Genomic DNA, 121,896 nt, shown 5'->3' with positions numbered 1-121,896 from the left:
TGTCTTTCTGGACTAAATCTGGGTATGGAGTAAAGCGCCATCTATTATTCTGAGTCAGTTCTCCTAAAGAACTCAGGACATATCATCATCAGGATTTCCCATTTTATGCAAGACAAGAAAACAAATGATAACAAACTAGTGAGATTAATCCTTGCCTTTAATTTTGAAAACAAATTGAGGTGCATGTTGACAGATACTAGCTCTCTTTACTCCTGCTTGCCAAAGGAGTCCTCCAGTAAGTTGGAATAGGAGATGCCTTTCGCTGCCGGGCCTACTGCTGCTCCATTCAAGGCTTCATCCAACTGGAAATAAGCAGTAAGACAATGGTTAAAATAGTATGAGTGTGACAGGTCTTAATGGCTAATCAACTGCCTTATTTCCATCTCTAAATTTCAGGCAAGATATATTAGTGATAATTTGTCATTTCTGCGATTTGAGCCAAATTGCACTGTAACATGCAGTCTTGGAATATTGCATTGGAGAAGACCTCAGCAACAGGAGTTGAGAAACACTGAACAGGAATAAATGTAGCAGGAAGAAGCAGGGCCCAGCTAGCTCTCTAAACTAAGAGGTCCTCAGACAGGGTCAGCTAATTTTTCTGACATTGGTGTCACATAAAGGAGAAGTGGGGTGTGACACACACAGACAGTACGATGCCACTGTGGCAGTTCACTCCTCTTCAGGACGGCCATAGAGCTCCTGCACAAGAGCTGAGTAGCCCACCGTCAACTGGCTGAGAGGCCTGGGCTTACTCTCTGTCGTAGAAAAGGGCTGGAAACCAGTGACAGATAAGAGTCAGAAAAATGACAGAACACAATAGGGACAACAGTGCAGACAAACCCCCAAAAGATGAACCTGTTTTGACATCGCTACACTTGATTCTTTGTGCGTCTGTGTGCTTGGGTGTAGCACCTTTACTGTGTCTGTGCTTTCATTAATGCACAAAATCAAATTCTCAATCAAAATCAAAAATCTCAACAACGGCAAAACAAATTCTCCACCTGCTGGACAAACCTGGAACTACCCCCCAGAAGTCTTTACACATCCTGTGTGTCTTCTGCAGATGGTTTTATTTAAATCGTTATGTGGCATGGCATGCTAAATTACAGCTACTTAAGAAAATAAATACATCTGAAAAGCTCACGAAAGGACTTCTCAGAACTGATCTGAAAGAGGCTGTGGCTCAGAGATGTACTAGTCTTTCATCTGGAGTAACAGGCTTGACCTGGCATACTGCCACTGGGAAACAATTAGGGCCAATGGCCCATACTTTTTATTCTTAGTTGCTCAGTGAGGTGTTGCTCCTTAATTACTCGTCTGAAGTGTCACTTCAAATGGAGCAAGTGAATGTTTGACCCAGTGATGGTGAGACTGTGTAGGCTGACAGCTGTCACTCACCCTCATGACATCGTCAGGCAGAACCGGGGGCAAGGGGTTCTCCTTCCAGTTAATTCTGGCAATGAAGGCATGGTAGTCCAGTTCCCCTCCCTCATTCTCAAACCTGAATATCAGTGAGGAGTACAAAGATTTGTGTAAGAAAGTACAAATGCCTTCGAGACGGTAAAATGGAAAAAATAAAAATGAAAAAAAATTGTTCGCCAAAAATTGTTGCCACTCTTGAGTCTTACTTTTTGAAGATGGCACTCAGCAGTTCATCAGCCACTGGGATCTTGAAGGCTTTACAGATGATCCTGGCCTCCCCGGTGGACAGCCATCCAGTCCTACAGCAGAAAGGGAGAGAAGAGATGATGGAAAAGGTAATGTTGAGAACCAGTGTAACTGAACCCTCCTACAAGTAATTCCTACTAAAGAAGGAGGGAAAACATAAGCTCCACTTCCACTGGTTTACGGTCATCAGTAATCTGAGGTTTGGAAACTTCTCTGAAGACATTAGAGCATGCCTGCTCTGTTTGGGAGGTGCCTGTTGTTTTCTCAGTATTGGGCAGCTTGGCAGGAATGAGTCGCTGACATTCTGACTTAATTACCAGGAAGAAACTTAGGAAGAAAAATACGAAAATAACAGCTTTTTGCATGCCCACAGGAGCAGGACATGTGGATTAACCCTTCAGCATTCTGAGCCATCTATTTCCCCTGCTTGCAACATGCCACCCTGTCCTGGGGGATCATCTGTTTTCCATGCTACGCTTGGACCGCCGGAACTAATCGCAGCTCTTTTCTCTGGGCTGATGCTTTGCAGATTGATGGAGGTCTCTTCGTCCGTGCCTGGGACCCTGACGCAGAGCCCGTAAAGGGAAGAGGGCTGCAGTCTGACGCTACCTGTCCCGGTCCTCGTGGACGAAGGCCTTAGTCATGTCGGCGAAGCTCTCAAAGTGGTTCTTCTTCAGCTGTTCCTGCGCCATGGCCAGCATCAGGCCCAGGTCTGTCTCCCTCTGCTCTTGCACGGCGTAGCTCCGTGCAAGCGTCCGGATTTCATGTTCTGAAAGCTGGAAGTCTTCCCCTGCCAGTAAGCTCCTGCAGTGACGGGACATCACATTACCATGTATACCACAGCTTGTAAGTCTGTACTAATTTACTAGCTTCAGAGATTTTCCCTGAAAAACCATCAGCAGTTTAACTTACAATTATAATTTCGAATGTAAGATAACTATAGCTTGAATCAACTTGTAAAGCCCATTATACATCCAGCTAAACTAACTGCTTATGTTTCATTTCAAATACTTACTGATTTTTAGGGTAGAGTGCAAATTTACATTAGTTACGCATGGGAAATTATACTGTATTTTTCAAGGTGAAAAATACTCTTCACATTTTCCACAGAACATTCCTTGGGGCTCTGTTGGGAGTATTATGAGATAACCTGTGCTCTTCACTACACAATGCCAGATCTGGTCCTGGCTCGCTTAAAACTGTATATTAAATCTGGTATTGTTTAATGCTAGGCTTCTCACCTGAAAGACTCGTACTGTATGACTCCAGTGTTCCCTGGGTCACTCATGGCCAGGAACTGTCTGACCTCTTTCTGCTTGTCCTCGCTAAGGGATTTCAACTTGCTCAGGATGGTTCCAACGTTAGCCATGGAGAACTACACAAAGCAAGCCATTTCATTTTTATCATGACAGAGTCGACTTGTGATAACGAAAAGTATGACTGTTAAAACATTTTTTATTCTGTATGCTTTTTTTTTGTAGTGCACTGATTAATGTGTACTAAATTGAGGAAATTGCAGTAAAAAATGTAACCAAGCAACAGACTGATTATGTAATGGAGGTGTAATAAACTCTGCCTGCAGTGCGCCATGCTTGGTATTGGGAGAAAATACCAGAAAGTTTTTGAAGTAAAACACAAACAACTGTTCCACAGAGTGCAGTATAGAGCATCAACCATCAGAGTGAGGTTTATGCTTGAAGCGTAAGGCTGAGCTTTCACATAGACATCAGGTGACCCATGCTGCAGATATATATTTCCTGCTTATTTGTTTTTGGGTTGTACCTCCTCTGCATTCTGCTCCATGTAGTTCATGGTGTACTCGTCAGCATCTACCAGCTCGAACTCCTGTGAGTTCATACACAGCCTGGCTCCCAGGTACAGGTCCTGCGCCTTGAAATACTCAGATAACTCGCTTTTAAACAGCTCTTGCCTGGGCTTCTTAACCCTTCCTCTCTCCATGAATTTACCTCCCATCACACCTATAAAGAAAGAAAAACGCTGATAGGCAAAACCACGCTAAATAGTCTTTTACTTTTACTGTAAATTACCCTGTGATCATTGGGTAGATCACTGAGATGTATCACTACACGAACTTGAAAGTATCCTACAGTATATGATATTTAGAACTATGATTATTAATTTTATTTTAAGAACAAACAAACATAAATATTTAACCTTTAACTTGTCACCAGTAGTGCCACATAATTTCCATAGGCTATATTATTACCCAGGTTCCTCTGGGTCCTTTCATACACAGAGATGGTGTCATCACTGAGGTAGTAGGAGATGATGAAGAGTCTCTCCGTGTCGACAGGATTGTCTGACACCATTTTACCAATAAATTGGAGCACATGGCTCACCAGACCCTGCCTGAGAAAGAGGAAACACACAGAGACACATATTTGTCCATTTTAAACCTCCTGATACAACTCAGCAAATATTCTAGACCGTGGCTTTCTTCCATATATCACCAGATGCAAAATTAAGATAATCATTCAACAAAGTCAAAAGTACACAATACAATCTGCCATTTTTCACTGAAGATAGGGATAACTAGAGCAAGCATTTACACATGGGATTCAAAGACGGCTATCAAAGCACTGATCTTGATAAAGCTAATGGGATCTTCTGAAGTAAACCTTGTCTGTGGATCAAACAAAAACAAAGAAACAAATGCAACTGCAGTGAATTGCATGAATTGCCTACTATTAAAGGCTATTAAAAACTCTACCTTGCGTAACAGAAATTGACTTAAGAATTACTGTGGCGTAATCCATACAAATACCCCTGATGTGCCCTCAGGTCTGAGCACCACTCACCTGTCTTTTTCCATCATCTTCTTGAAATCTTTCTTTGGGGGCTTGAGCAGTAGGCCTTGGCAGGAGCAGAGGGAGTCCTCCTCAGACCCAAAGCCATTATAGGGTGGCACCTCCCTTGGCTGTTTTGGGGCTGAGCCAGCTTTGTACTCAATTGGTGTGAAGTCTTCTGCGTATGATGAGAAATAGACAGAGTGAGAGTGAGAAAGAAAGAGGGAGATAGAGAGACAGAGAGAGGGGTTACCAACTTGTGTAACAGAATATCTCCTCACATGTGAGCATCAACCAAGTCCTCTATCAGGGCAGTCTGTCACAGCAGCCCCCTTTACACTGTCTGTCACTAATGAAATGAAGCTTCTGATCATATCAATGCGATGCACAGAGTGGATACAGGTGCTTCCATTTTGCTTTCCTGTTGGCTCAGAGGCCTTCATCTCATATATTTCTCTGCTCCTCTGAGAGGGCTAAGAAGTGATATTTCATACCATATGCTCTGAGACTGATCTCAGTCCGTGATGTTTGTAATGCACCATTGCTGTCTAGTATCTGCCCAGAAACACCTCATACCAAGAGCATGTAGCTACAGTGTAGCATTGAGCTCACTGGGTTTTTTGGTCGCATTCTTGAGGAGTACTTAGTGCTTCAGGGGATTTGTGGGTAAACTGGGGATTCATGGGTAAACCTCAGAAAAACAAAATCATCAACTCACTGTCAAATTCTCGTAACCAAAGGCAAAAGGGTGGGAGAATGTTGTTTTGTATCTAGATTCTAGATTACTAGAAATCTGTATCAGGTTTGCATAAGGTGGTGAAAACTCACTCAAATCACTATTTTTTTAACATTGCTATGAGCATGTCAGATTTTCTTCTCCATTGTAGCAATTATGGTTGCATTTCAAGCTCAGTGACTGCTGAGAATCAACTACCATTCATTATAAAAGGGGAAAGCAGTATATACAGAGTGCTGTATGAAATAGTACATTATGAGTACAATATTTTTATGAACTTCATTCAAAAAGTTAAAAGCCAATACTATGATCCATCAACACAGCTGCACTTTGTTCCACAAGCTAGCAAAAGTCCTCCCCCTACTGCCATCAAGTGGTCATACAAGGGCAAGGCATGCTGGTTGTTCTGGAAGTGAGCTTGGAAACTTTGATTCATTTGAAAGGGAGACAACGGGTTTTAAGAAATTTTAACAGAATTTAATGAAAATTGAATAGCAAAAAGTGAGGAATAGCAAAAGGTTTTTCTGTGATGTCATTTGTCTGTATGGTGAACAATGATGTTCATGTGTAATACCCACTCAATGTGGACTGCTTTGGCTACCTACCCCAGTCAACGCTCTCTCCTCCACATGATAGAGTGGAGGACCCAAAGCACTTCCTCCTTTCCACTGGAATGATGGTGTGACTCACCAATGCCGTACTTGGAGCGGTAGAACTCCTTGGTGAAGTTGTCACAGTCACAGAGGACCACTTTCCTCCCCCACACGTTGACGACTGCTCCAAGGGTCAGATCAGAATCCTTGTAGAACTCCTCTTCGATAGCACCAGTCTAGAGAGGTCACCAGTAAAGACAGAGGCAGAAAGACAAAAAAATAAAGGGACAGAGAGACAGGAAAAGAAAAAGAGAGAAAGAGAGAGAGCGCTCTGGCTTCCTGTAGAACAACCTAATACTTGTACAACTAGCATAACATCAGGTAACCAATGATGTAGACAGATGTGTTAACTCCCCAAAGGAGTTCCAATTTCAAAATGCTTAACAAACTAATCTTGAGTAAAAGACATGTCATGCGTATGCTCTGTGCCTTGGTGTTTGTTTGAGTGCCATGGAAGCTACTTTAAGAACCCCCTGTTAAACAACCTATTTTATCTATGCCATATGCCACGTTGCTCTCTTTTTACATAGCTATGATCTCACTGCCAATGAATACTCCTTGTTGTTCCACTACTTGCAATAAACTATTGCGAGGCCATCATGATAACCAGTGCATCAACTGCCTAAAAAGTGTCATGAGGTGAGAGCACTCTCTCCAGAGAGACCAAATTTATAACATCAACAACAAAAACGCTTCTCCACAATCTCCACCTACTTTGAGATTATCCAGAAGGTACCGGCCTTTGTGCCCCATTGGCCCAAACACGTTGAGCACCGTGCGGTCTGTGATTTCTCCGGGCTGGCGCTTGGGAGCAGGGGCATTCTGTTTAACATGGGAGGGAGAGAAAAGCAGAGAGTATAATTACAGTGATTTTGCTGGGAGGATTTCTTATAATTTGTTTGTGAGGATGCATTTATTGTAGTGACAGGCGGCGTCGTGTCAATGTGTCCAATGACATTTTGCGAAACGCAGTGCAGGGGCACACAGCTCGGTAAGCGCATGATAAAAACTGCATGAATTCGAAACTTCTTTCATAATGAATTAGGTCTCAGCGGCAACTGGGGAGGAAGGTAAAAGTGCCTGGGGGGGTGCCTGACGTTACTGCAGCCCTGTCAGTCTGGATAAGAGCTCTGTGCAGAGGAAGGGAAAGTGCATCCAGGCAGAAAGAGAGATGCAGCCCTAACCCCTGTTATGATCTCATGATGGCAAAACGGAAAGAAGAGTGAACCGGCAGGTGCACTTCAGTGGCAGTGCTACAGCTCTACGGCCTGCTGTGTGCTTCGAGGGTCTCAAATGCAGAAAGAAAGGCAGATTCCAACTGGTAATGGAACTGAAGCCCATTCCCGCAGACTGGTACATAGGAAACTGCATTAGATGTAGAGCAGGGTGATTCCTTTTTGAGGGTGGAACATCAATCTACTAGGGGGTGCCACACAGAGTAATTCTAACCGATTCCCTGCTGTCTCTCTGACACCAACAGGTGAACTGGCAGACGGGCTGGCTCCTGGCTCACCTTGGGCAGCTTGCTCCGGTTCAGGAATTTGGGGATGTTGTCACGGCCTGAGTTGCGGTAGAAGACCTCCCGGATGTCGATGGTGTCGTCAGACAGGAAGTAGCAGAGTACAAGCTCACGGCGGCCTCCGGTTTTGCTGTCGGGATCGTCCCAGTAGCAGAAGAAGCGCAGCACTTTTTGGTCGTAGTCCAGGAACTGCCTCAGTGTGTCCTGTCTCTCGTACGGTCGCAGAGGCTTCATGCTGTCCTCCATCTATGCAGACAACAAGACACACCTTCATGGGTGGGTCAGAATAACAATAACCTGGCCCTTTAACAAAGAAATCACAATCTGGTCTGTTGTCTGTTACCTACTAAAACGCCTGGATCGTATTGTTCCATCTCTCAAACTGATTTTGGTAATCCCACACCAGTGCGCACTCTCAAATTTTCATGGTTACCAGAATCATTTAGAAAATAAAGATCATGCATAAAGTAACTCAAAGGTAAGAGGACAACATAAATTATGGATTTGCCTCTACACTCAATAAGATTAGATGATCCAACCTTGCTGGGAGAAGCGAAAAACAGGGATAAGCACAGTTTCTGGCTCTATCTTGCTTTCAAACCTCTTTGCGGAGACTGGTGTAGGGGTCCTCTGGGGTGGTAACAGGAGGGTTGACGCGCACCCCCTGTTTCCTCAGGAAGTTGAGCGTGAAGGGGTCACAGTCTGTGATCGTGAAGGTCCGGGATAACAGCACCACCTGCTGGTTGATATTGAAGTGGTGAGCAGTGTAGAACTGGCCATCATCAGGAGGTGGAAGGGGGATGCGCTGGCGCCGAATCAGGGTTCCTGTGATCATCAAAGACAGAAACGCTGAGAAAACACTATAATGCTAAATCCATGGTGTCTAAAATTAAAGGACAACACACATTGCATGCCAAAATAAAATAACATAAACAAAACTAAAAGTATTTTCAAAATATAGAATCCATTTTTGGATTGCTAACCTTTCTCTGACAATTAACTAAAATGACTTTTTTTCTATTTCATGTCTGATATACATTTTCCTTGAAGAACAAAGAGATGTGAATCATTCTGTAACTTTCACTTTTTATTCAAATATTTATCTTGATATTTATAAACTAATTTACCAGAAACCCCCTGGTAAATTAATTAAGACAGGTTACCCTGTGAAATTCCACTGTTCTTCACTTCTGGTTCCACCACCTGAATAGTACTGTCCTCCAGATATAAGAAAATTTTACACTTTCTCACTCTGTATGTCTCTTCTCTCCTCTGACACACAGGCTCTTGAAAGTGAGCATCAAAGCAGAGAACCTGCAGACAAAAATATGAGTGAGAAGGAAGAGGTTTCTGTACTGAGCAGGTTTCATTGCACAGTATAAGTAAACACAAGTCAAATGAGGGACTAGAACTAAACAAAGATGTCTATTAACCTTGCTGGGTAGAAAAATCATTTCTAACAGCTAACAACATCAGAAACATAGAACACAACTTAATGTAATTAATCATTCAATTACAGGTTAATCAGTGCTTCTTGTCACCTGTACATCAGTATTGATTAACTGCAAGATTAACAGTTTTGTTCACATTGTACATTAAGTGCAGCTAAATACACCTACATATACAAGCATGGCGTAACAGCTGCATTAAGCATTCATAACACATTGAGCATAGTACGTGTCACACTTTATCACATGCCATAACATGTTATGCAGAAATTAATGTCACATCCAACACTGTCACATGACATTAGGACAGCTCTCACCCCAGCTATATGTGTCACATAACACTGTTGGCATGGTTGAATGTGACATACATTTCTAAATTTATTTCTATGTTATCATGTGATAAATTGTGTGACCTATCATACACAGTGTATTTTCCATGGTTAATGCAAACATTATACCATGCTTATGTAGGTTTTATGTCCTTGCACTTAATGTACAATGTGACCACAAGGCCCAGTGTTCAGTCTTTTCATCATCCATTTAAATTCCACACGCACCATTCTGTCATAGCTTGCTGCAGTATGGTCAACAGATGGAGAGTTGTCCCACACATCTAAATTAGCTAACACAAACCTGTTTGTCAAATGCCAGCCATGAGGGTACATTACTGCCCCCCTCACTTGAGAATTTGGGCTTGGATTTCTGGCCCAAAAGCAGCTCTCCCCCGATGCCAGGTTTGTCAAATCCCACCAAGAATGGAACTCCATGGGCATAGTCAAAATGCTGGGACTTGTGAAACTTTTCTTTGCCCAGCTGAAAGAAAACACACGCACCATGTGACTTCATTTTAAACAATCAATTAACAACAAGTTGGCTACTTTGCTATTCACCTCTGTGTAATCAATATGTGCCTAGTTTGTTAGGTGTAGCTACCTATCGTCATTTATAGCAACGTGAACATTAATGCCAGCCGGCCAGCTAGCGAGCGATCAAACTAACTTTCAATTCTTCAAACAGAGCGATAGCCAATTTAACTTTATCTAATGATACACAATGACACAGCTATTAGCTAAGTTACCTACTGTTGGTAAGCACCTAAAATAGTTTACAGCAGTAATGTAACGTTGTTCATTCATGAGCAAATAGTTGACATTAACTATTTAACGTTTTAGCTAACGTTAGCCGGCTAAATTCGTTTCAAATAAACTCATTGTAAATTGGCAAGATAGCCAGAAGGTAAAGGAATGTTCGCGAGCTAGCTGCCTGATTTAACTTGGTAGCCAGCTAATCACCTGCAATTCCCTAGTTAGTCTGAATTTTTGTGTATGTCTTTTGTTGATATTTTAGTATTTTTGAAGCAACTCACGTTTTTATTAGGAGAATATCCCGGCAGCTTAGGTAACGCCACGGTGGCAGATTATGGCAATATTTTCACCGTCCTGCGTAAAAACCTCACTAACGTTAGCCTACTAGCAAGCTAACTGTCTTTGGGTTGCTATGGAGAATGCATCGTTTGCCCTCGTTGCTGAGATACAGTGCTCTAAAGTTGCTGGGTACTTTTGCGTGCGTCCGCATTGACTGAAACAAAACTTTGAAATAAATTACTTGATTAGCTAGTTGGATTCATTACACTTTTGTGTCGAATCTAATTTGAACAATTTTCCCACAGAATGGTACTTAAGACTTGACAACTAAGAAGCACTTAATTGTAGTTTTTAAATGCTACCGGCTGTTTTACATTAATATTTATCTTAAATTAGCCATAGTAAGAGCTAATGATCTCTCGACGAAACTTTGTCGATTCTAATATCAAGCCAAACACTTTCAAAATTGGACGTCAGACACATTTACAGTCCATTTGCTATGGGTCATCTTAAGTCTTATTGTATGCCTCTCAAAATGGTGAAATGCAGGGAGGCATTCTTGACTATACTAACATAAGGCATGACGTGTGACGGCAGCACTTTACTGTACTTTGTGCAATGTACATGGGCTGTTACACAAAAAGGACATGGGGTCATATCTTTCAAAAATATCATTTCCATCTGTCTCAATACTATGACCTATTTTATTGATCACATGTAATATGAACTGTTTGCTAATCATTCAAAACACTTAAAGCCATCCATTCCTTCCTTTCTTTTGGTGAAAATAACGACAGAGAACATAAGCATACCGGTTCTGAGGACATTTATTTAACTTGTACACATTAAAAAAAAACACACACACAGTAATAACAGAAAAAAGTGTTATTTGGTATTTGTGCAAGCGTAGAAACAAATACATTACACTGTACACTAAGGAATATTGCACTGTTAAAAAGGCAAAAAATTAATCATAAGAACCAAAAATTAACTCACTACCGAGCATTCTGGTATATCTTTATAGCCAACAGGACACATCATGAAAATGTGGTGTTTCCTATTCAGCACATTAGACGATTTTAAATGATATGATTGTGTGGTTTCTATAGACATGTCTAATAAATAACAAGCTAAAACACAAAGATCAGAATGTAACGTGAGGAGTGAAGCCTGTCCTATGTACAGTATGTCAGTCGTGTTGCGACACCTGCCGGGGGTGGCTGGCTATAGAGGCACAGTATACAGGGGGATAGTATTTCAGCAGCCTGCACAGCTGTAAATGTACATCTGCATTCCATCCCTGCTGCTTCACAGGACACCCATCTCCCCGTTTCTCCTGCAGCAGGATAGGAGAAAATACTTCACAGTTATTACAACCTCCGGTGTACAGCAGATACTCCTTGTAGGCTCGACGGCGACTTTAGGATGCCAGTCCAAGCAAGAAACCGCCCACAAATCCACTGGAGAGGACAATGTTTCTCTTTACAAACTCTGTAGACTAGAAAAAGAAAAGGGAAAGTAAGCAAGCACATTTTCACAATTAAATTGGAAATTTTCCGTACAATAAAATATTTTCCATGAATCAAGAACTCGCACATATTCTATATATTTAAACAACTTTGTTCCATTAATCATATCAAAAGTGAGTGTTGATAAATGATGACTCAAAAATAGAACATATTTGAATGTTTACCTGTTCCTGACAAGTTATGTCCACAAATACTTGTTACTTTAACATTATCTACCGACAGAGGGCACTATTGCTTATATTTTATATGATAGCATAATATGTAATCAACTACCACACAACACATGATAAATAAAATACATACTGGTTTTTGCCTTTCAATCTTTTGGATTAGATTAATGGGAAAACAATGTATTTCTCCAAGTAACAGCATTCATCTTCATACAATTTTTCAAACAAATTATAGTAATTAACCCATGACAGATTATAATTCCATAATCAATAATTTCTCTACATTATAGAAGAGAATTCTAGAAGAGCTGCAAACTAGTTTATAAGAAAGCCTTTACCTCTTCAATAAATGAGTTTATTTCAGGTGCTGCTTTGTTAGCTTTCTTCTTCAGATGTTTCTTTGCTTTATTCACATCCTTTTCAACTTTCTTCCAGTCAACTTGCACATATCCACTGTGATTTGCAATCTGCAAGGCAAAAAAGCAGAAATTCACTTTAGACTCCAGAAAAGAAGGACGATCCTATGAATAAAGATATTTACATTGAAATTAACTAGCGGGTTCAAATCAAAACCTGTGCATGTGTTTTTCCAAAACATATTAACTGAAAGATCAAACACTGGTGAATAAAACAAATATAACAAAACTACTAGGAATGACTTTTTTTCTACTCCAGGTATCCCTCAATGGAGAATTCTCACTGTAAGGCTGTGGTTACATGCTCTAAATGTTGATGCATCATATAACACAGTGCTTACCTGCAATAAAAGAAATCCTCCACCAACAGCTGTGGCTGCAATCTTCCCAACCCTCTGAAAGAGATATCCAGCACACCTTACAGGGAAAAGATTAAAAAGACTGATGACCAATTTATCCATTTACCTTCATTTACCTTCCTTTTAATATCAAATTGGATATTATAAATAATTTTAACCTTCAAGGGAAAAGGCAAGAAACATTTGAAACTGAAGCTAGTGGAATGTTTTTAAAACATGTCATGAAGTTAATGTAAATCACAAGACTGAGTAATAAATGCTCATAAGTCTAAACAATCACTCTCCGTGGGTTAAATTTTATTTATTTGGCTGACAGTCTTACACAGAGAAACTTACACTGCCATCATGGCACTAAATGCCTATAGTATCATTTAGCAGACGCCTTTATCCAGAGCAACACAGCGCACCTAATAAGGTGACATAAAGCTGCACAAACAGGACACCACCAACCACACATGAACATACCAGCCAGTCACTCCACCCATCATGATTTGGGTGGCCACCGAGTACTTCTCTGCAATTGGCCCTGAGTTGTTCCCGAACACACGGCTCCACCACTGATGGCGCCTGGCATAGTCGGTCAGGTCGACTACTTCATATGTGTCATCATCACTCTCTTGATCTTCATACAGAAACCAGAGATGGGTGTCAGTTTGATTCTAGCTAGACAAGTCAAGTAGCTTATTCCAATAGAACACATGCAACTACAAATTAAAGACTCAATTGGAGAAGGTTGAAAAAAAGTTATATTTTATCTCTAATAACCTAACAAATATGTTCATGGGGTGAACGACTCAGTCTTCAGAAAGGAATAACCTACTGCGACAATAAGCGTCTGATCTATATATGACTATATGCTTCTGACTTTCATTTTCAAGTAGTAGGACATTTAGCTAGCGAGTATAACTAAATAAGAAAATCTAACTTAGCTAACTTAAGAAAACCACACGTACACATGGCTAACTACTGGAGACCTCGTTGACACTTTTGTGTATGACACTTTTTGTATAAAACTAACTTTACTTTATATCTCACAATACTTGGATGCAACCAGCTAACACCACACTTACTTTAGTTTTACATAGTCTTAGGATAAGTATTCACCTTGACATCAACCTAGCCATAGCCAGGTTGGCTAGCTTGGTCAATTTAAGGGTGAATGATTTGTTGTTATACAGGGAGCACCTAGTTACTTTAACTGGCAAGTAACGAACGCTGCCTGACTAGCAAGAGATTACACAAATGCAGCTAAAATAATTAGCTGCCGATCTTGTTGGCTAGCCATTTTAGATTGCTACTATATATAGAGGTGTAGTATGTAATCGTAGCTGGCTCACTATGTAGCGAGCGTTATGTAATGTATGGCCAATGTTGTCGACAAAAAGGGCACATTGTAGGTAGCTACACTAGATAACTATTCAATTGGATACACTTTAATAGCTAGCCTAGGTACACTGTAACACTGCAAAGTCGGCCAATGAAACCAGTGAGACGCTGCATGAGTTATGTCTGTAGTTAATGTTGACTAATATTAGCTAAATTAGCAAGCCGGCTAAGTTAGCTTAAACACTCATAAATTCGTAGCCATGGGAAAGGTAGCTAGCTGACGCTAGCTAGCTATGGCCGCACATACAGACTATGTGTTATTTCAAATTATATTTTAGAATTTTATGTTTACAGCAGTGGATCAATCCTTAACATTTTATCATGTAACAAAATTATGCTTCTTGCTATTTGTAACACATTTAGCGAGGATACGCACAGCTGATTACATGAATACCACTAACCTTCTCTACGCTCCGCCATTTTGCAATACGGATGTTGACAACGTTGCTGTCACTGTTCAGTTACGTAGCTGGATAGCTACCGCCCACTGAGTTCTACGACGTCTATATTTAAAGACGCAAGTCCCAGTATTGACCTTTTGAGTACGCGCTTTAGTTAACGTCAATGTACAACTGCACCCATCCCATTTGCAATGTTTTTTTTGTTGTTGTTGTTGCTAAAAACGCGTTTCAGTGTAGAAACACATAAGATTATTCACGGGTTTAACGAATTTATTTTCCATTTGTCACGTTGCTTTCAAATTAACACTGTAACTTTCAGAAGTCCTGCATTGTGAATAAATACCGGATTGGGTTTATACGTGGACATATGTACGAATCGTTTATACTGTGGGTTATGTACATCGTTGGTTTCAGCTACGACAATAGCTGCTTGTTGTATGGTAGCCTGCTTGTTAAATTATATACAGATATGATATACAAGCATGTGCAGAATTCGACATGTATTCACACAATCGTTCAATAGAATATATACATTTTCCTCTTCAATTTTCCCAGGTGGAGAAGATAGTACAATAATTACAGTAGTGTTTACAAGGAAAATAACAAATTTAATACAAGATTGTTTTGAACTGTTGAGATGTAAAGTGCACTTTAAAATAAAACCTCACTATGATTATTTTATTTTAATTACAAACTATTCAAGAGAACTAATATTACTGTTACAACAAGCAAAACTTTACAACTGAATGCTGTAACTTTTGACTGAATAACATTTCTGTAACTACAACTGTAACGTTTAATTTCAGTATCTAATGTCTACAACATTTCAAACAAATGTAAATAATGATTCTTTCTGTTCTTACAAATAATAACTGAAAATGTTAAATAGGAGCAGTGTGTGGGTCCTCATTTTTTAATTGTCTCTACACCAAAAGACAGTTGAGCTAGACACACACACAAAATGCATAGAATATGCACTATGCATTTCAGCCATTCAGCAAAATCAACATATAGAAACAAAAATTTGGTCTTGTAAGAAATATACTCAATGGATATAAGCACCTGGTTCCTCAGTAAGAATGGTAATGATGTGCATTCATTGAGAGTGGTTTACCACTTCACTGGCTTTCCACTCTGTGGAAATCATATTTATACTCTCTTTGTGTATCTCTATCTTCAAAGCTACTTTTCACAGAGGTAATGGCAGAGAAACACTCATTTCCCCCTCAGTGACACCCATGGCAGATTCAGAAATTGGAAGATCTTTTCCCCTGATGTGTTCCTTGCCTCAAGTTACTGCAGTTTCAGCACATTTCCATTAATTGTACTGTAACACATTCCACAATTTTCACAGTCTAAGGCAAAGTTTTTGCACTACAGAGCAAGATATTTGGGCCTAAGTGTTGTCTGCTGTTTGGATCCCATTAACATGGTGCTCCTGCTACTGTGATGTGGTCGGACAGCACAAGGCAAGCAGGCGTTGTTTCACACCAACAAGAAATTTACCTCATCTTCCAAAGCAAAAACCACTCTTAAAATAATTGAGGTCATATTTGTGTGTCATTGTTAAAACTAGAGTAATTCTATTTTAGAACACATTTATTTTGTTTTAAAGAGTGGTATACATTTACATTTACATTTATTTATTTAGCAGGTATACTTGGTATACTTAAGGTGGATCTGGCAATTTGAGAGTAACATGTTTGGTACCTTGGGCACAGGTATCGGTTAAATGTTAAACGTTCCAGGCATGCTTGACACAGTGTGATATATAGTCCAGAATATAGGTGCGATGACCAATCTTGTTGAGCTGAATGTCCCGTGCTTGTCATTAAACACCTTATACCCTTATACAAACCACCGAAAGCGAAATCCAAACCGTTGAAAATGTATCGCAAATAATCAGTTCACAATTAATCTTATTTTCTAACACAGTAAGCACCCCCTGCATCAACGCCATACCTGACAAACAAATCCACGACCTACAACTTTGTGTACAAGGGTGTCACTACAGAAGGGACAATAGAAAGATATTGGCTAAAACATGTTTTTCAAGCTCGCACGGGCTGTATTGAACTGAATCTGCAACTAACGCAAGGGAATGATTTGGAGACCACTAAATTTTCGATCTACTGATTGAAATGCGCAATTGAAGTGAGCAGATTTGTTTTTGGTAATGAACACACTTCGTAATCGAATGAATGTTTGAGTACGCTCCTTACTCTGAAACGTGTCTTATTACGACTGATTCACTAATTGACGACTATCAAATCCATTCCTTAATGGCAATGTGACGCATCCTTCGCAATTTCTAGTATGTAAATATAAATATTTACTATATGGTGACACAACGTTATAGCTTTACAGATATATACATACGTATATAACGTTGTGTACATATATGTGGCCACGCAACCAAACATGCTGCTGTATTCACTTTGACTGCGCTGATAATACTTAAAAACGACAGACATTGTAACCAATGAGATGTCCGAAAGTATACTAACGTCACATTATTACACGAAGGCAAACCAATCGAGACGATCTGCAGGGGTGCGTAAAGTTGAGTGTTTTTTAATCCTCCCCGTGAAAGTTTATATGAGAAACGAGGCTCCAGAGAAAGGAACCCCAAGATAAGGCCAGTCACGTGTCAATGTTAGACAGCCACTATTGGCTGGGAAAGAGGGAGAGGGCGTTCCGACGACAGCGGCGTGGGTTCGCCTGTGTGACACAATTACAACAACTTTGAGCTGGTGGTTGGGGGGAAGTTTGTGATATTACCAAATAACGCCCAGTTTTAAAACCCTACATCAACAGCACTCCATGCACCACACGGCATTGGTTGCATGAAGGATTTTGTATAAAAAATGTGAAAAGAAGACCGCTTGAAGACTTTCTTCTTTTCCTTGCGGAATTACCTACACTTCTTTTTCATTTTTTAATACTGGAAAAAAGTTGCTTTTCCGACATCTATTTTCGCTCGGTTTTTTAATTTGGTGGAGTTTCCCGTTTGCTAACCCGTTGCGTTTCCATGAAATCGTGCGGAGTGTCGCTCGCCGCTGCTGCCTGCGTTGCTGCTCGAAGTCTCGGCGCTGCTGGTGATGAGGAAAAGAAAATGGCGGCGGGAAAAGCGAGTGAAACCGAAGAGGACTTTCCGAGGCTGACAGCGCAGGAGAGGGATAGCTTGGTCGAAATTGACAGGTCAGATACACAACCTGATGTGAACTCGAGGTGTTCTCTTCTGTCCTTGTGCGTCTTTTCTTATATCGAAGCGTGTAAAAATGCAATCTAGTGCACTTCAAGTAACGCGGAGCCGCCTGTGTTGTCTTCTCTGCTTGCAGCCGACTGTTTGGATTTCAGAGGCTTCATGAAGATGGCGCCAGAACGAAGGCCTTGCTGTTAAAGGTAACTAGCGAAGCTAGCTATGTCAAGAATGGGACTGTTGACGGTCCTGCCCTAAATCCACCACTACTCTCGTGTATTTAGCACACGGAATACAGCTGTCTAGTTAACTTGCTAGCGAACGAATGCTAGTTAACTTGCTACTTTTGCAGGACTGTACAAAATATATTTATTGGCTGGACTGACCACTTCATATGCGCATTGCTAGCTAGCTAACGAGACAGGGGACCTGTATTTACGCACCGTTCTCAATTCCTAATCCAACGCCGAGTATTGTGCTCCATTGAGCCAAGGACTCTGTCATCGGGGCACCAAACCAGTTAAAGTTCTTATTTTTGTTGCCACGATGACACCCTTGACCATTTTGCTTGATATGCTCGCTATCATAATCGCAGCAACCATAACTCTGAGAATTCCGTATCGTTTTGCACTCTGCAGTGCTAGTAGTAGCTACGCGGCTAACTAGAAGTTAGCTAGCTAGTATTTTGACAGTTCGGGCAAATTGCAGTTGTGGGTTCCGTAGCCACTTGGGTAACTGTAAAGCAAATGTCTCAGGGAGTGTGTGGAGTCGTTGCGTTTTTAAAATGTAATTGCACGAACAACTTGATAATGAAAGGAGTTCGCCCGGTCTTCTGTGGTTGAAGTTTGATTTGTGCAGCGAGTTTAGACGTGGACGGCGAGGCCATGTTTACCATTGGCCGCTGCAGCTGGCGAGCTGTCTCTCCGGCTATCGAACCCGTGTCGTATGTTGAACTTCTTTATGGAGTCAAATGCTTTTCTGTTCGTATGTTTTGCAGTTGGGTAGCGTTTCTGCTGTGGTGTGGACACAGCGTTTCGTTTGACTATAACATTGGCTAGTTAGGCAGCTTAATAGTTAGCCAGTCTGTTATGTGCATTTTGTTGTCCAGTGCATGCCATGTTTTGTTTATTTGCGAGTGTCAGCTGGACGCTGTTATGGAAAGCTTTGAAATAAGGTACTGACTGTGTTTTGAAACAATGCTAGCTAACTAGCTAGCTAGATAGTTAGTAATGGCTGCTCGGATCGGCCCAAGATGGCGGGACGGGGAGGAGAAAAGTGAGAGAGATATTGCTAGGTAGGGAGCAAAATAAAATAATTCACCATGTTGAATTTGCGCCAGTGTAGCGTCGACCCGATTCATTTTGTGTATTTGTGTCGTGTTTGGTCTTTTCATGTGCAAAGGGCCAGTTGTATGTGTTTGCTTCAGGGGTTTGGTCGTATGTGTTCCACCCTCCGTTTCTGCATCACATCACCATCAACCTGTGGAACATTGGACATCGAACAAAGGCCACTCAAAGATCGTAGCAAGCTAGTTTTTGTTTATAATGTGGTGAGCAGTGTGTATTTGGCTACAATCGCGTTAAATTGTACATCATACTTCCATGTTGTTGGAGATCCAGAGGATTTAGCTTGATAGGCCTCTTGCCAGTTAAGAAAAATCTCTGGATGTGGTTGGCTTGGGGAGCTATCTAGTTAGCCCGTATAGTGTATATTACACAAAGCATTCGCTGGGCTTTGAGGCTTAATTCATTAGGCTTTATTTTCAAATGCAATTTGTCGATCAGCGAAATGAACGGCAGGTGAAAATGGTTTTCTCTGCCCGTTTTCTCCTGTGTGGCGGTAGTGTACACTCGCATGTGTATTTGGATGCAGTTGATGTGCAAAACACGCTTTTGCACTGTTCATAGCCATGGTGCAAGAGCGAAACGCTTTCCATATAATCTGTAATGATCAATTTGAGGTTTGGGGGAGGGGATACCCATAAACAAAGAGATTAGATAAACATTGGTCCCGATAGGTTAGTACAACGTCGTTAAGTCTGACAGACACACAACCATTCCGTTAGCATACACAGTTTGTAAATTGGTGGACTATTTTCAGTTTTGAATTCAGTCCGTTTAGTTGATTGTTACGTGCATCTGGGAACTGAAGAGTAACAGTTTACACATCTCTTATAGATAACCGGTTGTATTAAAACCAGACTGAATGTGTGCAGACTACTAGGGTGTCGAAAACACGAACCTATTATGAATTAGACAGAACGATGACTGCCGGTGTTATAGAGGTTATTCTTCATCTAATGTTTTGCAACTTCTTTCATGTAGCAGATATGCTGAGAAGGTCATACCCAGAAGGACACTGCAATTATACTTTCCCTTAAAGGAAAAAAAGTTAATCACTTCTTTGAAATTGCCTTCTCATAAATGCAGTTTGATACTGCATTCTGAGTATGCGTGTCTTTCTGTAGTTGTGTAAATTTCATTTTGAATAAAAGGTAATTGTAGAAACATTGTAAAATCCCAGTGCAAACAGATAATTCCAGGGTGGATATGTATGTACCTTTTGACTTCAATAAAATAAAAAAGACGCATGCAAAAATGGTTCTAGTCCGCCAGTATAAGCGGTGTCAGTGAAGCAGTGATGCCCAGTTATAACGTTCTGTTGTTATGAAGATCCATATAGGACCTATATCAGCAGTGTTGTAAAAGCTAGGCTGCCTAACAGTTCCTTTGGTCTTGCACAAAACCTGGCCCAGCTGTGCAGACCAGTGTAGTCCTAGTTGCCTTTTTGGTGTGTTAACAGTGTTGGCATTTAATATACGGATGGGACATCTTATTGATACACAGTTAATATTAGTCTCATTCTTCTTTTGGTGTTGCTGTGTAACAGCTGCATGAAAATGATTGTGCATAGCTGTGTTTCAGCTGGCATCTTCAGTTGGGATATGCTGGATGTCCTTTAAATGCATTTTCATCTGATTGTCATACACATTCAGACTGGGTGAGTTAAGACGATGCAGAAAATGTGCTCAGGACTAAACAAGGATCAGCTTTCTGTTTTGATTGATTATCCATTTAAATGTATTTTTACACTCTTAGTAGTCTGTTACTATTAGTGGTCTTTATCAGGCTTTCTGGCATTTTGCCATTGTCATGATGTTTTGGTTTCTGTTAATGTCATTTTGTGTGTTTATTATTAATTTGTGGTCTGGAAAATGCCTGATATAAATTTTCATGAAAAGGGTAATCTCAGAGTACAATCAGAATGATGGATGTCTTTTCCTTGACTTTTGGATAACAGATTATGGGACTGCAAAATGCAGCCAAGTTTGGTACAAGAGCAAAGAAGCAGCCTAGGCCTACAGCTAGAGAAATGTGATGTGTAAAACTGCATTTTCCTGCTGCATACTGAGTATACTTTGGGTTGTATCCTGCTGTGGACTGATGTTGATGATGTTGCAGTCTTTGCTTGGGTCTGGTCTTCTGAAGTTTTGAGATTTATGTCTGGATGGCTGATGTAGTGTGTGACAATGGGTTTATCTATATTTGATAGACTCCTGTATGTCCTTTCCACCCTTCCACAACACATAGTGCCCTTGTGGGTGTCTCTTTAGGTTGTCGTTTGACTTTGACTCAGTCTGTGTGAAGCGCGTGTTCAGTACTGCAGCTGGGGCTATTGGAGTTTATGGATACGGCTGAGTATTGCAGTTATTTTATGATCTTAGTATTGATTGAACCAACCTCACGTCAACCATTACAAGAATAACATGCTCATGATAATACGCCTTTATACGTTAGTCAACTTGATTTGTATTGGCCTATATATATATATATTTTTAAAATCTGTAGCTACTGAAGGACATTAACTGCAGTCAGTTGGATTTATGTAGAATCACATTATTCAGGTTATAAAAGCTTGGTCCATATTGTGAGGATCCTAGCCCTGCTCAGGACAGGGGGTAATGGGGGATGGGGGGGGGTCTGTTAATTTCAGTGTTCTTGTATCAGAACTTAAACGAAGCATTCTGTCAGCCACAGACATCTGACTTCAAGCTTCTGGTTGAACTTGCTTGTCATTTAAAGAATACATGTCAAAGAGAGTTGTAACATTTTACTCTGCATAGTCCTACACACAGTACAGACATATAATGGATGGGCTTACATGTCACCATCAAGAAGAGATGGTTAAATATTTGTTTAGTTGCTAGTTAGAGAGGAACTGCACTGTGACCATGCCTTTGAGTTACAGCACTTGACCTTGCTAAAGCAAAAATGAAGCCAGTAAGGGGTTAGGGAGTAGATCTGATTGGTCAGTAATTCTTAGTAACTACTTTAGTATTTTGCTATTGCACACTAATAATTGTGGCTTAAAAGGGCCGACAATCATGAATGGGCAAATTCAAGACAGTTTTCAGTCAACAGCTCATTTTTCTTGGGTAATTGCAAACTTGATTGGAACAAAACCAGCATTCATAGTGAGGCCAGGGGACTGAGTTTTGGGAGGCCTTTGTTTACTCCAGTAATCGGCAAATAGATAATGTAATCGATTACTCTCTGTATGCCTTCTCACATGGATGGATTCCCCATATTCTGTTTTTATACATTACAGCCGCTTGTATTGCACAGTTTAAAAGTTTGAAATCTGCATTTGGGGGACCTTTTGTTTGTTTTTTTATGTCTGTCTTTTATTTGGTTTGATTTGATTTGGTTTTAATTTGAAGTGCATATCATCATCTTCTGTGTCTTTGGCAAAAGGGAGCGTATACACCGAGGACCAGTCATGAACAGGTGCCAAATGGCTATTACTGGCAGTTAAGATTGTTTTACGGCCAAATTTTTTGAAATATGTTATTTTTAAGTCATGCTAGAAACTACACTAAGAGCCCACTTTTATCACCTTTGCTGTTCAAGTAGCCATAATGCCTTTTTAGTCTTTGTCCTGGGAACCATGCTAATGCAAGTGACCATTGCTGTCATATTCTTGTTTTTATGGGGAAAAAAACACGGCTCTAAGAAACTGGTTTCTTTTTTAGGGGACCAAGATGTGTTAAGCCTGACCCTTTGATGAAAAGTGTTTTCCTGAGGTTGTTTTTTTTTCCCTCATCCCATTTATCTCTTTATCTTCTATCAGTCTACTATGCTGCCACCCGTACCCCTGCTCCAAGAGCAGGTCAGTTTTCATAATCATGATTCAAAATCAGTTCAGTATGAGCGTTCAGTGTCATCTGTCCCTCCTTCATTTCCTGTTCTCTATGCTGTTGTTGGCTCATATTGCCAAAAGAAGAGCCTCAGCCAATTGTTGGTAGAGGCTGATGACTCTGGTTGGCAAGAAAATATAAGCAGTGTCTTCTGCTGGAGTAGAACTGTTGTTGTAAATACTAAGATTTTTTTTTAAACATAAGCGTAGGGATAGTGTTGTATGATTTGAGTATTACTGGGTGTTTGTGGAAGGCAAAAGGAAGGCCTTGTTTTTCGTTGTTGCAGCTTAACAAGCACCAGCAAAATTAGCCTTTAGTCTTTTTTTCCTCTTTGAAAAGTCACATTTTCTCACTTTATCATTGAGACTGCCATTGTAGGTACATGTTGAATATTGTTGGTAAAGATGGGTGAAAGTATCTTGGGGGTGGGGTAGCTTTTAAATATTTTGATTTGAGGTAGCTAGCTTTAAAATTTGGGTGTGTGATGTAATTTAAGTGTGGGCTCCTGCTGCATACAGGATATGTATTAAAGTCAATATTGGGTAAAATGTTTTATCACAGCACATATGCCATTCTCTCCTAAACAGCCACACCTATGTTGGCCTGGTGAGACATATTTGCCAGATAGTGTTTTTTTTTTTTTTTGGCCTCCTCACCGCTTGACCTAATTTGAACTTTAATCAGTTAACATAGACCTGAACTGGTTGTGCAGTGTTTTATAACCTTTTACAGCTTCTGCGAGAGCTGCCCAGTCCGAAACTGCACGGGGACTGACGCTGCTCTGCTTTCTTGCTGATAAGTCAGGATTCAACTTTTCTGACAGAAGTGGGTCACTGTAACGGCATGGCTGGGTGAACGTGAGCTTCACTGTGTCCAAATGCTAAGCTAGGGCGCTCTTGCACACGCAAAGTTGACATAAACCCGAAAATGCTTTTTTATAAATGTATAAAAGGTATCTATTAAAACACGTAGAACAAGATGCTCTTCACTGCACCTTAGCTTGGTTGTCCCATCTTCCACAAGGAAATGTCTGTGCACATGGGAAAGAGCAGTCGCGAGAATTGGACTATTGCTGCCCAACTGTTTGTCTTTATAATCACGTTTTCCGTGACAGCGAGCATGCGTACCCTTTCATGTATAATCGAGTGTGTACAGATGGTTGATAAATTTGGCCCCTCAACCCTTGTGCACCTACGAATTGCAGTATTTCCACCACAGTGGACTACAATTCACGATAAGGCACTTCAGCTCTTACAGCTGTGGATGAATTAGGCGGAGTTGAGTTTGACATTGCCTTGTTGGGTTGAGGAAGTAGCAAAAGTACTGCATCTCATTTTTACCTTCGTGTGTGCATGGACATCCTTTGCAAAGGGCTGCTTAAAGGCCTGCCCCTGCTAAGAATGCAGCAAGAGCTTTTTGGTTGTCCCCTTTAATCACTTGTAGCCTGATGACTGACATGGAATCCAAGGGAACAAATATACAAATTTTTGGCAAGCACATTCTGTTTTAGCACATTGTGCTAATTCTGTTGCTTGAATGTGACAGGAGAATGGCAGAGGTGCCGGTGTTGTGGGCCTGAGGTGTGGCTGAATCAGGCTTCTGCAGTCAAACGCTGTTCCTGTTTCACCTCTGCTCATATCTTAGTCCTTGAGGTTTTCTGAAATGCTCTGCGTTTATTCTCTTTTTTTCCTCTACTGTTGCACCTCAAGGATGCAGGATATTGGTGGTGACTTTTTCCATTCGCCTTTCTGGCTTGCATGCTATCACCCGATGTATTGACAAGGACATTTTCTGTAGGTTAAGAAGTACAATTTCCATTTGTTTGGGCCAAATATTTCCTTGTTTGTTCCAGTATGTTTTCAAGTGGATGTGGTGTCATGGGATATGTTTTGTACATCAGACGAAATAATGCAGGCCTGTGCTGTGGTCACATTTTTGGGAACAGATGATCAATGACAAATGTGTGTTTTGTATCTTGTTGCTAATAGAAGACTAACCTTTCAGATGCTGCTCGCTTTGAACGGCAGACCTAAGGACCCTCTACTCCGTACATGTGCTGTGTCTTTTTCGTGAACAAAATGAAGTATGAACTCAGATTAAAGTAATATGTAGAAATAATAATAAAAAAACTACTAAATTTATTATATTGAAAGACAAAGTGAGTTGTTTTGGTGCATGGACTGTGTCTTTATTCTTTTGGAAAGCAAGCAAGATAAAAGTGAAATGTCCTGCAGCACAAAGATGTATGCTGAACTATTGTGTCAAATGTGCAAATGTAAGTTTGTGCTCAATAACTTTGAATTAATCCATGTGTCTCAGTCGATGGATAATGTGAAAATTAGCATATATAGTCACTCCAAGGATTAAATAAATATTATGACACAAAACTAGTGAATGTATTCAGATCTGGGCATTTGTATCTTTGTGGTATGTATTAGTGGAAAAATGGGTGTCTGCTGTTCAGATGTGTTTTTTGGCTGGTGACCACATCTTGATTTGTGGTTTTATATGATGGCAATAACAGCTTGCACAGGAAAAGCCTTGTGGACTAATGAAATTGATGGTAAAATGGTAAAAAAAAGATCTATTTGGAAAGGACTGGGTGCTGCTTTGACACCTGAAACATCTTTATTACCAGAAAGCTCATTCATAGCCCAGTGGGAATCTTGTGAAATTTCATGTTCAAATTTGTGTTCATCACAAAACAATAGTTTGTATGTTTGGAACATGCCTGCTGGGTGATGACAGATGATACTAATAACTATATCAGAACAAATCTCAGGATGGATTTCATTATTAAGACTGAATTCTGTTACATCGCTATTGAACATTTTTGGATGACTATAATAGTCTGTATGAAACAGGAACTTTAGGCCTCTAGCATTACGTTTAATTGTATTCTGTAATGAATGATAAAATTGAAATTCTCTCAATTATAGAAATTTTATATATAAGACATAGAAAATTAGTGTCTATATATATATATATATATATATATATATATATATATTTCAATGCCGTGGAATGGTATGCACTTACCATAAAGAGCAGCACTATAAAAGCAATATTTCTAATCAGTGGCCAGGTTTCAAAGACTAGCGGTGTAATTACATTGTCTGTTTGTCTTAGCCATACTAGACTCATGCTACACTCATCATCACTTTCATTCATCAGGGTCTCTTATACCATAAATTGCACCTATAAATAGCTGGGAAAAAATGCATCTTAAAGCATAAGAATTGAATCAGGGAATATTTCCCCAAAGCCAAACCCTTTCACAATTGTTCTCAGTAAATTGCTCTTAATTATTGTTGGAATGCACAGCATACTCTGTTGTTGCTCTCTCTTCATACCAAGGTTGACCACTTCACTAATTGTCAAAATAATTGTACTATGCCACTGTATTTGTTCAGCAAATCAACTGCACTCATAGGAACAGTGTGTAATTTCGTTCTGGCTGTTGCTATTTAAGTTCAGGAGAAAATTCTTATAATGAATAGGATGTGATTGTGCTCATTTATGGACACGGCAAGATGCCATGACCCCTCGGGCTGACTTGGATTTCGAATGTTTGTTCACTAGCTAACTATTCATGCATCAAAATCTGCCTTGCAGAGACCTTAAAGTTATAAGTGTGAATGTGTTTTTATCATGCATTAAAAAAAACTGTGCAAAATGTTAACCTGTGTAATTGTTTTACAATGTAAAAAGCAGATATTTTCCACCATTTAGACATTAGCTTCCCTTCAGTAGCATAGCATTTATGTAAGACTAAATGCTTTTAGGACACCCTTATTTGACCTTCTTTAAGGTTACGTTATATTCACTCTGTCTTCCTCTTTGTTACAAACTTTTCGTCTAAGAATGTTCATTGTAAAATGTCCATTAGTAACTTTTAACATTAGTATCGCACTATTGAACACAAGGTCAAAATCAATTCCACCATCTTTTCAGTTGACACACAATGAGGTCATCCTGTGTATTTTATCTCTTCTATACATTTAATAAATACTGGAACTGACCAGTTCAAGTTCAGGCCGACTGAGGTGGGGTGCCTTTTCTGACATTCCTTGGTCAGCATACCCATGCCTCCTGCACAGTGCAGAGACCTCTTAAAGTCCCGGGGATGAGTGGAGAGGTGCAGTTGCTGTAGAGCTCTGCAGTCCCACTCGGTGGTTTCTCTGACTCGAGGAGCATCACGCAGTTGCTCTTTAGGGGAGCTGCAAACAGCAACACGTGAGGTCATGAGAAATGTACCTGTGTAGTGTTACTCGTGTTCCGTTTTTATGAAATGAAAAATCCGTTTTTCATTGGTCAGTTTGTTTTCGTTTTTGTCCCTGTTGTTTTTTAACCACTTCCTCACCCTATACTAAAGTTAGAATGGTAATTTGAAATTGAGAAAATACAGGAATGTGATGATACGTGTGACAAGAACTTTCACAGACACACTCCATCATAAGTGCGAAATGAAATAAGCGACCACAATGAAAAGTATGGAATTACTGTATAACAAGTATTAATAAGTAGAAGCACCTTCTGCTGGACACAGCTGTTGCACAATTTTTGTGATGTGAAGGCACCGTGTCTGATTGTTGCGAAGCTGCTTCCTTTTTAACACCATCAGCTGTTAGAAAAATTAAAGGCGTGCATCATGCATCATTAAGTAATCATAAGTAATTGCATCATTTCTGAGGAGATTATGCAGCAAGCACAGATGCAGACTATGCAAGTTGGTTAATCTGTACTCTCTGCATAGTGTAGCAAAATGTCAATCAGGTTGCATAGCCCCCATTGAGTTTGATGATTGAATTGACCAGTGCTGCCCATTTATTTCTTACTGCACTAGGTAATCTGTAACATGTTATGTTACTGTGGAAACTACTTAATTCTATTTTGAAATGAGCAATTTCCTTGTAACTGGAAATTCTGTTTCCAAAGGTCAGTTCCTTAATTTTGTGGCGAGTCCACAATTGCCGATAAGTAGGGGCCCCATAGATGTTTTGTCTGCAGACCACTTTTTCCAGTTTTGGACTGATTCTAAACCATTCTAAACGTCACCCCAGACATGTAAGAAATGTTGGTAAAGATATTGTAGGCTTTTGCCCTTAAGCAGACCAGTGACATGAATTTAATCAGAAACTTGGAAATTGAAGAATATTAACTGGTGAATCCCAAATTGTGATGCTTAAAATGTGTTTGTTTTCCCCACTGTCTAAAAAGGGAACAGTAATACAGCGCCTTTATCTGCAGACACTGATCTAGTTGATGTGCCGTTTTCAGCTGTTAGCAAAACTGAAAATACCGTTTGTTGCACGGTTATATTGCTACTACACATTTGCCCATCATTAATTTCATTCGTTGCTTTTTTTTATATACGTTTGCTTGAAGTATCATGTTTTCATATAAGATCCTCTACAGAAAGACTTAGTAAGTTTGAGAACCATCTGAGTTGAACTGGCATTCATGGCCGAAACAAATGATAACATTAGGTGTCTGATTCCAGATTAAAAAAAAAAACCACAAACATTTTTTTGTGTGTGTTCTTTGTGTTTTTCATTCCGGAAAGAGTTTCTCTGCTTAAGAGGTGTTTTAGGAACTGTCGTCATAGGAGTTCACAGTTCAAGGGGTATTTTTTTTACATTGTAACGGACTACTTCTAGCGCATGTGTTGGGGCAGAACTTGAGTGCATGGGGGATGGTCAGGTACATGCACTAGCACTAATTATAAAGTTTAGAGTATGTACGTATATTCAAAAATGATTAAATAATCCAAAAAAAAACAAAACACAAAGGTCCTGTTAGAACTGGAGTGAAACACAGATTTTTAAGCATGCACATTTTCAGAATGCATGCTTTAAGGGTGTATCTGTGTGCGTGTGTCTTTAGGAGCCCTGAGAGTGTGTGGCGAGACGTGAAGTCTCAGCACCGCAGCACGTTGGAGAGGGAGTGCACTGCTCGCAGTGTGTGCGCAGCAGTGGGGGAAGGGGAATGGGTGGGTCCCGTCTGGTCACATGATCTCAGCTGAACCACGCTTGCTGGGCTTGCATGAGTTAGAATAGAGCAGTTTGTCCTTTGCTGCTGGACCCTCTACATACTGTTGAGAATAAGGTCAGGACTGAGGCGACTACCAGAGCAGAGGCATAAACTATTGCCGGATCCCTCCCTCCTTAATTTCCTCTTGTTGTATTAAAAAGTCTGAATTTCTGGTATAACGTATTTTGTGTTAATGTTAAGTAGTTTGCTCTCATCCATTGCCCTGCTACACAGTGTAACACCGTTTGCTGTAGACCTGAATTTGCTTTATACAGTTGAATTTTGATTCATAGTACCATGTTCTGCCACTGTGAACAATGTTTAGTCAGTGTTTAATCAAATGCTGTTATGTTCTGCAGCACCGTTCTGCTCAAGGTGATAATATGGACATTCATTATGAGAAACTGGTCACACCTTTCATAGATAATGTAAACACGTGCATGAATTTGCATCTGCACAAAATTTTGTCGTCTTCCATATGCAGACACATGCAGGGTGTATTTGCATGGGAAAAAAATCATATGTTCCGCTCCAGTGAACTGACTGTATTGCACACCCATTCAGACATGCAGACACATTGTCGCATGGTTCGCTCTGTGAAGATGCCCTCCAGCAGGTGGTTCCTGGTTCTGGTGGCTGCACTACACTGCTCGCACACCTAAAGAAAAAGTCAACCCAATATTTGTTTCACAGCTAAGGGATAGGACCTATTACATGATATCCATGTATACCATTATAGAATCTGTAAGACTCATTGATGAACCAGCCAGCTTGGCTGGTAGATGAAAAACACTCTAACCACCCAGACACTATGTACGTTGTGAAATGGATTTCACCTTGAGGTAACAAAATAAAACCGCGTTCAACCGTGTTTATTTCGAGAACCACTGTTACCTAACCTCACTCTTGAAATAAGAGAAAAAATGTAACCTGCTCCTTTAGCATCATCAAACCAAACACTCATCTATAACAATTAACTAAGAAACCAGCAATTCCCTAGTCCTACCACAATTGTCGAGTTTTCACCAGTTTTTCTATTTGAATTTTATTTCATCTTCCGCCAACACTATCATCCTTTGTAATTTTTACTCATTTACTTATTTACTCTCTCAGTATCTCTACACTACTTGACCCGCTGTAAGGATAACTGGCTAGACTGTCCTGATATATTTTTGATGGATAAAATGCTCTTGTGTTGTGTTGAATTTTCAGTCACGTCAAAAACATGCTACTTACTTTACTTGCTCTGGTATCTAGTTAGGTAATCGACTAGATTTTAACTGTAAACAGGGCTGTGTGTAAGTAATTTAACCAATAGTTTTTAGATAACTGGCACTATGGTGACCACATATGGAACCATGTCTTGGGTGCCAAGAATGTATTATATTCCAAGAAAGTGTGATTTATTTCTGCATTGCTTCAACTAAATGTAATGGCATTACATTACATTTAATGAAATATTGTGCTCAAAAGATGCAACTAGTTTGAAGTTCAGTTTTGTTGAAATATGTAAATTAACATTGGGACTGAACAAAATACACAAAAGGTGGAAAGTTAATGGAAGAAGATGATAAACAACACCATTAATATACACACTCACTGATAGCTGGTTGACTAGATGTCTATATCTTAATTTAACCAGCTCCAGATTTTAACAAAATATTGTAACATGCTGGGGTGTCCAATATCAATCCATGATTGGTAGATAATAGTCTGCAATCTGGCTAGCAAGTTGTGCACTCCATATCAGAATGGAAGTGTCACTGAAAAAATTAATTGTAGCCCCTCTGTGCTTGTCATTGGTGATGTCAGTGGTGATGTCACATCCTTGTCCCACACCTCCCTGTCTACAGCAGGCAACTGGAACGTTTTGTCCCAAACTGCCTCCAAAAAGAGATTTTGGGCAGTCCTTTTCCTGGTTAATCATCAATTTATCATTTTCAACATAGTTTTGAGTGCTGTGTAAACAGCTCTGTTTTGGAATGTTCTTGCTTAAACTGAAACTATGGGCCTAACTGTTTTAACAGAAGGGAAAGAAAAATCATTAATTTGTAAACCTTGGAAGTTGATGTTTTCCTTTTTTGCATGCCATTTTGGTCATTAACCCACAGAGACCAAGTAGGTTTAAAGCCTGTTGTCCTTTCCCCCCATTTAAAGGAATGGGAAATATCTGGTAAGTGGAGAGGAGAAATCTGCATTCTTGAAACCGAGTAAACAATTTTGTTGTACCCCCACCGTGCAATGACAATAAAGTCTCTTCTATTCTATTCTATTCTATTCTATTCTGTTCTATGCACGTTCAGCATGACCTTTCAGCAGGCAGTTGTCATACCTAAGCACTCTGAGAAAATTTTGCTTGACATGGATCAGAGGGCTTGTCAGTGGTGCTAGTGTCTGTTCAATCCTGAATATGGCAGCTCCACCCCCCACCGCCCAAATCCTTGGTTCATACAAGTTCAGGGAAATCCCACACAGGAGTTGGCTGCATTGTTTTAACGGACACTATCCCTGATTTCCACTGTGAAAAGCAGAGGAAGTGTGAAAGCGCCAGTAGATCTCTGGGTATAACTTCCGCCTCCGCTTTCTAGGCTTTGTGCTGGAAGAGATCATGAGCAGCTGCGTGAGGGCGCGTATGGCGTTAGGCACTGTGACGCACTGTGGATGCAGAAAGCCTATTTATAATTTTGCACTTGGGGCCGTCAGGTGAGCAGTGATATTAGAACCCCAAGCACAAGTAACCTACAGCAGTCTGACATTCAGACGTCTTTGTGCAGAGCCCCCATAGCCTGTTATCTGGTCGCTTATTGTAATCAGTCATTTTCCCTGGCAATGCCTCCGGCCTTTGGAAGGAATGTCTGAGGAGTGTAGTGGGCCTGAGTTGTTTTAGGCTGTGAGAAACATAAGATTCTAAATAGCCCATGCAGACATTTCATCATATGTAAAAATAAATGGTTGTGGTGATAGCAGCACTGTGTTTTTTTTTTTAATTATGGGTGATTTGAGAACAAGCCTCATAATTTTAAATTGATACGACACCTCTTAACACCTGTGACCTGTACTATTGCTCCATTTTTGAGTCTCTACAGCCAAGTTTCACCACTGCTCAGAAAGGAATTTTTAATTATTAATTTTTTTTTTCTTTTTTCCTTTCTGTTTCTCCCACAGGCTATTCGCTGCTACGATTCTCTAATCTTGAAAGCTGAAGGGAAAGTTGAGCCAGAGCTGTTTTGCCAGTTAGGTCACTTCAACCTCTTACTGGAGGATTATCCAAAAGGTAAGTTTCATTCTTAATTTTCATACAATCTGGTCAGACCACTCAAGCTTCTCTTCATGAACCAAGAATCGTTCATATGTCTGTAATTTGATTTTCGAAGTGTTCTTGGCCTCCATAATTTTCTCCTGGTACAAGTTTACTAATTACAATTCACCAGGGAATCGGTCCTGGGCCAGTTTTTGACTCTTTGACACGGTTATAATCACCAGCTTTAATCAAAGTCAGTTTACAGTTACAGGAAATGCCACTATTCTTTATTGAGTATGACCTGTGGTTTTAAAAAGGGCACAGTTCCATATGAAAGAAAAAAAAGAATGTTCTGTGAACATTACACAAATTGGACTTTATGCGATGGGCAGTTCCTGCCAGTGCATTACTTGCGGTATTGATTGGAGTATGTCTACACCATGGGAATGGGTTATGCCAAAATATTGTCACGATTCCTAAAAAAAAAAAAAAAAATTAGTACTTTGGCAGGTCTACTTTTATTCTCACACAATTAAGAAATTGAGGACAAATATGTAGTGGGCATGTGGAGCCAGTTCCCAAGCTTAAATCCGCTGCCATATGTTTCTGAATAAAAACACTGCACAGATTCAGCTACAGATTCAACATCCTTGAAAAGAGCGATGACAGATGTCGTGATGTTGCCATTAATCTGTACAGACAAGAGTGTAGTAATGTGACCGTTGCCAGGATGCAACATTTCTCTGCTTCATGGAGTGAGAAATGAGTGGACTCGTGAGTTTTGACTCCGTTCAGCAACTCTTTATTTTTCACTCTCAGTATGAACTGATGAAGCATCTTTTGAGGCTCGCTAGGACAAATTAATCCATTTGTATTTTTACAGAGATGTTGGCTTGTATTAAGGTGTCAGTCCCCACAGGCACAGTGAGGTAGTTTCAGTCTCTTCTCTCTGTCTGAATATAAAATGCATTCTGGGCTCTGTATGATATGCGATTACCTTGACATGGTCATGAAATCATTTCGATTTCAATTCAGCTGATTTACACAAGAAAGCCTATTCAGTGTGGATTCCTACTGTTTCCTATAGGAAAGGTGAGAAACGGTACTGAAATTGATAAAACTGCAGTTGAATTGTACTTTAAGCTACCTATTTGATATCCTTTGATTGGTGTTCAACTACTAATATCTTTACGGATGTAGCAAAAAGTTGTTGTGTAACCTTGAACGCATGTTGTAGTTGAATGATAGAATGGCATTAACTTGAAAGTGTTTATTTAACAAGACTGTCCCTCGGCTTTTGAGTTCAGAGAATCCAAGCAAGGGTTAACCCAGTGCAAAGGTGTTTCAGCGATCAAAACTCGATGATGGAATGCGTTATTAAAGGCAAATTATCCCTGAACAGTCAACACTATATTTATATTCTGATGGGATGATTTATAAGGACCTGCCATTTTTTTAAAGCACAAAATTATCGTAAAAGAAACATCAGAATATATCCTTATTAACGTTTGTGCAAAATGTGCTTTTCAGTACTTCTGTATAATGTGTAATTATCAAATTATAACTGGAGATGGCTTGTTGTAACACCGACTGTAAAATTGTTTGAGTGCCACTGAAAAAGTTGGTACAGCACAGTTGTAGAGCACAAGAGAAAAGCGATAACAATAGTCAAACTACACAATACGCACCACCATTTTTCATTTACCCATTTCTCTGCCAAGACATATGAATAAGCCCAATGAGCAAAACCTCCTGTCATTTAGAGCATTTCAGTAGCTAGCTAACATTATCTTTTGTTGTGCAATACAGCAATGATACAGTGTGCAAGCACAGCTTGGGACATCAGTTAGAACCTGCTTCCATGTTGTCTGTGGATTTTCGGCTGGCCATTCACATGCACTGACATAACCCCAACAGTAAAGAACAGTCCCAGGGCATGTCCTCAGCGAGAGGGAATTTTCAACCAAAGGAAAGCCAAATCTGGAACAACGGGAAGTCCGTTAAATGATACCTGCCTCTTAGTCACCATTCTAGGCCCCGAAATGATGCTTCTCACCCTTGTTGTGGTGTGTGTTTGTCCTGAGGGTCAGAGGTTGTGTGGTTGAAAAGGAAGAGTAATGAGTTTATGCCTGCTAAAACAGTGGCCTGTCCCCTCTCTCCCCATGTGTGTGTTCCCCTCTGTAGCCTTTCAGATACTTGGGAAGTGAAAAAGTAATAGCGTGCCATGAGATGACATTTAAAGTGCTTTCAGTAGTCATGTTGATTGTCTGATTTATTTTTTTTTCCCCCCCTCAGTAATGCGTTTTACTCTTACATTATTGCTTTTTTATTTCTTCAGATGGTACTGGCTTCTGTGTGCCGTGAGCAGCCTCAAGGACACTGTTTCACATGTTGTGAAGAACTCGCCAGCGCTCTCGGCTGGCTGTTGGAATTTTGAAGGGTGCAGTGGTAGACCACGTTAGGGTCACTCCGGCTTGACATGCTTAGTTTTCACATGTATCTATATTGTGGCGTTTCAAACACAGTCAAAATTAATTCATGTCAATCAGTTTTGCGATATTGTTAATCAAAAAGGATATATATTTCAAAATATTTTTTTGCCTACCTGCATGGTCTTTCTTAATGTAATATTTGATCTATGCAAGATGTAGTCAGTCTCAAAGGGTCCTGGTGTTGCCCTGACACAATTTTGGCCTTTGTTAGGGAAATGAGGTATATTCTTTCTTTTCCAGATTTAAACAGTTCGTCTTTTGTCTCTGTTACAATTTTGGCGTGGTATTGTGCGCTGTTTTGTGAGCACCGAATATTTCCAAATGGGACCTCCAGTAGTTTTAGGTATTGTCCGTATTATGGGAGGTGGCAAGGCTATTTAAAAAAAAATAGGATGTAACTGCCAGTGCAGTGTAGGTACACTGTGTTTCCTGAGAAGTTGTGTTGTAGCCCTAATGTAGTGCACATGGGAAGCTCTATCCATGTCCTATTCACTTTTGTTGGGTTTTGTCTTTTGATGTTAAATGATCTGCCTTTGTCAGGGCTTCCCAGATACGAGAATATAAAAGAACAATTAGGCTGGTTTAGGTGGGTGGAGGAAGCTCGGTTTTACCTCTGGCTGTGTGCTGGAGGTTTTCCAGTTCACTTTAGCCAAGCCACAGTTTTCCATCATGTTATACTATGACAAGCCCTTAATTTCTTTTTGTCAAAGCTGGCATTTCTGAGCTGACGGTGGCTACCCGAGCAAATTTAATTTCCTAGCGGTATGAGTAGACCTTCACTTGTGATGTAGATTTGGACACTTGGATTACATTACATGTGTCACTTGGACATAATATTTTTGGCACTGCAGGGCAGAGGTACATGAAAGAATAGAGGAAGCACTGGACAGCATTTGTTTGGAGTAGTGCCTGTTGAGTGCATGTAAGGTACTATGGGCAAAATCTGTTAGTCTTAAGCTGACATCATGTTGATATGAGTACTTTGAGTGGCAGAGCTGTTACTGCAAGTGTGTATGTGTTGACGTAAGGAGAACATGATTTGTGCCTGTACAAGCTCAAGTTTGTAAGATGCAATTGTTTGTGTGAGAGATGATGATAATTAGGATGACGAGGCAGGATGTAACTGATGCAAAGTCTTGCTCAAAGACAAATGTTTCCAAATTCTTTTTTTTTTTTTTTTTTTTTTTTTTTTTTTAGGTGAGGTTTATGTTTCGGACAATGAAGGTTCTAATTTGGATTCATAAAATTTCATTTTTAATACACTAGCCGTTGCTGGGACTGTAGTTCTGTTGTTTTCACATTGCAGCTTCTCTGCTGTTTTCCTGCTGTGGAGGCTCCGGACGCCAGGCTGTGCCCTTGCTTTCTCTTGCGTTATTTGGTGCCCTCGCCGATTATTATCAGTAAAAATGGAATTGACTAAAAGAGTGTTACATCTGGGGAAGATGCTGTCTCTTAGGAAATGATGCATCAACAACATCTGCAGAGCAGGAGGAGGCTGAAGCCATGGCAAAAGCATGGCTTAATGGCACATTCCCGTCCTCAGTTTGGTGTCCTTTTTAAGCAGTTTGTATACAGTCAAGAGCTTTGTTTCTCAGTCAAAAATAAATGTAAACACTAAAGTATGTTGGGTGTAAAATGGAGGAAAAAAAGCATTCAGAGGCACAGTTCTCTACCTCCGATGTGAACTGAATGGGAGGCTGACTGAGTACTAACGCGTAGAGTTGTTGACGGGCAGCTAGAGTGCCTGAGTGGTTTCGCTGTAGCTTTGGTCTTTCTCAGCACAGTCATGATACAACTAATGCACTCATAATCAGACAGTGAGGCGAAGCAACCTTCCCCTGTGCCATTGTAATTTATCTGGATCACCTTATGGTTTTTGCTTTCCCAATGGCTATTGGGAATGTTCAATTAGAGGTTTACCTCGTAGCACATTTTGGACATCTTTGAATGGCTGGAAGCTCACAAAAGCAGTTACTGGAACATTGTCAGCAGCCTTCTCAAACTCACATCCTAAACTTTACCTTTGTACCTCACAGCTTGCCGCCCCCTTTACTTATGGTCAACAATATCATGCATATTGATTTCAAAGACACCAAAATTAAAAATGATGAGGTACATTTGATTGCAAATGATTTTCTCCTATTATTCTAGTCGTTACCCTTTGTTCCAGCTAGGGGAGCAACCACTTACATTTGGTGACCATTATAATCATCCTAAAGGAGACAGACGTTGCGAAGTGAACTCCAGCTTTTAAAAAAAAAAATGAATTAATGTGCATGAATAATTCTTGTATCAAGTTTAAAAATGTATTTTTGTTTTTTTTTGTGCCATTGTTTGAGAATTTATCTGACTGCCATGATTGTAATTACTCCTGTAGAATCAGATTCAGCCCCTGGAGGGGCCATGGACCTTGTTGTAGGAAGGGTTAAAGCCATTAACACAAGCCCCCTCTGTCAAGGCCTTAGTGAGAGAAGGAGTAACACACCCTGATCCTGAAAATGGGCCTGTCAGTATTCCTGTAAAAGTCAGCCCCCATTAGGTGAACCGGCATGCTTTAGGAGGGGAAACCTATCAGACCTGCAGCAAAATGAGAACGCTTTCTGTTCTGCTGCTGTGTTTTTACAGTTACACACACAGAAAACTTTGTTGAATTGCTCTTTGATGTCCTTTTATTGCCATCATGGACTCTTTTTTTTTTTTTTTTTTTAATATGACATCCTTGACAGTTCTATTGGGAGTGTTTGTCAATAATGCCAAAGAGTGGTTTTAATCTGCTGTGTAACTTCATTTCAGACGTGCTGATGACATTTGCTTTTCTGTGAAATGCAGAGGCCTTCAGAGTTTGAACCTAGTGTTGCTCAGGGTCACGTAATGTTTTGTATGCAATCCTGTTTGCCGCACTCAGCTTTTCTCTATGTGTCTTTTTTCAGCATTATCCGCATACCAGAGGTACTACAGTTTACAGTCTGACTACTGGAAGGTGAGTACCAATTGGAAAAATCTCACTTACCAAATTCTGTTGAGTTGCATGTAAAAATAATAAAGTTAAGGAATGTAAGTAAACACAGTTCTGATCAACTTGAGGTGACCCAAGTGTCATACAGAAACAAAAATGCATCTGGGTGTATGAGGAAAACAGTGTGTAGGGCCTGCAACTAGGAGACCAGGACTGTTGGGCAGTATAGTGAAAGGTTGGGTTTTTACTGGCTTTTACTTGGGAGTATTCCTACCTATGGGTTGGATACTGAACACACAGACACACAAATACACTCTCATGCATGCACGCTCATCATGCAGTTACTTATGCACACAGACACAGACACACACATACACACTTTGTTTCCCTCTCTTTGGGTCAGTTGTGCCACGTCGGTGCCTAGTGACAGCTAAATAGGTTAATGTGCGTGTCTGGAAGGCCAGACTGCTCACAATGATTAATGCAGGTGTGTGGTGAGGGCTCAGCTCCGCTGGTCTGTCATCCTGTCAGCGGGCTGCTGGGGGCTCCAGGCAGACACCTCTTGCTAGCTCAGGCGGAAAAGAATTGCCTTGCTACTGTCTGGATTGCATTTTATAACCCCCTGTCCCAAGTTTTTAGGTTATTTTGAGCTCTTCCTAGGTACTGCACATAAGGGTGTTGGCAGCATCTATTTCAGCGGGACCATCATTACCAACTTCTGTCAGAAGGTTCTCTCAGATTTAGATGTACGTAATGATCAAGTGATGATGAGACGCTAGTGGATTTTTATGCCAGATTTTTCAAAAACTAACGTACATGCTATGTGTTAACCAAGATAAAGTGCCCAGTAATGTAGGAAGCATTTAGGCAATTAGAAATGCTTTATTTATTTTTTAAAATATCAGATATACAGAATATAGAAATTTTCTACACATTTCCTGAGAACTGTTACACAAATTTCATATTTGTAAATAGTTGCCATTTAATGGAGCTGCCATCAGGAGTCTTGGTTCTGCACCTTGTTCACATGGGTTAGTAAGAGTGCGGTCTCGCTTAAACCCCTTAACTCAGGCAGGTACACACACGCGCACACACACCAACTGTTAACACTCAAACGTCAGTGCTCCAGTGAACCGCTTCCTCTCTGTGAGTGGTAAGATGATGCATGTTGCCATGCACTTGGGCCGTGTGTCGCTGATTGGAGCACGGCCATCAAGAGGTCTTTGAATTATGTCACTGAACCTAGTTAGCTCTGGCAGAAATCTTCCACAGGAAACATGAGGAGGGTAGATAAAAGCACAGCGGGCAGGGGAGAGATAACCTACAACTGCCGGCAGTGCGAGGGTGTTCTTTAAAGAAATGGGCATATATGATCTGATGAGCGATATTGGCTAAAAATAAACATGCACCTTTTTTCGATGTGTCTGGAGTCTGAATGTGTGAGGATTGCATAAGCTGGCGGCTGCAAACCCAACACAGTTGCATCACGGCTGTTGAAAACGGACACCAGGATCCCTGTTACGTTATACATTACATTATTGTCATTCAGCACTCTCTCTTTTCCAGTGCGTCTTAAATAGGTTACAGTTTTTTACAGCGGCAATTGTGGGTGAAGTACTTTGCCCAAGGATACAGCAACGGTGCCCCAGCTTTTGGTTACAAGCCCTGCTCCTTACCACTATGCTACATTGTCACCCCTTGTCTTGTTTTGTTCACCGCTTTAATATATTTCTGTCTTTCACGCTGTGGGGAGAATCTGTCGAACGCACCTAATTAGCTAACACAGTGTTGCCGTTTAACGGCCACGACCAAGTGTGCATTGTACTACCTAAAAAATGAGTTTGTAGCCTGATTGGTCTAGTGGAGAGTGGAAAGTATTTCCGTCAACAGCAACTCCCAGTGGCACATGTGAAAGATACGACCATATGAATAATGAGTTGTCATGCCAGCTGTGGTCATTCGGTGGTTATTGTACACTTTTCCTGGTGCAGAAGGTGTGTGTGGCTGTGTGTGTTTATAGTGTGGAGTGGTGGGTGGGTGTGCGTTCCCCTCTGAATCTCTGTTACATAGATCAAGACCATAAATCCAAATACAGTAACAGAAGTCTGTTTCAAATTAAACTGTTTTGGTAAATTTGATCATGAATTGTTTTACAATTTCAAAGCTGTGGACTTATTACTAATACTGTATGAAATATGTGTGTGTACTGAAGAGAGTTTACCACGAGCAGAGGTCTCCAAAGAATGAATTTAAATTTGCATGACTGCTTTTAGTTTTATTTCTCATTCCATTGTTTTTATTTTTTCCATCTTAGGTTTAACATGTTATATAACTTTGCCACAAATGATTGTTGACAAATCTAAATACAGTGGGAGGGATAGGATTTTAAGGATTATCCAGATTTTTGGTTACTTGTAAATGTCTGGCTAACCAATAGCTTGACATCAAATAAACACACATTTTAAAAAGAAAAATTTTTTTTTTTTTTTAGTATAGGGTGGACAATCTAAAATGTAATTCTGAAGTCGGAAGAGTAACTTAGGATGTTTTCCGTTAAGGCTGGCGCTTTCTTTAAAATCGGATGTGGGAGGAAGGGAATGAGAAGATGTTGGAGCAACTTTAAGCACACACAGAATGTCATTGTAGCTGCAGGCTACCCCACAGCATTCTAGGCACAGCTCTGTAGAATCAAGCCCCTATGGCTATTAGTGGGTGTGTCTCTCCTGTGAAAGCTTCTGTTTGGCTTTTCTGATCTGACTTGTGATTAGCAGTTCCACCACCAACTGGCCCCACCTTGAGCTCCTTTCCAGAATACACTGCCTGGGGCTGCAGTTAGGATCGAATGTGTCTGTGGGATTCAATGCAAATTCTGTTTCTCTGCACGTTTGTCTAGGCAAAATGCTCAGTACATTTCAGACTCATCCCTTACTGGAATCTATCTTTGGTTTGTGGTAACCAAGTAGTCATAATCATAAAATGGTAGGAAGTGGCAACAATAGCAACAATATCTACTCATCTGCCTGTTTGTAAGAGCGCGTGCTCATTTGATGTGGACCTGAAACCAAAAGCTTAATAATTTGAGTGGGTTTTTTCAGGTTGAGACCACATGGATTTGCGCTGTATTTCACGCTATCTTCACTCTCTTCTTTGTTTTCTTTCTTCTGTAACACTGCATTGTTAGCATCATGCTGTTGGTAAAGTAGACTATTTTTTACAGTTTTCAAGACATGTGAAATAGTTTGTTGATGAGTTTAAGTCATGATACCGTAACCAGATGAATAAGAGTTAACCCAATACTTAACTAACAGTTGTTAACATCCCTAAAATGAAACAAATGATGTTCCCTTGCGTGGTGCTGCCCCCAGTCTTCTGCATTGCCAGGGCTACAGTATGCCTTAAAATGGACCACCCAATCCTCAGAACTCCTCATTGTGTGGATGCCACTTTCAGTATGTCATCATTATCATTTTAGGGTGGCTTGACCCTATCACCCCACTTGTTTTTTTTTTTTTTTTGGTTGGCTCTTTCCCACTAATTAACAAATGTATGAGCGTACATGCCTGCCGCCTGGAGCCAGCCCGCTGCTAATGTGGCACACAGACTGAGGCTCCCAGCTGCCAGGGAAGAGGGAGCAAAGAGCGGGATGGCTGCCTATTAACAGTGACACCTAGTGGGATCTCAGCCTGAAGTGCCAGCTGTGTGTGTGTGCGTGTGTGTGAGACGGCAGCGATGCCGAGGAGGACAGTGTTCTGGCACCTTACCAATGTTTAATATTTGGAAGTAGGGTAAGGGTCCCCCCCCCCCAAATACAGTATTATTCGTAAAGGTGAGCTTATGAATGCAGCAGTAGATTGGTAGGTAGAAACTTAAGGTGCCCAGAAAAGGTTTCCGTCAACTTTTGTGGTGCAGGACTGTTCCTCCCAGACGAGATGTGTGTCTGTCAACATGGCTGGCAAGATTTTAAGTCACTTGGAAAATTTAATGGCCACATCTAATACACATGGATCGCATCCATACTGCAGATATGCAAATACATTATGACCATGTTTAACTCATGATGTAACAACTGACACAGCATTTACAACAACCAGTGAAGGCTGTTTTAGACAAGATTGGTGCCGGTCATCATAATGCAGATACATGCTTAACCACGTTTTAAAACAAAGCCACAACGTTGCTGTAATGAAAATGTTTTATTTAACAGCCATTTTAACATAAACCAAAGCTTGCATGTAGCCAATATCTTGCGCAGCCTTCAGATTGATAGATTAAATAGATATTGAGGCCTAATGAGAACTGAAAATAGAAAATATATTTATATTGCCGTCTTAGAATGTAGATGAGATAGGAATAGTTCATAGGCGTAACAATAAATACAGTGTGTTTTCAGAAGCAAAAATCTTATCTTTTGCTTCCTCAGATTTTCATATGTATTGTGTATAGGCTGAGCAAAAACAATATTACTGCAGTTATTTTCAAAAACAGAGGTTTCTGTAGGCTAATTGCACATGATTGTTAGTCAACAAGTAATAGAATTACTTGTTAACAAGTAATAGAATTAACTGTTATTTACATCCCTAATTGCTAGTTAGCAGGCCATGATTTCACAGATAACGTCTAGCTAGTTAATGTATTTTGTTGCTCACTGAATGGAAATAATGAGATTTAGTTCTGTCTGTGCTGTTTGTCTAACTAACTGTAAGAATAAGCAATAATGTATCAGCTTTTAATTATTAGGTGGGATTCCCCATGAACAAGGCCTGCGATGTTGGCAAACAAAAATATGTGAACATTTTTCACCTCCCCATGTGACCCACCCAAAGTTTTTAGTGTTTATGTGATCTGCGTTTCTGCATTAATTATTATAAAACCGTGGTGGACTTGTCCATTGGTTGAACTTGATTTTGAGTCAGCCAGCACTTTTCATGAAATTAAAAATAACGTAAGTGTATTTTCAGCCATCTTTAGTGTTTTCATATGGTTTGGGATATTAGCTAGCTTGGTAGGCCATACTTTGCAAAGGCCATGATTTACTGAAGCACATCTCACCAACCTTAGAATATCTGGTCTGTTGGGTGCAGCTCATCTAAGCCGCTTTGTATATCACTGGGGACCAGTGAGATGCAGAAAGTGCCTGGGTGTGAATAGCAGAGGCCTTACCCTGTGCTGTGGTGGAGAGATACTCCTGTGGTTTTCAGATTTGAGTCACAGGCGGCCCTATCTAGGCTAAGTGAGAATCCATGGTAAGTTTCTATGGTTAGTTCGTATCTTATTTTTGTGACATTTGACATTTACATTCCAGTCAGTCAGCGTGCTTTCCAGCTGCAGTTTTTCCTTAGTTGTCATGGTGATGTCTGCTTCAGAAATGTCATGATTTTGTAGAGTTGGTCCAAAATGGTTGGGTGCTCCTCTGAGTGGAAATCAGAACTAACTTTGACGTACGTTCAGATGGTATCTCCAGTCAAAATCAGTCATTTGATAAGTTTGATTTAATAATATGATAGATTTTGGGCATGTATAAAGACAGACTGCCTGCAAGAAAACATGCGTCGTACACATCCTGCCACTTTCTGCTACCCTGATAATATCAGAGGATTGTTGCCCCCTTGCAGCATCAGCCCACAGTTTTTCGGCTCAACTGCACCCTTTAGGTAATGCTTCTTTGGTTCAGTGTGATTATAAACCTCATTCCATCATTGATATCCTTTAATTAAATGAATACCTATTTTCTAAGTATAAGTTCCTCAAGTACTAACAACCATTTTAACCCACAGACCTGCACATCAATTCTCTAAAGCTGGGTTGTTCCATGTTAGTCATGCCATAGCATCATATGGAGCCCCTGAAGTTGAGCTGGAAGGAAAAAAAAAACATCCATTACAAATTAGGTTAATGCTGTGATTAAAAATGTGTTTGAGTTCTGTGTTATATGTAAAATGCTTACTGTGTGGACAAACATGATGCTTTTGGCAGGAGCGTTACTTATCCCTGTTATATTACCCGAAGCATAAGCTGCAGTGCAGATGTGGCAGAAGAGCCATTGTGTCACCACCTGGAGGCCCCCTTTAAATGGCCCTTGGGGTTGCTTTGCTTCGGTCAAAGCTTTACAGTTACTCTGACCTTCTGTATAATCCTTTTCAAGGATTACTTGATCAGCAACGATTAAATTGCATCATCTGCTTGCTTAAATAAATGTCCCGTTGCAAACAGTTAAGAGCACAGATTTACTGAAGTCTGAAGACGCTGATATGAGGATGGCAAGCTGTACAGAGCCATTTTTATCCTCCGTTTGCTGGCAATTGTCACTAAGAAAAATCACTAAGTACTCATTATGTCACGGCCTGGCACAATTTCTAGAGTTAAAAATTGCTGGTGTACCTGCCTGTTGACTGTGTCCGGGTTAGCTGGGGTTTCCAGGTGTGTCACCATTCCTCCACAGGTAAACTGGGTTAACCCTCGGAGGTTGCCCCACATCCGTTGCCGCCACCCTTTGTCGCTTTTTCTTTACATGACCTTACATAATGTGCATGCATTGAATATAGCAGGACTCAGATCAAAGTGTCTTTGAATTCGTGTTTTCCATTATCTTAATCAGGTGTGTCCAAACGTTTGACTGGTATCGTATGTGGCAAAACATAACCACAACTGGCTTAAAAATAGTAATTGTTAAGGTGTAGTAATATGTACACAGCCATGTTTTTGCCTGCTGCTAACGTTTTTCTTTTTCTGCTTTCAGAATGCTGCCTTTTTATATGGCCTCGGTATGGTTTACTTCCATTACAATGCATTTCAGTGGTGAGTACATTTTTTTTTTTTTTTTTTAAAGTAACTGAATATTTTACACAAACTATTCATTGGAGTATGACTTGAGGAATCTAGAGGGTTTTATCAAGATCTGTCCTTAACCATGCCCTATTCTTGAATAAGCTTTTAAGTTAGAGTAGACTGGTATTAGAGCACTGCTGAGATAATTATGGATACATGTGACTAGCTGTACACTTTCCTTGTGTTTCACTTGTTTTCATTCCGGTGCAGCAACAAATTTAAGCATAATATAGTATTTCATTGCATCTGTTTCCAGTAAAACCTTGATTTGCTTGACAGCACAGATTCAATATTCATGCCCCCCTTGAAAGGAGGAAGCATGCAAAACAGAAATGTTTCCATTAATGTGCTAGGTCAGACCTGACTTGCTTCACAAGAATGTTTACATTTTTATTTCTTTTTCCATTTTATCCATTGTTTGATCAAAATCTTGCACAATTCCTTTTTTTCCCCTAATTTAATATTATACAGTTACAGCAGATTAGTTACTAATCTGCATTTTCATACTCTACACGTTATTCATATCAGCCTTTGAGCATCCATGTTCTGAGGGCCAGGTCTGTTTTAAATTGAGCCCTGAATGTCGAAATAGTAAGTTTAACTGTGAGAGGGGAAGAAAAATGATCAAGCCTGATGACCTACCTGTCTTTTTCAACATTTTGAGTTATACAGAAATTAACAAAATATCATTGTATGAAAATGATTAAAGGGATGGAGCTTTGGCTGTTTTCAAGCCATGTTGATACATTCATTCTGATCAGTAGAAATGATGCATTGATTCAATTAAAATAGTAGTGCAAATGATCAATTTTATATTGTGCAAACTGTCACGAAATGCTTCCATTATTGGTTTGCAGTTGTCACGTGAACAGCTTCCCAGCAGACTATTAACTGACTATTGGGTGAAACCCATATTAAGTAGGGTTGGGTATCGTTTGGGTTTTTTCCAATACCGGTGCTGAAATCATACTTTTAAAACGGTACCGGTGCTTAAACGGTCCCTGAACCGATAGTGGAAAGTACAAAACGGTGGTCGACGACATTAAATAACAGCTTTTTTTATTGCTAAGGCAAATTTGAACTTGAGATTGAACAACTGTTAACAGTTTAAAGTATACTTAAACATATAAATATAAATAAATACAAAATATTTAACAAATTTACATAACAAATTCACATAATAAATAAAACCTAACCCAAAAACAATAATTTAACACTAAATAACAGTTACAGTACTGTTTCGGAGCACCAGAGGGCGAATATTTCAATCAACAGCTCAGGCATTTAAGTGGCACTGAAATGAAGGGCCGAAATCTGCATTGCATTTCGGTCCGGTACATACCGGTCGTGTAGGAACTGGTGCCATATTGGCATCGGGTTTCGGTACCCAACCCTAATATTAAGTAACGCAAACTGCTGCGAATTGTCTCATTAGCAGACCAGTTGCGTCAAGCTTACTTCTTTAAGACTGGTAGTTTGCCGGATACTAACCCCATCTAAGGAAAACTAGTTTCAAAAAGTAGTGAGTGCAGTAGTTTCCTGAACTTGATGTACTCAGGTTTGTTGCATCTCTCTCAGATGTCCCTGCTCCAAGGAACACTAGCGAGTGCGGCTGTTAATAACGCACATTTACGTGTTCAAATTCATTTTTAAGCTTCCTAACCCTGGCATTCATGGCCATCATCTGCCCTTTTCCCTTTTTTCGCACCTGGGAGCCAACCTGGGGGTGTGGTGTAGAATGATAAGCATTACTGTGGCACCTAGAGGGGGTGTGATTAGATGTGAAGAAGCAGAACTAAGGATTTGTAATCTGGGCATGTGACTGTACACCCTTCCACAAAGGACATTTGGCAGGCACCCATTAACTGTTATCTCCTTTTTAGCAATCATGGTCCGGATTTTCTGGGAGGGGCAGTTTGAGCAAACAATTTCACGCTACAGAAAGTTACCCTGAATTAAGGGGAAAAAACAAACTGCCAGGGTTAGTTAGCAGTTTGATGTAGCCTGTTGTCCTTATTTGAAGTTGCTTGCCAGGAATTCATAGTTTGGGGTTGTGAAACTATTGCTTTACTTAAACAGGGATCAAGAATGTTTAAATGAGGATGTTTTCAATTTTAAGGGTTTTTGCATGTACAGTGCCTTGCAAAAGTATGCAGGCCCTTGACCAATTTTCACATTTTAATGAATGACAAATGATACGTTGAAATTTTGTCCTGAAATTTAGTCCTCCCCCCATTTATCCAGAAAATGTGACAGTTACATTAATACTTCACAGGTAGAGATCAATGGTAAAGAAGTTGTGTCCACTTTTTTCATCAGTGTAAACTTCAGTTTTTTTTTTTTGTTTTTCTTTATTTTAAGGTGACGTAGGTTTTATGTAAGAAGATATTTTGAGTTTTTGAATAAAATGTTACACAGAACAAAATTTCAATGTATCATTTGTCATTCATTAAAATGTGACAATTGGTCAAGGGTCTGAATACTTTTGCAAGGCACTGTATTTAGACATTGACAAGGAATGGCAAGTTGTATGTCCCATATCTAGAGATCAACCCTCTGTTTTTTCTCCAGTATGTAGAATGTAATCTGCCTGTGACCAGTACAAAAACAGTCACAAATGGCCTGTGGCATTGATGTGAATGTGATGTGATGTGTAGTGTAGTTGTGGGAGTTTGATAAAGTCGGGTCTGAACTGAAGAGTGATATGGGTCAACACTGCATGAGGTAAATACCCTTTAGGGTTGTGAATAGGTTTGCTACTTAATCCTTAAGAACTGGTTACAGCATTAGAATATTTGGAAATTGAGAATGCAGACCAGTGAGCGTGATATAATATACATGTTTCCTTAAGCCAAGGAAAACGGAAATTGCAGATATGTATGTCTAATTGTGTGCATGCATATATACATTCATACATATGTATGTGTATGTATGTATAATACACATTAATAAACAAGGATTAATTATAATCATGCCCTGCTCTGCAGTGTGTTCACAACTGTGAGTAAAAGGTAGATCAGTTTCAAAACTGCAGATGGAAATGGACATAAAAATGAGGCGGCGATCATTACGAAGATTTCATGTGTATTAGGAAAATGATCTCAAAGTATGCAGTATTTTTTACTTTACATTTTTTGTAAGGCTAAGTAAGAAAATGTATTAATATATCTAGCAAGCTACTTGGCATAGAACTAAATTCACCAATGCAGTATGCATATCATGAGAGCTCAGCTTTTGTAACATTGTAAATGCAGAGTTACAGTAAACATTTGAATTTGGTCGAGAGGTTCAATTTCTAGTCAATATTAGTATTCCAAGATCTAGTACTTTCTAACAAATTGTTTTATGGTACAAATTTTGTGTCCTGACCCAAGTCTCCATCGTGACAAGGTGCAGACGTGGTTGTGAAATGGATTTAAGACCATTTTAGAATTTCTACTTGTCTAATTATCTGCAAACCAGTTTAATTTACAAAATTATTTAGTCTGAAAAAATCATATGGCCAGTAACTGACACTGAATGATTGCAGAGTCATTACATGCTCTTGGTAGGTAGTGCTACTGCCTACGAGCATGATTATTGAGCTATGTCCAGGCTGCACTATCATGCCATCTAATGTTTGTTATCACTTCTTCACAAGAGGAGAGAGTAACAACAAGTAACTTCTCTGTCTTTAATATTAACCTGGATATTGCTGTCAAGATAAATACAGATAAACTAGATAGTCACCACTGGTTTTGAAAAGCAGCAAATTTTCACGTGAGGTTTGTGCTTCCAAGTGAGGGAGAGAGAGCAGTTCCTGCTTTGCAAGTCACGACAGTGCATCACCCTCTTTTCGCAAGCCACTTTGTGGAATTTTTTATTGAATGCAGAATTGTGAAATTATCACAGCTGTTAAGGATTGACTGCAGTAAGACAAGACTCCAATTTGGTTGGTAGCCAGTGAGAAATGTTGTGCAACTCTAACCTAACATACAATATTGTATGGACTTGGCATAACACACCCCTCTGCTTTATATTCTCTCACCAACAGGTGTAAGCATTTTAAACGTAAGGGTTGACTGACAATTGCTCAAAGTCATTGACTGAAAGACAATTACTCATTGGTCAAATAGGAAATAGGATCTAAAAAGTAGCATGCCATTCGAAATAAACACTTGCCAAGAAACCCAGCAGAGACTGTTAACAAGTCAGCAGTCCTAGACATGCAGTAAATCCTCATAATCTGAATCATTCTTTACATACAACAAGTTGCTGAAGGTTTAGAACTGTGTAGTTGTACCCTGTATTTTTTAATTCAGAATACCTTGTGTAGGCTGTGAGGTTGTGTAGAGGTAAAGGTGCTTGCACCACTTCCTGGTATTTACTACTATAGGTCCCCTCTTCTCCTGTCTAGGCCAGTGCAGCCCTCCTCTTCAGATGCCCACTCTGGACAGAGAAGGTAGGCACGCCCTGTTGATCTTACTAGGGAATGCCAGGGAGGGTTCAGTTTTTTTTTTTTTTTTAATGCTTAAGGACACCCTCAAAATCGTTCAAGGGTTTGTTCACATGCACGTAGAATTCGATGCAACTTTGATTACTTTCAGATGTTTTGCAATAGGGATAAACAGGCCAAGCCAATAAAATAACACCATTGCACTTTTGAAGGAGGTCTGCCGAGAACAAATGCATCTTCAGACCTGACTTTGTTAGAAAACACTGTGGGCGGCTCTTTAATGAATGTAGTATGTGACCGTCCAACCTCAGTTCCGTTCAGATGGAAATGCAAAAGGAAGCTTTGAAAAGGCAGTTTTCCATTCAGGTTCTGGGGTCCTTACAGGGTAGTAAGTACCTCTTAATTGTATAGACACAACTCTCTGTGGATTTTGTTTTTTGCTTCAACAGGAGCAGATGTTGGTTAATTGTCAGCACTGCACAGATTCACAAATTTCTTGTAGTCCTTAATTCAAATGCGCTTGTCTGTTATCAGGAAGTAAAAGCCAGAAGTTGACAGGATTGATGAAATTAAAAGAGAGTTTTGCTTGGGGTGGTAGTGGTAATCTTTTTGGGTCAAAACTGTCTTACATAGCATATTGATGCCTTTTGTGCCACAGGCGCCCGTACCCAAAATCCTAGGGTGTAAACAGCTCTTATAATGAATAAGAATAAGAGTAGCAATCTTTTCATAGGTAACCATAGATTAGAGAGTTACAGAACCATATTTCAAATATAAATAATAGATTCGTATTATACAGTTGATATCCATAAAATATACTGAATTAGCTATGTATAAATTAATTTGATCTTGCACTGTTAAAACTATTTTTATTAGTGTCTTAAATGCTAATTTCATATCTTCCATGATTGCACTTGTCCTCAAAAATGTAAATCCGTTTTTCATGTAACTGTACATATCATTTCCACTTAACTACTGAAAACATTGTTTGCTACTTGCACAATTTCCAAATCAGTTGTGTATTTCACCTGAAATTTCTCGCCACATATAGGCTACTTGATCGCACTCTTGTGTTCATCAGAGAGGAAAAAATAGTCAATACATGTATATGGCACGGTTGCAAACAAAGTTGCAAGGATTCAAGTCCAAAAGCCACGAATTAGACAAAGTCTGTTGCTTAAGCGGTGACTGTTTTTTCCAAAGTGGCCATGCTTGCTGAATAGCGCTGGGTGGGGGAGGCATATGTGTCTAGTGTTTGTGAAGAGAAAAAGGATGCTCCATCTCCAAGTCTCCATTTAGACTGCAACAGTAGATACAAGCAGTTAAGGTTGCTCGCTGACATTTCCTCCATATGACAAGGCATACTTTTATGAGTGCTTGTTACATGAATTATTCCATAACTGTTCCGTATTCCACTATTCCATGACTGATCCAGGAGGTGACTCTCCATATGTGCAGAGAGGAACTCAAATGACCCGGTTCCCCCCTTAGTCCCCCCCTGCCCCCTCCAGGAACTCCCCTCCCAGGGTGAGCACTGCTATGTAAACTTGGCAGCGTGACAGCATGGGAGACTTCAAGGCCGAAGAGGAGGAGCCAGGCCTTGGAATGCCGTTACTAGGTTACAGCAGGGCCTCCTGTCTTGAGTGCTGTGGGCGTGCATCCTGGACCATGACTTTAGAGAGATACTGTAGCTAGATTATGGGGATTTTGTCAGTGTTTGTTAAAGTGTGTGTTCTGGCCGTCCTAATTGTATTCGTGCAAAGGAGTTGAAGCCAAAATTCACATCCTTGGGGAAGAAGTGAGTTGTTTTTTCTACAAACAATTTTCTGCTCTTCTGCAGTTTTCCAATTCATGTGGACAGTTGAGCACTTCTCAGTTTTGGAAATGTAGAGCCAGCATAAATAAGTTAAATAAGTTGCTTTTTTTGATAAATCTATCATCAGCTACTCTAAACTGCTTCTTAAAACCACCCCTCTCCCTATACACCAGTAGGGTGACTGATAGAATGTGTAAGGGTCTATCCTGAAAGTTACCCAAGTTATGCCACCAGGAGAAAGTAAAACCATTTTTAAAAAGGCATTCCCGTTGATCTGAATAGAACGGTGTGGGTCATTTGATTCTCACCAAGTCAGAGACAGTTGGGTAGTGCTGATTGTTAGTGTTGGCTGTGCTCTTCGGCCAGATTTGCTTTGTTTATGTTGAGCAAATCATACAATGAAATATTTTATCATATGCAGTAGTGTTGATATTTTGTTTCTGAATAGTTAATATTTGTTGCTAATAATAACCTTATGCTGGTATAAAAAGAAATGTTTTTTTTTCTGATTCATTGATGCTTGTTTCTGTTGAGAGTGAACTGTAAAGTACTGTAAATTCACCCATGTATTTTCCTCTGATTCCTTCTGAATTCATGGCATATATTAGACATGCAGTGTCATCTGCAGAGTATGCGGTTTGGTGTTTGGTGGGCTCGTGTCACCAGTATGTCCATGACCACTTTATAGGATCTGTTAGGTATTTTTGCTGCACTAGGTCGTAAGCTTTTGCCGATCATTGATGACATCAGTGACGCAGTAGTGCATCCTTGATGTTATGCTTGCCTGGTTGCCCAGGGTGACCAAATTTCACCAAGGTTTTTGCAACCATTTTATGGTCCCCGGTAGTCCATCTTGGCACCCCAAAATATGTATGTACTCTAAGCTGTTTTTTTCCTCTCATTGTCTGGCAGTGGTGGCCTACCTTTACACTGTTTTCTCACCATTGCCGAAGATCTGACAAAATATTGTCCCTTCCTGTCTCCTTAAAACCCGACAATACATATCTTCATTGGGGGGAAAAAAAAAAACATTGGCATTCGAGACCTGATGAATCCCATGTACGAAATTTGTGTTGTAACTGTTTACTCTAGTGAGTTTAATTGATAGTATTTCTCCAAATCTGGCTGGTCCACTAGCCAAATCGCAGTTTTCAGCCTTGTCATCAAGAGGTCAAAAAGTCCTTGCTAGCTGAACATTTTTTGTAGATGTCTTACTAAATCAAACCTGTTTCATTAGCAGAATGAGTATCGTGCTGGTTACTTTACTTTGGTAGCTTTGAGGTTGGATTGCGACGTCTTCAACTCAGCCAAGCTATTTGCACAAACAAGTAAGCAAACTAGGTAGCAACTGTGCCTGTAGTTTGCTGCATCTCCAAGAGAAAGGCAGCAGGGAATTATTTTGTTGGCCCGCACTGTGACGATGCAAGCTCATTTTATTAAGCTCGCTAACTTGGTTTTATTTGTAGCTAGCTGGGTAGCTAGCTACCTTATATTCAACTAGAAAAAATGTGGCCGTATTGTGATGAGGCTGTTGTTAGTCAAATAATTTCTCAGACATGGAAAGCACTGCACACATTGTTTTGTGTGTATACGTATATAGCATCCCCATCTTAATGGTACAGGCATTAGCTACCTTGTGACCTTGGTTTATATTGCAAAGAAGGGATTTGACCCTGAGGAGAGAAATCTACAAGCAAAGCTCCAAGTTTTTTTTTTCCCCTGAATCAGTCTCATGAAGGTTGCATATTATCATTTTATAGCCTGTTAAGTGTTATTTCCCCAAAGAAAAGACCCCAAAGTTTGGATGAACTTGTATTGCAATAAAAATTACAGCTGAACTTGGGCCATCTGACTGAAACCAGTTCACGTGCATGTTGTCTAGTCAGTAACTTAACATTAATATATAATGTGAAAACATGGCAACTCTATTCCATTCCGGCAAGTAAAAGCTGATGATTAGTTGCTCAGCTGGGCAACCACAGTTTAAAGTAGGCATCAGGCCCTGCAACATGTTCATGGTCAAGGTGAAATATTTCGCTCTCCGAAGTGCAGTCTGAACTAAATACTTTAGGACTGTATAATAAAGTGTTTCCTATCTGGGAGCTCATATTGTCACTCATAGATGATAAAAAGATGCATAAATGACTGATGACGTCACTAAGATCTTTTGGTTCCTGCTTTGAAGCAAAAAAAAAAGCCAAATCAGTGCAGTGGTGTGTCATTTATAGGTGTCATGCGTAAAACTTTCGTACAGGAGATGCACAGCCTTTGGACAATCGCGGTAGCTGCAAAACGAGCAGCGAATTCGCAGTTTGATAAATAACGTAAGGTTTTGCAAATCATTACAGTGCGCTTGATATATGTTTTTCTTACATTTTATAAATTAGGAAGATTTGGACATTTGTACGGTATAGGGCGGGATACCAGGATGATGTGGAATTTTGGAAATCACTCAACCCCCAAGTTCATGCCAAGTAGAAATGACATTGCGTCACTTGTGGCACCTTCCACTGATGGCTGTCAGGATCATACAGTTTAACAGATCTCGTGGAGCTAGATTTCCCATTCCCCACTATTTCCGTTACATTTAAGCATGACTTGTGGGCAAAATTTGACCTGCACTCTACATTATACAACTTAAAGTGTGTTCACTCTGGATTGTGAAGAGAAATATATCAAGTTATTTAATGCTGAAGGTGGTGACTGCATTATTTACATTTCCAGCGGTGGCGAGCTCCTCGTTTAGTGTATTATCAGTCCCATATTTAGAGTGAGTGCCCCGCAGTACCGAGTGGAGACGAGGGGAATGGGGCGGAGCCTGGCTCTCTTCAGCTGTGACGAAGAGCTCTCATCATCACTGCACTTCCCTGTCCGCAGGAGGAGGGTTATTAGCTGTGTATTGCCCTTAACCACACGGCATGTAGTTCAGAGATCCTACTATTCAGTATACAGTATATCTGCACAAGAGGGAGCCTGTTCTGCCTTTGTCTCATGGACTCATATGCCACTGTAGTGAAGTCCAAATGATGACAGGGCTTTATATATTGAGCTACCAAAATGCATTCAAAACAAAGAGCTTAAATCTGATTTTAATTGACAACTTGACCCTGTGACATTAGAAGCTGATGGTTCTGTCTTGAGTTAAATTAAATTGGAGGAAAAAAAAAATCAGTGTCAATGTTGATGGATAATCCACTAAGCATATTAGCTCAGCAAAATGACAGCATATGGAACATGATTAGTATTGTAATGCAGACTGAAGGATGAGGGTAGATTTGGATGAAAATAGATTACTCTGTCTAGACGGTTAATTATTGCCATCTTCATAAGCAATATTTAGATTGCTGATTGCTGCATATTCTGCGACTAGCTGTGTCAGAAGCAGTTGAATTAACTGTCAAGGTGGGAGATTTTTTTTAATGAGCAGCCATTACATGCCTATGCACCATTACTTCAGTTTGTAATGTTATTGCACAGACCTTGCTTGCTGTGCCACTGAGTACTTGCACAAATCTCAAGGAGTGAAGAAACAGTAATCAGTCATTTTCCATCAAGGGATGTAGTATTATAGGATGGCAGTGCTTCTTCGTACCGTTTTTTTCTCTCTGATGCATTCTGCTTCCCTCCTCTGCTGCCAGTAGTCGTTTGAAATATTTGGCAGAATCAGTCTATAATAACGCCCTGATGTCTGTTGTTTTTGATGTTGAGCGTGGAGAATTCTGTGTGAGTGGTCAGCATGGGCCGCGGTGCGTTTGGAAATGCTCAGAGTGTAACGGTCACAGCCGTTGTTGTCGATGTGCAGTTGCTACCCTGGTGCTGACAGAGACGGTGGTGCACAAGAAGGGAGGGGGGGCGTTGCCATGGTAACGCTGGCGCCCGTGCCACAGCGATTTGCTGTACCCGCGGCAGGTTCTCGGCAGCGTGGAAGAGTGGCTGCAGGAGGAGAAGGGGTGGTCCAGGCGGTCATCCGTCTTTGGAATTGTCCAGGGCTCCAAAGGTTTAGTGGCAAACATCTGTCAGATCAGGGGTGTCTAGGACTGAGGTGTGCTACCCACTTTCATTCCTGCTCATCGGTAATCACCTGATTGATCCAGCTGCTGCAAGGATGCTTACATGTCAGCTTTCTGCTTGATTATTTGTATTCCTTACTTCTGTGGAGATTAGTGGTGTTATCCCCGATCTCCCCTAATCCCCTTCCTCCTGCTCCCTTCAGCAATAACATTCTCCTCTTTATGTCTTGCAGGGCGATTAAAGCATTTCAGGAGGTGCTTTACATTGATCCCAGCTTCTCTCGGGCCAAGGAAATCCACCTGAGACTCGGGCTGATGTTTAAAGTTAACACAGACTATGAGTCAAGCCTAAAGGTATGTGCACTGTGTCAACCAGTTTGAATGGCTGGAAATTAAAACAATTTATAACCCCACAGTTTTTTTTTCGCACTTGAAGAGCAAGAGTGTCTTGGTTCTCACCTTTTTAGTGTGTGGGAGTACTGATATATGAGTGCTGTGTTTGAAATGCAGTTGTGGCTTCAGCAGTCTTGTATAACTGATACCATTATGTCAGATCTGTGAATACATACATTGCCCTTCAAGTATTCTGTTTCCATTTGAGGTGGTATCTGAAGCAAGTCTATCCAGCGTAGACACACCCTGAGGCTACTGTTTCAGACAGTGCAAAATAAAAGCGCTTTTTTTTTTTTTAATTCATTCAGCTATTGTGTTTCATGCTAATGTGATTCAGTGATAATTTCGGCCTCTTACTGTCGCATACTGTGTCCGTCACATGGCTTGCGGTGTCTCCAGGTAAGCTCTTGAGTATATTCAGGGGGTACCTGTACAGGTGTCTGCATGGGGGAGGGCACCCCCTCCCATGGATGTTAAGGGTAGGTAACAGCAGTCAGCCCCTGGCTGTGTGGTTTAGGCCCCAGCCCTCACAATGTGGTTATTCTCTATGTCAAACACAGCTTTTGCAAGGCCAGTCTCTCTCTCTCCCAGTATGAAAGTGCACATGCAGAGAAGCCATCTGTACAGAGCTGCCAAGCAAGAACAGAGAGAGAACAGTCATACAGGGGATTTGATGCGTCGTCGTCTGTCTCTCCCTGCCTTGTTCTTTATCCTCCTCAAAGACCACAGGGACACAAATAATGTGGGGTCTATATATAGACTTTATAACAGATGTGAAGATGCCAGGTTGTCATGGGCTGTATCTTGTGTCTTAGACCTTTTGAAATAGAAAAGAATAGGGGCAACAGACATATGCTGTATCTGTACCAGTATTCAGTGTTTGCCAAGACATATTTCAGGAACTTGTATATTTCCTGTTGGCTTTGCCTTCTTATAGATCTATACCTCACTACAAATATTACAATTAAATGATTTCAGGTGTTTTTAAGCCAAAAATGAAAATCTTATTTTTGATTGGTTCCTGGTGGTATATTATTTTATGTAGGACACTTTAATGAGTAACCTTTGCGAAAGCTTGTACAAATGTTTACAAAAATGTGGTACATTTAACGTAATGGTTCAAGAGATGATTCTTAAGATGCTGTCTGTAACATCAATAATAATTGATAGTATGGGTAAAATTCAGAGCCCTTTCATAACATGTTGGCATGGGATTCAAAGACGTGAAACTATGAAACATGGTATGTTTTGTTTGATACGGTACACGTGCATCAAATTTCACTCTTGTTTGCCCAGTGGTTGTAATTTAGGCCCAGTTAGCCAAGTGAGATGGAATGGTGCAGACTGTTTTCTGTATGAAAGCTGTTTTTTGACCCAGAAAAAGAATATTTGAAGAGCAAGTTGGTGGAAGTCCAATGCGAAAACATGAAACAGCCTCGGAAGGAAATCTAATACAGTGGACTTCATAAAGGCAATTACAGTTACGATAATATTTCTTGTGATATGCGAAGTGTGTACCTGTACCATATTCCATGGCTAGCCGGCTAACTGCGTTAAGTAAATACAGATACCTGACTGGTTAACTTCATGTATAGGACATTCACCCTTTGTCTTAAAGACTAATGGTTAGTTTCATGAACTGATTTTATTTATTTATTATTATTATTTTTTTTTTTTTTACTTACGCCACCCCTGCTCCAAAGACCACTAACTGCAAGTGTAGATGGTGCTTTTTCTGTTAGCTCCTTTTTTAGCCTGTTTGGTGCCTGTGTTACTATGGTTAATGTTCATTTTTAACCTCAAAATGATGTTTTACTGCAATTGTATTTGAGGCCTCTTTCCTGCTTCACTTACTCAGTCGTTTGGAAAGATAGGGCAGAAAACTGGGACTGTCTAAAAAGCCCTTTCTAGGGAGCTGTAACCCTTCAGCCTGCCCCCAAAACAAGATTAAATATTCATAAAGATGTCCCAGTCCCGAAGAGCTTATAACGTATAGTTTACATTGGTGGAATTTGCATTTCTACAGAGGTTTGAGTATGATGAGCTCACCATTAGCTATTAAAGAAGAAAAAGAAAGGCTTTTCTGAAATTTAGCTCTACCCCTTATTTTTGATATTGCATTATTGGCAAAGCTTTCTGCTTTATTTATGCAAACATGTCACCTGTTCTGTATTTGAATTCATTTTGCTGGCATAGGTAAGTCATGATCTCCCTAGCAGAGTTGCTTACAGTGTTTTGTCTGCACCAATTATAATTTCCTACTCAGCATTATGTCCTTTGCCTCTGTTGTGGAGGGCTGTGTGGGAAAGGTATGAGACAGTAGGAAAAAACAACAGACGTGAATGAGGAATCAAATGCAAGCCAAAATACTGCCCATGACCCTACAGACAATGGCCGTGAGGTAGGGTGTAGAGTCTGATGAAACCCATCATTCCTAGCAGCAGAATTACCCATCATTCTTAGCAGCAGAATTACCCATCATTCTTAGTGGGAAGATTTACCTCTTGAGGTAAGAGTGAAATTGGCTGCTCCTGCTGATGATTTTCAGCATGGTGAGAGACTGGAATGTTTTCCATCTTTACCAGCAGTGGTTCAGCCTGATACCAATCTGTCTGCATAGCCAGGCACGACTAGTTTAATATCTTTGAAATTCAGTCTAAATCTCCTCTCGGTGTTGATAATAGGAAATACTACTGCTTCTCCGCTGAGCAGTAATAGGCGATGTTTTCTCAGGATAGTCCGTATTGGACTGGATTAAGTAAAGTCTCAAAGAAGCTGCACAAATGCAAATGTTAGTGGCAAACCAACATGTTAAAATGTAGTTTCTCATGTTCATTATAAGTGAGATGAGTATTTCTAAACTACAGGAGAGGGCAGTGGCATCTTGCCTAAAAAAATACTCAGATGTTTGAAATGGGTATGAACTGAAGATTCGTTGTCTTGTATGATGGCCATTTATGTTAAGATATAGGCCTACCCAAAAGTGTTTGCTGTTGATAGTTATACATGGCCCATGACTCAGCTTTTAAAACCATAGAGTTCACAGCCTATTTTGACAGATAAAGGTTTTTTTCTTTTTTGGTAGCTTTTTGATGCTTTGGTCTGGGTGCTCTGCCTCCTATGACACCCCAAATAAAAAATCATTCATACTCCAAGCATGTGGGAAATTACAGTTTTACTTTAATTTTTGGTCTTCTTTTATGACTGACCTTCTAAGTAAAAAATCTGTTAATTTGACTAAATGTTTTAAATGTTGAGTTTTTAATTTCTAATTTAGTAGGTGAACTGCTGATTTATCCTTTGAATATTCTTGGTAGTGTAGATGTACCCCTTTGCTTTACATGGACATGCAAATACAGCATTTGCATTTGCTCTTGTAAAGATGATTGATAGTGTTAAGATTTTATAGTCAATGAATATTTGTTCGAAAATCCCCTTGAGACCTGAAAGTCCTGTAACAGCTTTAGCATGCTTGCCTTACGAGTGCAGCTCTGTGCATTGAAGGACAGACATGACTATGACACAGGCAAGTAATCTGAAAACAAAGTGAGACATTCAGGCTTGTTTGTACTACTGAGGAGTGCCGTACTCAAGAGCACGGGGAGTTATCTGTGCAGATATGGAGGGCTGGATTGACCTTTATTTAGGAATGAGTGAATTCAGGGGAGAGGGTATATAAGAGAGAGGTGTGTTTGGTCCTGCTTGTGTGCAAAACCATGAATTAAGGGGGAGGCAGCAGTGAGTGAGGAGGTGATGGCAGCGCCTTTGCTGAGAATTCAGGAGCAACAGCTTGTTGTTGCAGAGATCACTCCTGTGTGTGTGTGTGTGTGTGTGTGTGTGTGTGTGTGAGGGAGAGAGAGAGTGAAACCATGCTTTATGTGTCACTGGCCTCTGTATACACACATACCTGTATGTGAGAGACTGCATATTTGTATTATTGCTATTATGTGTATGCACTCAGGGGTTTGTATGTGTGTGGTTGAGTGTGTTTCTCTACGCCTGCATTAGCAGTGTGTGCGCACCATGTGTCTGTATGTGTGCATGTGTGAGAGATTGCAGCTGTGTGTTCCTACACTGGCGTATGTGTGTGTGATCAAGCATTTGCATCCCTTGCGCTAGCGTGTGTGTGTGTGTATGTGGCTGCATTTGTGTTCCTGCAATAGCGTGTGTGTATGTGTGTGTGTGTGTGTGTGTGCGCGCATGCGTGAGGCTGCATTTCTGTTTCTGCTGTCGCATATGCGTACTGTGTGTGTGTGTGTGTGTGTGTGTGTGTGTGTGTGTGTTTTTGGGTGGGGGGTGGTTGCAGTGCAGCTCCAGTGAGCGGAGCCCGGGAGAGTGCATTAGTAGGTTTTCTCCAGCTGCACGTGCGGCACGTCCTCCCCCTGCCCTGTAACAGACCCAGAGAGCGGAGCTCTGGCCGTCTGCCAGAGCCTTGATTACGCCTCACTCTGCCTGTCCTACTTCTCTGAACAAAGACACGGCTCCCAGAAACGGGCACACACACACACACACACACGCACACACACACTGCCTCCCAAAATCTCCTCTCCCTCGCCCTCCCTCACATCTCTCTGGGTTTGTTTCTGTGCTCCGCTTTGAAATGTTGATTGCTTGTTGTCAGGTTTCTTTTCTTTTCCCCCGTGCAGTCGGTGTGCATGTTGTAATGGTCTTGATGCGCACCAAGGATACGCAGAAATACCAGGGCTAAGCAGAAGTGCTGTGTGCAGAGGGCCTAAAAGCTGTGCAGTGCAGCGCAGTGGAGCGATGTTCTGAAGGTGATCTATTGGAGTCCCCTCTTTATGCACACATCCTCAGTGAAACCTGCCTCCCGCCCCCACCCCCCGCCCCCCAGCCTTACAGCGTGACCAGGTGTGCTAATTTTAGCAGGGAGCGCGGTGCATATTAAAGTCAGAGAGTGACAGTGACGCTCCAGTGTGTGGAATGTGCCCCTGGAGAGCAGAGTCAGCCGTCGTCACCGCGCTGTTACAGCCCTGGTGTGTGTGGGGCTGCTATTTTTCATGGGAGGTTTCAGCCGCCGGTGCTATCTTCTTTTTTTTTTTTTTTTTCTTTTTTCCCCCTCCTTCTCCCCGCTCTCTCCTGTGCTGTCGTTTCCATGCTGAGTGGGTGCTAGTGTGCTAGACGATGCTCTAACGGGGGGAATGGAGTCAGCGGTGGAAGAGGCAGTCTGCCTCTGAGGTATTGTGTGTGATCTCTCGACTGCAGCGCTCTCCTGAATAGTAAGCAGCATGTGTCGGGGGGGCGGAGGGGTGGGGGGGGGGATAGAGAAGCCGGCAAGCCTGCTTCAATACCTGACTGGTGGCTCAGCGGCAATAAAGCTGGTGTAGGATGCAGTGATGTGTTCGAGGAAAGGACCTCTTTAGCACCGGGGCGTCTGCGGTCTGTGCCTGGTAATGTATGGTCGGTTGTGTCTTCTCGGTAATTATAAATTGTGTTGGTAAGTGAGGGTGAAGCTGGGCTCGACACATCTCTTTTGTCCTGTTCTAATTTGGTTTGTCTGTCATGGCAGGAGCACAGTGTAAGAGCAGGGCTCCTTACAGTGTCAGACACTCAGACTCTTATTTATTTATTTATGACATTGAGAGGTAGCTTTTTAAGGTAGGGGTTCATGGTCTTTTTATCTTTTTGCTGTGGGTTGTAACCTGCAGTGTTTGTTGCATTTTATTGTGTTTGCATTTTTGTAATGGACCTGTTTGCTTTAATTACTGAAACAAAAAGCAGTGTTTTATCAGAATGATGCACGAGCAGGATGCGAGTTGAATCTAAATGTCTCTCTCTCTCTCTCTCTCTCTCTCTCTCCCTCTCTCTCTCTCTCTCCCTCTCTCTCTCTGGAAATACTTTGATACACCATGTACATTTGTATTGTAATCACGATAAGAATTGTCTAGCAGTGCAAACGGTCACTGGTGGTGGTGCTTTGTTGCTTGTGTCCCCTCTGGGGTAGACCAGGGGGCTCGTTCGGGGTATCAGTCACTGAACAGGTGGCTCTTGTTTGACAGGCACCAGGTGACCCAGAGCAATTGAAGGCTAATTGCTGTCTGATTTGTGGGACGGGGGGGTTGGGAGTGGGGGCTCCACCATTTCATTTTGCTGCCAGTGTCATCTGCCTCAGCGGCAGGTGGTTGCCGTGGTTAAGGCTGGCCGTGAGGAGTGGTTTCCGTGCGGCCAGCCGGGCGTGATGGAGGTGAGGTGGTGGGTATGGAGGAGGACGGAGGACCGCTCTGTCTGCACACCGTCTGCATGCCCGGTCACATGACGTCCTGTGAGGGCGGGTCACTGAAACACAGCAGGGTGTGTCACAGGTCTGTTTAAGTGGATTTGCACTGGTGTTTTTTTCTGTATAGTATGAACAGCAGCCAGTGTGCTCCTGTGTGGTGTCCAGTCTGATAGGGGTGAAAGGAAAAGGAGGACTTTTGACCACCATGAACCTGTAGAAGGCTGAGGGGGTTTGTAACAGTGGCACTGGCTAATATTTAATACTATTTTGTATACTATTAATAATACTAATAATACTATTTTATACATATTTTGTCTGTTTGAAAGTTTTTTGAGCAGGGATGGTGAGCCTTTGTGAGTGTTTAAATGATAACATTATATGTTGATGACACTGATTTGTAATCAGATATTTTGCTCTTTTATTAATTGGATACAATAAATGTGCTAAGAAGCACAAATCTTTTTACAAGCTTGATGTATGACGCACAGGCAAATATCAGGTTGGCTTCAGTGCAGCTCACAGACTGAATTGCGATCCTCTGTGTAGTCATGTAGGTCAGTGGTTTTGTCTAAACTGAAGAACCAGGTCATAATATGTCCATGAATTCTTGGTTACTACCTGCTTGGTACCAACACACCTGCAGCCTATTGAGTTATTATGGTCTGAGTCAGGATGCAGTCTTTTCTTGTGTTCTTATTGGTCAGCTAAGCAGCTGCTTGTGGATGAGGTGGTCCTGTGTGGAGGATGGTGTCCCTGCATCTGCCCTCTGTTTCTCCATGAACTCTAGCTTGTGGTTAGCATTTAAAAGAGCAAAGTTGCCTTCACCTTTTTATCGTTATGCTTTTTATACTTTATTGTGTTTGAAAGCTCAGCACTGACGCTGTCCCTAATCTTCAGGTAGACCTCTCAGATGGTTTCCTTCCAAAGAAGACTTTACGGTAGAGGTCCCGCAGGAGTTCTGGGCTTTCAGTATCTCCAGTGTTCTGTGCCGTTCTTAGGAGCTATGTCAGTGAGCCAGTTTTATTTAGTACAATGACAGTAGCCGTGGTAAGCTGTCATGCTCTTACCATTGCAGCAGTGCAGCTGGTAGGAGCCTCTGCCCATGTTGGGGGTTCTGCTCATTTATGTTCATCTACATTCTCATGGCTTAAGAGGCAGGAAGATCAGTAGGTGCACAACATAGGCATTTACCATTCATTTACAGACGTTTGCTCAGAAAATAAATTCGTGAGCTCATTGCTTTGATTTTGCCCATGTCTGGTGTTTTCATCACAAGCCTTTTTTTTTTTTTTGTAGTCATGAATTCACATTGCAAACAGTTATTGAGGATATTATTCTGTTTAGCATCTGAAGTTTGGTTTTCGTCTCAGATGTTTTAAGTGGTGTTTCCTTGAATTAAAGGTTACTCATGTGTCTCTTTGCTTCTTGTTGCAGCATTTTCAGCTGGCTTTGATTGACTCAACCCCCTGCACTTTGTCCAAAGCTGAAAGTAAGTACCGCAAATAAAAATAATTTCTGCACCGCGGGTTCCATTTAAAATGCATTATTGTGGAGTACATGACATTAAACGGGCTGCATGAGATGAGCTTCATTATTGAGCATGGCATTCTCAGATAAATGGTTTGTCCTTTTTTTTTTAATAAAAGAGAAAGGGCAGTGTGCCTCCACTGGAATGTTTTTTTTTTTTTTTTATTTTCATTTTCCTTGCATTGCCATTTCATATTTGCCTGAGATACCGGTTACCAAGGAAACCCCAATACCCATTTCAACAGACTTGAGAGACTCCCTGGAGATGAAGGGTAGCGTCCCCTCTCTCCTTTTCCGTCTGCTTATGTACTCCACAGGTCTTTTTTTCACAGAAAGACAGCGTCATTACAGACCAAGAACACCTTCATATATGAAAACCTTTTGTTGGTGATTTTTTTTTTTGTTTCCACATCTCTAATTCTTTGCTTTTCTCCTCCTCCTTTCACAGTTCAGTTTCACATTGCGCATTTATATGAAATTCAGGTAAGCTAACTCTGTGGTAAGATTTTTTTATTTTATTTGTATTTTTATTGGTAATGCCAGGACTACTCTACTCTTCTACCAATGTATGTGCAACCTGTTCTGATTTTTATTGCATCATATCTGTCAACCCATAGGTCTGGGGATGATCAAAACATTTAACATGCGGGGTCTACCAGCTAGCTTGTACCTTGTCTGGACAACTAGTGAAAATTGGTCAGGCGGGGCTTCTGATAGTAACTCCTTATGTTGCTTTTTGCTTGTGTTGTCCTCTGCCTCACTTGTGCCTTTCCTTGTCTTTTGGCTTAAACCTGACTTCGGTCAAAGAGAATTTCACATAGGTGGATTATATTTGGGGAAACGGAAATTCAGCGTTTTGTGTCTAAATGTGAGAGAGGGAGAGTTATCTTAATTTTTCAAGCCCACCCTTGTGCCCTCTCCTTCTCCTTCTCCCTCGCTCTCTCTCTCCCTCTCTCTCTCTACCTCCCGCTCTCTGTCGTCCCCCCCCCCCCCCCCCCCCCCCCTCTCTCTCTCTCTCTCTCTCTCTCTCTCTCTCTCTCTCTCTCTCTCTCTCTCTCTCTCTCTCTCTCTCTGTGGTAATGAAGCCATAAATAATGGGCACTCGTGGGAGGCTGGCTCAGATCCTGCTCTGTCGTCCCCAAGAGGAAACAGTGTCTGGGTGCTGTTTGTCAACCTTGCCAAACATGGCTGCCAGTTTGGGCTAAAAACAAGGACGGCACACCTGGTCTCCTATGAGTGAACCTTTACACCCCAAATAAACTCTGGCTCAACCCCTGGGCATTAAGCCGTGCAGACACTTGTTAACTAATACAACCAATCTAGTTTCTCCCGGGACTCTGCTGCAACAATGCCATGGTAATGGCTTGAGTCGTGAGAGCTCTGGGGTGATATTAATGACAATCAAGCTATCTTAAGTTCCTAGAGTACCTGTTGTCCTGAGTTGTTGCCATGAGTTACTGATGCATGTAGAAATGATACATTGTTGCCCGGTGTATGATAAATGTATGTTTTGTGGTAATTCCAGCCCGAGTTGTAGAAGGAGAAGTGTTTCAGATTTCATCATGTAAAATCGTCCGCTGTATTTGCCAAAACGCACATCTGCCAGTACCGGTGTATGCACAGTGATTTATATCTGTGGTAAGAGAACGTGATTTGTAATCAGAAGATTGCACGACTAAAACGGGGTGTAAACACCATTGTTGTCCCTTTTCAGCAGATTGCTTCAGTAAACGTATATATAGCTGTACAAATGATACTCCCTAGGATAGTAGCTGCATTGGGTCAGTGTGTCCTTTGATGAAATAAATGGTGATAAATATGGTGTAGCTTCTCTTCCCAACTGTGTTGGTGTTATGCCTGTGTTCTTTGCTAACTGTTTAGCTTAACAGTTTTGTAAAGAAGTTCATTTACCCAAATGTCGGCACTGGCTGTGTTCAGTCAGTTAAATGCATTGGCTTCTGTAATTTTAAATACAGTGTCCAATTTGCGTTAAGTTTTTTGTGGAATGGTTCTTGAATACTGATTTCAAATTGCAGTCAGGCCAGGCATGCTGAAATTACCCCTTACCGTGCTTAAGGTCGACTTGTCCAGTCATGCTGCTGAATGGTTGTAAAACTGCACAGTCATTTCAAAAGCCCCTTTTATTTACATGCTATGCAGGTTTAAAACAAAAGGAATGGGTTCCCTGTGAGAATCGCCACAGCAAGCAATTGTACTGACTTAATTTCTGCATCTGCATCTCATTCTGACAGGTCACTATCCCGTAGCTGATATTCTTCCCGTGCCCAAAAAAACCCGCTGCAGGAGAGCATAATTTGTACTCCTGCTGGCACAATGCATGTCTGCCTTCCACTCGGGTACCTCTGAGCTTTCTGGTCCCTGCAGCGGGTGTTGAGTTTTGGTGGATGTTAGTAGTTGGCATTTTTCCTCACTCTGTCCATCAGAGCAGCTGGTGTCTGTAAGCACAGGCATTCTCAGATTAGTACAGTTGGGAGGCTGAGTGACATTAGTGAGAATGTATGGTAAGCTAGAATAATAAAAACATATCTTCAACATGTAATGTGCAGATTATTTACCTAACTATAAACCGTTAGTACAGTGTCAGGTGTGCATGTTGAAGTCGCCCATTGTTGATGCTTGAATAAGAATTAAAAAGCACGTCTGCCTTTTTACCTTATTTTCATAAATGAATCACTTTGTGATTTTTTTAGCTTTTTCCATTAGCCATTAAATACTGAAACTTCATTTTTTGCCAGTCCGTCAAAGGTTGTGTGAATGTGCTATCAGTGCAGTGGGACTGGTGATTCTGAATGCTCTGGGAAGGGCCTGCCCTGTCAATCATCAGTCAGTCACATTGGGCAATCCACGTAGTGCTTAATCTTTCACTCATTTCTCTTATGGTCCATTCTGAGTGCTGAGAGCTGTTATTTGAGGCCTTTGCATTGGAGCAAATGTAGTCTAAAACAAAACTGCATGAGGCAGGCATATGTGCGAATGCACGCATGCACAGACACACTCGCGCGCACACACACACGCAAACACGCATACACACGCACCAAAAAAGAAGCTTGTTTATTTTTCTTGAGGGTTACTACGTTCGTGCTTTTATCCGTCTTCCAAAACATTGCCATATAACCTGATGTGCATGTTTGGCAAAGCCAGACTTTGTTTACTCAGAACTACATTCACAGTTGCCTGCGCCGAAAAGAGCAATGAAGATGGATTTTCTTGCTCGTATGTTTTATAAGCCATAGAGGCATTTTGACTTGGAAATGGCTTGCAGGGAACTGATAACGTTGCTCCAAACCCAATCGGCAACCAGGTCAGTAAGAAGAACAAACACTGCTTTTTAAGTGGAGCTCTCATGTTTCACTGATACTGGCAGCTGGCTAAGCAGTTCAAAAAAAAAAAATGCAGAAAAGCCACTGGACTTGTTGAGTCTGGCCTGGCGTCTCCCCTAGTCTGACCCTCCCCCAGTGTCTGTGACTCTTTTCTTCACAGCCAGGCTAGTTAACACTGTCATTTCCTCCTCACGGTCAGTCTGAAAGGCTTCGCATTATCGCCGTTCGTCTGTGTCCGCTCCAGAGAGCAGGCCCCCATAAAACCGTGTCCCTTCTGTCTGGCCAACGGCCTTTCGTCTCTCCCCTCTGTCTGTCTGTCTGCAGAAGAAATACCGTGCTGCGAAAGAAGCGTATGAAGCTCTCTTACAGACGGAAAATCTTCCTGCCCAAGTAAAGGCAATTACCCTGCAACAATTAGGTAAGTGGATGTGCATTTCCTCTTTCTTTGTGTTGGAAAAAAGCTGTTCTTTTTGAATTTAGTAATGGCAAATTCACTCGTGCCACATGTGCAGATAAGTGTCTCCTGTATTTGCTTCATTTTTTTCAAGTTAAAAAGGCCAGTTACTTTAGAGGTCGGTGTGATGAAACATTTTTAGATAGATATGTGTTGAGGTTTATGCATTTTGAAGATTGCTGTGCCTGTGGAATAAGGTGTGGATAGAGGTCCTTCCAGTGGGGTGCTGTTGGGGTGGTGATATCTTTAAGAGAAGTGTACATTGTGTATTATTGGCCCTGAGGCCTTTTTTGGAATACATTATCGTTTTATCATACGGTGTTGCAAGGCAGCTGCAGCTTGATTCTGACAGTGGCACAGTTGCAGTTTGCATACATCCAGGCTGATAACCAAATCAAATGAGCTTGCATCAGGCACGGGGCCCCCTGGAGCCCTTGGGCTTTAATTTCCAGCTTCCCTGCAGTTTTCCTTAAGGCTGTTCCCAGTGCGGCTATATCCTCGCAGGTTTGTCTGATGCAATACCTTTTCGCGATTGTAGGACACACATGCACCACCACCTTACCCCAACACCCCTGCTCAGACCCTCCCCCCACCTAAACACTGGAGGCTCCTTTCAGAGCCTCTCCCATCAGAATGTCACTAGGTCATAAAACCATCCATTCTGCACGGAATTGCTGCTGTTGGCATCGTTGCCATGACAAGTCCCTCCTGGGCGGCCTGCCACAGGTGTCAGAGGGACGATGTGGATGTGTGTGCGTGGCCGTGGGCCACCAGAGAGGGGGGGGTGTTGCACGTCTGCAATCTCTTGTTTCCTAACAACTGTTTTGGCGTCCAAATCATGAAGGGTGGGGGCATGTTGCACAGAGTTAGCTCCGATGGGACCTTTGAAGAGCCCCTCCCCCACCTCCTGCTTTGCCCTCATTGAAGGGCCTCAACAGACAAGCCATTTGCTCTCTTTATGAGACAAGACTTAACGCCTCCAGCTAGCCCTTCCCAGTTCTGCATTTCGGACAGGACGGCTGTCCCAACGCTGAGCGGTTTTAGTTTCAGCATTTGCACCTGGGTGCATTTGTTTGGGCAAATAATTTATCCTCAAGCGTACAAACCAGGGCTCGTTCGCAACAGCTAGCGCTAACTAGGGTAAATGCGTAATTGATTTAAGTGCGCGTATGAGGAATGATGCGTAATAGGTGTCTATTTTAAACACCCTCTCACCTCTTTCTGCTGCCTCCCTTCAGGCTGGATGCATCACACGGTGGATCAGCTGGGAGATAAAGCCAACAAGGACAGCTATGCTATTCAGTGTCTGCAGCAGTCGCTAGAAGCAGACCCCAACTCTGGACAGTCTTGGTACTTTCTTGGCAGGTAAGGGAAAGCTCTTATGTATTTTTTATTGATTTGTTTTTTTGTGTTCTTGGGGGGGGCAAACTTTTGTTCAGTTTGCATGTGAGGATATCAGAAAATACCCTTCAGTGTATTTAGTGCTAAAATTATTGATATGCTTGAAAGATGAATACGTTCTGCCGTGCAATCCGTTTGATGTGTATGAAGTGACTTGAAATGTGTAAGCCCTCCCAATGAAGTATGGAGTGGTGCATGGTAGTTTAGAGCAAAGCTTAAAGTAGTCCAGAGGGTGCAGGTCTACACGGACAGGACAGGCATTTACGCACAGACAGAGTGAGTGTTTCGGAGGAAAGTCTGCTTTCACAGCGGGCATCTAAATGATTCAGGAATTATGAATTATACATTGCAGGGTGGTGCGCTGCGTACATCACGGAACGCTACCTCAGCGCCGTTACTTTCTTTTGTGCCGGGCTCCGGATTACAAGCTTTTGTGACACGGCAACAACAAAGATCCGCCGGCTCCAGGTCCTAAAAATGGACTCTGGATTGTTCTCGTGGCAGAGCCCTCATAAACGGAGTCTGGAAAGTGTCCCACTGTGTGTTCAGACTGCTCTGTGTGTGTGTGTGTGTGTGTGTGTGTGTGTGTGTGTGTGTGTGTGTGTGTAAAGCCAGGGCGGGTGAGGGTGGGATCTCCCTCAGGGCTTGGCTCAATTCAGCTCAATTCAGAAGGGCTTCTTCTTTAGGTGGTGAAATCAGGCCAGTTTTCACACCGGCCTCAGTGGCTGTAACTGAAGACTCCACCGTCGGTTTGCTGTTTCTGACATATCGGGCTAAACGTTTTATCGCGATATTAACTTGAGCAACTGTCAAAATGTTCCTCTGTTACAACCCGTCTCTGCTGGCTTTTGTTATGAAGTTCAGAGATTAGCATAGCATGGATAGCCTGGTGTCAGTTTATTTAATGTGTGTTTTAAGTGAATTCAATTGACTGCAAGTTCAGGATTTTTAGTTTTTGTGTGTGCACAGGAAGGCATCTCCTAAAGTCCTTCGCAGGATCTTATGATGAGGAGATGGCCAAACATATATTATGTCCTGTGTGCTGCTATATTCAGTGCATGTTTGTTTGAGAGATGCAAAGTGTGTGAGATGCAGTGTTTATCATTTAGTAGAAGTAAATGCCAAATCCAGTCAGGTTTTACAGCTACAAGTTATAGACAGTAATGAATCAGGGAAGGCTGCTGGTCTATTTGAATTTCTTTTTAAAAGTGTGCTGGAAAGACGCCACATGAACCAGTATTTACTGAATTGAATTAGGCTGTTTTTTTAAGTTTGGGGAGCTGTGTTTTGTTACAGTTGTGTAGTTAGGGCAATGTTGTACTAGTGAAGTGTGATATATAACTTTGCCTGTCTTTCTCCTCCAGGTGCTACTCGAGCATTGGGAAGGTTCAGGATGCCTTTATTTCCTACAGACAGTCTATCGATAAATCGGAGGCCAGTGCGGACACGTGGTGCTCTATAGGGTAAGCTGCCCAATGCTTTCCTTTGTTTTTGCTTAATCCCTGTATTGTCAGGAATGCATTATGAGTTAAACTCTGTGTGTGTGTGTGTGTGTGTGTGTGTGTGTGTGTGTGTGTGAGATTACCACTTTTGGCATACAGTGATGTTTCAGTGCTTGAATCAAACGGCTGTAAATCTGCAGGAATTGCCACCAATGCAGCACACATGTATATATACACACACACACACGCGCATGGTTACACACGCATACACATGCGCATGCGCACACACACACACAACAGCAGCACGGAGCTCCCTCTCCCGTCTCCCACGAGTGTAAGCCCACACCTCTGCATTTGGGCGGGGAATCGGGGCCCCGGGGGCTAGGAGGGGCCGTTTTTCACTGGCTCACACACCAAGGCCTGCAGACTCCCCAGCAGCTGTGGACGGGTTCAGTTAAACCCACTTCTGCTAAATAACAGCTTTAGGGAAGCTGTGCCAGACGCAGCCATGGAGTAGTAACCAGACGGACCCTCCAGCTCATGCTGGACCAGACCTCTTGCACTGTGCCTTACTTATCTCTGAACCCTTCCCCTTTCTCTCTCCCCTTTCCCCTCCCCCTGTCTCTCTGGGTCTCTCCGCCCCTCCATTGCCCCGGCTCCTCCTCCAGTGTGTTGTATCAGCAGCAGAACCAGCCAATGGACGCCTTGCAGGCCTACATCTGTGCGGTTCAGCTGGACCACGGCCACGCGGCGGCCTGGATGGACCTGGGCACCCTGTACGAGTCCTGCAACCAGCCACAGGACGCCATCAAATGTTACATTAACGCCACGAGGAGCAAGTCGTGTAGCAACACCTCTGCCCTCCTGGCTCGGATTAAATGCTTACAGGTACAACCCGCTTTGCACTCTGTTCAGCGGTCAGGCTTTGCGGCTGTTTTGACCGTAGTACATTTATCTCTGTACTCAGTTTCATTTGAGCCAGTTTGGAGTTAATTGTCTAACTTTTATTTTTGTATTTATGGTGGGAGCACGTGTGTGATCTTGCAGCAGAAGTCGCTTAAGGGCTTGAATCAGTGTTCCAGAGTGTATTCACCCACTGAGAAGGCTGCATTTGTCCACACTTGCCTGTACTTTTGCATTTACTTTGGATTCAGTTTCATTTTAGCCATTGAATTTTAATATGGATGGTTCATGTTTAATGTGTATGAATGAGAGAACATTTTCCACCAGTAACGTTTAAACATATATTCACGTCATTAAGACAACACCAGTTTTTATTTCCCACTGATTGTCTTTTAAATTTGATCTTTTTTGTTTGAATTTAATCATTTCATTCATTGATAAATATTTAAGGATAACACCTCTTAATCTCTTGTTAACTTTGCTTAAAATGAAGTACAGTGTTTGCGGTGGAAGACGTAGTAGTAGAAGACCAGATTTCGTTTTTTTTTTTTCCACGTAGTTCAGCATTAAATGTTTCTCTACGCAATTTCTCCTAGGCTCAGTTGTGTAACCTTCAACAAAGTAGTCTACCGAGTAAAAGTAGAATGCTTCCTAGTATTGAGGAGGCATGGAGCCTACCAATCCCAGCAGAGCTTACCTCCAGGCAGGGCGCCCTGAACACAGCACAGCAGGTGAGAAGAGAGAGCCTGTCCTGTAGAGACCCCGCTACGGCCAACCTCACTAAACACTTCCACCAGTGACGCCTTCCTCCCCACCCTCCTTCCTTGTGCAAGGAAAAACAAAAAAGTGCAAAAGCTATACCTGGATCTGCAAAAAAAAAAAAAAAACAAGATCCAGTTAAAAGACTTGATGTGTTCATTTCCTAAAAAGGAATATTAAAAATACAGAGAAGCCCATGTCTGGTACAGTGAAAGTTGATGTCTAATGTTCACATTTTTGTTTCTCCTTTTACAATTGGAGAAAGAAATGGTCAACTGTAAATTGTGTAAATTACAAAAAAATGAAATGAGTGCTCACTGAAGGTAATGTTTAGTGAATGTGGCTTATTTCTGTTATTTTTATTTTGATTGACAATATTAACAATCAATTTAATGAAGAAATCTGAATCTGCACACTCAAATCACACGTAGAAGCACTGGCAGAGTATGATTTGTGTGGTTGTATTTCACCGTTTCTGCAGTGTTCATGTTTAGGTTTGTCTGAGACATAGATGGTGAGTTTTAAAGGTTTCTTTGTTAGTTCAACAATCACTTAGTTCCTTACCTGTTACTTCCTGTGTGTCACGTAGGGAAGTTTGAGCTTTAGATGTATGTGCTTATATGCAGTTCAGTGAAATGTAGTATTTGACATTTGGACAGGAGTCCCATATATATCAAGGCTCTTTTTTGGGCTGGATGGGGGAAGCAGGTTTGGTGACTTTCTTTATATTGTTCCAATAATCATCACACACACCAGTTACCAAATAATACAGTTCCCACTCATCCATTCTCTCAACATGCAGTTAACTGCTAACCATTGAACTGAAAAACCATGGGTGACTGAATGTAGATTTCTTGATTTAAGCTGCATACAGGTTAAATTTAATTGTGGCAGTATGTGTGGTTTTTATTGTGTTGATGTGGAAGTGATTTCAGGCATTCTTATTTACCGGAGTGTTAATTGCTTGTGCCTTATTTACCGGCATTGTCTGAGTATCTCCAGTCTACTCTTGTGGCAAGTTTTACAAGCATTTGTGTCTTTAGCGGTATAAACTTGGTCATAAATTCTCGGCCTGCCAATGACTCCATTTTTCTCCTTTCTTGGGCAGCCGTTTGACATTAAAAGCTCCTCAGGGGCAAATGCTTTAATGGCAAATGGTGGAAACACTCAGAATTTGTTTGGTTCCATTGTTTATTTATCATCATTCATGCCAAGAAAAGTGCATTGGCTCAGTGTGCCGCAAGATTCTGCACCAGAATCAGTATTTATGATTCAGGAATTATGCTCGAAATTTGAAGCCGGTAGCAGTCTAGCCGGCAGGAAAGCAGACTGGCTGGGTTTGGACTGTAGGTCACATTTAAGATTGGCAAAGCTTTATAGTGAAGAAAATCTGTTGGTTTCTGTTTGCATGAGCTTGTTGTCATTGAAAGGATGCTACTGGTTGATTACAGACTTGCTCACACTATTTAATCCCTGCCTTCTTGGTCTTGACAGTACCCGCCAAGGAAGCCATGCACACTTGTAGCTGTTGCGACTCTTAAATGTGTGATCATTGTATTTTTAAGCCAGGCTTGTTTTAGCACCTTCTCCCTGTTGTACTACTAATACACTGTTGATTGGTCCACAGGGATTTCAGGGTCACGCAGGAGTGTGCCTTTAGCTGTACGGTTTTGCATGGTAGATGCGTTTTCCTAAAGGTCCCTCACTACGGCAGAGCAGCCCCCCCCCCATTGTGACTGTGAGCATGTTTGGTGCGGGCAGGAGGAGGGTGGGCGTCACAGCTGTTCCCTGTGCTCTCTGTCGATGGCAGGCCTGTAAACCTCATCAGAGTAATGAAGGAGGCCTGAGACAGCCGCAGGTGACCCCGCAGTCCTTGCCTCTGCCTGGCGGCCCTGCCAGCCAAGCTGACGACCAGTCCAGCCCGGCCAAGAGGAAGAGGACGTCCAGCCCGGCCAAGGTACACAGGACTGCACATGGCCGCGACCAGGTCCAGACGACCGTGCAGAAAGGCCTCCGTCCTTAGCCTGTGCGCGCGACCTGTGCTCTGTCGCAGTAGCTCACCGTGTCTCATCGATCTTTCTGTGTTTCTGTTTCAATTCGTTTCGCTTCGGTGCGGTGAAACGCAGAATTCTCCGGATTCCTGGGCAAGCAGTCCGGTGCAACAGCAGCAGGTCCCTAGCTGGTATCTGACCCCGCAGAAGCTGCAGGTGCGTGCTGGGCCGTTGTGCTGATAAGCCATTCATACATGACAGTGATGCCACATGTTCAGGCGCTCGACCGGCTAGCCTGAGCTCTCTGCCGATTCACATCCTCTGTCCGCACGCAGCTCCTGGAGCAGTTACGGACCAACAGGATGAACCTGAAGCCACTGCAGCTGCAGATGCTGGAGCAGCTGGAAGGCCAGTTCACTCTCATGCAGCAGCATCAGCAGCAGGTATGTCTGGCTTCTTTCCCCTGACACTCTCTCATTTCATTCTTTCCTGTCAAAACGGGTTGTAAATGTGTTTCTGATGATGGTGTTTTGATGTTAGATGGATATGAAAGGGGGGGGGGGTGGAGGGAATTATTAGATGTGATTATATTGTGTGTGAAAATGTTTTCCTGTGAAAGTGCATTGTTCAAACTGTCATATAATGTTGACTTATTGGATCACAGGTATTACCAGTCAGAAGCTCACCTCGATGTTAGAGGGCTGTGTTGCAGATCCCTGTCAGAACCTCTGTGCGGCTTTTGATGAGCAGATCTGCTCCCCTCTCTAGGTTTAACAGCAGAGAACACTGTGCTCTTTCCCTCTGAACAGATGAGGCAAAATGTGGCAGGGCAGGTGCGACCCACCGTTCCCAATGGGCCCACAGCCAACTCTTCACTGCCTACAAACTCGCTCACCACCCAGCACCCCAACGCTGCCCTGTCCCGGACGCTCTCCGCCCCACAGCCCACGGTCCGCCCCCCCTGCACCGGCCAGCCAACGGCCAACGGACCTTTCCCGGCAAGCCCTGCCCCCTGCAGCACAGCTGGAATGCTGGGTAACACAGACACTATTTCTGTAGGCAATAATCACACGACAGGAACGGGAAGCAACGGAAACGTGCCTTACCTGCAGCTAAACGCACTACCTCACAACTGCACAACCCCGACCAGCAGCAGCAGCACAGAGGAACCGTGGAAAAACCAACATGTTAACTCCACTCAGGTAAGCAAAACACAACCCGCAACCCGCCCCCCTTTTCCCTGGCTCTGCTTTGAAGTGTGATTGTGGCTTCACATGAAAAACACATTCCATATGGAGGTCTGTGTGTATGTTGGAAGGCTCTTTCAGTGGTACTTTTTGATAAACGAATACACGCGATATCAGTAACATTCTGTACTAAGTTAGGACGTGCGACTGGACTGTGTGCTAAATGGAGTTTAGTAGGTATGTGAATTTTGTTGCGGTAGTTCCTGCGCTCCATGCCGTTAACGGTAAGAGTGCAGTGGTTTGCTAACGTTGTTAGAACGGTAACGATGAGTATAGTGCGCCTGCCTTACTGGCAGCACTGCTAATGTCATAAGAAGTTTAAACCGCTCCTCTGCTGGGAAGTCAGCGCTGGTTTTTGCTGTAATCCGAGATTTTGCAGCCAATATTGAAAATATGCAGACATGAAAATCCTGGGGCAGGAACACTGCCTAAAGTCTGGGTGGTTTTTAACCAGTTGAATATTTACTGCATCGTTTAGGTGGTGTTGGTGAAATTGTATGTTTTAGAGTATTTTAGTGTTAAAAATGGGGGGGGGGTGCTTCCTGGCATTTATTTTCTTTACTTCTGCAATAATGAGACTGCTAGGTCAGGTTCTGATGGCTGTTTTTTCACCCCGAGTTCCCTGCATGAATATTAACCCCCCCCTTTCCCTTTCATTCCAGGGGCTTCAAAAAGGTCCAGGTTCGCATTCGGCAGGTCCCAATGGCGAACAGCCTTTCTCTTCCACTGGGGCTTCCCAGCATTTCCAGGCAGCTGGAACTGGTATTCAGAATCAGGTTGGACATTCCGCCATGCCCAGCAATTCATTACCGCAGGGCGCTGCTCTCAATCACCTCTCCTCCCCTCCTCACACTGCTACCTCAGGTGGACAACAAGGCATTACCTTAACCAAAGAGAGCAAGCCTTCAGGAAACGGCACAGCGTCGGGGCCTGACAGCGGCAGGCATTTTGCGGGGACGCCCAACAGCACTGCCACCGCGGAGGGACTCCCTAATCACGTCCACCAGGCGGCGGCAGACGCTGCTCCGAGCCCCGGTCACGCGGAATCCAAGTCACCAGGTGTACTTAGTTCAGACAATCCTCAGCTCTCTGCCTTGTTGATCGGAAAAGCCAATAACAGCGGGGTCCCGGGGACCTGCGAAAAAGTCAACAACGTTCACCCGGCCGTTCATGGCTCCAGAACCCAAGAGAACTCTGTGGCCTCCTCGCCCTCCTCGGCCATGTCCACGGCCACGCCCTCTCCCAAGTCAATGGAGCAGGCTACCGCCAACAGCGCTGCCAGCCTTAACAGCCCCTCTGCTGGATCAGGACCCACGGTGAATGGCAAAGGCCCGGAGGACTCGCAGAGCCCCATGAAAGTGGACCCCCCTGCAATCAGCCACAGACCCGCCCTGCCGCTCACCCCCTCCTCCACTGTGTCCATCTACCCCAGCTCCGCGGAAGTGCTGAAAGCGTGCAGGTAAGGCCGCAGGTGCACCCCGGCTCTGTGGCAGCGCTGAGCTCGCCAGGGTCCCAGAATAACGTAAAGAGTTCCAACAGTGATCCGGGGCTGTGGCCCTAGCATTCAGAGTGGTGTGCTGTTGGGGTAGTGCCACCTGCTTTTCACAAGTGGAGGGTTGTCTCTCGGTCGCTGCTTGGAGTTTGGTGATTGCGGTTGTATCTAAACTGAGATCTCTGTTCGATGTTTATCAGATGAGTGCAGTGGTAGGATGCAGTGGTTATGGCTTTTCTGGAGCTACTGAAAGTGATGCTGCATTCAGTTTATGTAGACACTTCTTGCTTCCCAGTCCCTGTGTCTCTCTCTGAGTAGAGAGTCCCTCAATTCATTCAGTCCCTTGCAGATATATAGATGCCAAGTAGGCCTAACATACATCTACCCCATCGTCTGTTACCTTTTTTTTTTTTTTTTGTCAGTTCTGCTATGGTGGAGATTCTGTTGTTTGTCTGAGCATGTGTGTTTGCCTGAAATACTGATTGAATAAAGGTGGTTCGTCTGGTGAATAAAATGAAAATCCTGAATTTACCCAGACCAGTCCAAAGAAAGAGGAGTCTCGGCAACTAGCATCAGAATTAGTGCTGCACATTTCTGCAACAAACGTTTACTCTTGCTTCATGGGTTCACCTTTAAAAGCGTTTATATGTCTGTGAGATACATATCATTTTAACTTGATTCTTTCTTAGCGTCTGTTAGTGAATCACATTATAATCAGATGTTCTGTAACCTGCAATACATTTTGCATGTTTCAGTTTAATGCCCAGTTAAGTAATTTCCTAAAGGGAAGGAAATTTTCTTTTCATATTTCTGGAACTCTTAACAAAAGGGTTTTTATGCTTTAAAAAAAGAAGAAATGGCTTGTCATTTTATCATTGTATTACTGAAACTTAGCAGAACGTCTTTTATGAGAAACCGATCTTACTTCAGTATTTAATAGAAAGGAAGTATGCTAAAGTATCGCTTGAAATAATTTCCCATCATTACAAAAATGCCAGATTTGGATAATTACTTTAAAATTGAAGCCTGTTTAGCTAACCGCCAGAGAAAATACATTCTAAATGGAAGCCCTGCGACACCATTTAATTCACCCTTAGAGATGTCTTATTCATTGAATGCAGCCTTTTCAGTTGCCTAGCAATATGTATTATGTACAGTTACTGTTTATTTGCTCTTCTGTCATGTGGCAAGTTCTACTGTTCATCTTCTCTCAGTATCTGCAGTTCATCACCCTTCCCTTGAGCCAGCGTGCAGAACTGGACTGATTTTCATTTGCTTTGTGTAAAACGGATAATTATCTTTTCGCTCTCTTTGGATACACTCAGCACAGGCAGTCTGATGCAGAGTGTGGTATGTAGGAGCACAGCTGAAACCAGCCGTGAACACAGGAAAAGGTTCAGTGTGTCTGAAAAAGTAGGGCTGCATATTCCTCACTGTTGACCGTAATACAGTTTAACAGCTGTTTGTCAGGTCTGTTGCATAGATGTACAGTTAAAAAAAAAATCATTCTCTGACATCAGTTATTTGGGCAGAGGAGCAATTGCCTCTGAACTGATTGCTGTTTGGGTTGGACACCAATTGTGGACACAGTGTAAAACGAGCTCATCCTGTCTCTGGGATTGATTAATATGACTGCTTATGGAACCACACAGTTCCTGTAAGAGCCTTTTTTCCCACTCGCGCATAAATTGGTTACAAGGCTTACTTAACAACTTCTCTTTCTGTTCAATTCAGCATCACCTATTCGGCCAAAAGTTAATCTGTCTTTCCCTGTTCTTGAAAGGCTGAATTCAGTTGAGTCTTTGTTGTGTTTTTGGCTTGCTGTGACTGAAAATGGTTGAGCTAAGGAATTTTCTGGTTCAGTACACTTGTGCCTCCGCATTATCCGTTTTCATGTAACGGCAGTAAAATTACAAGTGTGAGATTTTGCTGTTTTGTTTTTCAGCAGTAACAAACCTCTAGGTATGGCCAGACAGAAAATTATGCTTTGGCTGCTCTGAATGTCACATGCAAGGTTATTAGTCTTTGGATCCATGCTAAAGAATGTGGCTTGGTGCAGTGCTGTAGATACTATATTCTGAGATGCAGTAAGCATAATTTTTGTAGTGAGCCAAAGCAGTCCTTCAGCACAGCCCCTGGGATCATGGCAAGCAGAAGGATCAGATTTGTACTTGTGATGGTTGCTTAATCTTTGCTGAGTGAAATTCAGGCAGTGGGTGATCGTATTCTGTATTGACACAATGTTAACTCAATCCCCATTCTCGATCAGCGTGCCCGCTCGAGCCTCCTCACGTGATCGTGGCTTCATGCTTCGGTTTCTCTGGGGCTATAACTTTACATACGATGCGCGGCGACCTCACAGTGCAAAGCACGGCGTGTTCCGGAATATTCTCGGCTGAACTCTGGGCAAGGTGCTTATTTATGCAGGGGTGCTACGCAGTGGGGTACAGTTGGCAGGTGCGCGGGGTCGCTGGCTGTGGAGACGTTTTTAATGGCAGGTCAAGTGGGGCGTGCTTTCAGCCGGGGTCATTTCATCATGTGGGGTCAGCTAAGAAATGCTAAAGAAGCGACCCCCCCCCCCTTGCCGTCAGTGTTGTCAGCTGACTGCAGGGCTGCTTAAACGATGCCTGGCAGTTGAATTTCCTTGCTTGCTTTTTCTGGGATATGGACGGTCCTTTTCTCAGGGCCTGTACTCACTCAAAGTCAATCCATAGTTTATGCTCGGATCAGAGCTGGATTGGAAAGGCCTTAGTGTTTCCAACAGTGTTGTCCGTGTATTGGGACCAGACAGCTGCTGTTATTTACAGCAATATGAAGTCCAGATGATCAAAAATACACATTTTTTTTTTATTCCTTTCAGGATAATGAAGAGGAAATATTGGAAGGAGAAAAGCCAAGTTGGCTCTCATGTTCTACATAAAGCAAACTTATGGAGGACAATATTGTATGTAAAGGAGTACAAATGGTTGAGTTGAAGTGCTTGCAGGTATACCTGGATGTAGGAGGGACAAAATCAAATTGGAGGTCCAGACGAGGTTATCTCAAGACTTGGTCTTACGTCACAGAGAAATAGTCCTACTCAATCCAGAGGAGTGGGTTTAGAACTCTGGTCATGTCTGGATCTTTACTTCCTGTATCCAGGTTGTTTTTCTGTAGCCAGAGCCTATTGCTGGCTAGCTGAACAGGCACGGGTCATGAGTTTACTGTTTGGTCCCAGCACCTGATCATCACTAGCTGGTATGTTAGCCTGCTACCCTTTGTCTTCCCCTGACTGGGGGAAAGGTGAGTAGCGTGTCAATACTAGGACAGTACTCTTAACAGACAGGTCAGTTTCTCAGTATCTCAAGAAAAATCAAAAATAAAAAATGCTAACACCAGAAATAATTGGGTTCATGTTCAAAAATAAATATTTCTGCAGTGAGGTTGCCCATGCTGGGGTAATTCACTTTTTTGCACTGAAAGCTTCTTTTCTTAAGCATTCATAAATCTTGTGGTGATATCTATGGGTTCTTCCAATCTGCATGTTTCAAATTACAAAGGAGCTGCATGGCAGTGTTGTGAAGCTTTTGCTAGTATTGTGAGGTATTGTTATACAGCTGTTTTACACTAAAGTCTCTGTCATTGAAGGAGTCTAGTGCTCTCTCACTTGCCTGAGACAGCCCACACTCATCTTTTTGTCACCCCCTTCCCTCAGAATGATAAGGGGATGACCACTTACGAGAGATCCCAGGAAAATTTCTGGCAAGGACAACTCTGCATAGCCATTTCAAATGTAGACCAGCAGACATTTCCACATGTTAACCACCCAAGGTTTTCATGGGGTAAGAGAAGAATTAATTAGGGTGTTTAGAGTTGGCACCGTTTCTAGTGGTTTCGCTTACCGTACTGCAGTCAAGAGGCTCTGTGCAATTGTGTTAAGGCTGATTTGTGGCCCAAATCTGCTGGATTTTTCTCATCAGCATGGTTACAGCTCGCACCTTGCAGTGAATGAAATCTCGGGCCAGAATCCTTCATTACTGAAAGCCAGATTCTGCGGTTTGAGCACAACCTCTTGACAGAGGAACTGCATTCTGGCCACCATGATGTGCTGTAGACTGGAAGGACAGCATCTGCGCATTTGCTGAGACACAGTGTCAAAAGAAGTGGAGTTACAGTCAGGTTTTTCCAACTCTGGGGTTAGCGGCTGTCTGCCATAGGCTGCCTGTCTGCCGTGGCAGGTTTCTTGCCTGCTGCTTAAGGAGCAGGCAAACTCTGAATCCTTTCAGCTCAAGGTTACAGCACCAGTTTTAAATTCTGAACATTCTCTCAGCTGAGGATAGCATGACTGGTGCCACTCTATGGATCTTGTAGAGTAGCACGGTCAGTTTCAGGCATTATGTGAAGGCACAGCACTAGGGCAGGGGAAGGGGCAACGGAGGTCCTGACTGTTCAGCATTTCCCTCAGTTTATTCAAAGTGCTGGAACAGCCTTGAGTTATGCGGCGTGCTCATAAACGATAAGCAGTTGTTTGTTTGCTAGACGCTAAGAAATGACGATACAGGGATGTCGTCTGGCGCAGTGTCTGCATTTTTAAAGGGACTCGAGAGTGACCCCTCCCCAAACAGAAACTGAGAAAGAGGAAGCTAAGATGTCAACTGTCTCTGAGTTTATAGAGAATCTCATGGATAGGAAGAGAAAAATCAATGGCAAAGATCTTTGGTGCGGTTTACCTTTCAGCTGAGAAAAAGCATGGCATGTTATGTAGGAATGTATAAATGTCATGAATCAGCCTGCTGTGATTATCTTACTCTATCACTGATTAATGTTAACATTTTGTGCATTTGTTGGTGGTTGGCTAGGTCAAAAAATCCGCTGTTAATTTATCTTGCAAAGAATTGAAAAATATGCATGAAATATTGCTTTAGCAGAAGGTACATAGTGATGTTTTGGGAGCTTCATGTCTTAGTTAAACCTGCCATGAAAGTGTTACCCTGATACTAGTTATGCCAGTCCAGCTTCATAGTTGCCTGAGCTCTTGCTCAAAGTTAACAGCAGTGGTGGTTCATCTCGAACTGTGCATACAAATGGCTTGACGGATATAATATTTTTGCTTAAACTGTATAGACCCTGGCAGCTGTGAAGTAGAGCCAGTTATCCATGGCTGTGACAGCATTGCAATTTCGAGAAATAGCCCATTTTGCATTAAACTTGCCAAACCTACTGAACAGTTGTTAATTCTGTCATGTACAGTTGGTTATATTTAATTCTGTCTATAGGACCAACTTGCTGTCTCTGATTTATCAACTTCAAAGTAGATGTGAGAACAAGTCATGACATGATGCTTGTCTTGTATGTTCCTCCCAGGTGGTCACTCTGATTTGCAGGGACAGGTGCAGAAATTCCAGCGACGTGTGTTTCTGAGCCCCCTGTGTCTGTGTCATTTCAGGAACCTGGGCAAGAACGGCCTCTCTAATAGCAGTATCTTGTTGGACAAGTGTCCCCCTCCTCGGCTGCCTCCCCCACCCTTTCCCTCGCTGCCAAAGGACAAGCTCAACCCCCCCACCCCTAGTATCTATGTGAGTATACCAAACAGTCAAAGCGAATGCAAGTACGTGAAATATTCCAAGTCTGCGGGAGAGCATACCAGGTTTGCCAGCTCTGTGGCTGTTAGTGAGATGTTCCAGAATTTTTGGGTATACCCAAGTGCTTTAAATCTTTGGGAGTATACCAAGTGTTCCGCAGCTGTGGGAGTACACTGTGCCAGACTTGGTATTGTTTGTGTAAACAATTTCCTTTCATTAAATAGACAGCGTGTTTGAGCTCTCTGTGTATGAGTCTGTCAAGCTACACAGAGTGAAAAGTGGTTGGTTGGGTTTTGCATCATCCTTTATCACTCTGTTGCTATGGTAAAAAAAAAAAAAAAAAAAACTGGAGCACTGAAAACAAGTGTTGTGAAATAAAATCTAATTAATAATCGCACGGTTAAACGAGCAAATCGAGAGGCCCATTATTCGCATGGCTCATACGAGAAGCGGTCCCGTCAAGCTGACGATTTGTTGGAGTGCTCTACCGTGCGTGTGTGTACATGTGTGTGTGTGTGTGTGTGCGTGTGTGATTTTGACATCCTGCTTTTGAAATATCCGCAGCTGGAGAACAAGAGAGACGCTTTCTTTCCTCCTCTGCACCAGTTCTGCACAAACCCGGCGAACCCGGTCACCGTGATCCGCGGCCTGGCTGGAGCGCTCAAACTCGGTGAGTCTCTGGCCCCTCTCGCACGGAGCCGGGAATGTGGGTCAGTCAGACGCAGTTGGATGCGCGGTCGGTGGAAATGTCAGCGTATGGATCATGTTCCTGTAAGCCTGAAAGGCTTTTTCTGTGCAGCGCAGTTGACCCTCGTGGCTGTTCCTCAGCGGTGATGGCACGGTCGAGGCACGGTTGCGTTGACCGCTTTGAGAATCATGCAAAAAACCAAAAACAAAAACAACAAAAAGCCCTGCATGCTGTGGTGTCTGTGACCGTGAGGTTTTGGTGTGTGTGTGTGTGTGTGTGTGTGTGTGTGTGTGTGTGTGTGTGTGTGTGTGTTTGGGGGATGGAATTGACATGTATGACAATAGCACCACCTGCAAGCTGACAGAGGCATTACATGTAACATGCTGCCATGCCACATCCTCCAGCCGCTGCAGGAAGCCGGAGTGACTTTTCAGAGCAGTGGCTCATGCAGCTTTCAGCAGGCCGCTGTTCAGCGGCTCCGCCCCTCCGCGGTGCGCCGTTCGTGCGTGTGAGCGCGTGCAGCTCATAGCTGCGCGCTCAGGTAGACCGCAGGTGAAACAGTCGTGTCTCTTCACCACCATGGGCTCTAGTGTGAGACCAGATGAAGACTGTGTGAGCTGCGCGGCCAAAGCAGGTTCCTTTGCTGTTGAAAATAAATTTGGATTTATCAGTTCAATTTGTACGTGTCACCTGAATGCACTTACTCTGTCAAGGTGTTTAAATTTCAGTGTCAACACTTAAGATTATTAAAGTGAAACGTCCGTCAGTCCTTCCTTTCTGTCACTTTAAGAGCACTTTGTGTATTAAAAAAAAATTACGGGCAGATTTAAGTCTGATTTAAGTTGTTCTCAGACAGCTGCAATAACAAGAAACATTCTGCCAAATCCAAACATTATTAAAGCCCCACTTTAGAACTGCTATATTGCTTTTGTTGGTAAAGTAGTTTTACAGTTTTTATTGGCTGTGCTACTTATTGCCACCAAAAACAGTCATCTAAATCATTTGTTTCAATGCATACAATATTAATGTTACATCTCTGTCGTTTCCAACATATTTGACTCAAGTTAAAAAGCTTAATAACCTCTTTAACATAAAACCCGCAAACTGCAGCTGATGTGAGTTTTATGATGTGATGAGCTCCATTAAGCTGCGAATACTGTTACTGCAGATTGTTCAGGCCACATAGCAGTGGGGGGAAGCTATTCATGTTTCAGCTGTTTGTGGCTGACGACTTCCCTCTTTGTGAAGGGATTGCATTGTACTGAAGGGTCATGGGGCTCCTTGTAATAGTGCAAAACATAAAGCATCCCCATCATGGTTTTAGCAGGTGTGGTAGCGGGGTGACTTGCTGCAAAACAATATTTGGTGGCACAAATGATGGGAAGAATTCTTTTTGGGGAAGACGTTTAACTGAATAATTTTAATGCTGACACAGGTTTTATAGGTTAGAGTAATTGGAGATAAATTTGAAATTGATGTTTTTCTAACCCTTTTAAGTGCTTTGGTAAAAGTCTTTTTTTCAGTGAGGCGCCTGAGTTGGTTCAGTAAGTCCCTGGGGTTAGTTTTTGGTTGGGCTTTCAGATACTTAAAGCACTTTTACATATTTATTAATTTGCCTCGTAAGGGCTGTTTACTTGATGGGTATTGGTTATATCCAGCTAAATGCTTTCCTTGGGATCTGTCTTCAAGTATCTATTAATGGCCTTCAGAGAACTTAAGTTTTTTTTTTTTTTTTTCAAGCTCCTTTGGCTTGTTAAACGATAATGGGAAGGAAACCCACGGACCACTTTTCAGAGAGCCGTCCTCGCTGGCTTCTCACACTCTCGCACATTGTTTAATTTTGTGGTCTGAACCCCCTGTTCCTCTGACACTGTGCCCCTCTCTGTAGATCTGGGCCTGTTCTCCACCAAGACGTTGGTGGAGGCCAACCCCGACCACCTGGTGGAGGTGAGGACGCAGCTGGCCCAGCCCACCGATGAGAACTGGGACGTGACCGGGACCAGGAAGATGTGGCGCTGCGAGAGCAGCCGGTCCCACACCACCATCGCCAAATACGCACAGTACCAGGCATCGTCATTCCAGGAGTCGCTGCGGGTCAGTCTCCCTCAGTACCCAAACCTGTCTGCTGCCGGGAGCTTAGGGAGGGTGGCAGGACAGTGGGCACATCATTCCATGCCTGTTTACTGGGAGCCTAAATATATGTGTGGGTGGCAGTGTAGCACAGTGGTTAAGAAGCAGGACTCGTAACCGAAAGGTTGCCGGTTCGATTCCCCATGGGGCACTGCCGCTGTTCCCTTGGCTGCTTTACCCTTGTAAGTCACTCTGGATAGAAGTGTCTGCTAAATGCCAATAATATAATGTAATAATGTGTGTGTGATGCAGACAATGTGGAGTTCCATTTTAGACGATTAATTAAACACTGAGGTGCACCCGTTGGGTCAGAAGAAGGCAACTTGATTCTGTCAGCGAGATCATTGATGCAAAGTTGTAATTTCCATCATTAATTGTGACCATTGCTTTGGAGTGCTTACTGTACAACAGAAACCTCAAAACAAATGATTGGGCTATGAATTGGCTTCAAAATCAGCCTTGTCATCTGCTGATCGTGACTTTGGGACTACAGGGGGAGAACAAATTGGCTCTCTCCCTTTTGAGAGCTGTGGCTTGGTAGGCCAGCCGGGGTACCCTCATCACACCACTCTCAGACACCCTGCCGCTCTTCAGCCTCCCGCTAGTTGCTTGGATGCTTGGTCAGTGGGGTCGTGCCCATCCTCCAACATGCTGCCACTTTGCACGCTGGAGAGCTTTGAAAATGGTGTGCGGATGTACTGGAGGATCGTATTTGTCTCGCTGTGCAGTCCTGCACCTCTGAGTGCGGTGGTTGTCGCAGCGAGAGGAGCCGCAGTAGTGCCATTGACGACTACCGAAGTTGGGTTCAGAAGGGAGGGAGAAAATGTGAAAAAGGCAAATGGATCGGAGTCAGTTAAATTTACAGCTGTGTTGCCGTTAGGCTGCTGCCTAACAGAACACCTTTTTAGTGTTCTGTGAAAAGTAAAATCCAGGGCAGTTGGCTTTATTGGTTTAATCGGTAAATTAGCCTTGGCTGGGTGTAAGCTCCAATGAAACACTCTCCCTGGTGTTCATTCTCAAAGACTTTTTGACGTTTAAAATAATATTAAATAACAAGCGTGAAGAAACCAATTTATATTTTTCAAAGAAACTGCCCGGACCTCTGCGCCTATACATGAACTCAAGTTAATTGAGAAAGTGTTCCTATATCTGAGGAGACAAAGCAGAGCAAATCTCTGTGAAGGTTACTTCAGCGTTCCCTGAGGGTTGAACTGAAAGCTGCCATAATCATCATCGTGGCCTTACCTTTTAAAGGTAGAAGATGAGTCTGTTTGAGACAGTTTGTCCTTGGGAAAATCGCAGGAAAAGGTTAAGGATTTTTAACAAACGCTTTTGTTGCATGGGTTGAAAAGCTTTATTATTGTTTCCAGAAGGATTGGCAGATTACTGGGTGTGAATGATCAGACATTGTAGAAGCTGAAAAATATGTCTATTAATGTTGTGTTGCTCATGTTCAAGGAGGAGAATGAAAAGAAGGGGCAGAAGGAGCACTCTGACACAGAGTCAACGTCCTCAGAAAAGTGAGTTAAGAGTTAAAAGTGGACTAAAAGATGTGTTCGTGAAATCTGCTTGTGCCTGACCACAGTCCCCACTTTTCTCTCCAGTGTGGGCCGACGAAGGAGAGGTCCCTTCAAGCACATCAAGTTTGGGACAAACATAGACTTGTCAGACGAGAAGAAGTAAGTGCTGACACTTTGCACTCCTGACACACTAGGGGGACAGAAATCTCACAGGACTCCAGTCCATCAGTTTCCCAAACCGAGTACATCTGTAGGCATAGCCTATAGAAACTGAGAGCAGGGTGTAATTTTGGAGGCTGATTTTGCAGTCAGTGGGCAGCTGTGGGTGGATGGTGACGTGGTCGTCCGTGCTGAGGATTGGTGTGTGCTGTCGCACTCAGGTGGAAGCTGCAGCTGCATGAGTTGAGTAAGCTGCCGGCGTTTGCGCGAGTCGTGTCTGCAGGGAACCTGCTGAGCCACGTAGGCCACACTATCCTGGGGATGAACACTGTTCAGCTCTATATGAAGGTCCCTGGGAGCAGGACGCCAGGTGAGTCCACCCTTGCTGCCTGCTGGCGCGGACACACACACACACACACACACACACACACACACACACACACACACACACACACACACACACACACACACACACACACACACACCCACCCACACCCACACCCCCACACGGACAAATATGCATACACACATGAACACGCTCTCGCATACACTTATATTCACTTGCATACACACCACAGGGAACACATTCTTCCCTTAATTTCATTCTGTAAATGGTAACTGAAATTGTTTGGGAAGTGTGCGTGTGTATTGAATTAATGTTACAAGTCTTCAGTGCAATGATAAAAGCTGAGTGAGGTATGTCTAATGACTGTTAGCAAATGGATCTCTTGAGCAAAGGAGAGGATCAACTCAGCTGATCTTTTGTCTTTTTTTTTTTTTTTTTTTTGTCCGCATTTTCAGGTCACCAAGAAAACAACAACTTCTGTTCTGTTAACATCAACATTGGACCCGGGGACTGTGAATGGTTCGCTGTGCCAGAGCCCTACTGGGGTGTCATGAATGATTTCTGTGAAAAGTACGAGAACAGCTTAACTCAATAACATTTGGATTTATGATGGCCAGTATGGTACTTGCCTTAAATATCTGAAATAATTATCATGGCATTCATGTCATTCAGCCCAGCCAGATGACCCAACCATCTCATATTCCTCTCAAAACATTTAATCAGCATGAATTTCCTTTCTTTCCTCTAAGAGACTGTGCATAGTTTGACAGCAATTCCTGGCTAGCTTATACCACTGAATATTTACACCACAGTTATCACTCTTCTTTTGCAGTTTACTCATGTGTCCAGTTTGTCCACAGTATGTTGATCCAGTGAGCTGTCATGAACATGTTTTTTCTGATTTTTTTTTTTTGTTGTTGTTTTTTGGTTTACAAGGCATCAGACTATTTAAATCTTTGTCCTCTGATCTGGTATGACTTGTGTTTGTGACCATCCCTGTGACGGTCTCTTGCAGAAATAACATCAATTTTCTGATGGGCTCGTGGTGGCCGAACCTGGAGGACCTTTATGAAGCCAATGTCCCAGTGTACCGGTTCATCCAGCGGCCTGGGGACCTGGTGTGGCTAAACACGGGCACGGTGCACTGGGTGCAGGCCATCGGCTGGTGCAATAACATCGCCTGGAACGTCGGCCCGCTAACGGGTACGCCCTCTGAATGGCGCCTCTTCAATAGGACACGTAGAGCAGGGCTACTCGCCCCGAATCCCGCAGGGCCACAGTGTTTGCAGGATTTCTCACAAGCCAGCGCTTAATTACCTGTGTCAGATTGTGCCCCCCCCCCAGTTCTGATGGTGTTTGTAGGTTATATATAGCTGCAAACCTGCAACTGAAGGATAGAGTTGCCCTGACATTGGCATTTCTAAATTCTTCTTTTCTCTCTGGTTTGAAGTAATTCCTTGCTTGTGTGCGTGCTGACCCGGGCTGTGTTTATCCCCTTGCAGCGTACCAGTATAAACTTGCAGTGGAGCGCTATGAGTGGAATAAACTGCAGAGTGTCAAATCCATCGTCCCCATGGTTCACCTGTCCTGGAACATGGCCAGGAACATCAAGGTTTCCGACCACAAGCTCTTCGAAATGATCAAGTGAGTTAACTCTAATGGATCTATATCGGCCTGCAGATGTAGCGTAGTCTGTCTCTGAGCAGTCACTTCTCCTGCCTGGCCATGGCAACGCTCGCATCAGGTGGCTTGCATGGTCTTGTGGATGCTTGTGCATTAGTGGATGTATTCATGTGTGTGCTATTTTGCTCTCGTTGTTAGAATACTGCAAAAAAAGGAACATCCCATCCAATCTTTTAATTTCTAAATGTCAAATTTTCCCCAGCCCCGCCCCATCCTCTTCATGTGGAATTCCATCATGGCATTTTAATTGGATACATAGCTTTCACTGTAGCTCTGAAAAAGTAGGCCTTGAGCATTATCAACAACTACCGAAGTCCTTTTTCAATATTGACTCTGTGTGGGCGATGCTTTCTGGTGAATATAAGCGTGTGTGTGCGCGTCTGCAGGTACTGCTTGCTGAGGACGCTGAAACAGTGCCAGATGCTAAAGGAGGCTCTTTTGGCCGCGGGGAAAGAGGTGGTGTGGCACGGCAGGACCAAGGACGAGCCTGCCCACTACTGCAGCATTTGCGAGGTGAGTCCTGTCTCAACGGCTTCATTCCGCGCCCCTCCGCCACCTCACCCAGGCTCTTTGCGGATTCCTCAACCCCCCTCCGTCTGTCCCTTCTCTCCCAGGTGGAAGTCTTCGACCTGCTCTTCGTCACGAGCGAGAGCAACTCTCGAAAGACCTACGTGGTGCACTGCCAGGACTGTGCCCGAAAGGGCAGTGCTAACCTGGAAAACTTTGTGGTGCTGGAACAGTACAAAATGGAGGACCTGATGCAAGTCTATGACCAGTTCACGTTAGTAAGTTGGACATAAGTAAGTTCAAAATATTTTTTACTTCTGTATTCAATTTCTTACTCATTTTGAACGCATGTCTTTTAAAGTCAGGCTCAGCATCTGACTTGTGTACTGTCACTTGGGTGACATTTAAGGGAATGTTTTTCACCTCCTTTTTTTAATAATTTAAATCGAAAAGTCCTGTCTTTGAAGTTTTTCATTGAAACAGAAGGATGCCTGCATAGGCATGTACATTAAAAGTAGAGTAACAAAGAACTGAAAAACATTCCTTGTTAACTTATGCTTCATACAAAACTTTGCTTTTTCTTTTCCACCTTTTTGTAAAGTTGTCTAAAGAGTCTTTAGCTTTGCTGCATGGGGAAGCTGACATGCCCTAACCATAGAAACGTCAAACTGAGTGAAATAGGCAAACCAAGAACTTTTCAGTGATTAGAATTTGCTGCCAATTCCAAAAATATTTATGCTAATTTTATTTTTTATCTCCTGCAGGCTCCTCCCTTGCCTTCATCCTCATCTTGACATTAACATTTATTGTTCTGTGGACAATATACATGGACTAAAAATGAACCATTTCTGATATTCAGGAAGTGACCCAGTTGTGCACCACTGGTTTCTGTAGCTATCCCACAAGGCTGCTGGCTGAAAGCTGTGTGTCTATGCAACCTGCCAAGTGCGGAGAGTCAGCCCTACTGGATGGGAGCATGTGCTGCTCCTTCTCCTGGACTCTATAGCTGGTTCAGCTGTACTTACATAGAAAAGAAACAAAAAAAAAAAAAGAAAAAAAAATATTGGAAAAATGTTTTGTATATATTCTGTCACAACTGGCAATGTCACACAAAGACTACTGACTTGACGACTTTCTCTTTTTGTATTCTGTTTATGGGCTGATATACATGACCTTTTTCTCATTGAAGTTTTTTCCCTTAAATGAGTACTAGCTTAGCTGGTCTTTTGTATGGTAGATAGAAATTTTAAGTCTCTTTGGGCAACAGAATCTAAAAGAAAAAAAAAATTTTGTAATGTGAAGAGTTAGGTGATATAATTTTTTACGGCTTTTACGTTTTATCTGTCTTGTTATTTTGAAACCATGATGTTAATTTTTGTTCAGTTTCTTAGGTAAAAAAAGAGGAAAAAATGAGAAAAAAACAGCCAAGTCACAAAGAAAAATGGGTTGCACATAGACTAAGGAATAAACTATAATTTGTGATTCTTTTTGTTCTGTTTCTAATCTTGATGTAAATTTACACTATTTATAAATACATATTTATTGCTTGAAAATATTTGTGGATGGAATGCTGTTATTTTTTCCAGAGTACCTGCCATTAAATTTTAAGGAGTTTTGTCATTTTAAACACTACTCCCATTACGTTTTCTATATATAAATAAAACTGCTTAGCAAGCATTGTACAGAAACCTACATTAAAATTGTTTTATTGTTTGAAGAATGTTCTATGAGTTATTAAAATGAAATTGTCATCTTTATTATTCAAATTACTTTCATTGTATTTCTAATGCTTTCACCAATCTCTGGAGCAGCTCATCTTTCTGCATGCACATCTCCAAGGCACGGACTCGAGCACATTTTGGACTGCAGACTCCACTATTGTATTCAGTGTAAATAAGACCTGAATCCAACATGCCTACTATTTGATACATTGTTTAGTAAAGCTCCCTAAACATGGCAGCCACCAAAAAGTGAAATATGGCTAAATGACACCTGTGACATCCTCTCCACCTCTGTCTTATCCTCTCATTCAGTCACTGCCACAGTCTTTCATCTGGTTCATTTTGGGTCAAGGCATTTTAGAATGTGATGTCATGCATTACTGCATTCTACACCTTGCCCTTTATTAGGTTTACTCCTCTCTATGTGCGCGTGTGTGCGCATGCGTGCATGTGTGTACGTGTATGAATGAATGTTATAATTTAATGTTGCTTCTGTGAAGAGATATTTCAATGAAATGGCAAAATTAATGATCCAATTTCAGCAAAAGATTGCAGCTGATTTTTCTGTAAATGTCATGTTTGCCTTGAGGAGAGCTTTTCTTCTTGCATGCAGGGTTCTTCTTGCACTGGCTAAAGAGTTGCTGTGGCTGTCAAACCCCCAGGGCCTGTTTCCATCAGAGTTAATCTCAACCCAGTTTGAACACATTATAGCACTGTGGAAGGTTGAGTCTAGATAGACCCTCAAGTGAAGCAGATTTTGTAGTAGCACTGGACTGTCAGGTCCCCACACCTGGGATTTTAATGCTGGCATATGGTTGTATTCATGTGCTTCATTGTTTCTGTTGTACTGCACAAATGTTAACTCATGTAGACGTCTCCTCCTACATTTTTCGCCATGGGTTACTGGAGGGAGGCATTACTGGTCGGGTCCTCCAGATACAGCTAGAGCCCATGCCTGACTCCAAACAGTCCACAGAAGTAATATAAAATAATGAAACCCCTTCATCATTGTGGCTATATCTACACTCCTTCACACCAGTGCTGCGTATCTTTTCTCTCTAATCACTCAAGATTTGACTGGTTCCCTGTGACTTTTTGCAGGAATGTTTACGACTCCAATTTGCAGCCACCGCTGTTAGGGAATTAACCACCTACCTGTTCTATCTCAGAAGCCGTAATTGACAAATAGTCTAATTGCAACAGCCGTGCTGAACAGAGCTATTTGGTCCCTGTTAGGAGGGTTGTGTTATTTTGCTCACGCACGCGTCTTGACGCGTCTCAGTCATTTGAGGGGGATGTACTGGCGGAGACCTGCTGAAACTCAGGCTGGTCTGAGCCCTTGAGACACGCTGCAGACAGCAAGGTAACGAAGTCGACGATGTCGCCTCAGTGACGTTCTGCTGCTGCAGTTAGAAACTGATGGGGAATTCTGGTTGGCTCAGCATTGGCCAACATTACCTTGAATGGCACATTGTTCTAAAAGGGAATTCAACCCATAGAGAGTTTAGTTGGAAGTACCAAGAGTTTGACATTTAGCTTTTTGAGTGTGTTTAAATAGTATTATGTACAGCACCACCTTCCTTAGGATTCATTTTCTGACACTTAAATTATTACAGGGAAATTTTTAAATTCCTGATGGTATTAAACTAAAACAATGATGGGGTCAATGTCTAGATTAAGATAGTGAAGTCTTCCTGAAGTCTTCCTATACTTCTTACCTCTGTTAGTAAGAGGTCTGACTGACTGAGTCACTTTGGTGCAGTTCACATTTGCTTTCCCCCCATCATTGTTTTACTCATTGTTTCCAAAGCAACAATTAGTTGCTGCTCCTGCATTAGCTGTGTGGCGCTGTAATGGAGCTGGTAGTCATTAGGGATTAAATGTCAGGAACGCAGCTGCACCAAGCAGCCCCATGTTTTCGCACGTCTCTCTCGATCAAATCCCCGCTTCTGCAGACGCAGCCCTGTTATTACTCCTGTAAATGCCTGCTTTCCTTAATGACTGCAGCACTTGATTGCTTCTCTGGTCATGGTCGTAACAGTAACAGGGCAGATCTAGCTGCCTGCCTGTTCTATACCATGGACAAGCAGAAGAGAATGATTGGCTTGAATGGAAGCAGAACTTAAGAGAGAAAACATTGCACATGCATTTTTTAAATACATGTGTTTGCAATGTTTTTTTTTTAATCTTCACAGATATGGGCAAGCAGGGGAGAAAGAGATGTCTTGACTGGAGATGGAACTCAAGAGAGAAACCATCAATGTATGCAGTACTGTTTTGACAAGTACCATTTAAACAGTGGTTTTCATCCCACATGCATTTTTTTGTCTTCATGATGTTGTTTACTTCACAGATGTCCTAATTTGTTTAATTATTTAGTTATACCTGCTTACCTGTTCCATTCCCTCAATGCCACACTGCTGTTACATAGATCCACCTTGTAAATACATTATGTCGTGTTTACTTTGACTCATTGCTTTTAGTGTTATGTGCAGGTTTAAAGCAAATGTGTAGTTTGTATTGAAATTATTTTGTGCTGTGTTCATAGTTGCTGTAGGGGTTGCAGAATTTTTGCCTCGTTACAACAGTTTCAATGGGGGGGAAATGGTGTAAGAACTGGGACAGATGTGGGTAGGAGTAAGAAGGGGCCTTCATTCACTGTGCTTCTGTGGATTCAACAGGTTACAACTGAACTACAAATTACATCTGCACATGCAGGTGACATGCAGATACTCCATGGGTCAGTTTAAATCTCAATGGGAGAGGCCTTTGATATAATTTTAGTCTTTACAGACAAAAAAAAAAAATTGAAGGGAGCTCTGGGCACACAGGTGTATTTTTACTTGTGTGCAGATCCTTACTGCAAGCTCTTGTCCTTCAGCAGATGGGTAACATCCTGTTCTGAGAGTGTTAACTGTCTCCAGTGTGGAGCTGCATAGGTTCCAGACATGCTGGCTGCAGGCTTGCACCATCATCCTGCTGCACTGCTGAAGCACCTGAAAGGTCAGAGGTCAGAGGTGAGAATGAAGGAAGTGGGAATCAGGAAGATGTTGTTAAACCAGAGGATTGTGTATGGACTCACTCAGATTTGGATGATTATTGATTTGATTTTCTTATGGCTATCTACAAGCATTTAAGGTATCGCCAAGAAACAGGTTATAAATGGCAAGTAGCTGTTAGTCATACTTAGCACAAGAACTGAATGAATGGATGAATGAATATTTAATTGCCCCACCCAAAATTCATCTTGAGGCATCACACAAATAACATGTAATTGCAATAATTAGTAATTTCAAGGGAAAATTAATGTTTTACACATAATTCATAAGAACAGCAGAAAGTTTAATGACAAGAACAAGATATTTAGTCCACCTAGGCTCATTGTTTTGATTATGATTATGAACACTACTTTAAATAGCTTCTATGAACCCATTTAAAAAATAATAAAACAACCTAAATCAAATCCCGAGCCTTCTTGTGCTAAAACTAAATATATTAAAGAACTTAATCTTGCAATCTCACATAATTTCTGCCACAATGTCTCCCAGTATTTATTATTTTATAAACAGTTCTATAAAAATATATACTGTTGTATAAAAATGTTTTATACCCTGCACCAACCTTGCTGAATTTCACAATTTTGCATATATTTTATGACCATCTATGTCTGTTTTATAGTGCGGTGCCCTTTTGAGAACACAGAACTCCAAATATGATCCAATGAAATCATTGCATAACATTGATATAGCCTATTTTTATTCATGCTGAATCCTTTTTGCTATAAAGGCAAGAATCCTATTTTCCTTTTGTTATGCATCAGCACAGAATCTAGACTCAGAGTTGGTGCACACACTTCTTCATAAAGTGGACACTATTGTGGAATGTCCGTAAAATAATCTTGCATGAAACAGCACATTGCACTGAAGTAGAACGATGCATATAGTAGTTTAAAATTTCATTTTCAAGTTGCTTGCCTAATACTGCGTTCTGTTTAATATTTAATATTTAATATTAGTTATATTAATTAATATTAATTAATATAACTGCCATCATTGGCTTTACCCCTGAGCTTTGTGCCATCAGCTAACATCTATTTTAATACTGATGTCCTTATTAAGGTCTTCAGTGCAACCGAGGAGCAGAGGTCCCAGGACGCCGATTCCCACAGCAGCCTGCTAAGACAATTGTCAGCAAGTGTTTTGGAAATTCAGATACACAATATAAGCCCCATTTGAGGCAACACATTTTGTAGATTTCTCAAAGACTGGCTTGTTTTCAGTAGCAAACCTTGTTTTGGATTTATACTCTTGTATAAGTGTCTCTGGATGTCAATGCTGGAGCCATCACACCAGACAGTACTAGGCCCTAGATACACACAGACACACACAAGACCAGAGGACAGGACAGGGGGCACAGTGTTAGTCTTGGAGGTGCTGTGACCTTAGGTCAGTACATTTCTCCAGCTATTCAACAGAAAAAAAATGGAATTGGTGGAGTTGTGTGTTGGATAGAATGTAAAAATGCAAGTCATGGGGAAGGGTGTCTCCCGGGCAAATTTATTATTATTGTTGTTGTTTATTTTTGTCAGATAACACTGTGGTATTCTGTTGGCTCCTGTACTTTGTAGTTACATAATCTCTGGCTCATTAGAACCTGTCTCTCACAACTGGCACATCCATAAAGCGACTGCTCACACTCTAATACATCAAACCTCGTTTGCCCGAGAAGTACGAAATACCAAACATGACCAGCAGGTGTCCCCATTTGTCAGAAGTACAAAAAAATATTCCCAGATGGTTCTCGGTGTAACAGTAGCTCCGTTTAAACGGATGTCTAGAAGTTACGCAAATCTGAAAAGCTTAATAACACACTCATGATTTCTTCCAGTCGTGTTAGTCACATGTATGATTCAGCTTGTTTACTGGGCTGCTGTGTCAATTTTAGGTTATTTTTGCTCAGAGAGTTTTATTTTCTGTGACTCAGTACGCATTTCCTAATAATAAAAGCATGCACAGGAAGTTTGATTCAACAGTAAGTTTCAGTTACAAAGTTCATTGAGATTCTGAATAGTGTAAGTATTGGTGGGTGAAAATCGAAATGAATTAAGAAAATAAAATAAAAAACAATGAACAAAAATGCGTGAATGTACTGAAATATCAATGTACTGCAGAGCATCTACAATAATCACGTATATCATTGTGGTGTGTAAGGACAATAGACTACTTTTTACTCCAGCTGCGCATAATTATCTTTGCGACATACCAGTTTGTGTAAAGTGCGCCGCGTTCCCTAGTCTTCCATTTCAAACTGTTTCTGACTCTATATATACGGTTTATAAATACAAGCGCGTCTGTGAGTCACGCAGTATTAATCATCGCCGCTGCGGTGTGGTCCCACAGCTCGAGGAAGCGTAGTATGTTGACCAAGTGACTAAACCGTAGCCCACTTCATGATGCTGTTGAAGAGAGGAAGTGTTGATATGACATGGAGACAAACACGCTCAGGGTGCATGTTATTCCACCGGGAGTTTTGCGGGTACTAGGAACGTAGCCAGTCCGCACTGTTCTAGTGTGATTCCGGTGGCGCGCGTTGCATACACAAAGCACGCACCTTTGATTTCTCAGGCTGAGTTATGTAGCTGTTGGTGAATTTTGTTGTAAGTTGTGAGTGACATTTGGAACGTCAAATGAAGATTTAAAATGCGTAAGCGAATATAAAATAACCCCGATCCTTCGCAAATAAGAACGCTTTAGGTCCAGCTATTCCTCACAAAAAGATTACTTGTATTCCAAAGTCCAGCATTACCCAGGCCCTCATACTGTCAGGTACACCAATGGCAGGTGAATTGGAACAATCACGATGAATACTTTTTCTTCCTTATGTTAGTTAATGTGAATAGTACCATTCAAATTGCACATGCACACTATATGCCGTCTATGTTGCTGGTTAGATTTCAGATCTTGTTCTGTAACCCATCATCCTCCAGAATGGTAATACCCATTTGCCTTTCCACTTTAACTGATATGTAGATGCGACACATAACGATGGAACACCTTTCTGTATCTTATTTAGTTATCATCTGATGAAAACTGGCACACTGCCACATTAAAACAGAACTAAATCAAAGGGAACAACATTTATTAAATGATGCATAATGTATTTGTTTTTTTTTTGATATATAAAGATAGTCTGTGGTAGGGATGTGTTTTCCAAATCAATTTCATGAAAGTGAAATCTTAACCAGCTGAAACCCAGCCAACACGATTCGCAGAGACTTTGTAACCCAGTGAAATAAACCTGCTACAGACAGGATGCAGCAGAAATCCCCCAGATTTTTGTTAGGTTAGTGGCCGCGCTTGCCGTGTGAGTCACAGGATGTGCTGGGTTAAATTTCTGTGTCTGTTGTGGCACTCCTGTTCGGCGAGGGGATTTAGGAAAAGGTAGGAAGTGAACCTTACACGCTCCTCCAGTTATCTACCGGGCTTGAGATCTCCCCAAACGATATTGTTCCCACATGTTTGTCAGAAACCCCCTCTGCCTCCTTTGTGCATTCCATCGATCGTCAGTGCATGCAAAGCTAACAGCAGCAGAGCGAGCTGTCAAAATAAGGTTAGGGCTCTTCCATATACTGGAGACTGAGTCATGAACATAAAATGTGTGGTACACATTATTAAAAAAAACTTGATTTATGGGTTGTGGTTTTCGGTATCATTGAAAGTAACTCTAAACCGACAGTATTATTGTTGTTTTACGCATTGCTTTCCTGCAGGGCTTCTAAACGCTCAAATAACCTGGATTTGTGTTCTAACCAGTGAGGAATTTTTCATTCCACTCACACGTTAAGTTTCCAGCGCATTCGATTTTATTCTGACACAGCTGAGATGAGAACATAAAGCTGGAGATGTTGAAGGTAACGTTAAACAAACTGTTGTCAGCATATAAGATAACTTTATACACTACCAATGTAGCAATGTAACACTTAAAGTATGATAAAAGAGAGGACTATACCTGAACAATCCTACAGAACATTATACGAGATCGCCATATCCGTTCATCTAGCTACACACTACCAGAGACATTAGTCAGCTACTGCAGCAAACTGGTTCCATGACTGACAACACTAGGAGTAGATCGTTAGCATTAGCTAATGAGGCAATGCGACCTGCAGGTTTACATGTTTGTCAGTGGATTTTTAGTTTTTGTAGTTTGTGGTACTTAACATTTTAAAGAACTGGTGGCCACAGCGTTCTGAATGCAATTTATGGCCACTTGTGTAAATTGTGTACATTGGATTAGAACAGTGGGCTGACATTACACTTCTCTGTAAACTTTTCAAAATAAATGGTTCCTTGGTCAACTGTGGTTAGCTTCCAAAATTCATTAATGTTAACAAAAAGGAAAATTTAAGTTGGATGTAATATTATAACTTTGGGAGGTTTGGTGTTTATAGAATAAAAACTGCAATACCCTTTCAGATTTGAAAAGCCTCACCATATTCCACACGGAGAGTAGTTATTACACATAAAAGAAAACTTGCCATGTTGATATTGATTTCTTTAAATCAATGTATATCTAACTGCTAACTAGAGACAGTAATTTGATTAAATAAAATCTGCATAACCTGCGATGTGATAATGGACACAAATCAGACTTGATCATTTGTTTCAATTTTCAATTCATGATTGAATCTTATCTGATTTCTAGAATACTAAATTGTCTAAAGGTCTAAATTGATTACATGGTATAGGTGTCTGAAAGACAATGGGATGTCAGTATTATATTGAGGTGAAGTCTAGAGATTGTAGAAGATGCAGAGGTTGTTGAATACTTCACTCATTGAAACTACTCCAGTGATGTGATTTTAATTGCAAGTGCTTATCAGACAGGAATGTTGCCATTTCATAGGTGCACCACATGGGGGCAGTGTCTGCACCTGCATGACGCCAATGTTAATTGACATTGAGACCTCAATCCATAACTTCACCACTTACTTCTCTGATACGAAACGAGTCTTTTTCCAATGAAAGAATATGAATGGGTTTTCTTTTGGAAATATTTCAACATCATTTGACATTGTCGTTTGAGCATATCTAAATTACTCCAGCAAAAAATGTTTGCCGTTATCTCAGTCATGTGTGGGATTTAGGATTTAGATGTAATAGATTCAGGGTTGGGTGTGTCATAAAATATGCTTGGAAGTAAATTATTGTCAGATGAAAGAACACCGTGTATTTAAGTGACTCGGTGGTGTGTCCAAGCCAACATTCTTACTGCGTGAATACACTAATGAATCATGTGAAATAACGTCTGTAAAAGAACAGCATGTTTAATGAAATTTAAAGTGGGTGTTTTCATTGTGTTCTCTGAGGACCCACGTCTCTCTGTCTTGTCAGTCTCAATAGGGGTGTTTGTTAGTACAGTTTGCATTGTGATTTTCAACACTATCTTTTGAAACAGTGCAAGACACTGGGGCTGTATATTTTATTTGATGTTAAAGATGTCTGCCATATTCCAGGCACCCCGCAACAAAAACATAAACAACTGTTTACACTGGGTACGCTGTGACTGTTGGTAGCATTTTACAGTGAACAAACTCTAGATGCAGTAGGCTCGTTGATGCTACTTGCTTTAGGAAACCTCTCACATTTGGGACTTGGTTCTTATTGCTTAGCGCTTTCTGGTGGATAACAATGTTATATTGGAAAATGGGACCATCAAAACTCAGAATAAAGGAACCATGCAGCAAAATCATGCTCCATTTATCAACAGCAGCAGGTTCCTCCAGGTCATTCTGCATTTCATTTTTTTTTTTTTTACAGCCCTGTGCAGTCAAAGTTTAATGTTGGGAAGCCTAGACTAGTTCAATAGTGTGCAGTTACAAATGTCCTTATAGTTTTTTAATTATTCTTGTAAAAATGTAAAGCTGTTAATAATAACCAACAGTGTATTAGCAAAAAAACCTTTTGTGTCAGAATTTTAACAGCAACACATCAGTATTAGGGAAATTAATGGGGAGAGTGAGAAGCAGTGGGCTGCATCCCGTCCAGAATATGTCTGTGGCAGAATTTGTCAGTAAACCCATCTCCTTGAGAGAGAGTAACCAATCGAATGCCCCCATTTCACTTGGGTTTCACCCTAGCCCCAATATTTGCATTCTCAATGCAAGGAAATGCACATTCACTCACTGTGGCTCATTGGAAAGCCCTTGTAATAAGCCAGATTGATGCAAGATACATGATTCACCTATATCAATACACAAGCATACCTTGCATTGATCTTGCAATTGATATATTTCTCAGGTATGCACTGAACGTTTGTGCAGAGTGGCTACAGCTAGACATGTTCAATATGGCAATACGCTAAAGGTAAAATAAAAGGATAACTGTAATGTTTCACATCTTTAACAGTAACATCTTTTAATTACATTTTATTAAAATTTTAATTGGATACATTCATTTGATACATTTTGATTATTTAAAATAAAGTCATTATAATGTCTAGAGTTGCTACTGGATTTAAATATAGTTAATAAACAGATAGTAAGTGGATAATAAATGTGTAATACGGTTTCCATTTTGATTGTTATTAGGATGCCACTGTACAAAGTATGTAGGTAGCGAAAGTGTTAGGGGTCGTAATTTGGAACTGTGATGACCTGAGAGGTGACATCACCAGCCTGCCTGTTCTCTGTTGTCATGATTGGTCCCGAAGGCTATCTGACTTTCTTAGGTCAGACAGTGCCATATGCTATCTGTACTCAAGCAGGAATGTTAAGACAATACGTTTTTTTTTTTGGTTTAAGTTCTGAAGGCCCATGTCATGGTTTAACGTGGCATCTGATGGGTTGGCTGGAAGGGCATTGGGGCCCTCTGCAGAATATAACTACTGATTTTTATTCTGTTATTGGTGCTTCTTGTTTTTGTCAAGTGGACACAGTGTGCTTATTTGTGATTGCACTCTGAACAGATATCCTCTTGGTTCTGTGACTGTCTTTTATTTTACCATGGAGTAATTTTGCCTTATTCTATTTATACCCTATATATATATTCTATTTATAATTTTCTGTTCATTATGCTTTTTCTTAACTTTATGCTTTCATTTGTGTCTTTTTTCTTTTTATTTCACGATGTGAAGCCCCTGCTGACTTGTATGTAACTGTAAATACTAATGTTAGCATCTGAATGAAAACAGAGAGATCTAATACTGGAAAAGTGGTATTTTTAAAAGAATATTTTTTGATAAATTTTACACACTCACAAAAGACGTTAATTGCCCATTTACTGACTGCTCACCATTTGGTTGTCAACAACTTAAATGTAGACATTTAATTAATAAGTACAGTGTATTCATTAACACTGTGAATTGGCAGACTCACTTACTATCTGATAAATTAGCTATTGTTGCATATATTATTTATTTTTGTTAATTACGAATTATTTTTAAATGTTGATGGGTCTGGGTCTGATTAAATGTATTAATCAAAAATATTTGTTTCCTTTACAGGCAAGTCTTCACTGTGACTAGTTGCTTGGAGTCAGCTGACTTGGAGGACAATCATAGAAGACCAGCTAGAGGTGTTCACCTTGCTACAGCTCCCCATCAGCCTTTTCAGTTCAGAGCCATCAAGGTAATGGTTTTTTGGCAGCATTGGGTGTATATTTGTACCTCTTATGAACGTAATTCCAAAGTATTTCAATTCAAGGTTTCCCCTGCAAAAGAAGTGTTGTTACAGAGATTTGTGTTGGGGATGTACATTAAAACTGCGTTTCACAGATTTTCTTTGAATTATTATGTTATTAAAATGGAAATTCACATATTTATATAATAACTTTTGTGAGGTGAAGGACTATAACTGGTTCAATTTATTGGGATGTATTTATAGCACCAAAATTGTTACATGCATGTGTTTTTTTTTTTTTTGACAGTGGCACGGCATAAAACCATACCCTGACATGCCATGTCGATCGCATGTGCTGCACGGTGCTACACAGTTATGCAGCGAAGCCGTGACTTCATCTAGTCTGAGTGTAATTCGCAGCAAAGCGCTGCTGACTTCGCTCCTTCTGCGCCGGGGTATCGGCCAGGTGGAACGCTCCACTGCTGAGACCGCAGGCATCGTCAGCAAGCGCCAGCTGGCTCCTCCATCTGGTGGGCCGTGCTGGGCTTTTTCATGAGATAAACAGGCAGCACAGAACCAGCTCTGCTGGCACCGTGGACTGGATGTGGGCTGGAACACGTGCCTGTCAGAGAGCGGAGGGTACGCAGCTCTCTCTGTGTACATGATCAGCGCTGCAGCAAGCGATGGGGGGCGGGAGAGATCAGCGAAGTGTTTTTGTCACTGTTCTTGCTTTGGCTGGGACGAGATTCTGCTCATGCTTGTAGCTCCGCGAAGTTCCTAGAAGGCATGATTAACCATTTACCATTATCAGCTGTTGGTCCCGTACTGAAAAGCGTGAGAGCAGATATACTGGCACCCGGCCAAACCAGGGCAGGCTTCACTCAGAGACCTGGTCTGGTAGGAATGAAGGCTGCCGGACCACAGTTCAAACAGTGGGTTAGGAAGGAGGCCCGGGCTGCGGCGAGCAGTCGATGAATCACCCCGGCGATATTCTGCAAGGCGGAGCCACGTCGGCGTGCCGACAGAGCACCTGCAGCGCCTCTTCGGGCTGCGGCGTGGTCGCGCCCACTCCTGGGCTCAGCCCCGGGATTCCTCTTCCGCTGCCCCCCCGATGGTGATGTGAAACTGACAGCACACGCCCCTGCCCTCCCACCGCAGACCCGCCTCTGAGTCACTGCTCTAACTGTCTGCAATGCCGCGGAGGCAGAGGGCCCTCGCAGCGAAAGGAAAGTAAGCTCAGATGAAACGTTTCTTGTTGACTGGACAGGGAACTCGGTGGGAGCATGGAGTTGGCTGCCCGGTTGCTCCTTCTGAAATAAAAGGGGCACAGTTCCGTTTTCAACCTGATCTGCTGGGTTAAGCTGTTGCTGTTTGACCAGTTCAGAGTGAATTGTTAATGCATAAAAAAGTCAATATGAATTCTTGCAGTTTAAATGTGTGTGTGTGTGTGTGTGTGTGTGTGTGTGTGTGTGTTTGGCATGTCCTGACTGTATTTTGCACAACAACGAAAGTTAACCTCCTCTTCAATGACATCACTGGAACAATGCTGGGAGCGTAGATCCCCTATGCGCTCCGTCCCGTGACTCCTTCATTCACGATACACGCCGTCGTGTGTAAACAAACGGCGAGTAAAGATCCCGCGGCTCTTGAAACGACACCTGCTCATTGTGACGTCAGGTTTGACAAGGGTGTGCGGCCGCGTACGCACTACGCACCGCGTACTACGCACACCGGCTCTGTGATGTTTGCACACTCTGTCCACTCAGCCGCTGGAACTTTCCACTCCACGGGATCACAGCCATAAATGATACGACGCTGGTGAGGTTAAGAGGTTGCAGAAAACTACTGTATTATCACCATTGCGTAGCTCTATATGCAAATGACTTCAGTGTTATAGTGTATTTACTCATACTGTTGATTAAATATAAACGAAATACATGAACAGAAAAATTCAAATTTTGGATTCAGGGTTTGGGATTCTTTTTTAATCTTAAACTATTTAATCTTAATAGCACTTTACAGAGCAGTAATCTTGCTCACAAATAATACATTTTACTCTAGAAAACGTGAGGGTCTTATATTCACACCTTTTAATAAATCCTGGACATGACAGAGCTCTCTGATGACTGCAGACCAATGGTCCCTGACCTCTACATGTTGGTTATGCATCATAATAATGCGTCACCTCCTTTTTAAACCCCAAGGAAACAGGACACCTTTGGCTGCTCCTGTACAGTTCCATAAACTTCAAATGAATGTCCAAAAAAGCAGGAATTTAAAAATGTAATGCTTTAATCTTATATATACTTTAGCTTGAGTTTAGCATATCATGGAAGACGTTTAACACTCTGTTCCTTTAACAGTGTAGAGAGGAAAAAAAAAATCAGTTTGTGGAGGAAGCATATTGTCATATCCAGGAGGAAGTGTGACTCAGCAGTGCTGCATTTTTGGGGAGTGAATCAGCTTGGCTGAGGAAATGGGGCCTTTGACAGTTTAGCGGCAATACGACAGAAATCCGTTTGTGGTCTTATTGAGCAGGGGCAGTGTCTTTATGGCCGACAGCGTTGAGCAAGTGACGCCGCTAACGAACCGTGAACAATAAAGCAGTCAGTCACTCAGCTGGGCTCGGCCTGCCCGGCGCTCTTCAGGAAAACGTGAGTCTTGCTCCGAGGCCGAGAATCCCACGTCTCCCTCCCATTTCTGTTTCCCCTTCCCAGAGGGTCTCAGGTTTCAGGTCTCCGGCGGGAGAATTTAACCACTTGGTGCCCGCGCCAAATTTATTCACCTGTCCGCTGATTGCGTTTCCAGAAAAGCTAGAGCAGGATGAACTGGGTACATTGTGCCGGCTACACGTTTTACGCACATTCACAGTATTAGCTGCAAAGCTAGTATTGCTTTGAAAAGAGGCATCTCTCTGTCCGGCCCCAGCCTGGGCCATCTTCGGTTTTCTTAGCCAGAGATTTTAACTGCCGCTGATCCAGAACAGGTCAGCTCAATTTAACGAAGTGGCGAAAAACACGTTCCCTGTATTAAATAGTGATGTACTGATTACTGTTAAGTCTATCGTTAGATGATCATCACTATCACTTCACATAGTGGTTTGCTAGAAGACAGGATGTGGAGGAAAGGTCCTGGCTCAGGATTCCAAGCTCTCTGAGAGTAGTCGCTATTTTAGGCTTTGTGACTTGGGGGGAATGAGAGTTTCACCCATGGTCCTGTGGGAAACCCACACCCCCCCCCCCCCCCCCCGTCTCCTTCGCCCCAATGACCCCATACACCCATGGCAGGTGAGCAGCACATTGTCCCCACGCTCTCTTGTGCAACTCACTGTAGGCACAAGCACCCGCAGCACGAGTGGTCCTTCTCTCGCCAGTGAACGGGTGAGCGGAATGGCTCCTAGTCTTGCCGGGTGGAACAGGTTTTCACAAGAGATTACCCCCGCGGAACATCCGACACAGTGGAAAAAGTGCAGTCAGCTGATCCACACTCAGAAAAAAAAAAGCCATGTTGTAATGCAAGGCTGTTGCAATGCAAGGCCGTTGCCAGGCAACGATAACAGTAACAAAGGGACTCTCTCCAGACTGACTCTCAGCTGTAGTGAAGAAGATCGTTTGTGGAGAGAGAAAGAGACAATGAAAGAGGAAAGCTCTTGTTCACAGAAAGACCACGACTCATTGGAAGCGCTGAATAGAGACAACTTAGAATTAGTCATTAGGTTTCCTGGTACCAACAGCAGCCTCAGTGCATTTCTGGCATCAGGTGCTTCCTAATATAATTAGATAAGTGCATGCCAGACACAGTGGTCTCAGTACGCTGACCAGATGAGGGAAAATCACTGTACTCTGGCCTCTGGTCATGTGCTGCCTATTTCTCATAAGCTTTCTCAACCGTCTTCCTGTCTTGTCGCCGAAGGCCCTCTCCCCCACCCACCCCTGGTTTCTGCTTAAGCCGGCGCAGAAATGAGACCACGGCCCTGGTCACATGAGCGCCTGGGGTCAGATTTGCATTGGCGGTTTGGGATGTTCTGCTTGGTCAGTCTTCCTGTGTAGACTGAGACTGCCAGCCACTGCTGGAGCCGCCGTAGAGGTCACAGGCATTCCGGGCAGGCGTGCGGCGTGATCGAATGTCAGGTGGGAGGAAGTCATGTGACCTCCACAGGTACCAAGTGGCCCAGGGTATCAGCTCTGGATCGACAGGCTCTGGACAGGGCTGTGGCAATATTTTGATGCTGCTGAGCATCTAGAATTTCATATATATATAAGTAATCCAGTGCAGCATTCGTAGCTTTACCTGCTAGTTTGTACCTTGCCTGGCCAACGTTTGAAACCTGGTCATGTAGTGCTTCTAATATTGTTGACTCTGTATGGTTTTTTGCTTGTGTTCTATTGTACCTCACTTGTAAGTCACTTTGGATAAAAGTGCCTGCCAAATGAATAAATGTAAATGTAAATTTCTTTTTATTATCTGAAGAACGGATTATGTTACATTTAACATTGTGCAGATGCTCTTATCCGGTGTGACTTACATAGATTACAATTCATACATGTTATCCATTTATACAGCTGCATATTCATGCTACTTCACTGCCCTGCTTATCAAGCCAACTGCGTGCCGAGAACCGGACATTCTAGGATACATTTTATAATTACTCTGTTGTTAATTACTACTATCTATCAAACTGAAATCTCTTAAAGTGCATTGTACAACTTTAAGTTTTCTCTCTAATTCTATCTGCCCAGTGCTGGCCAGAAGCAGATGGGCTCCCCCTCTGAGCTGGGTTCTGCTCAAGGTTTCTTCCTGTTAACTAGGGAGTTTTTCCTTGCCACTGTTGCCTTAGGCTTGCTCTCAGGGGGTCTCAGGCCTGTGAACAATGTAAAGCTGCTTTGTGACAACTTGTGTTGTAAAAAGCACTATACAAATAAATTTAAGTTGAACTGAAAATATTCACTGAGGCAATTCTGGGTTAAGTAACTTGCCCAAGCGTATAGCAGCAGTGTCCCGGCGAGGAATCGAGCCAGCAACCTTTCGGTTACAAGCCCTGCTCCTTACCGCCATATTACACTGCCACCCCCAAACTGATCTGTCAAGGACAAATTTTAAATATGGTTACTGAAGGACATTTTCATCTCAGTAGGGAAAACTGCATGCACATGCATGGGTTATGCCCCTTTCTGCAATGAATTAGACAGCTATGACATGTTATGTGTGTAGCAGCATGACACATATCTTATTTTTGTATCTTGTATTGTGATACCTGTCACAGTATGAGAAACATGCTGACAGAGTTTTATTCCTCAAAGGGGTCAGAGGAAAAGAAGAATGCTGTAAGGAGAGATACTGCCAGGCAGGAACAGAAGCATTACTCATCATGGACTTAAGATTGAGCTATATTAGTATTTTCAGTGAGATATCATCAGTGCGGTAAGGTTTACACTGTCATCACTAAATGACTGGGTTTTTCCATTGAGGGATTAAAGGTGCCGAGGCACTCACAGCACTAGAAGGTGAATCTTAAAGGTGAGTCTTAAACATGTGAGGTCCATTCGATACAAATGTCTGTGCATACATCTTTTTGTGTTTTTCAATTATTCACATACATTATTTCCCTGTAAGAATTCTGAAGGTAAAAATAAGGAATCCATTTCGTTTATGTATGAGAAATGACTTGCACATTGCATTGTTTTATGAGTTTTGTTGACTAAAATAATTAATAAAATTGAAAAAGGGACAAAAAATCAAAATTTTCTCTTTTTTCCACATCACTTTTCTGCTATGATCTCTTCTAAACCCATTCCTTTGGTGAACGCCTCTCTCAAGGGTATATGAGACAACTATTTACACAATTTACAGTTGTAAGTCAGATCAACTAGTCTACTATAACCCTTGTAACAATGCTTACATATCATGAAAACTGCTGCATGTATTTAAAACCTGTTAATGTATGCAATGAAATCAAACCTATATCAGTTCACTCTCAGGAAACCAAAATGTTTAACGCAGTAAATCTAGTGCCTTTTCCATTATGAACATCTGTTCCCATCTACTATGCTAAACCTTTCAGGTTTATGCTGTAGACCTTGTTGCTGGTTTCATTCAAATACACAGAGCTCTCTGTACTACAGACTGGTCTTCACTGACTCCTTTAGAGCTGACCTTGGAACAGTTGCGGAAAAGAGAAACCTCTTTGAGGGAAAAGGACAGTGCATACCTTGACCCATGACTTAAAGTTGATAAAGGAAGGAAGTAATGAAGGAAGGAAGGAAGGAAGGACAAGGAGAAACTGAAGAATGTCCGTCAGGTTGATAAAACATTTTGCCTCACGTGCCGTCCTGTGGACAGGAAGGGGAAGAGTTCCAGGACTTACTCCTCGTAAAAATGGAGTTTCATCAATCGCGAGCCTGTCACCAAATCCACGACCACATCTTTGAATAATGTGAAATTATGGAAACGTATTGTGAGTATTCTTTTGTATCCCACAAAGAAAAAAAATTGAAGGAGATTAATTGGTCACACGTTATATTTAACTATAAATACACAGTAATTACTGTGTATAAATGAAGCAAGCACTGTGAAAGTGCCATGTAAGTGCACAGTTATTTAATTCTACAAAAAAAGGGATTTTTGGGCTAATGTTGGGGATAGAGGTTTGGTTTAGGGTTATGGCAAGAACTATTCTGAAAACCTGTATTATTATAGAAACTGCAAGTTTGTCTTCCACATGAATTACTTTGTTACAAAATGTGTCGCATGTGAAGTGTGTATTAGTGACATACTTCTGATGTGATACCATTAGTAATTTTGCATACGAGACCACAGGGTAGTAACTCAGTCATGATGTTTTAGCTGAATTACAGATCATGAAATCATGAATGGAAATTACATGAAAAGGTGAACGGATCACATCATTTCCCAGAATGACTGTCCTCTAAAACCTGATGTGTCACAGGATGTGGGAGTGACGGTTTGAGAACTGGGTCAACGGTCCTCTTTTATGTTGGAAACTATGGGGTGAGGGGGTGAATCTGTGAATGGAGTAGCTGGGCGCGGACGTACCTGAGTCACTGAGCCCCACACCGCCAGCTACCTGCCAACTCCTCTGTCTCGCTTGGCTTACAGGCCCAGCGGTGCATTTGTGTACACTTGACACACTGTCTCTGTGCGTCTCCACCCCACAGACGCACCTTGGTCATGAGACCATCGCGTGTGTGTACACTCAACAGTCAGGGCAGCGGGAATCTGGTGCTCACCGTTTTACTATATGAAGGCGAACAGGGTCCAGGCCTGCATGTGCGTATGTGTGTGCGCGCATGTGGGGTGGGGGTGGGGATGCAGGTGACACCCAAAAAGTAGCGGGTGAAAGGTTGAGTAATAGTGTTACTCTTCTTGCATTCCTACACTGGGGTTCTGGCAGGGCCCCACCCTGACACCAAACCCCTTTCCTGTTTGCTCTATTGCACCTATCCTGCATGATTCATCTCAAGGTTTGGCAGCTCCATACCGAGGACACGCTCCGAGCTGCCTGGATCTCTCAGGCTGTGGGCCGTTTCATAATGATATCCATTTGTGACTGAGGCTGTTTTATGCATGGCACTGTCATGTCTGTGTCATTTACCTAGAAATAATATTTCTCATTCTGGTTTACTTTTCTTTTTTTGTCCTCACAGTGTTATATTTATAACACTGATGGTAAACATATGGAACCTTTGATTACCCTGGGGACACCACTGACATAAGGTGACTGTCCTTCTTCAAAATGGTTTCAAAATGGTCAAAGGTAAATTTTTAATTTTTGTTATTCTTTCAAATGGATAAAATGATCCATTAAAATTTCAGCAAGTATTATCAACTGCCCCAATCCCCTTTATATTAGATGGTATGCATTTAATAACAGACAGCTATATTGGATGTAATTTAGTATTTTTTGTAATTTGTTATTGTGTATCTTTGTCTGTTTCACTTTATTAGTCTGATGTGTTTTTTATGAGTCATATCAAGTCAGATGAAACTGAATTGGGAATTCCCAGCTTGCACTTTTAGATCAAAGGATCAGAAACATCACAAATAAGCTTGTCCACAACTAACAATCTCCATTTTCCCTTGATAATTTAGATGATAATAATCATCATCATCTCCTGGTTTGTCTCTTCCCTGCCCATAGTCTACAGTACTTCCAAAACATAGAGATGTCAGGCATAAGTGTAGTGGAAGTATCGCTTAAATACAATAAATCCATTTCCTCGTTTCCCTGTGGGTAAATTGGTTCTGTTTTAATATGAAGATGAAAGGGATATATGCGTAAGAAATATGCCCCATATTCAAAGCAGTCATCTGCACAGGTCTGAAAAGGTCAACGACAGCCGAGATAAATGGTTCCTTGTGACCTTTGTATTGCCCCATTTTCCAAATCCCCTCCTGGGTTAACGCTAAGGGTTTCCAGGAAAAAAAAAAGTGTCCCCGAGACAATGACACCCTCTGTGCTTGATGTGACACTGATGACATCAGGGAGCAATACATGCTTTGGAGAGGAGATCTGTGATTGGCTGGGATGTGAACTCCCATGTTGGATATATCGTGGTGAGCTCATCAGAGCCACTGTCCCATTCTACAGTTTGAACACTCTGGCATTTTCCCATGATCCTGAATGTTCAAACTCACCCCTCAGGAGGACTGAGGGGTTGTGCTATTAAGGAGTGGTCTGACGCAGATATACAGAGCGGTGTCCTGATCATGAGATTGAGCCTGGGATAATTCTCAAATTCCTTCGCTGTTATCAGCACCAGCGGTCACATGGAGGAAACTCTGGAGAGAACATCAATTATCATTCCACTAATTTGCACACAGTCGATGCCCATACACACACCCCCCTGTGGACATCCTATGATGTCACCAGGCCACTCTCACTGTGCCAGTTATCAAAGGATCCTTTTAAAATATCATTCAGGGACTGTTTTATGTGGGGAAGCATGGTTGACATTCATTTAATTCTTGCACATTTTCAGTGTACATTGATTTTCATTTTAATGCATCCTTCATCTTTGCCACCCAGACTAGTGATTTTGTTTGGTCGTGTACATAACAATAACCAATTTAGTAAAGAGCAACACCGATGGCAATCTTCATTTACATATGTGGAAGCTAGACAGACAGTATGGGGAGATAGTTTCTAACAGACTGCCATCAGAGGCTCACTGTACAAGGAGCATGGCTGAAGCTGCTGGCCAGGCTTACTGCCAATCACTGACAGTGTGAAGAGTCTCACAGTCACAATCACTGACAGTGTGACGGGTCTCACAGTCACAATCACTGACAGTGTGACGAGTCTCACAGTCACAATCACTGACAGTGTGAAGAGTCTCACAGTCACAATCACTGACAGTGTGAAGAGTCTCACAGTCACAATCACTGACAGTGTGAAGAGTCTCACAGTCACAATCACTGACAGTGTGACGAGTCTCACAGTCACAATTTCTGACAGTGTGATGAGTCTCTCAATCACAATCACGGACAGTATGATGTGTCCCACCATCAGGCGTACCTGGTGTCATTCAGTGCAAGCAGTTGAGTCCACACGAACATGTTGATGTTAATCTAAATATGTATTTAAGTAATATATAAAACAGAACAGTGACCGGTGTACTGAATACATAACTGCCTACTGTAAGCTGTCTATTGTGATAATTGTAATCACTAAAAAATACCATTTAGCACGTTCATCTGTCTTTCTGGAGTGCATTTCACGCTTTCCGGAAAAAGTTCAATAAGTATTTGAAAGGGAAAGTGTTTAGTGGGACGTACCAAATGGAAACAGTAACTGGCCCTTAGAATGCTGACTCAAAAATGCCTTCAGCCTAACTGGGTTTTGTTTTTTGAGAACTTTGTGCCTTTGAAAAAACAACCTTCATTGCCCTTTGTCATGTGCTCATTGCTCAAGCATTAACAAAAAAGTACATGACAACAGTAATGAGCTGCAGTGGCCGTGTGAGGTTCATCTGATTATTGGCTTCAAGGAAGGAGCCAGAGGGTGTGATGTAAGAGCTGTGATGTAACAGTCAGAAAGAATGTGCTCTGGTATTCCGTGCCCGTCACACATGACCCCTCACACACTTCTGCGGCTGACCCAGAGCCACCTCCTCACACTCCTGGCAGACCATGTCATCGTTGCCTTCAGAGTAACCTTAGCTGCATTTGGCTTTCACATGCTCACAGCCAAAGTCCAAGCCCCGTCATCAAGGTCATGTGTCTGCGTACAAATAACTCGCTGAAACAGTAATATTTAGAATGTGTGAAAATAATGTTGTTTAGCCATTATTTCACGTGAACTGCAACCAAGCTGAACCAGTTCCTCTGGAAGCACCCAAATGTAAGAGAGGCTTGCCTTTGGTTGATGTATGTTTTTAAACATGTGGAAGTGTTGGCAATGTTTCACGAGTAGTTGTAAAGGAATAGTCAAAGCTATCAATGAGTTGAAATATAGCTATAAATCAGGGCATAACCCCTTTCAATGCATACCACACTTCTCATACTGCTCTTCCAATGAGGTCACAGAAACAAGGGATTCTGGGAAGTTCTCCGGGACAAAATAGAACTGTCTCCTGACATGTTCTGGACATATTCCATCTGTAGCGATACTGTTCTATGTGGTGTTGAATCCATGGGTTTAATTAAACTGGGTCTTAAAGTCTTGGACTATAAAATAGATTTTTTTCACTTTTGATAATACAGACTAAAAATCCAAGAGAACTGGAGTGCTATAAAGAACATCCACATAATGAACTGGGCAGCCCGAAGGAAGATACATATGATGACCTTTGACAAATTAGAGGCAATAGGGCCGAACCGTTTTACCAAAAACACAACTGACAGTTGAGTATGCTAGAGCGAGTGGAATGGCTGCAACCTCAGTAGTAATCTGGCACATTCACACGTATTGTGAATTATGAAAAAGATATGAGAATATTTATGCACTGTGAGCACTGGTATATGTACAGCAGGAACTCGTGTTAATCCCTTGTTGATAATTAGACAGTCTGTCTGCCATGGGGTGGAGTTAGTGTAAGTCTGCTGATCACAGCAGTGGTGCCTCCAGTGTCAGTTAGTTCCCTTATTTTTGTTACCCTCAGCATAATTTTTTTTTGTAAATAACTTGGAAGACAACAGATAATGTGCTTTATTCAGCTTTATTGTTCCACTAGATGCAAGGTTGAAAGACATTCACTGACACGTCATTCGTTGACACATGACATGGTAATAAAGATGAAAAGGCTCACCTGCTTAATGATAACGACGTGAGGAGGTTGCATTTCTGGGCAGCCTGAAACCCAGCAGACAATGTAGCTGTAGATTGGACAACACAGAAATCTACATTGTATGCCAGGTTCAGGCCAAGCCAGCCTTCGTCATCAGCCTTGGAAACTCCGTTGACAAAGGTGGGATATTTTAGACTGAGTGACTGGCAGAAGCCAGTACCATGACCAATGGTAACCCTGTGGATAATATAACCCTCTTCCACAAACATCCCAAATATCAACATACATATTTGAATGATGATGAAATGATGCCTGTTCTGGCAGCTAGCGAAAGCTAGCTAGCAGCACATCACTTAACATGTATGTGGTATGCAGAGATACTGTCTGCCACTGGTGCATTTTAGAGGTCTGCTGAGATACTGACTATTGCTATACCTTGTCAGTGCTACTTGGCTTGGGAAAGAGGCAGTCCAGTCATGTCAAAGGTCAGTGCTGTGGATGTGTAGAAAAACTGCTGGCCCTATATCAGTAGTAGGAACTATTCATTTTATAGGAGCTATTCTAGGAGCAATTTACATGGCAATGCTCTATCTATTTTGGGCAGATCCAATGGTTCTCTGAGAATTGCTGGAATGAAACAAATGTGCTCCCTCTGACCGCCTCATCACTATCAGAACATGACACTTTCCTTTAAATCACCTTCTCGTTATCTTCAAGTGAACCGCCATGACCTATTCATGCGAAGGCTTCAAGGCCGTCCGCATTCGCGTTAAAACAATGTTCTCTGCAGCAATCCCGCGGTGCCATTATTTCGACGGTCTGAGATGACTGGCAGTCACTTATTGAAACGTTGCTTTTCTTTCGTGCTCCCGAATCGCTCACCGAGCGGAGCCGACAGTCGTATTGTTTTCCTGGAAATGCGAGAAATTCAAAACGAGACAAAGCCCGGATATGAACGGCCTGAATGGAAAAGATTGGAGGGTCTGATTCACAAATCTAGATAGAAGTGGCAGAAGGAGAAAATGAGCGGAGATAAAAAAAAAAAAAAAAAAAAAAGGCATTGGTGTGACTGAGAGCAATCGAGTCCCAGTCTTTCTGGTCACAGGACGAAGCCCACGCTGTGGAAACATACTATACCGCATTGCCTGAGAGGACCCTGGGAGCAGGAAGTGGGAGGGTGCCATCAGAGACCCAGTAGCCAGATGTAGCTGCTGATTGCCACACAGGATCTACACTGACTACTGAGCAGCTCATGAGCACTCCAGTGAGGGCTGTGTGGAGTCGTCGCCAGAGTCTTCTTCCAGCTTTGCTCTGAAACACAGAGAGCGAGAATTAGAGACAGACAGACAGGGAGAGAGAGAGGAAGAGAGAGGGAGGGGGGCTGTCTTCAGTCAGTAAGCACAATGGCAGCCACTGATACAGAAAAACCACCCCCCCCCCTTCCCCACAAAAAACCCCACCCCGGGAGCTCACGCTAGAGCAGAGATAACCTTCCGTTGTGGCATTTTCGATCGTGTCGTTAGCACTTGCAAATTTTTGTCATTCTTTCCCATTAGCCTCTAGGCACTGTTGCAGACAGTGGCGCAGACAGGCCTTGGCGATTCCAGCCCTCGAGGACATCACGCAGCCAATCAGATGGCTGGAATAAACACACTGAATGCCTTTTTTTTTTCATGTTCTCAAATCTTCCATATGGATCCATTTCATTTTAAGTCACACTTTAATGCTACATCAGACCTCTGCGTTAAACATAAATCTAAAAGGTGTGAAATGCCTCGTGTCTGAAACCATGTTACAATGGAAGGTTCCAGATTGACAGTGGAGGGACAGGAGACCCTGTGGGATGAGTTTGTAGATGGGAGTGCAAGGAGGCTACAACTGCCGCCAGTCAGAGGCCAGAAAAACCATCCAAAATAAATCACATCAAACATGACTCAAAAAAGACAAAAAAGAAAAAAAGTCCTTGTCCTCTGTAAGAGGTTATAATTCTAGTTAAAATACAGTAAAATGAAAAATCATCTGGACCCCTGGAATGACTTCACAACCCAGCCGCGGGGGGGGGGGATGGTTGTGCACCGTGTTCCTTCTTGTCACTGGTCCAGCTCTGCATACCTGAGACCTTGTGACTGTATTGATCAGACATACTTCCACCAGCTGATGGTCACTTGACTTTAATATTTCTCTATTAAGGGAAGGGCCCTCTCTCTTGCCCTCCCCCTTTCCTTCTCTCTCTCTCTCTCTCTCACACCCTCCCCACTTCGCTCTTACTCTCTCCCCTTCTCCATCTCTCTCTCTCTGTCTCTCTCTCTCTCTCTGCTTCCTTGCCTGTGTATCTGGGACAGGTGAGTGCTGTCTCCTAGATTCTAAAGCTGTCGTGTGCGCCTGTCACCGTTGCCGGCTGGTGGCAGTCCCTGGCAGAGGTGCCAGACTGAGGAGGAACACTAGCTGTGGAAACGCCGCCATGCTGCCGTGATCTCGGCAGAGAGCTGCTGGAAGGTGGCAGCTCCATTAATTAGGCTCCAAAATCTGAAAAGGTATTCTGGGGTAAAAAACAAAAAACAACCCTGGTGGAGACAGTGCCAGTATGTATATTGAAAGTGACCTGCCTCAGTGACTTTTTTTTTTTTCTGTAGCTGGGATGTGTGAGTCTGAATCTGCTCAATGTACAATGTGCTGTATGTACAGAACATGTTTTTCACCAATGCCATCAACGTTGAGAGAGTGATGGTTGTTGACCAGTCCTAAGGGTGTAAACTCGTGTCTTAGCCAGTGCTTAATGTGTAATGGAGCATCTTCCAGTCCTGCTACCTCGCTGCCCTGCCCATCAAAGCCAACTGCATTCCAAGACCCGGACATCCTAGGAGACATTCTTATAATCACTCTACTGTTAACTGCTATTGTTTGTCAATAACAAATGTACATTGCATAATTTTGTGTCTAACTCTATCTGCCCAGTGCCGGCCAGAAGCAGATGGGCCCCCCCCATGAGCCCGGTTCTGCTCAAGGTTTCTTCCTGATAGGGAGTTTTTCCTTGCCACTGTTGCCTTGTTGGCTTGCTCTCAGGGGGTCTCAGGCCTGGGAACAATGTAAAGCTGCTTTGTGACAACTTGTGTTGTAAAAAGCGCTATACAAATAAAAATGAATTGAATTGAATTGAATCTTATCTGGTGCTGAATGCGTAAAATAGTGCCCAAGGGCATGTTCACACATACAGTTCAAAGTTACACTCAGTGTTGCCTTTGAACCCTTAGGCAGCATGTAGGTGTTATTTTTAATGGGACTGAGTTTGAACTATAACACTTTTTGCATTGAGGCAAAAATGCCCCACCTTCTCTTCAAATCGTTTCACAGTTGCTGTTCACATATGCTGTCACCATTGAAGACCTATCGAACAAAAATGCATATATTATCATGACAGCTGCTGTCAAGTGAGTGCTTCAGCTGGTGTTGTGTGTGTGTGTGTGTGTGTGTAACAGGGTGGTGTGGCAGATGCTGAGTGTGTAATCTGGTGTTGAAAATGGTGTACAGTATGTTTACAGTATATTGAGCTGCTGTTGAGATTGGAGCAGATGTTAAATGCGCAGTGAAGTTGGTGTGGAGTGAGGAGGGTGAGCTCGGTGTTGAATGTGGAGGTGTAGATAGGTGTTGAGTGTGGAGCGTTTACGTGGAGCTGGTTTTGAATGTGGGGATGGAGCTGCATGCTGACTGTGGAGGGGTAAATAAGTACTGGAATATCAGTGGAATTAACTGGGGAGGTACACTGGTCCTGCTGGGACTTAGCTGTTGCCCTTGGGAGAATCCCTGGCTCAGACTCTACATGAATGAGCTCACATGAACTCACACACATGCATGCACCCACACAGACAGTTGAGCACATATACAGTCACAGACACACTTTGTGCACTGATGCTGACAATATTTGGGTATATATTTAATTAACTGGTATAGATTTGAGCAACAAAGCTGTTGCTACTTAGGACTCAAGAACAATAGGAATGTCTTACCTTGCAAAATGTGCAAAATGAAATACGATGTAGTGAAATTGTCCTTATGCATACCTAAAAAAAACAATAAGAAAGAAATATAGTAATTTTTTTTCCACATTAAGCATACACTCATTTTGCCAATCCATGTTTTTATTATTGTCAAGCTTCATAAAAACGGGAACTGAAACAGAACCAGGAACTTATGAATAGGTGATAGAGTTCTGAGTCCTAATCACTGATACAGGTGTATGAGCTCCAGCAAAGGCTCACTTCTGCACGGTGACCTCCGTTTGAACCGTGCGCCGCTAACTGGGACTTCTCACAATGCAGCTTTTGTCATCCTGCGTTCACACACCCCGCAGAAAAGAAAAAAAATAATAAATCCAAGTTAATGTGTCACTTCCTCCACATTGTAAAAGACCTAGACTAACTGAGCTCTCCTCTAGGCCCGGTGGCCTCATGTGACTTACACTAGGTACGACACTCCACTTCCTTCACGTGTTTGAATTAGCCAATTAAACAATTTTCCTGGCCCAGGTCAAAAATGACAAAAGTGGAGAAAAACAAACTTGGGTTATAAAGCTAAAAAAAAAACCATGACAAATGCCATTTAGAATAAACACAGATGACAGTGAGCTGAATCATCTGACAGACGAGACGTGGCAGCCTATGGGCTCTGAAATGCTTGGAATTTCCGCTAGTGCATTCATTTATGTATGGAAATAAGTGGGTTTTCATGGTAAATTCAGCTCAATGGAAAAAAACAGCATAACATGGTGCTGCACATTGGTTCAAGCCTTGAAATCTGGCGATAAAGGTATTTTGTTGAAAATGGCTGATGTTACACAATTCTGAAAAAGCAAAAAGGAAAAGGTCCTGCATACAAAAAACGTGATGGAACAGAAATGTAATGGAACAGGCATCTTTCATGACACTTTGGCCAAGCGCCACAACATGGAGACACAGATCACACACTCTCGTCATGGCCTTGCAGGCCACATGATCACAAACGCTGGGAAATACAGTGCAGCACCACTGAAATGGCCCCTGAACGGATGACTGATCTTAAGTCTAAAGACTGCACGATGACCTTCTGACCAGCGCTCTTATTTCAGTATAGTGTTTCTCATTTGACAGTGACAGTAATGTCTTCATAAGCGAAGGCAAGGTGAGTGATGAGATGAAATGAGTGTGCGCTTATTTGTGTGTATCAATGAGTTTGTGAATGTGTGTGTGCATTGTCTTTGGGCAGGATTATTCTTAACCCAGGTCCCTCACTGTAAGAGGTGGGATGAATATCTTTTGTTGGATCAGAAGTTTTCTACACCTGCTGAGAATCAGCAGGTAATTACTGTCTCTGTTTGCACAACGCAGACCCGGTTCAGCCACTGCTGGAAGATATAATGGGCTAAGTCTGATTAAGACTTACAGCCCACCCGCGCAGTCAAAGAAGTGTTGGACTTCAAACCTCAATTAAAATTTCAAATGAAAACCTGGTTTTCTGAAGAGAAAAAAGTGCTTTTCAGTTACATGAAGATCTAACTTCAGATATTTAACATCCAAGGTAGAACTAGGCAGCGGCATGTCAATGAATCACAGGAAATCCAGCAACTGCAGACCAGAATGAAAGAGGAAATCATACAAGAGGAAAAGGAGGCCATACTGTCCGTGTGTGACGTTGGGAGCAGTATACAGCGTGCTGGGGTTAGTCCCTCTATATCTCCACATGGCAGTCCCTGTTTGCACCGCGTGTAGACGGGGTTGCCCCGGTGGCCTCCAGGGGCTGGACTGTCACTGCAGCTTGGTGTCTTTCAGTTGACATGGGTTTCCTCTGCACCGCCTCCTGCAAAGACTGCGAGGAGCTGCTTCAGGGACCTGAGCAGAACCCTATCCATGCGGTGCTGTGGCCCGGCCTGACCCGAACCATCACGCCTCATATTGAGTACGTGTATGTGTGTGTGTGCGTATGTGTGAGAGAGACAAGTCAGTGTATATATGCTGTGTGTGCGTGTGCGTGTGGGAGGGCGTCCCTTGCAGTTTCAGCCCTGTCCTTACAAATCCTCCCTACAACCAGCTGTCCTCAAAAAGCGTTTCGCACATGTATTTGTCACATATCTGCTGTGTATCTCTGTGACACACCATGTTGACTAAGACAGTCCTCCTGCCTGGTGCGAACGCTTTCTCCTCGTTTCTCATCACTCCGAGTTCCTCGTTTGACATGCCTCTCTCCGGTCCCTCTGGCAGAGCAAGATCTCTCGGGACAAATGTCTTCAATGATTTAGGTCAGTATCCATCAGCTCAGCGATAGCGATCCTCTCTCGCCGCAAAACGGAATTACTTCAGAACAGCTTTAATTCACTCCCCAATGCCACACTTCTCCGCCCGCTTCCCTGTGGTGTGAAAGCGAAGCCTTTCACAAGTATTGGAGTCACTGGGGGATCTTTCAGGTCTAATATAATCTTAGAAGAAGTGATGCGGCTCTACTGCTCTCATTCCATTTTAGGATGTCCTCGTGCCTCGGTGCTTATTTATCATTCCTCAAGCAACTTCCAGTAAGTCCTTGGTAGGCACTTGTGCCTTGCGTTTGCCTCTCAAGTGACACCGTAATATACGTCGATCCTTAAAATTCTCATTTCTCAGTCCTTAGATGTCATGTGTCAAACCAACATCTGATCATCCATATTTATGTGAAAATACTTCTCACTCTTGAGAACCAAAAGAAAAACAGGGACTACCAGTAAGGATTTACTTAGGAAGGGTAAATAAGGATATCAAATGATATGCATCTGGCATAGACATATCCTAATTATATATTCTGCACACCTAAACGTCCACTATTATATGAGAAACTTGTTTGACCAACAAAGTGGTGATTGGGTTTCACTAATATTACTGTGACGCAAAAGGATTGTTCACCGAAAAAATGAGCAGCGGTTTACTTTATAGTGATAATTTGACTCCCAAATCAAGCATTAATTTTGGGATTTCCGGAAAAGGCAGTAAATGTTTGAAAATCAACCACAGGGAAAGTCCTTAACTGGACATATCAAGTACATGCAAAGTCAACGGACTTTTCCGGGCAGACTTAAATAAATGCATGGCACGTCCAACACTTCCCCTTCTATTTTTCCATAGAAGCACTCGTGGTGACTTTTAAACATTGCCCAGGCACGATGACGTTGCAGTTTTGCCACTCACTGCTTGGCCCCACACGGGAGATAAATGTCTGACCTGCAATCAAATTCACTTTCCCACAACTCACATGCAATGCCCTTAGTGATCATCCAGACAGATAAAAAGAGAGTGCAAGAAAACTCTTTCCAGAAGTGTGATAAGGCCTGCTTCATACTGAAGGAGGCAGGTCCAAATGACTGGGGTCTTGTCTTGTCGTTGCAGGTATAGTCCATCGGGGTTGGTAGTTTCAGTTGTTCAGAACAGTGGTGCAGATCAAGTGAAGTCTGAAGCCATTCATTTCAGAGCTAGGACTGGAGCCCACGGTTCGTACAAGACAGAACATGAAATAATCCAGTAACGGCATCGGTGGTGAGAAGGTTACCAAGCACAGACACTGACTGCGCCGGTTAGAGTTCAATACTTTGCATTTCCCATGCAGTGTGGCAAAATGTCAATCACTACGTCCACTACGCACACTTATTCTATTGGTTAAAACAACTGAACGGTACTCACTGTTTCATTCATATTGCACTAGTTGCCATGCAATAAATTATATGGCTGTGGAAACTATTTCACTCCATTTTAAAATGCCCAATCCCATTTGAAGAAGGAAATTCCGCTTCCAAAGGTCAGTTCCGCAATTCTGATGATGATTCTGCGATCATGGAAAAAAAGGTACCGTAAATATTACAGTCTTTGTTTCGGAACATGCTGACCTCCTTGTGGATATCTGCACGGCAGTTGAAATGTCCACAGAACCATTGTTGGGTTTGGGTCCATTCTTTAGAAAACCAGCACAGTAATTCTTATTGAAAAAGTCATTGGTGAAAGCCTCAGAACAGAGTCAACTACACCATCAAACACATACCTGGTGACTCTATTCAATCAGTGTGTGACACCTGACCATACACTGAGGCAAATCATTTGAATATCCAGTATTCAACTGTCTAGAAGAATTCCCCTTTTTTATTTGGTATTAAGATTAGGACACCATCTGCTCAGGGAAATTTTCCCATTTTTATTTGGCATGCTGAGCAGATGTTGAACCAACAGGTGCATTCCACCTGCCTAAAGATAACAACTGCATGATCAGCACAAACAAAAATCCCCTTTATGGGTTGCTCATAGCATTCAATACAATAATACAATCGAACACAAACTAGTATTTTTTTTATCATAGCAGACAAAAATTAAAAGTAGTTTGACTGCTCAAGTTCTCAACTAAAACAAAGTGATGGCTGCCAATGTCTACGTAGATCTTTTTTTACTGAGCTAGACCTCATTTCAAGGCTTAACTGCTGACCACCTCTCCTTTCTGCGAAGCTTTTTACACCTGAAGCAGTTATTTAGCTGATTCGTCACTCTGTCTGATCACCGCACTAAAACAAAAGTCTGCACACCCATTTCCAGTGTTTGTCCATTAATTCTGTTTTCCATGACGTGACCTGGCTCTGAAAGTCACTTCCTGGCTGCTCCAGACTTATTGGAATTCAATACGCTGCCTCAATGAGGCCCAGGTGGGGAAGTGGCACCCATATATGGGCATACAGACAAACCGAGCCCAGGTGTGCACAGGGCTCTTGTAGCGTTATGACAGACGTCACTGATGTTCCTTTCTCTGGGACAACGGGGGGCTAATGTGCGCTCTCCTTTCCATTACAACTGTCATCACACCTAACTGAGGTGTTACCTACAAAGGGCCAATAATGTAACAAACCTTTCTTCATAGCAGACCAGAAGGCGGTCTTTCAGTAGATTTCTACAACAGTTCTGTGAGAACAAGGATGCCTTTGTGTAAAATTATACCACACCGCATTACAATTACATGACCTGATTAATTGACTCAATTATAGTTTTAACAAAGGCGTGCCTCCGTACTCCACCTACTAACATCATAGTTACCAGAACACACACAGGAGGTACCGGAGCGTGGCAGTGGGCTTAGCGTTCGACAGTGGGGCAGAGCGCCAAAGCAAGCAGTGCCCCCCACGTTCCCTAGGGTGGGGTGTCTGTGGGGTGTGAGTGCACACACACAATGCTTAGGGACAAACCCCGCAATGCCACACTTCTGCCTCCTCTCCTGTTTCCCTCCTCTGGCTGCGAACCCTGCTTTTACGATTCAGAAAAGCCAATGTACCCTTGTCATGCGGGGCCTCAAATGTCACAGAGGCTATCTTACATGAAATGTAGAAGCCAAACAAAGCAGGTGTTTTCCATCTTCAGCTGCTGGCTCCTGGTTTAGCGAGCAGGGAAAGAGAGTATGAGCATGAGGTAAAAGCCAGTTCTGTGGCAGCAGGACTCCTCTCATCTCCCCTTTCCCACATTGTCCATGCTTTTTTTTATTTTTTAAACAGTAACAGAGCAAAAGTTTGGAGATGAATCAAAATAACTCACACCCAAGTCACATTTCGGTCCAGAATATGTACTAGCATCTCATCCTGCTATAAACTGTAAAGAAAAGGTACAACACTTTGTGGGCTGACAAGATCCCGTGGCTGGATCACTATTTTCTTGATGATCACAGACGCTGGACACATGGAGATGGAGATGCAGGCCGATGGAAATGGTTCTGCCCCAGATAAACACTGCTTAATGGCTGTGCACATTTGACCTCCACGTTTCCCCTTCCATCCTCATATTAAAGCACAAAAGGAAACCCCTTAGCAAGCAGTGGCAAGATAACAGGCTGGGAATAAAGTCTCTGAGCTC

General features: G+C 42.2%; 3 protein-coding genes across 7 annotated transcripts; 1 reads left to right on the top strand and 2 right to left on the bottom strand.

The window, feature by feature from the left end:
• Positions 1–265: 265 nt before the first annotated feature.
• efhc2 (EF-hand domain (C-terminal) containing 2) lies at positions 266–10,248 on the bottom strand (the record flags this gene model as incomplete). Its single annotated transcript, XM_036539988.1, has 15 exons — positions 266–771; positions 1,399–1,501; positions 1,629–1,721; positions 2,278–2,472; positions 2,910–3,043; positions 3,451–3,647; positions 3,896–4,038; positions 4,488–4,653; positions 5,902–6,040; positions 6,579–6,686; positions 7,378–7,629; positions 7,985–8,208; positions 8,547–8,697; positions 9,465–9,644; positions 10,198–10,248. Coding segments are annotated over 15 exons (2,238 nt in total), but the record flags the coding sequence as incomplete, so codon positions are not given.
• Positions 10,249–11,004: 756 nt separating this feature from the next.
• Positions 11,005–14,535, bottom strand: fundc1 (FUN14 domain containing 1). Its single transcript, XM_036540426.1, has 5 exons — positions 14,457–14,535; positions 13,135–13,291; positions 12,652–12,727; positions 12,233–12,361; positions 11,005–11,693 (listed from the first exon to the last, which is right to left on the bottom strand). Exons 1-5 carry the CDS (start codon positions 14,473–14,475, stop codon positions 11,616–11,618), a joined length of 459 nt encoding a protein of 152 aa, XP_036396319.1. The 5' UTR covers positions 14,476–14,535; the 3' UTR covers positions 11,005–11,615.
• A 2,628-nt stretch (positions 14,536–17,163) lies between these two features.
• kdm6a (lysine (K)-specific demethylase 6A) lies at positions 17,164–89,699 on the top strand. 5 transcript variants are annotated; one of them, XM_036540383.1, is made up of 31 exons: positions 17,164–17,657; positions 17,798–17,861; positions 32,054–32,162; positions 37,552–37,601; positions 44,314–44,372; positions 48,799–48,843; positions 54,897–55,017; positions 62,726–62,780; positions 63,267–63,301; positions 66,484–66,577; positions 67,852–67,978; positions 69,379–69,477; positions 70,125–70,344; positions 70,956–71,090; positions 72,929–73,075; positions 73,245–73,325; positions 73,445–73,552; positions 73,919–74,311; positions 75,019–75,815; positions 81,274–81,403; positions 81,974–82,079; positions 83,986–84,191; positions 85,686–85,747; positions 85,832–85,906; positions 86,128–86,276; positions 86,708–86,822; positions 87,268–87,455; positions 87,755–87,896; positions 88,322–88,448; positions 88,550–88,735; positions 89,207–89,699. In XM_036540383.1, exons 1-30 carry the CDS (start codon positions 17,488–17,490, stop codon positions 88,733–88,735), a joined length of 4,395 nt encoding a protein of 1,464 aa, XP_036396276.1. In that variant the 5' UTR covers positions 17,164–17,487; the 3' UTR covers positions 89,207–89,699. The 5 variants fall into 5 exon arrangements, with proteins under 5 accessions (XP_036396276.1, XP_036396277.1, XP_036396278.1 ...); XM_036540384.1 differs by lacking the exon at positions 48,799–48,843; XM_036540385.1 differs by lacking the exon at positions 70,956–71,090.
• Positions 89,700–121,896: the final 32,197 nt, after the last annotated feature.

This window comes from Megalops cyprinoides, chromosome 11 (genome assembly GCF_013368585.1).
Source record: "Megalops cyprinoides isolate fMegCyp1 chromosome 11, fMegCyp1.pri, whole genome shotgun sequence".
Classification (NCBI taxonomy): Eukaryota; Metazoa; Chordata; class Actinopteri; order Elopiformes; family Megalopidae; genus Megalops; species Megalops cyprinoides.
The sequence above is the reverse complement of the archived record's forward strand: the minus strand, read 5'-3'. Positions and strand labels throughout refer to the sequence as shown.

Coding starts and splice junctions, on each gene's coding strand:
- kdm6a (XM_036540383.1), top strand. CDS start 17,488: ATGAAATCGTGCGGAGTGTCGCTCGCCGCTGCTGCCTGCGTTGCTGCT. Junction 37,602..44,313: donor TACAGTCTGACTACTGGAAG/GTGAGTACCAAT, acceptor TTCTGCTTTCAG/AATGCTGCCTTTTTATATGG. Junction 87,897..88,321: donor AAGCTCTTCGAAATGATCAA/GTGAGTTAACTC, acceptor GCGCGTCTGCAG/GTACTGCTTGCTGAGGACGC.
- fundc1 (XM_036540426.1), bottom strand. Junction 12,728..13,134: donor ATGGGTGGAGTGACTGGCTG/GTATGTTCATGT, acceptor TTTCCCTGTAAG/GTGTGCTGGATATCTCTTTC. Junction 12,362..12,651: donor GAGGATTTCTTTTATTGCAG/GTAAGCACTGTG, acceptor TTTGCCTTGCAG/ATTGCAAATCACAGTGGATA.